This window comes from Theropithecus gelada, chromosome X (assembly GCF_003255815.1).
Source record: "Theropithecus gelada isolate Dixy chromosome X, Tgel_1.0, whole genome shotgun sequence".
NCBI lineage: Eukaryota > Metazoa > Chordata > Mammalia > Primates > Cercopithecidae > Theropithecus > Theropithecus gelada.
In genome coordinates this window covers 70,957,288-71,101,466 of record NC_037689.1, presented here as the reverse complement: position 1 = coordinate 71,101,466, position 144,179 = coordinate 70,957,288, and positions in this window count along the sequence as shown.

Sequence of the window (144,179 nt, the reverse complement as noted above, 5' to 3'; positions counted from 1 at the left end):
AAAAAAAAAAAAAAAAGGACTATGCTAAACACTCTATCAAAGGCTGGTTTTTTACAATTTGTGATGAAAAAGTACCTAATAAGGCAAGTATTTATCATATTTTTAATACATGTAATTTAATGAGATTGTCATTTTGTGGTTGTTGGCCTACTCCAACATGTATAATGAAGCATGGTAGAAAAATGCTTAAGCAGTGTGATTTGAGAGATTTTGGAAAGCTAGCCTTTGGATGAATCTATTCACCCTCATCAGTGTGATAAATGGGTTAAGGAACAAAGACAGAAGTTTTAAAGCTCTGGTATAAAATATATGTTGCCAAGAAGATACTTCCTTTTACTCGGAAAAGAAAAAATGTGACTTGTTCCCAAAAAGGGTGAAATTTATATGAGAGGAATTTTAATGGTTGAGTACTAACATAGTCACTAGAAACTCTGGATGGCTGTCCTAGGTTAAGAAAATTGAATGAGGCTCTGTATAAAGACCCCAGGGGACAGGAGGGAAAGCTAAGGCCAAAACATTAGACTGTGACTGACTCAATGCCAGCCCCTCTTAATCCACTCTGACAAAAGTTACCAGTGAACAAATTGAAGTGTTATCCCACAAATCATCCCCTTTTCTGACCACTTACAAATTTTGATAATTTTCTTCTCTTGAGCCCCATGATATTGCATGCTCCTGGTTATTTTCTGATTGCTACTTCTCTGCCTTTTTCATTTATTATTTGATAAACAGAAGCTTATCAAATATTCAGCAAAAACAAACTTTTTCTAAAGCTAGAAACACAGAGTAATTTATCACACAGAACCTTTTTTAGAGGACATTGACTGATATATTGAGATACTTGTTTGACAACAGATAAACAGCAAATAATCTTCTAGTGGTTTTTTAAATCAACTTATGATAAAGGCCAAAAGCATAACTGTAAATGATAGCGCATTGAGAGCTATTCTTAACAGAAGCTAGGGAAATGAAGTTCATGCAGATAACTTTCTGTTGATCAAGTCTGAGTGTCTGAGAGGATAACACATGCCCTTCTTTGAATGCCTTCCTCGCAGGCATTCAAATATCTCACAGCCCAGAAATTGATTACTATGAATACATGTATTTGATAGGCAGCAGGCAAGATCCTCATTATTTGTGAGAATAGAGGAAGAGAAATGGGGAAAAGTGAATCTTGTGAAAGGGGAAGTGGACCCCAAAGCAAACTTTAGTAACTAAATGTTTCCCATAGATCTAGACTTATAAAAGAAGAAAGGTTTTTATTTTGTTTTATTTTTTAAGGCTTGGTATATTTTCCTCTTGAACTACATTCTCCTTGTTTTACATGTCTTTTCTCCAAAGGCAGGTCAAGGATTTACTTACTGCCAAAGAGTTGCAATAAGGGTATATTTTATACTCTCTCTAAAATGTATAATTTATTGCTGGTATTTTTTAAACGTTACAGAGTATAATCACAATAATTCAGTGCTACTGAAACCTAATGTTTAGCGAGTTAAAAGAGAAAGTTATGTATTACCTAAATAATCTTGAGTAAATTAGAAAAACTAAAACTATACTGTAATAGAACAAGACATGCTTTTAATTTTTGAGTACTCTGATTTTGGACTGATTTACATATCTTTGTACTTGTTAAACTTTCCATGTTTAGGTCCCTTTGGCAATAAGCCCATTTTTTTTTTTTTAATGAAAGTAATTGTCTACCCTCTTTTGAATTATCTGTACAAAAGGGACCTGAGTCAGCTGTGTTTCTCTTATCTTATGTATATGTCATAATGGTTAAGAGAGTTAGGTCTAGAGGCAGCCTGTGTAGTTCAAGACCTGGATCTACCCTCTATTAACTGTAAACGTGGGGACCAGTTATATATGTTCCCTATGCCTTCATTTCCTTACCTATATAATGTGGATATCATCCAACTCATAGGTCATAGCAAAAATTACATGAGATATCACATGTAGAATCTGGTGGTCTAGTAAGGTAACAAAGATAGCTGGCAACATGTTGTTTGCAACATGATGAAAAAAACCTCTTGCTTACTATTTACTGGTTTGAACTCTAATCAGGTGGTTGGTGTGTTTCTCGGTTGTTCTACAATAGGTATTTTATGAAAACTTTCCAAAAATAAACCCCATTAAATTATGCATTTCATATATCCCTAGATAAACTTACTCCAGTGACTCCAAATAAAACATCAGCATATATATATACACACACATATATATACACACACACACACACATATATATACACACACACACACACACACACACATATATATATATATATATATGCTTTACTCTTTTTTATTCATTCATTAAACATTGGCTAGAACTGAACATGTACTTTGATAGGCTTTTGGTACATAATAATTACTAAGCTATAGTTTGTGAAATAAAGTCATTCATAGTTTAGTAAGGAATGAAGAAAAAATCATAACTATAATTTACCAGGTGCTTATGATGTGTTTGGTTCACAGATGAAGTTACTTGACAAGGCAGGTTCTTAAAACTAGTGTAAAAATTGAAGGGAAGTGATAAATTTGTGATTTGAATATCAGCTATCTGATCTTCAAAGATCATACACTTAAGTGTTAATACTATATCACCTCTATAAACATATACAGTTGGGTGTTGGACAACATGGAGGTTAGGAGCACCAACCCTCCGCACAGTTGAAAATCCATGTATAACTTTTGACCCCCAAAAACTAATAGCCAGCCCAGCTTGTGTCCCATCTCCACTGCTCCATGTCCTTTGCTACAGTTTCCTTCAGGCAAAGGGGAACAGCAAAGATCCTTAGTGCTTTAGCCAGATGTCCCTTAAATGCAGCTACCTGAAGCAGAAGATGCCAGTTGTTCTTCCAGTGAGCCACCCCTTCACCACCGCTCATCACCAGGAGGCCCTAGGTGACTCTGCTGCAGCCTCTGTCTGTCACTCAGTGACCTGCAGGTAAACACATTGGGATTCATCAAGGAAACGACCTGACCTATGGAAAATGGAGATGAGTAAGATAGGAAAACTGCCCACTGAGGACTGGCATGAAGACAGGGGAGACCATGGGTCAGGTTGTTCTTTTCTTCTCTACTGCCAGGAAACAGTGAATGATTGACAGTACTCAGGGACACATGCTTCTACCATGGAAATTTGCACCTCGGAGCTCTTCTGTGAGCCCTACGCACCAGAACATCCAGACTGACATGGAAAGCTACATGGGGTCTGGACAGAGCTGATGCTCAGGTACACGTCGAGTCCTGGGAGCCTTGAATCCCTGGGCATCCCGGCACCAGCAGCTACAGCTCCAGCAATAAGGGAGGCCTGGATCACTCATGTGCCTCTAGAAAATGGACAGAATCCACAGGACTTAGCAGCAACGCACTGTAGGGCTCACCTCCATCACACCTCACAGGATAAGTCTCACCTGGTATGCTAGTGCGGTAACCCCAACCCCATCTAACTTCTAGGGCTGGGGGAAGCTCTGCAATTCCCTGGGACATAGTTTCCAGAGGGAGAGACAGACTGCTATTCTTGCTGCTCTGCAACCTTCACTCCTATTGTCTACTGGATCTGGAGGGAGTATAGTGGTTGGGGACAGACTCAGACTTCCACCCTGACCGACCCCACATTCCTCCCTGCCACTAACCTCTCCCTCCCTGTACAGAGCAGCAGCCTTACAGAAAAATGGTCGACTATCTTCCACACAATTACCCAACTCTGCTACTCTTTGCTGGGCAATGCTTCCTGATCTGGGCTCCAAGCACAATCACCCTGTCCCTACCTGAACATTTTACTTGGTGGCAGCTCTGTATTGCTCTGAGGAGGAAATCCCAGAGACAACCTGCAGCCCCTCTACCAATGCAGCTGCAGTGGTACCACCCTTAATGTCCTTGGGTTGGGAAGGAACAAAGGGCCTGGTCACTATGCTGGACTCTCCAGCACACTGCAGTCACTGTGTGAAGAGGAACCCAGTGTTTCTACCCTGTGAGCCTCCACCTTCTACTCTCCACCATCCAAGGCCCTGGCTCAGAACCATAGAACAGCTGCCTCACCCATGACTAAGCATTTCTACTGCTTGTTGCTCTGTGTTTCCCTGTGAGAGGAGCTCCCAGAGGAAAACAACAGCCCCTCTGCCACTGCCAAGGCAGTGGTTCTGCCCTTGCTGAACTCAGACTGGAGAGGAAACAGAGCCTGAGGGCTTTACTCATGATTGCAGCGTGACACTCTCCCTATGCCATAGGGTGTGGAGTTCCATTTCTCCTCCCTGTGAGCCCTCAACCCTCATTCTTCCCCAGGTAAGGCCCCCATCTTGGGACTTCAGAAAAGCTGCCCCACCCCAGACTGAGCATTTCCACTGCTAAGGTGCCGTGTTTTCCTGGGGAGGTGCTTCCAGAGGCAACCAACAACCCCTTTGTCACTGCCACAACAGCAACAGCAGTTCTGCCCCTGCTCACCTTGGACTAGAGAAGGAACAAAGAGCCTGATCAGGGGTTTTACTTGCACTCCCAGCATGATACAGTCACCATAAGGAGAAGAACCCAGTTTGTCCTCTCTGTAAACCCTAGACCCCCTGTTCTTCAATAACCTGGGCCCCTGTCTTGGGCCAGCAGAGCAGCTGCTCCATCCCCTGGCAGAAAATTATCAGTAGTAGTGGCCCAGTGTATCTCTAAGGTGGAGCTTCCAGAGGCAACTGAAAGCCCTTCCATCACTGTCACTGCAATGGTACTGCCATTGCTGCTCTTGAACTGGAGAACAGCAAAGATCTTGAGTGTTTTAACCACATCTCCACCAAGTGCAGCTGTCCTAAGCAGAAGACACCATTGGTCTCCCCAATGAGCCACCCCCCCCACTACTCACCAGGCAGGGCCCCTCAGCTTGGGCCCACAATGTAATGGTCCCATTCCAAGTCAATTTCACTGACTGGTAGTGACTCTACATTTCTATGGGGTGGAGCCCCAAGAAACAAGTGAAAGATCCTCTGCAATTACAACTTTCAAGTTTTCTTCTACTGCCTCCAAGCTGGGGAAAGAACTTAAAGATTGAGATTGCCCCAGGGCTACAGTGTACAGCCTGGAAATGCCAAGCCAAGGGCTGCAGCCAACAGTCACATGAGAGAGAAGCCAAAATTTTTAGAGCATTTAGAGGGATGCTGACTGCAATTGTGAGGAAATACAAAGGATCCATGTCACTAAGCAAGAGCCTATATACCAGCCATTATGCTTGAGCACTATCTACAGGGTCACGGCCCAAACTTCAACATGAAAAATACTTTGCTAATATTACCCTCTGTGAAACCAAGGACAAGGGCTCTGCTACAAATGAAGACCCTGGACAAAGCCTCAGCCCTCTGAAAGCATCCAGAAAATAAGTCAACTGACTGTACTCAAATTATACCACAGTTAATGAAACATCAGCTCACACAGATAAGAATGAAACAGCACAAGAACTCTGACAACTCAAAAAGCCAGAATGTCTTCTTTGCTCCAATTGATTACACTAGTTCTCCAGCAAAACTTATGAACGAGGCTGAAATGGTTGAAATGACAAAAATATAATTCAAAATATGGATAGGAATGAAGATCATTGAGCTTAAGGACAAAGTTGAAACTCACTCTAAGTAAGCTAAGGATTACAGTAACACAATAAAGGAGATGATAGACAAAATAGCCACTATAGGAAAGAACCAAACTCATCTGGTAGAACTGAAAAACACACTGTAAGAATTTAATAATGCAATGGCTAGTATTAACAGCATAGTAGATCAAGCTGAGGAAAGAATCTTAGGGATTGAAGAGGAGTTCTCTGAACTAACTCAGACAAAACTAAAAATAAAAGAATAAAAATGAATGAACAAAACCTTAGAGAAATATGGGATTATATATAAAGAGAAAAAACCCACGACATGTTGGTGTCCCTGAAAGAGAGTGGGAGAAAGCAAACAACTTGAAAAACATTTCAAAATATTATACACGAAAACTTCCTCAACCTTGCTAGAGATGCTAACATTCAAATTTAGGAAATCCACAGAACCCTTGTGAAATACTATGCAAGAAGACCATCCCCAAGACACACTTTCATCAGGTCCCCAAAGTCGAAATGAAAGAAAAAATATTGAATGCAGCTAGAGAGAAGGGGCAGGTCACGTACAAAGGAAACCTCATCAGTGGATATTTCAGCAGAAAACCTTCAAGCCAGAAGAGAGACTGGGGGCCTATGTTCAGTATTCTTAAAAAAAAAAAAAAAGAAACTCTAACCAAGAGTTTCATATCCAGCCAAACTAAGATTCATAAGTGACGGAGAAATAATATTCTTTTCAGACAAACAAACACTAAGGGAATTCATTATCATCAGACCCGCCTTACAGGAGGCCCTTAAGGGAGTGTTAAATATATAGAAAGAGAAGACGATCACTAGCCACTACAAAAACACACAAGTACACACATCATCGACACTATAAAGCAACCACACAGAAAAGTTTGCATAACAAAAAACTAACAACACAGGTCAGGATCAAATCCAGATAGATAAATATTAACCTTGAATGTAAATCGGCTGAATGTCCAAATTAAAGGCACAAATTAGAAAGCTAGAAAAAGAAGGAAGACCCACTGTCTATGTTGTCTTCAAGAGACCCATCTCACATGCAATGATACCCATAGGTTCAAGATTAAGGGATGGAGAAAAATCTACCAAACAAATAGAAAACAGACAAAAGCAGGAGTTGCTATCCTAATTTCAGACAACACAGACTTTAAACCAGCAAAGATCATAAAAGATGAAGACGAGCGTTACATAGTGGTAAAATATTCAATTTAACAAGGAGACCTAACTCTCCTAAATATAGATGCACCCAACACAGGAGCACCCAGATTTATAAAGTAAGTTCTTAGAGACCTATGAAGAGATTTAGATTTTCACCCCAAAATAATAAGAGACTTTAACACCACACTGACAGACAGATGTTTAAGCCAGTAAGATAACAAAGACATTCAGGACCTGAACTCAACATTTGACCAAATCGATCTAATACGCATCTACAGAGCTCTCCATCAAAACCCAACAGAGTATACATTCTTCTCTTCACCACATGGCACATACTCTAAATGTCAACTCTGCAGTCAGACATAAAGCAATCCAGAGCAAATTCAAAGAAACTGAAATCATACCAAACAAACTCTTGGACAACAGAACAATAAAAACAAAAATCAATGTTAAGAAAATTGTTCACAACCATGCAATTACTTGAAAGTTAAAGAACCTGCTCCTGAATGGTGAAAAAAATGAAAATTAATATTTTTGAAACTAATTGAAACAAAGATACAAGCTACCAGAATCTCTGAAACATAGTCAAAGCAGTGTTAAGAGGAAAATTTATAGCACTAAATGCCCACATAAAAAAGTTAGAAAGATCTCAAATTAACAACCTAACATCACTACTAGACTAACTAGAGAAACACGAGCAAATGAATTCCAATGCTAGCAGAAGACAAAAAATAACCAAAATCTGCTGACCTGAATAAAATTTAGATGGGAAATCCTTAAAATTAATTGACAAATCTAAGTTGGTTCTTATAAACGGTAAATGAGATGGATAAACAGATAGCTAGATAATAAAGAGGGAAACAGAGAAGACAAAAATAAACAAAATCAGAAGTGACAAAGGGGACATTACCACTGACTGAACAAAATTTAAAAAAAAAAAAAAAAAACAGAGACTACTACAAAAACCTCTATGCACACCACAAAGAAAACCTAGAAGAAATGGATAAATTCTAGGAAACATACAACCTACCAAGATTGAAAAGAAGAAATTAAATCCCTGAACAAGTCAATAATGAATTCTGAAATTGAATCAGTAATAAAAAGCCTACCAACCATAAAAAGTCCTGGACTAGATGGATTTAAAGCCAAATTCTACCAGATGTATAAATAAGAGCTGGTACCATTTCTACTAAAACTATTCGAAAAATTGAGGAATATGAACTCTCCCTAAACCATTCGTTGAGGCCAGCATCATCCCGATAACAAACCTGGCAGAGATACAACAAAAAACAAAATTTCAGGGCAATATTCTTGATGAACACAGGTGCAGAAATCATCAACAAATGCTAACAAACTAAATTCAGTAGCACATCAAAAAGCAACTCCATCATGATTAAGTTGGCTTTATTGCTGGAATGTGAGGTTAGTTCAACATATGCAAATCAATAAATGTGATTTACCACATAAACAAAACTAAAAACAAAACCCACCAAATTATCTTGATAGATGCAGAAAAGGCTTTTGATAAGATTTATCATCGCTGAATATTAAAAGCCCTCAACAAACTAGACATTGAAAGAACATACAACAAAATAATTAGAGAATGAGAGCCATCTAGGACAAACTCAAAGCCAACATTATACTGAATGAGCAACACCTGAAAACATTCCCCTTGAAAATGGCACAAGACAAGGATGTTCTCACTCACCATTCTTATTCAGCATAGTACTGGAAGTCTTGTGCAAAGCAATCAGTTAAGAGAGGGAAATAAAAGGCATTTTAAAAGGGTAAAGAGAAAGTCAAACTATCTCTGTTTGCAGACAATATGATTCTATACTTAGAAAATCCAACTGTGTCTTCCAAAAAGCTCCTTGAGTTAATAAACAACTTCGGTAAAGTTTCAGGATACAAAATTGATGTACAAAAATCACTAACATTCCTATACACCAACAACATTCAAGCTGAGAGCCAAATCAAGAACGCAATTCTATTTACAATAATAACAAAAATAATAAAATACCTAGGAATAAACCTAACAAGGGAGGTGAAAGATGTCTACAATGAGAATTACAAAACATTGCTTAAAAAAATCACAGGTGTCTGGCCAGGCGCAGTGGTTCACACCTGTAATCCCAGCATTTTGGGAGGTCAAGGTAGGTGGATCACCTGAGGCCAGGAGTTTGAGACCAGCCTGGCCAACATGGTGAAACTCCGTCTCTACAAAATTATACAAAAAATTAGCCAAGCATGGTGGTGGGCACCTGTAATCTCAGCTACTTGGGAGACTGAGGCAGGATAATTGCTTGAGCCAGGGAGGCGGAGGCTGCAGTGAGCCAAAATCACGCTACTGCACTCCAGTCTGGGCAACAAGGGGAACTCTGTTTCAAAAAAAAAAAAAAAAAAAAAAATCACAGATGAAAAAAAAAAAAATGGAAAAACATTCCATGCTCATAGATAGGAAGAATGAATATTGTAAAATAGCCATATTGTCGAAAACAATTTACAGATTCAATGGTATTCCTATCAAGCTACCAATGATACTTTTCGCAGAAACATAAAAGTGTATTTTAAATTTTATAGAAGCCACAAAAGAGCTTGAATAACGAAGGCAACCCTAAGCAAGAGCAACAGTGATGGAGGATTCACATTATCCAGCTTTATACAATAATACTACAAGGCTACAGTAACCAAAGCAGCATGGTACTGGTAACAAAAGCCACACAGACAAATGAAACAGAATAAAGAGCACAGAAACAATGTTTCTTGTCTTTGATAACCATCTTATCTTTGACAAAGTCAATCAATCAAGCAATGGGAAAAGGACTCCCTTTTCAATAAAAGAATTGGCTACCCATATGCAGAAGATTGAAACTGGGTCCCTTCCTTACATCACATACAGAAATCAACTCAAGATGAATTAAAGACTTAAATGTAAAAATCAAAATTATGAAAACCCTGGAAATAACCTAGGACATATCATTTAGGACAAAGAACCTGGCAAAGATTTCATTACAAAGACGTTAAAAACAATTGCAAAAAAGCAAAAATTGACAAGTGAGACTTAATTAAACTAAAGAGCTCAACACATCAGATAAACTATCAACAGTGGAAACAGGCAACCTACAGAATGGGAGAAAACTATACATCCAAAAAAGCTCTAATATCCAGAGTCCATAAGAAAATTAAACAAATCAACAAGAAAAAAAAAAAAAAAACTCCATTAAAAAGTAGGCCAATGACACAAACGGACACTTTACAGAAGAAGATGCACACATGGACAAAAAGCATATGAAAAAATGCACAACATCACTAATTTTTGGAGAAATTCATATCAAAACCACAATGAGATACTGTCTCACACCAGTCAGAAGAGCTATTATTAAAACATTAAAAAAAAAAAAAAACCCAGAATCTGAGGAGGTTGTGGAGTAAGGGGAATAGTTACACACTGCAAGTGGGAATGTAAATTTCTTCAGCCATTGTGGAAAGCATTTTGGTAATTTCTCAATAAAACTCAAAGCAGAGTTACCGTTTAACCCAGCAATTTCATTATTGTGTATATCCAAAGGAGTATATACTTTTTCTATCATAAAGACACATGCACATTCATGTTAATTGCAGAACTCTTCATAATAGCAAAGACATGGAATCAACCTAGATGCCCATCAACAGGAGACTGGATAACAAAACTGTGATACATATAAACCATGGAATATTACACAACCATAAGAAAGAACAAGATTATGTCCTTCGCAACAAAATGGATGGAGCTGGAAGTCATTAACCTAAATGAACTAACACGGGAAAAGAAAACTAAATACTGCATGTTCTTACTTATAAGTGGCAACAAAACATTGAGTACATATGCACTCAAAGAAGGAAACAACAGACACTTGGCTCTACTTGAGAGTGGAGGGAGGGAGGGGGATGAGAATAAAAACACACTACATACTAGGTGCTATGATTATTACATGGAGAGTGAAATAATGTGTACAATTAACTTCTATGACACACTATTTATCTATATAACAAACCTGCCCCATTTACCCTTGAACATAATATAAAAGTCCCATTTACCCTTGAACATAATATAAAAGTCTAAAAAGAAGCTAGTAACTTACTGTTGACTGGGAGCCTTATCAATAACATGAATAGGAAATTAGCAAATATTTTCTTTTTCCCTTTCAGAAAAAAATACTGCCAATGTTACATGTATTGTATACTTTATTCTCACAATAAGGTAGGTTAGAGAAAAGAAAATTTCATTAAGAAATCATAAGAAAGAGAAAATACATTTTCTTTTTTTTATTATACTTTATGTTCTAGGCTACATGTGCACAATGTGCAGGTTTGTTACGTGTGTATACATGCACCATGTTGGTGTGCTGCGCCCATTAACTCGTCATTTACATTAGGTATATCCCTTCCCTTCCCCCTCCCCACAATTCACAACAGGCCCCGGTGTGTGATGTTCCCCTTCCTGTGTCCAAGTGTTCTCATAGTTCAATTCCTATCTATGAGTGAGAACATGTGGTGTTTGGTTTTCTCTTCTTGTGATAGTTTGCTGAGAATGATGGTTTCCAGCTGCATCCATGTCACTACAAAGGACAAGAACTCATCCTTTTTATGGTTGCATAGTATTCCATGGCGTATAAGTGCCACATTTTCTTAATCCAGTATGTCATTGATGGACATTTGGATTGGTTCCAAGTCTTTGCTATTGTGAATAGTGCCACAATAAACATACGTGTGCATGTGTCTTTATAGCAGCATGATTTATAATCCTTTGGGTATATACCCAGTAATGGGATGGCTGGGTCAAATAGTATTTCTAGTTCCAGATCCTTGAGGAATCGCCATACTGTCTTCCACAGCAGTTGAACTCGTTTACACTCCCACCAACAGTGTAAAAGTGTTCCTATTTCTCCACATTCTCTCCAGCACCTGTTGTTTCCTGACTTTTTAATGATCACCATTCTAACTGATGTGAGATGGTATCTCACTGTGGTTTTGATTTGCATTTCTCTGATGGCTAGTGATGATGAGCATTTTTTCATGTGTCTGTTGGCTGCATAAATGTCTTCTTTTGAGAAGTGTTTGTTCATATCCTTTGCCCGCTTTTTGCTGGGGTTGTTTGTTTTTTTCTTGTAAATTTGTTTGAGTTCTTGGTAGGTTCTAGATATTAGGAATTTGTCTGATGAGTAGATTACAAAAATTTTCTCCCATACTGTAGGTTGCCCATTCACTCTGATGGTAGTTTCTTTTGCTGTGCAGAAGCTCTGTAGCTTAATTAGACCCCATTTTTCAATTTTGGCTTTTGCTGCCATTGCTTTTTGTGTTTTAGACATGGAGTCCTTGCCCATGCCTATTTCCTGATTGGTACTGCCTGGGTTTTCTTCTCAGGTTTTTATGGTTATAGGTCTAACATTTAAGTCTCTAATCCATCTTGAATTAATTTTTGTATAAGGTGTGAGGAAGGGATCCACTTTCAGCTTTCTACTTATGGCTAGCCAGTTTTCCCAGCAACATTTATTAAGCAGGGAATCATTTCCTCATTTCTTGTTTTTGTCAGGTTTGTCAAAGATCAGATGGCTGTAGATGTGTGGTATTATTTCTGAGGGCTCTGTTCTGTTCCATTGGTCTATATCTCTGTTTTGGTACCAGTACCATGCTGTTTTGGTTACTGTAGCCTTGTAGTGTAGTTCAAAGTCAGGTAGCGTGATGCCTCCAGCTTTGTTCTTTTGACTTAGGATTGTCTTGGCAATGCGGGCTCTTTTTTGGTTCCATATGAACTTTAAAGGAGTTTTCTCCAATTCTGTGAAGAAAGTCATTGATAGCTTAATGGGGATGGCATTGAATCTATAAATTACCTTGGGCAGTATGGACATTTCCATAATATTGATTTTTCCTATCCATGAGCATGAAATGTTCTTCCATTTGTTTGAGTCCTCTTTCATTTCATTGGGCAGTGGTTTTTAGTTCTCCTTGAAGAGGTCCTTCACATCCCTTGTAAGTTAGATTCCTAGGCATTTTATTCCCTTTGAAGCAATTGTGAATGGGAGTTCACTCATGATTTGCCTCTCTCTCTGTTGGTTTGTGGTGTATAAGAATGCTTGTAATTTTTGCACATTGATTTTGTATCCTGAGACTTTGCTGAAGTTGCTTATCAGATGAAGGAGATTTTGGGGTGAGATGATGAGGTTTTCTAAATATACAATCCTGTCATCTGCAACCAGGGACACTTTGACTTCCTCTTATCCTAACTGAATACCCTTTATTTCTTTCTCTTGCCTGATTGCCCTAGCCAGAACTTCCTACACTATGTTTGATGGGAGTGGTGAGAGAGGGCATTCCTGTCTTGTGCCAGTTTTCAAAGGGAATGCTTCCAGTACTTGCCCATTCAGTATGATATTGACTGTGGGTTTGTCATAAATAGTTCTTATTATTTTGAGATACGTTCCATCAATACCGAATTTATTGAGCGTTTTTAACATGAAAGGCTGTTGAATTTTGTCAAAGGCCTTTTCTGCATCTATTGAGATAATCATGTGGTTTTTGTCTTTGGCTCTGTTTATACGCTGGATTACATTTATTGATTTGCGTATGTTGAACCAGCCTTGCATCCCAGGGATGAAGCCCACTTGATCATGATGGATAAGCTTTTTGATGTGCTGCTGGATTCAGTTTGCCAGTATTTTATTGAGGATTTTTGCATCTATGTTCATCAGGGATATTGGTCTAAAATTATCTTTTTGTTGTTGTGTCTCTGCCAGGCTTTGGTATCAGGATGATGTTGGCCTCATAAAATGAGTTAGGGAGGATTCCCTCTTTTTCTATTGATTGGGATAGTTTCAGAAGGAATGGTACCAGTTCCTCTTTGTACCTCTGGTAGAATTCGACTGTGAATCCGTCTGGTCCTGGTCATTTTTTGGTCGGTAGGCTATTAATTATTGCCTCAATTTCAGAGCCTGCTCTTGGTCTATTCAGGGATTCACCTTCTTCCTGGTTTAGTCTTGGGGGAGTGTATGCGTCCAGGAATTTGTCCGTTTTTTCTAGGTTTTCTAGTTTGTGTAGAGGTTTTCATAGTATTCTCCAATGGTAGTTTGTATTTCTGTGGAGTCAGTGGTGATAGCCCCTTCATCATTTTTTATTGCTTCTATTTGATTCTTCTCTCTTTTCTTCTTTATTTGTCTTGCTAGCAGTCTATCGATTTTGTTGATCTTTTCAAAAAACCAGCTCCTGGATTCATTGATTTTTTGGAGGGTTTTCTGTGTCTCTATCTCCTTCGGTTCTGCTCTGATCTTTGTTATTTCTTGCCTTCTGCTAGCTTTTGAATGTGTTTGATCTTGCTTCTCTACTTCTTTTAATTATGATATTAGGGTGCCAATTTCAGATCTTTCCAGCTTTCTTTTGTGGGCATTTAGTGCTATAAATTTCCCTCTACACACTGCTTTAAGTGTGTCCCAGGGATTCTGGTATGTTGTATCTTTGTTCTCACTGGTTTCAAAGAACCTCTTTATTTCTGCCTTCATTTCATTATGTACCCAGTAGTCATTCAAGAACAGGTTGTTCAGTTTCCATGTAATTGAGCCGTTTTGAGTGAGTTTGTTTAATCTCGAGTTCTAGTTTGACTGCACTGTGGTGTGAGAGACAGTTTGTTGTAATTTCTGTTCTTGTACATTTGCTGAGGAGTGCTTTACTTCCAACTATGTGGTCAATTTTGGAATAAGTGCGATGTGGTGCTGAGAAGCATGTATATTCTGTTGATTTGGGGTGGAGAGTTCTGTAGATGTCTATTAGGTCTGCTTGCTGCAGAGTAGAGTTCAATTCCTGGATATCTGTGTTAACTTTCTGTCTCGTTGATCTGTCTAATGTTGATAGTGGGGTGTTAAAGTCTCCCCTTATTATTGTGTGGGCGTCTAAGTCTCTTTGTAAGTCTCTAAGGACTTGCTTTTTGCATCTGAGTGCTCCTGTATTGGGTGCATATATATTTAGGGTAGTTAACTCTTCCTGTTGAATTGATTCCTTTACCATTATGAAATGGCCTTGTTTGTGTCTTTTGATTTTTGTTGGTTTAAAGTCTGTATTATCAGAGACTAGGATTGCAACCCCTGCCTTTTTTTGTTTTCCCTTCATTTGTTAGATCTTCCTCGATCCCTTTATTTGGAGCCTATGTATGTCTCTGCTTGTGAGATGGGTCTCCTGAATACGGCAAACTGATGGGTCTTGTCTCTTCATCCAATTTACCAGTCTATCTTTTAATTGGACCATTTAGTCCATTTACATTTAAGGTTAACATTGTTATATGTGAATTTGATCCTTTCATTATGATATGAAGTGGTTATTTTCCTCGTTAGTTGACGCAGTTACTTCCTAGCATCGATTGTCTTTACATTTTGGCTTGTTTTTGCAGTGTCTGGTACTGCTTGTTCCTTTCCATGTTTAGTCCTTCCTTCAGGAGCCCTTGTAGGGCAGGTCTGGTGGTGACAAAATCTCTAAGCATTTGCTTATCTGTAAAGGATTTTATTTCTCCTTCACTTATGAAAGTTATTTGGCTGAATATGAATTTCTGGGTTGAAAATTCTTTTCTTTAAGAACGTTGAATATTGACCATCACTCTCTTCTGGCTTGGAGAGTTTCTGTTGACAGATCTACTGTTAGTCTGATGGTCTTCCTTTTGTGGGAAACCCACCCTTTCTGTCTGGCTGTCCTTAACATTTTTTCCTTCATTTTGACTTTGGTGAATCTGACAATTATGCGTCTTGGAGTTGCTTTTCTCGAGGACTATCTTTGTTGCATTCTCTGTATTTACTGAATTTGAATATTGGCCTGCCCTGTTAGTTTGGGGAAGTTCTCCTGGACAATATCCTGCAGAGTGTTTTCCACTTGGTTCCATTCTCTCTGTCACTTTCAGGTACACCAATCAGATGTAGATTTGATCTTTTCACATAGGCTACTCGGGGGTCAGGGACCCACTTGAGCAGGCAGTCTGTGCGTTCTCAGATCTCAAACTCCATGCTGGGAGAACAACTACTCTCTTCAAAGCTGTCAGACAGGGACTTTTACATCTGCAGAGGTTTCTGCTGCTTTTTGTTTAGCTATGCCTTGTCTCCAGAGGTGAAGTCTACAGAGGCAGGCAGGCCTCCTTTAGCTGCAGTGGGCTCCAACCAGTTCAAGCTGCCTGGCTGCTTTGCTTACTTACTCAAGATTCTGCCATGGTGGGCTCCCCTCCCCCAGACTCGCTGCCATCTTGCAGTTAGACCTCAGACTGCTGTGCTAGCAATGAGGGAGACTTCATGGGCGTGGGACCCTCCGAGAGAGGTGTGGGATATAATCTCTTTGTGTGTCATTTGCTAAGACCCTTGGCAAAGTGCAGTATTAGGGTTGGAGTGACCCGATTTTCTGGATGTTGTGTATCATGGTTTCCCTTGGCTAGGAAAGGGAATTCCCTTCTCCCTTGCACTTCCCGGGTGAGGCAATGCCTCACCCTGCTTCGGCTCTCACTTGGTGGGCTGCACCTACTGTCCTGTCCCCACTGTCTGACATGCCCCAGTGAGAAGAACCCCGTACCTCAGTTGGAAATGCAGAATCACGTGTCTTCTGTGTTGCTTATGCTGGGAGCTGGAGGCTGGAGCTGTTCCTATTTGGCCATCTTGGAACTTCCCTAATAAATATATTTTCTATTCATTAAGTGGAAATGAATCATCACAAAGGTCTTTATCTTTATTGTGTTCATGTTGTGTAGGCTGAAGAGGAGGAGGAAGAGAGGTTGGTCATGCTTTCATGGGTATAACAAAGGCAAAAGACATGGAGAATGTGGAAGGGGAGAAAGTAGATATTTATTGAAAAAAAATCATGTGTAAGTGGACCCATGCAGTTCAAACTCATGTTGTTGTAGGGTCAACTGTAATTTCCATATGAGTAAACTCATTTACACATTTTGCTAGGGCTTTAGCCTTAAGATTTCACTCTTGCTGTTTCATCTGCCAGAAATGTCCTTCTGTATTTCCATTCCTGCATTTTCTATGTTTAGCACCTTTTAATTCTTTAAGTTTTAGCTTAAATGTCGTCTCTTTGAAAGTTTTTTTTTTCTGTTTATACTATCTAAAATATTCTCACCTTCTTATTCTTTAACAATATGTGTTTTCTTTATAGTTACTAGGATTTATAATTATTCTATGTTACTTTTTACTTTTTTATTTTCTGAATTCCCAGAAAACTCCATAAAGACAGAGATCTTGTCTATTTTATTAACCATTACGTTCACAATACCCCTATAGGTGCCTGGAATACAGTAGGTGCTTAATAAATATTGATTCAATTAATGAATAAAAAAGGATTATAAAAGCAGTAAACCTAGAAAGGGCTTCATTGTTTTGGACTAAAATTTTACATATTTTGAAACTCAGAGAAAAAAATACAATTTTTATACTTGGTACTATATAATGAGGGAATGTCTAGGTCATGTCATTTGTTCCTTTTTAATAACACTTTGCAATTTTGTCATAGCTAATTCCATTAAAGTAGTTCTCAGTCCAGGAGATGTGTAGTTTCCAAACATGCAAAAAATTAATTGTCTCCTGCTCACAACGGTCAATCTTCAGTTCTTTTACAATAAAGACTTGTTTTTAAAGCACAGAAGATTGATCTTTTAATATGTTAACATGACACAGCCTCAATTATATTAACTTAAAACTTTAATAAAGTTTTGTAACAAAGCAAATAAAGCTTTAGCTCATGATTTCCACTTGTCACATAATAATGAAAATTACTCAATAGATATTCTTTTCAGATTTATCCACTTCCCGCTTTGTTTTGCCAATAGAAGAATTTTACGCTGGTATCTAAGTTTAAAGCCTCTAATTTTTCCTCTCACAAATTCCTCTTTATATTTGACTAAACTTCCCACAACAAAGCCCAGGCATTTTTCCTCTTGAATACTATTTCTTTCTTTCTTTCTTTCTTTCTTTCTTTCTTTCTTTCTTTCTTTCTTTCTTTCTTTCTTTCTTTTTTTCGTCTTTCTTTTATTATTTTTTTTTCCTTTTGAGACAGAGTCTTACTCTGTCACCAGGCTTGAGTGCAGTGGAGTGATCTCAGCTCCCTACAATCTCCATCCACTGGGTTCAAGCGATTTTCCTGCCTCAGTCTCCCAAGTAACTGGGACTACAGGCATGTACCACCATACGCAGCTAATTTCTGTATTTTTAGTAGAGACAGGGTTTCACCATGTTGGCCAGGATTGTCTTGATCTCTCAACCTCATAATCCACCCACCTCAGCCTCCCAAAGTGTTGGGATTACAGGCGTGAGCCACTGCTCCCAGCCTACTTCTTATTTCTGTATTTTCCAAAGTAATATACAACTGAAAATTTCTTTGAGCATGGTTTCGGTGGCAAGAAACGTTACCCTGCAAAATACAATCATTTTGGTATGTTTTAATTTCCACTGAGTGGACTGAGCATATTTTTCACTCTTCATTCCTCTTTAAAATTCTATGAAATGACCGGAAATAAAAAATTACAAAGAAATAATCACATAACATAGAAAGTTAATGAGAGCATATAAACAGGATAGGTAGAGCAGAGCACGTACACAGTATGGAGAAATTATCCCATATTTCCAGAGGAATACCAGAGAAGTTGCAGGCAAGTACAGAACACAAGAATGATATAAGGCTGAAAGCAGGGAAACATCACTAATTAGTACCTTTCCATGCACCCCCTTACACACACACCTTCTAGAATGATAGGAAACTTGGTAGTTACCAGTTGAATAAAGATATCCTCATTCTGTCACTTGAAGGACTCCCACAATCTACTCCACAATGTACTGGTAAGACTCCCCACAAATGCACCCAAAATGAAACCTTGCAAAGTAACACATCTTACCAATGTACAAAGCACCCATAATCAAGCTTCACATTAAGGAAAAAGGCCAATTATGGACACAGATCTATACACACAAAAACAAAGGTAAACCATTAAATACTTATAAAAAAGCAAAATCATTCTTAAATATGAACAGACAACTGAACATCAGGACATAAAATAAATGAGTATAATATCTGACAGTAGAAATTCTCTGGGCATTGTGGCTCACACCTGTAATCCCAGCACTTTGAGAGGTTGAGATGGGCAGATCATTTGAGGCCAGGAGTTTAAGACCAACCTGGTCAACATGGGGAAACACCATTTCTACTAAAAAAAAAAAAAAAAAAAAAAAAAAAATTAGTTGGGCTGGTGGTACATGCCTGTAGTCCCAGCTACTCGGGAGACTGAGGCAGAAGAATCACTTGGACCTGGGAGGCGAAGGTTGCAGTGAGTTGAGATCATACCACTGAACTCCAGCCTGGGGTGACAGAGCAAGAAGTGACTGATCACTTGCAAGGGATTCTCAGTAAGATGCACAGCTGATTTATCATTAGCAACAACGGTATCCAGGATGCAGTGAAATGATACATTTGACTTGCCAAAAAATAAGCCCAAACAATCAATGATTAATTCTATATCTGGCAAAAATACTATTTTAAGCATGAAGGAGAAATTAAGACATTCCCAGATAAACAAAAGCTGAGGGAGGTTGTTTCTATAAGACATGAACTACAAGAATAGTAATTGAAGTCCTTCAGGCTGAAATAAAAGGACACTGAACAATAACTTAAAGCTATGTGAAAAACTATATTAATCATCAGTAAAGTAACTATGTGGGTAAGTAAAACACACAGTATTTTAATTTTAGTTTACAGTTTCTCCTTTTTTTCTCATATAATACAAAAATTAGCTGGGCTGGGGCTACATGTCTCTAATCCCAGCTACTCAGGTTACGGAGGCATGAGAATTGCAGGAACCTGGGAGGCAGAGATTGCAGTGTACTGAGATCATGCCACTGCACTCCAGCCTGGGCAACAGAATGAGACTGTGTCTCAAGAAAAAATAATAGTTCTATAAAGAGAAAAAAAAGACAAAAAATTAACACAGTATGAAGTGACAACATGAATGGGTGGAGTAACCTTCAAACTCTCATTTCTTTACAGAAACATCAAAAAATAACCAGAAACTGTCATATTCGAATATTAGAAGTATGAAAAAGAGTCAAAAGTTTATAGTCACAAAGAAAAGCCAAATTAAAAAAAAAGTAACTTTAAAAATTTTGTGGTGATTAGAAACAAATAAAGCTATGCAAGATCAAAATTAGGTTATCATTTAAGAGATAAAAATGACAGAAATAAATAAAAATTCTGGAGCTGAAAAGTACAATAATCAAAATGAAAAAATCGCTAGAGAATTCTGGAAACAAATTTCAGTAGGCAGAAGAAAAGATCAGCATATATAACGATTAGGCCAAATGATTTTTTAAATCTGAGGGACAGAAAGAACAGAGTCTAAAGGACGTGTAGCACACCGTCAATCAGACCAGCATGTACATTATGGAAGTCTCAGAAGGAGAAGAGAAAAAGAGGAAGACGGGGTATTTGAAGAGGTAATAATTGATAAATTCAGAAAACTTAATAAAAGGCATAAACTACATATAAAATAGCCCAACAAATTCCAAGCAGATTAAACTCAAAAAGATCCATACTGAGACACGGCATTGTCAATTTTTTGAAAGACATAAAGCAAAAGGAGAATCTGAAAGCAGAGCAAAACTCTGTCTCAAAAAAACCCTATGAGGAGAAAAATAAGACTAAAAATTAACACAATATGAAATGACAACAGGAATTAGTGGAGTAGTAACCTTCAAACTTTTGTTTCTTTACAGAAGCATCAAAAAATAACCAGAAACTGGTCATATCCAACTATCATAAATATGAAAAACTGTCAAAGATTTATAGCCACCAAGAAAAGCCAAGTTAAAAAAAGTAACTTTAAAAGTTTTGTGATGTTTTGTTTTCTCTTGCCTCACACAATTTCTGGATCAGTGATAGTCTGAAAGATGAAAGATTATCAGACAAAATAGATTTTTTTTTAAGTCATAAAAGGTCAAAGAAGACAAAGGGCATTATATATTGAAAATTTTTCAATTCGTCAAGAAGATATAACAATTATAAATAGGTATACACTTTACAACAGATTCCTCAAATATGTGCAGCATTAATGAAAAGAATTAAAGAAATAGTTCTAGAGTGTTCGAGATTAGAATAGCTCTATTGAATGAGCAACAAGATGATAGAATGAACAAGAAGACAATTGATCCATAAGAAAGCAGAGGAAGTGGGGTTGGGAGCAAGATGGCCATATAGGAACAGCTGCAGCCTCCAGCTTCCAGCGCGAGTGACACAGAAGATGGGTGATTTCTACATTTTCAACTGAGGTACCAGGTTCATCTCACTGGGAAGTGCCAGACAATTGGTGCTAGTCAGCTGGTGCAGCCCGACCAGCGAGAGCTGAAACAGGGGGAGGCATCGTCTCACCTGGGAAGCACAAGGGGGAAGGGAATCCCTTTTCCTAGCCAAGGGAAACTGAGACACACAACACCTGGAAAATCAGGTAACTCCCACTGTAATACTGCACTTTATCAAGAGTCTTAGCAAATGGTACACCAGGAGATAATATCCCACACCTGTCCCGGAGAGTCACACGCCCACGGAGCCTTCCTCCTGGTTAGCACAGCAGTCTGAGATCTGAGTGCAGGGTGGCAGCAAGCCTGGGAGAGGGGTGTCTACCATTGCTGAGGCTTAAGTGGGTAAACAAAGCCTCCCAGAAGCTCAAACTGGGTGGGGCCCACTGCAACTCAAGGAGGCCTGCCTGACTCTGTAGACTCCACCTCTGAGTGGAGTCTGACAACTGTCTGACAGCTTTGAAGAGAGCAGTGGATCTCCCAGCATGGAGTTTGAGATCTGATAACAGACACACTGTCTGCTCAAGTGGGTCCCCGACCCCTGAGTAGCCTAACTGGGAGACATCCCCATTAGGTGCAGACTGACACCTCACAGCTCACACGGTGGGGTACACCCCTGAGACGAAGCTTACAGAGCAAGAATCAGACAGCAGCAATTGCTGTTAAGCAATATTCTATCTTCTGCAGCCTCTGCTGCTGATATCCAGGCAAACAGGGTCTGGAGTGGACCTCAAGCAATCTCCAACGGACTTACAGCTGAGGATCCTGACTGTTAGAAGGAAAACTAACAAACAGGAAGGACACCCACACCAAAACCCCATCAGTACATCATCAGCATCAAAAACTAAAGGCAGATAAAACCACAAAGATGGGGAAAAAGCAAGGCAGAAAAGCTGGAAATTCAAAAAATCAGAGCGCATCTCCCTCTCCAAAGGAACGCAGCTCATCATCAGCAATGGATAAAAGTTGGATGGAGAATGACTTTGACGAGTTGAGAGGAGAAGGCTTCAGTCGATCAAACTTCTCAGAGCTAAAGGAGGAACTACGTACCCAGCATAAAGAAGCTAAAAATCTTGAAAAGAATGGAAGAATAGATAACAAGAATAATCAATGCAGAGAAGGCCATTAATGAACTGACACAGATAAAAACCATGACGTGAGAGATACGTGACAAATGCACAAGCTTTAGTAACTGACTTGATCAACCGGAAGAAAGACTATCATTGATTGAAGATCAAATGAATGAAATGAAGCCAGAAGAGAAGTGTAGAGGAAAAAAAAAGGAAAAAGAAATGAACAAAGCCTCCAAGAAATATGGGATTATGTGAAAAGACCAAATCTACCTCTGAGTGGTGTGCCTGAAAGTGAGGGAGAAATGGAACCAAGTTGGAAAACACTCTTCAGGATATCATCCAGGAGAACTTCCCCAACCTAGTAAGGCAGGCCAACATTCAAATTCAGCAAATACAGAGAACACCACAAAGATACTTCTCAAGAAGAGCAACTCCAAGACACATAATTGTCAGATTCACCAAAGTTGAAATGAAGAAAAAAATGTTAAAGGCAGCCAGAGAGAAAGGTTAGGTTGCACACAAAGGGAAGCCCATCAGACTAAGAGCAGATGTCTCAGCAGAAACTCTCCAAGCCAGAAGAGAGTGGGGCCAATATTCAACATACTGAAAGGAAAGAATTTTCAACCCAGAATTTCATATCCAGTCAAATTAAGTTTCATAAGTGAAGGAGAAATAAAATCCTTTACAGAGAAGCAAATGCTTAGAGATTTTGTCACCATCAGACCTGCCCTACAAGAGATCCTGAAGAAAGCACTGAACATGGAATGGAACAACAGGTACCAGCCATTGCAAAAACATGCCAAAATGTAAAGTCCATTGATGCTAGGAAGAAACTACATCAACTAAAGAGCATAATAACCAGCTAATATCATAATGAAAGGATCAAGTTCACACATAACAATATTAACTTTAAATGTAAATGGACTAAATGGTCCAATTAAAAGACACAGACTGGCAAACTGGATAAAGAGTCAAGACCCATCAGTTTGCTGTATTCAGGAGACCCATCTCACATGCAGAAACACACATAGGCTCAACAAACAGAGAGCCAAATCGTGAATGAAATCCCATTCACAATAGCTTCAAAGAGAATAAAATACCTAGGAATCCAACTTACAAGGGATATAAAGGGCCTCTTCAAGGAGAACTACAAACCACTGCTCAGTGAAATAAAAGAGGACACAAACCAATGGAAGAACATACCATGCTCATGGATAGGAAGAATCAATATTGTGAAAATGGCCATACTGCCCAAGGTAAGTGATAGATTCAGTGCCATGCCCATTAAGTTACCAATGACTTCCTTCACAGAATTGGAAAAAACTGCTTTAAAGTTAATATATAACCAGAAAAGACCCCGCATTGCCAAGACAATCCTAAGGCAAAAGAACAAAGCTGGACACATCACGCTACCCAACTTCAAACTACACTACAAGGCCACAGTAACCAAAACATCATGGTACTGGTACCAAAACAGAGATAAAGACCAATGGAACAGAACAGAGTCCTCAGAAATAATACCACACATCTACAGCCATCTGATCTTTGACAATCCTGAGAAAAACAAGAAATGGGGAAAGGATTCCCTATTTAATAAATGGTGTTGAGAAAATTGGCTAGCCATAAGTAGAAAGCTGAAACTGGATCCTTTCCTTACTCCTTATACGAAAATTAATTCAAGATGGATTAGAGACTTAAATGTTACACCTAAAACCATAAAAACCCTAGAAGTAAACCTAGGTAATAATATTCAGGAAATAGGCATGGTCAAGGATTTCATGTCTAAAACACCAAAAGCAATGGGAACAAAAGCCAAAATTGACAAATGGGATCTAATTAACCTAAAGGGCTTCTGCACAGCAAAACAAAACAAAACAAAACAAAAAAAACTACCATCAGAGTGAACAGGCAACCTACACAATGGGAGAAACTTTTTGCAATCTACTCATCTGAGAAAGGGCTTATATCCAGAACCTATAAAGAGCTCAATCAAATTTACAAGAAAAAAACAAACAACCCCATCAAAAAGTGAGCAAAGGATATGAACAGACAGTTCTCAAAAGAAGACATTCAAATAACCAACAGACACATAAAAAAATGGTGATCCTCACTCGCCATCAGTGAAATGCAAATCAAAACCACAATGAGATACCATCTCACACCAGTCAGAATGGCAATCATTAAAAAGTCAGGAAACAACAGGTACTGGAGTGGATGTGGAGAAATAGGAACACTTTTACACTGTTGGTGGGATTGTAAACTGGTTCAACCATTGTGGAAAACAGTATGGCGATTCCTCAAGGGTCTAGAACTGGAAATACCATTTGACCCAGCCATCCCATTACTGGGGATATACCCAAAGGATTATAAATCATGCCTCTATAAAGACAGATTCACACGTATGTTTTTTGTGGCACTATTCACAATAGCAAAGACTTGGAATCAACCCAGCTGTCCATCAGTGACAGACTGGGTTAGGAAAATGTGGCACATATACACCATGGAATACTATGCAGCCATAAAAAAGGATGAGTTTGTGTCCTTTATAGGGACATGGATGCAGCTGGAAACCATCATTCTCAGCAAACTATCACAATAACAGAAAACTAATTACTGCACGTTCTCACTCATAGGTGGGAATTGAACAATGAGATCACTTGAACACAGGAAGGGGATCATCACACACCGGGTCCTATTGTGGGGAGGGGGAGGGGAGGGATAACATTAGGAGACATACCTAATGTAAATGACGAGTTAATGGATGCAGCACACCAACATGGCATATGTATACATATGTAACAAACCTGCACATTGTGCATATGTACCCTAGAACTTAAAGTATAATTTTTTTAAAAAAAGCAAATTACCCTTACACTTAAAAAAAAATTTAGTAGTAATGGTCATCTACTATTGTGGATATAATTAATGTCACTGAATTGTATACTAAAATATGGTTAAAGTGACCAACTTTCTAGCCCAATTTGTCACTCTTCATCCTATGATCTGAAACCCACTATGTCAGTAGCAAGTTAGATATTTGTGATATATATTATATCTGTCCTTTAAACCCAAAGATAACATTTATGAGAGTGAAAAAATTGGGGATGCTTTTAAAAGTGGCTACTATAAATTTAATATTGAAGGTTATACACAGCTCCAAATTTCTTACACTTTTAAGTTTTTTGACAGTGAAATGGACGTGAACTATAAGAATCTGGTCCTTGCAGGTCTTTCTGGTTTAATTAAAGTCTTTGAATATTTCTGTCCACCTCTCTTATAGTTCACAGGTGGCCAAACCAAATGATTCACCAGGAAATTTTGGGCCAACTAAGAATATATGTTGTTGTAGAGAGTAGTTGTTAACTAGATGTGGAATAAAGGCAATTTTAAATTGCAGTTACAGATATTTCTGCAAACTTATCTAGCATCTACTCCAGAGCATGAAAAATCAGTTTTAAGCAATGGAGGATAAGAGGCTTTGGCCTCAAATATTTCAAGAGATCCACAGTTTGCTAGCTGTGCAATATGTGCAAGTGATTTCATCACCCTGAGCTTCAGTTTCCTTATCTGAAATATTGTAATAGTAAATATCTCCCCAAAGCATTAAAATGCCTGTTGACTGAGATAATATAAAGCGACTAGACCAATAAATAGTGAATAATAGTACCTAATACAGCAATAGAATCACCTTTCTCTTTCTGAGTGGTTTCATGTCTATTCTTGTGTCTATTCCAAGCCAGTAGATATTCGCTATTACCAATTATAAAAAAGAACGATCAGATATGTATTCAGTTTAACTGCTCAGTTAATCCTAGCATCTAGGGATGAATAATCTCAGATTTTCCGCTATCTAGTCTGAAAGTGACTATAGTTCTGTCGTAAGTGGAAGTGAGAGATGGTTAGAACAAAAGTTAATAAAAAGAATGTGTTGTTTAAAATTTCTGTTAGAAAAGTGAAATAAGTTTTGAGATTTGTTACACAGCAGGATGACTATAGTCAATAATAATATATTGTATATTACAAAATAACTGAGTAAAGTTCAAATATCTCACCAAAAACAACAATAGGCAAGTGAAGTGATGGATATGTTAATTAGTTTGATTTAAACATATATCAAAACATCACATTGTACCATATAAATGTATACATTTATGGTTTAGCATTGAAAGTAATATAGATAAAAATGAATTTTAAAAATAATATATTGAGCCGTATAGTCTAATACCTAAATTCCAAACTATTATTTGTGAAACATCATTTAGAAATTAACTGTACCTTCATTTCTTCATAGTGTTCTATGAAAATATATCTGTTTTTAATAATGTGATGATTTCTTAACTTCTCTATGTACTTTTGCTGATCTTTCTCTCTTATACATAAAAATGTGGGGGGTTTGTGCCTCTGTTAAAGCTCTTATCATAGTCTTGCTCAGAACACACTTTTTTAAGTTTGTGTTTGTCTCCCCACTACAAGGAGGTCCTTAAGAGAGAAGGGCTTCTGTTTGGGACATTTCATGTATTCTGAGTAATACTTAATGCAGTAGCTGGGACATATTAGGCAATTAGCAAATATTTGTTGAACTGCCTCTGTTGTTTGGTTATCAATGCAACTCATTTGTATTACAGATTTTCTGTGTTGTCCATTTGTAAATTCTTCAATCCTTGGGATCCTTGAAAGGCAGTGTTAGAATAGTTCAACTACCAAACTCTTCACCAGCTTAACACCATTTACACAGAATATGTTACACAGAATATTTCAGATAAGGAAACTAAAGCTCAGAGTGATGAAATCACTTGCACATATTGCACAACTAGCAAATGGTGGATCTCTTGAAATATTTGAGGCCAAAATCTCTTATCCTCTCTTAACATGTATCTTATCACAGAAACATGTATTACTAGATTACAAGGCTTATTTTCATAAAATCTCTGTATAATCTACTTCATAAATTTGCACCTCACCTATCCACATAGTCAAGGACCTGGAAAACTCAAATTATTTTCTGCTATGCTTTAAGCCTCCCTGCTTCTGTGTACAAGATAAGAGTGTGAAGTCTTCATTATTGTACCGTTTTCACACCCAGGCATAAGTTATGGATATAGCAACAGAGATTGAAATTTCTTTGTGCTTCTCATTGGCTTCGGTTCGCTGCCTTAAACGGACTGAGTCAAGGCCATGTTTTCATGCCATAGACATGCTATTCAAATACCAGTGTGACCACATTTGAAAAGCCATCCTGTACCACTTCATTGCCGCAGATGTCTTTTACATCTGGCAAGGGCCGTTTCTCTGCATGTCAACAGTAATTCAGTTTAACAGCTGTCTCTTTTGACAAGCTTAGTGTCAGACTCTAAAATGACAGGGTGACAGTTTTTCTTTTCTTTAACAGAACATAGTGCAAATTAACTATTTGAATACAGAAGCATTGAATGTATTTAGAGCAGTTTTTTTTTTTTTTTTTCTGAGTAAGCTGAATAGGCTTTGGGATTTTATTTGTATGATTACATGGTCTATAAAGCTATTGAAGCTGATGATTCAAGGCATTTTGCAGGGAACTTCGATCTGTACCTTAAATATACTCACATACAACATAACAATTAAATGAGGGTAAAGCAATTATTGTAAAGAAACAGTGGAATTTGAGACATTGGTGAAATAAACACTTGTGTTGCATTGTCTAAACTTGCCAGAATTCTCTGGATTCAGGTCACAGAGAGTTAAGTTCTTGCAGATATCACAGCCGATTGTATCATAGGCTAATTTTTTTGTTTGTTTGTTTCAGACAGTGTGTACACCATCTTTTCTAAATAAAACCAGCTACAGGAGAGGAATCTTGGAAAAATCATGAACATTTAACTATACTGGCCTATGTGCTCCCGTATTTCCATTTTTCTGTTAATCTTTCTTCTAATGTCTGCCTGCCTCCAAGTAATACCCAGGAACTCTACTTGTCTCCTATATGGTTCTCTTCAGTTCAACAAATCTTGACTATGCAACTACTTTCTGCCACAAAGCTAGTCACTGGGGATACTTTGAGGAGAAAAGCAGATATAACCCCTGTCTTCATAGAGGTTTCTGTCCATTATATATATTAACTTTCTACTACTATTGTAACAAATTATCACAAACTTAGCAGTTTAAAGCAGCACAAGTTTATTATATCACATTTATGTAGGTCAGAGAAGTCCAGGTACAGCATGGCTCAACTATTTCCTCTGCTTAGAGTCTCACAATACCCAAATCAAGATATTGGTAAGTCCACTGCCTTCTAAAGGCAGTAAGGAAGAATATGTTTACTTGTTCATTCAGGTTATTGGCAGAATTGAATTCACTGTGGTTGTAAGACTCAGTTCCTCATTGTTTCATTAGGCACCTTTTCAGGTAGTTCATTTTAGTGTATAGAATTGCAGTTGATTTTTATGTGTTGATTTTTTATCCTGCAAATGCACTGAATTCATTCATTAGTTTTAACAGATTTTTTTGCTGGAGTCTTTAGGATTTTCTATATATGATAATGTCATCTCCAAACAAAATTTTACTTATTTCTTTTGAATGTGGATGCTTTGTATTTTCTTTTCTTGCCTTGATGCTCTGATTAGGAATTTGTGTACTGTGTTAAATACAAGTGGCCAGAGTAAGCATCTATGTCTTCGCTTTGTTTTAGAGAAAAAGCTTTCAAATTTTTACCTTACAGTATGATGTTAGCCATGGCCTTGTGATACATGGCCCTTATTGTGTTGAGTGAAATTTCTTCTATACCTAATTTGCCGAGAGTTTTTATCATGAAAGGACATTGAGTTTGTCAGCTGCTTCGCTACATCTTTTGAAATTATCATGGTTTTTGTCTTTCATTCTTTAATGTAGTGTACCACATTCATTGATTTGTGTTTGTTAAAAATTCCTAGCATCACAGAATAAATACTACTTGATCATAATGTATGAGTCCATTAACATACTATGAAATTTGGTTTGCTACTATGTAGTATTTTTACATTTATGTTCATCAGGGATATTAGCCTGTAATTTACTTTTCTTATAGTGCCATTAGTTAACTTTGGTATCAGGGTAATGCCGAATTGGTAAAATTAGTTTGAAAATATTCTCTCTGTTTCAAATATTTGTAACAGTTTGAGAATAATCGGTTTTGATTTTTCTTTAAATGCTTAGTAGAATTCACAAATAAAGACATCAGGTCCTGGACTTTTATTTAATGAGTCAGTTTCTTATCAGTGATTCCATCGGTCATTTATTACTGTTCTATTTAGATTTTCAATCTGAAATGTAACTAATTCAGTTTTGAAATGTTGTATGTGTCTAGAAATTTATCAGTTTTTTAGGTTATCCAATATGTTAGAATATAGTTGTTAGAATACCTGCATTCTTAGATATTTTATTTTTTGTTGCAATTATGAATGTGCTTGTGTTCCCGATTTGGCTCTCAGCTTGGGTGCTGTTAGTGTATAGGAATGTTACTGATTTTTGTACATTGATTTTGTATTCCAAAACTTTACTGCAGTTGCTTATCAGCTCAAGGAGCTTTTAGGCAGAGACTATGAGTTTTGGGGGATTTTCTAGATATAGAATCATGTCATCCAAAACCAGGGATAGTTTGACTTCTTCACTTTTCATTTGGATGCATTTTGTTTCTCTCTCTTGTATGATTGCTCAGGCCAGGACTTCCAATATTGTGTTAAGTATGAGTGGTGAGAGAGGGGATCCTTGTCTTCTTCCTGTTTTGAAAGGGAGTACTTCCAGCTTTTGCCTATTCAGTATTATGTTGGCTGTGGATTTGTCATAGATGGTTTTTATTATTTTGAATTATGTTTCTTCAATGTCTAGTTTATTGAGGGTTTTTAACATGATGGGATGTTGAATTTTATCAAAAGCATTTTCTGCATCTATTGAGGTAATCATGTGGCTTTGTATTTAGTTCCATTTATGTGATGAATCACATTTATTGATTTGCATATGTTGAACCACCCTTGCATCCCAAGGATCAAGCTTACTTGATCATGGTGAATTAGCTTTTTGATATGCTGCTGGATACAGTTTGCTGGTATTTTGTTGAAGACTTTTGCATCTAAGTTCATTAAGGATATTGGCCTACTTTTTAATTAGACTTCTCCAGGTTTTGGTATAGGCTGATGCTGACTTCAAATATCCCTACCTTTTCAATGAAGTTACAAAACACCACTCAAAGTGATCAGAGATGACACAAACAAATGAAGAAACATTCCACGCTCTTGGATAAGAAGAATCAATATCCTTAAAATGGCCTTCTGTGAAAATAAATTTACAGATTCAATGCTATTTCTATCAAACTACCAATGACAGAAATAGAAAAACACTATCTTAAAGTTCATATGGAACCAAAACAGAGCCCATATAGCCAAGGTAATCCTAAGCAAGAATAATAAAGCTGTAGGAATCACACTGCCCATTTTCAAACTGCACAAAGGTACAGGCCAGGATCTAGAGCATAGACAGGTGCAGGGTAAGAGTGGCAATTGGGTCTGGGGCATGCTTTTTTGGGGGTGGTGGCAGCTCAGCCTCAGGGTAGCACTACAGTGGTGTTTTCTTGAGGAGGTGCACAGCAACAAATCCCTCTTCAGGGGTTCCATGATGGTGATGGCTGTTGGTTACTTCAGTGATTAAAGTGGTCAGGGTCCTCTGTAGATTAGGCCACTGGGACCAAGGTGGCACCTGCTTTGTCACTAATATTGATAGTCTTTGCCCTTTTCCTTTGTTACCATGATCTTCACACATCTCAGGTATGCTGATCTCCCCAGAAACTTCTTCTATGTGGTTATATTTTTTTCTCCACTATTTTACTGGATGTTTTTAATTGGACTCTTGGACCCTCTCAAGGCTATTTTCATTCACTGATAGTTGTCTAATTATTGGTTTTTGTAGAAGAATAAAGCTGTTATCTCCCACTTTATCATCTTGATGACACCATTTCCCAAATATTTAGATCCTTATATTTTAAATATCAAAAAATATTTTAAGAGTCATCTCTGGAAATGGCCTCATGCTTAAAACCTATGGTTTATGGCCTAAAATTAAGGCTCAATATTATGCAAGCCTTGCCATCTGGGAGAACCTTGGAAGCCTCAAATGGCCTCAATGCAAGTTTAAAGTTTCCCTCTCTGTTTTACTCCCACAGAAGAGTTCCCTATTCAAATACCTTTCACTGTTATGGAGAAGACACTGTTTCTGCTTACCCTGAGGAGCAGGCTATTGGTCCCTTGAAGACCATGAAATTATTCACAGAAATCTGTCATATTCTTCCACGAAAACTCAGTTATGTGGGTTGGTAGACAGTGGATCTGTATTTTTGTAAAGGAAAATTGAGAAGACTAGTCTTCCTAAAAATGACTTATTAATAGTGGAATCACATCAATACAGCAGACAGTGGGATGAATTTGGGAGCCAAAGAGCTCTGATTGATGTTACTCATTATACAATATAAGAAAATGCATGCCAATGCATACAGTAGTCTTTTGTGGACTAGTAAATGGTTTTTCCAAACCCAAAGTGAAAAAAATTATAATCAGGAGACAAGACATGTAAATTTTAAAGACATTTAAGTTTTGTATCTAGTTCTGTAAGTGACTAGTAACATAACTTAGGTAATTTATCTTCCCTGTGTCTCTGCATTTCTACTTGTAGAAAAGTCTGTGAAAGGGTTAGACTCAATTGTTTCCATACCTCTACTTATTTCTGATTTTTTTTTTAGCTAAAAAACATTTATAGAGATAAATTTTACCCTGAACTTATACACAATATAAAATGTTGTGGGACATGTTGGAAAGTAGAGAGCTACTACAAATTGACCTTTTGTGGTGCAAGAGGGGGACCCTTCAGATCCTGAAAATCTTTTCAGATTTTGGGGAGTTAATGCAAACTAAAAAAGTATTTTTTTCTGATTCCCTTTCTTCATTCCAATGTTACAAATCATATCCATTTTTTTTTATCAATACATAATAACTATACATATTTATGGGATACATATAATATTTTGACACATGCATATAATGTGTAATGATGAAATCAGTATAATTGGCATATCCATCACCTGAAACATTTATCATTTTTTAATGTTAAGAGCATTCCAAATTTTCTATTACAGTTATTTTGAAATATATCAAAATTATTGATAACTATAGTCACCTCACTGTGTTACCAAATATTAGAACTTATTCCTATTATTTAACCGTATTTCCATTAATCAAACTTGCTTAACTCCCCTATACCCCCTATTCTTTCTGGATAACTACCATTCTACTCTCCCCCTCCATGACAACAATATTTTTGCCTCCCACATGTGATTTTTTTTCTCTACTTGGCTTACTTCATTTAATATAATGGCTGCTAGTTCCATCCACATTGCTGAAAATGACAGGATTTTATTTTTTTCTAATGACTTTCAATGTGTATATATATGTATACAACATTTATTCATTTATCAATGATTGGGCACAGATTAATCCCATAACTTGATTATTGTTAATAGTGCTACAGTAAACATGGGAGAACATATATGTCTTTGATTTACTAAATTCCTTTATTTAGGGTATATACCCAGCAGTGAGACTGTTGAATCACATGGTAGTTCTACTTTTAGTTTTATAAAATAAAAGGGGGATTGAGGAGGGGTCAAGGTGGCCCAATAGGAGCAGCTCCAGTCTGCAGTTCCCAATGAGACCAACACAGAAGGTGGATGAGTTCTTCATTTCCACCAGAGGTACCCAGTTTATCTCACTGGGACTTGTTAGGCAGTGGTTCAAACCCATGGAGGACTAGCAGAAGCAAGGTGGGGAGTTGCTTCACCCAGGAAGTGCAAGGAGCTGGGGACCTCCCTCCAGGAACCAAAGGAAGCCATGAGAGACTGTACTGCCTGGAGAGGTCAAAAGATAAATAAAATCCTTTCCAGACAATAAAATGCTGAATGATTTTGTCACCACACCACAGGGCTTGCCATACAAAAGCTCCAGAAGGAGGAACTAAATATGGAAAAGAAAAACTGGTACTGGTCACTGCAACAACACACCAAGATACAAAGACCAATGACATTATGAAGAAACTGCATCAACTAATGTGCAAAATAACCAGCTATCATCATGATGCCAGGATCGAATTCACACATAACAGTATCAACTTTAAATGTAAATGAGCTACATGCCCCAATTAAAAGACACAGCCTGGCAAATTGGATAAAAAGTCAAGACCATCAGTGTACTGTATTCAGAAGACCCATCTCATGTGCCAAGACACACATAGACTCAAAATAAAGGGATGGAGGAATATTTATCAAGCAAATGGAAAGCAAAAATAAAAAAGTAAAGGTTACAATCCTAGTCTCTGATAAAACAAAGATAAAAAGTCAAAGAAGGACATCACATAATGATAAAGGGGTCAATGCAGCAAGAAGAGATAACCGTCCTAAATATATATGCAACCAATACAGAAGCATCCAGTTTCACAAAACAAGTTCTTAGAGAGCTACAAAGAGACTTAGACTCCCACACAATAATAGTAGGAGACTTTAACACCCCACTGTGAATATTAGACAGATCAATGAGACAGAAAATTAGCAAGGATATCCAGGACTTGAACTCAGCTCATTATCAAGCAGAGCAAGAGCAAACAAATTCAAAAACTATCTGAAGACAAAAAATAACTAAGATCGGAGCAAAACTAAAGGAGATAGAGACACACACACACAAAAAAATCCTTCAAAAAATCAATGAATCCAGTAGCTGGTATTTTGAAAAGATTAAAAAAAAATAGATGGACCATTAGCTAGACTAATAAAGAAGGAAAGAGAGAAGAATCAAATAGACGCAATAAAAAATGTTAAAGGGAATATCACCACTGATTCCATAGAGACACAATCTACAATCAGAGAATACTATAAACACTTCTATGAAAATAAACTAGAAAATCTAGAGAAAAATGGACTAAACCAAGAAGAAGTCAAATCCCTGAATAGACCAATAACAAGTTCTAAAATTGAGGCAGTAGTTAATAGCCTACTAAAACAAAAAAAGTCCAGGACCAGATGGATTCACAGCCAAATTCTACCAAAGGTACAAAAAGGAGCTGGTACCATTTTTTTCTGAAACTATTCCAAACTGTAGAAAAAGAAGGACTCTTCCCTAACTCATTTTATGAGGCCAGCATCATTCTGATACAAAATCTGGCAGAGACACACACAGAAAATTTCAGGCCAATATCCCTGATGAATATCAATGCAAAAATCCTCAATAAAGTACTGGCAAACCAAATCCAGGAGCACATCATGAAGCTTATCCACCAAGATCATGTCGGCTTTATAGCTGGGATGCAAGGTTGGTTTAACATATGCAAATCAATAAATGTAATCCATCACACAAACCAATCCAATGACAAAAACCACATGATTATCTCGATAGATACAGAAAAAGCCTTTGATAAAATTCAACATCTCCTCATGCTAAAAACCCTTAATAAACTAGGTATTGATGGAACATATCTCAGAATAACAAGAACTATTTATGACAAATTCATAGCCAATATCATACTGAATGGGCAAAAGCTAGAGGGATTCCCTTTGAAAACTAGCACAAGACAAGGATTCCCTCTATTACCATCGAATCCAACACAGTATTGGAAGTTCTGACCAGGGCAATAAGGCAAGAGAAAGACAGGAAGTCAAATTGAGTGTGTTTGCAGATAACAACATTGTATATTTAGAAAACTCCATTGTCTCAGACTCAAAACTCCTTAAGCTGATAAGCAACTTTGGCAAAGTCTCAGGATACAAAATCAATGTGCAAATATCATAAAAATTCCTATACACCAACAACAGACAAGCAGAGGGCCAAATAATGAGTGAATTCCCATTCACAATTGCTACAAACAGAATAAAATACCTAAGAATACAACTTATGAGGGACATGAAGGACCTCTTCAAGGACAATTACAAACCACTTCTCAAGGAAGTAAGAGAGGACAGAAACAAATGGGGGGGAAAAAATCTGTGCTGTTGGATAGGAAGAATCAATACCATGAAAATGGCCATACTGCCCAAAGTACTTTGTAGATTCAATGCTATTCCCATCAAGCTACAAGTGACTTTCTTCACAGAATGATAAAAAACGACATTAAATTTCATATTAAATGAAAAAAGAGCCTGTATAGCCAAGACAATCCTAAGCAAAAGGAACAAAGCTGGAGACATCATGCTACCTGACTTCAAACTATACCAAAAGGCTACAGTAAACAAAACAGCATGGTACTGGTACCAAAACTTATATAGACCAATGGAACAGAACAGAGACCTCAGAAATAACACCACGTATTTAAACAATCTGATCTTTGACAAACCTGACAAAAACAAGCAATGGGGAAATGATTCCCTATTTAATAAATGGTGCTGGCAAAACTGGCTAGCCATATGCAAAAAACTGAAACTGGACCCCTTCCTTACACCTTATGCAAAAATTAGCTGAAAATGGATTAAAGACTTAAATATAAAACTCAAAACTGTAAAAACCCTAGAAGAAAACCTAGGCAATACCATTTAGGACATAGGCATGGGCAAAGACTTCACGGCTAAAACACCAAAAGCAATGGCAACAAAAGCCAGAATTGACAAATGGAATCTAATCAGACTAAATAGCTTCTGCACAGCAAAAGAAACTATCATCAGAGTGAACAGGCAGCCTACAGAATGGGAGAAAATTTTTGCAAGCTACTCATCTGACAAAGGTCTAATATCCAGAATCTACAACTAACTTAAACAAATTTACAGGAAAAAAATAACTCCATCAAAAAGTAGGTGAAGGATATGAACAGACACTTCTCAAAAGAAGACATTTATGTGGCCAACAAACATATGAGAAAAAGCTCATCATCACTCATCATTAGAGAAATGCCAATCAAAACCAGAATGAGATACCATCTTATGCCACTTAGAATGGCAATCATTAAGAAGTCAGGAAACAAGAGATGTTGGTGAGGATTTGGAGAAATAGGAACACTTTTACACTGTTAGTGGGAGTCTAAATAAGCTCAACCATTGTGGAAGACAGTGTAACTATTCCTCAAGGATCCCGAACCAGAAATACCATTTGATCCAGCAATCCCATTACTGGGTTTATACCCAAAGTATTATAAAGTATTATAAATCATTCTACTATAAAGACACATGCACACATATGCTTATTGCAGTGCTATTTACAATAGCAAGACTTGGAACCAATCCAAATGCCTAACAATGATAGAGTGGATAAAGAATATGTGGCAGATATACACCATGGAATACTATGTAGCCATAAAAAAGAAAGAATTTATGTCTTTTGCAGAGACATGGATGAAGCTGGAAGACATCATTCTCAGCAAACCAACAAAGGAACTGAAAACCAAACACCCCATGTTCTCACTCATAAGTAGAAGTTGAACAATGAGAAGACATGTACACAGGGATGGGAACATCACACATTGGGACCTGTCAGGGAGTGGGGGACAAGGGGAGGGAGAGCATTAGAACAAATACTTAATACATGCAGGGCTTAAAACCTAGATGACGGGTTGGTTGGTGCAGCAAACCACCATGGTGCATGTATACCTATGTAACAAACCTGCATGTTCTGCACATGTATCACAGAACTTAAAGTACAATTTTCTAGAAAAGGAAAAAAAAAAAAACCCCTCCATACTATTTTTTTTTTATAACGGTGGTACTAATTTATATCCCACCAATACTTGTGAGAATTCCTCTTTTGCTGCATCCTCATCAGCATCTGTTATATTTTGCCTTTTGATAGTAGCCACTATAACATAGGTGAGATGTCTCACTGAGGTTTTGATTTGCATTACATTTATGTTTAATGATGTTGAGCATTTTTTCATATATCACTTTGCCATTTATATGTCTTGTTTTGAGAAATGTCAATTTTATTTTTCTATTTTTGAATTGGATCATTTGCATTTTTACTATCTAGTTGTTTGAGTTGTCTATATTTTCTGGATATTAACCTCTTATCTGATGGATGGTTTACAAATATGTTTCTCTCATTTTTTAACGTTGTCTCTGTTCTGTTGATTGTTTCTTTGATGTGCAGAGGCTTTTTCGCTTTCTGTAATCCCATTTGCCTATTTTTACTTTGGTTGCCTGTGCATTTGAGTTCTTAAGCAAAAATTCTTTGCCCAGATCAATGTCCTATAGCATTTGCTTAATATTTTTTTCTAATAGTTTCATAATTTTGTGTTTTCCATCTGTCTTTAGTCTACTTACATTTTATTTTTATATATGGTGAAAGACAGGGGTTAATTTTATTTTTCTGTATATAAATATTCATTTTATCAACACCTTTTGTAAATAGACTGCCTTTTCCCCAATGTATATTATTGGACCCTTTGACAAAAATGAGTTGGTGGTAAATAAATTCATTTAGATCGGGGTTCTCTACTCTGCTTCACTGATCTATGTGTCTTTTTTATGCTGATACCTTTTTTATTATTAGAACTTTGTAGGATATTTTAAAGTCAGGTATTTTGATGATTCCAGCCTTGTTCTTTTTGCTCAGAATTACTTTGACTATAAAAGGTTTCCTTCTGTGTTCCCTATAAATATTAAGATTTTTTAACTTTTATTTTAAGTTTAGGAATACTTGTGTAAGATGTGCAGGTTTGTTTCACTTCTTTGCTATTATGAATAGTACTGCCATGAACATAAATGTGCATGTATCCTTATGATAGAGTGGTTTATAATAATAATTCTGCTGATAATGTTAATGTTATTTTGATAACTATATTATTGAATCTGTATACCACTTTGTGTATTATGAATATTTTTATCAATATTCACTATTCCAATTCATGAATACAGATTATCTTTCTATTTTTGTGTTGTCTCCAATTTTGTTCATCAGGGTTTTTTTTTTTTTTTTCGCACAGATATTTTACTTTGCTTAAATTTATGCCTAGGTATATATATTTTTAGCTACTGAAAATGAAAACCCTTTCTTAATTTGTTTTTCAGGTTGTTAACTGTTAGCATATAAAAATGCTACTGAGTTCAATAAGTTGATTTTGTATCCTGCAACTTTACTGATTTCATTATCAGCTCTATCAGTTTTTGCTGGAATCATTAAGTTTGTCTAAATATAAGATTATGTCATCTATGAACATAGACAATTTGACTGCTTTTTTTCCAATTTGAACGGCCTACATTTTTTTCTCTTACAAAATTGCTCTGGCTAAGACTTACAGTATTAATGCTGAATAAAAGGAGTAAAAGTGAACATCGTTGCCGTATTACAGATCTCAGAGAAAAAGCTTTCAGTATTTCCTTGTTCAGTATAAAGTTAGCTGTTAATTTGTCACATATGGTCGTTATTGTTTTGAAGTGTTTTACTTATAAATCTGCTGATTTTTTTTTAACCTTGAAGAAGGTTGAATGTTACCAAATACTTCCTCTGTTTCTATGGAGATAATCATATAGTTTGGTCATTACTTGGTCAATATGATGGATCAGATGCATCAATTTGTGTATATTGGACCATCCTTGCATCCCTGGAATAAATCTTCCTTGATCAAAATGTATTATATTTTTGATATTTTATTGTATTAAGTGTGCTTGTAGTTTGTTAAGGATTCTTGCATCTATGTCAATCAGGAATATTAGCCGATAGTGTTCTCTTTTTTCAATTTTGGTAACATTTTTATATTGTCCAAAATACTTTTTAACTTTAATTTTAAGTTCAAGTGTACATGCGAATGTTTGTTATATAGGTAAATGGCATGTCATGTGGCTTTTGTACAGATTATTTTGTCACCCAGGTAATAACCATAGTATCCAATAGGTAGTTTTTTTTTTTAAATTTATTTATTATTATTATACTTTAAGTTGTAGGGCCATAAAAAAGGATGAGTTTGCGTCCTTTGTAGGGACATGGATGCAGCTGGAAACCAATAGGTAGTTTTTCAATGCTCACCCTCCTCTCGCCCTCCTGTCTCAAGCAGCTACTGATGTCCTTTGTTCCCTTCTTTGTGGCCATGTGTATTCGATGTTTAGCTCCTCCAGCCTTGAAGGGTACTTATCAGGCCCTAGCCAGAGATAACCATGCTGGAATTTTCTCCACTGATAAGCAGCACACTCCTCCAAAAATTCACCCTAAAGTAGCCTTTTGTTCATTATAACAGTAAAAAACAGATGTCTGGGTGGAGGTTTTATATGCTAATAAGACGTGCAATGTGTGTACTAGCACATACACTCACAGAGCATACGTGCCCAAAGAGACTTCTTAAAACATGGTTGCAAGTAACACCCCCTTGGCTATTTATAAAAAAATCATGTAAGAGACTCATAAAGAGAATATTCCAGCACCAGCTGTTGCTGGCTCATTCTTTTGAGCAGCCTGCTCTGTCTCATCTTTCAGAGTATACTCTCTCTTTAAATGAACACTACTACTGCTACTACTACTACTACTACTACTACTACTACTACTACTACTACTATTAACTCTACCACTACTACTATTACTAACATTCCAACTGTACCAGGTTGGGGCTGTTTTGCACTTCTCTCTAGGAAGGTACTTTATCTTCCTTCAATAAACTCTGCTACTTAACCTTTGCTATGCATCTATTGTCTGAATTCTGTCTTTCAAGTTAGGCAAGAACCAAGGATTACTACACTTCCTGGTAGCATACTGTGGTGCTGTGGCTCAGATGGCCTTTCCTGTGAACTGTTCTCTGAAGTAAGTGCTGAAGGTGGTTGAGTCCCCAGGTTGACTGCCTCTGATTTTTCTGCATTGCCTAATGCTGTTCTTGCCACTTTAAGGTGAAATGTTTTCTCTCCCTCCCTTGCTCACATATAAGCCTCACAGATCAGACTGCTTACCCCTGCCCTGCTGTCCCTTTGTTCTTGGCAGGGCTTTCTCAAATTTCTTTCTTCACTCTTACGTTTGACATACCAGGCTGATTTGGAGGTTCTTTCTGCTGTGTATGTCAGAACTTCTCTCCATTTGTCCAGGGCAAATGGAGTTTTTATCTACACAGAGAAAAACTTAATTTCTGGATAAAATGTCTTTTTGGCCAGATTCCCTTTGTGAAACCTACGAAACCTAATGGATGTGACCACTCACACCTCCCCCCAAAAATAAAGACAGAAATCAATTCAGTTAGACACCAACATTCTTGTCATCATAAAATTAGGCTTATTTGTTTTAAGGATTCCAAAAGTTTTCCCTTTTCCAAAGCCCCAAGGGCTGCAGATACTTAAGCAATAAACGCTCCCTCAAGAAGAGAGTTGCTTCATGGACACCCACTTCAGGACGAAGCTGGTCCAGGGGAGCACCAAGGGATACCTGGGTATGGGTCCTTGAGCCAAAGAAGACAGGGATGCCTGATATCCCTTGCTGGACTACAGGACTGGCCTCCTAAACGATTCAGGTTCCCTGGAAAAGGTCAGATAAAAAACAACTTCTCATTCAGGCACCTTTCTGATTCATTTTCCTCTTTCTTTTGAAACATGTGAAGGACAAATATAAATTATAAGTGAGCCACCCAGACCCATCTAGGTCCAGGTCCCCTTTTCTATACAGTACCTTTGCCAAGTTAAAGAAAACCTAGGAGAGCTCTCAGCTGATACTGGAATCAAGGGATTCCAACAATTAACTCTTACATTTTAGTAACTTGTTCATCCTCATGAAACAAGCCTTCTCACAAGGAAAAATAAAAACATATATAAGTCAGCATTCTGCTGCAAGGATAACCTACAATTGGCAGATGCCACCTACCTCATGGTAACTACAGCTGTTCCCGTGCAGGACACCAGTTGGGACTACAATACACAGACGGGAATACAGGCCAGAAACAGTATGCTCCTATGCCTAGCAGAGATAATAACAATGAGTAACACCAAACAAGAAAATTATAAGTTAGCCACCATAGACCAAGGGCCAAATAACAACCCCACAGCCTTTCTCAAAAGGCTGCAAGAAACGCTTATCAAACATACCAACCTAGACCCAGGAATCCCCAAAGGACATCTAGTCCTAAAGCATTACTTTCTTACCCAAGCTGCTTCAGATATTAAGAAAATAATTACAAAAATCAGACTTATGACCCGAAGTCCATATGTCAGAAATCGTCAAATTGACCTCCTCAGGCTTTTATAACTGAAATCAGGATGAGGAGAACAGGGCCAACGAGAAGGAGAAATGGAAAGACAGGAGACAGGCTCAATTATTGGCTGCTTTACAAATCAGCCAGGTCCCTCTAGGTTATGCTAAAAATCCGCCCCCTGGGAACTGACATAAGAGCAGAAAGCCAGGCCACTGAAAGGTAAACTGTCCTAATGTGCCAAATAGTAGAAAGACCCAAATGGCCTTTCCTCTCTGCCACAAGCTTGGCCACTGGAAAAGGGACTGTCTCAAGAGACAAAAGGCCCCAGGCGAAACCCCAATCCAGTAATGGATTTGAGCTGAAGTGGTCCTCTTCTCCAGCTGTCTCTGAGATCCGACATCATCAGGAAAAAAAAAAAAAAAAAAAAAAAAAAAAAGAAAAAAAATGAAACCAAGGCAATTCTAAAGGTGTCAGGTAAGATTATAAATTTTTTTTTGATTCAAGAGCTGATTACCCTATGCTAAGCTCCTTCTCTGGGCAACTTTTCTCCAAAATCCTGTTGGGTAGTGAGGACAAGTGGCAATTCCCCCAGAAAACTCACACTCCACCCCCCCTTATTTTGTGATAGAGTCTCATTCTGTCACTGAGGCTGGAGTGCTGTGCCACAAGCTCACCTCACTGCAACCTCTGCCTCCCAGGTTCAAGTGATTCAGCCTACTGAGTAGCTGGGATTACAGGCACCCGTCCCCATGCCTGGCTAATTTTGTATTTTTAGTAAAGACAGTGTTTCAACATGTTGGCCAGGCTGGTCTTGAACTCCTGACCTCAGGTGATCCACCCGCCTGGGTCTCCCAAAGTGTTGGGATTACAGGTGTGAGCCACTGTGCCCAGCCCATATCCCCTTTTTATTACTTAAGTGACCAATTGCTATTTGCCCACCAGTCCCTGGTAATGCCTAAATGTCCCAATATTCTTTTGTGTAATAATATACTCTCCAAAACGGGTGCCTGGATAATATTTACCCAACATCTGCATTCATTTTTCCCTCCAATAGCCCCACTTCTCCTGGGGAAGCCACATAAACCAACCTTTACCCAATAACTTCAACCTGGAAAGCCCAAATTTAGGGTTTCAAAAATAGTCCATACTTATTCAAGCAGGCCCTAGCAAAAAATCTAACTGAGCTACCTCTTGATGAGGGAGAACTTCTACAATATATAAATTACTTGCTCTTCTGCCGCACCCCCACAGAGCTTACACAAAGGTTTGGCATGCAGTACAAACCTTAAACTTTCTACAAAGAGGATACAAAGTATCCAAAACCAAAAGTGTAAGTTGAGGAAAGTAAATATAAAGAAAATTATGAATATGAAGTTGTATTTTTGGTAAAGTAGGTCATAAAGAAAATACAATTTTGTATAAAAAACATCTTGTATGGTTAAATTCTGATTCTAAAATAAAATGACTGGCTGTTTTAAAAAGAGTGATATTCAGGAGAAGTAAAAATATCCAACCATATCATAGATTGTCTGTGTAAGTTGTGATAAGATTTGTGAAGATAAATTTATGGAAGGAATTTTGTATGTAAGTTGATTATAATTGGAAGAAAATTATTTGTGATAGTATTTCAAACATTGGTTCCCTCTGTTAAAAAGGTTTTATTACAGTATTAAACTGGTTTTAATGAAATTATAAGAAGTTTTACTTTAAATTTTATAACTTGATTCTTTTAAAAATTTCTTAGAATTTTATCTCAAAAGTTCACCCTTTGCTGTGCTTCACTGTTTTCAGCTTTTTCTCTCCTGAAGAAAGTCTGAGATAATAACTCTTTCCAATTTCTTGTCAGCTCCTGTAAATTTTTCCTCCAGTGCTAACTATTATTATGGCCTAATGCTAAAATGTTTTATCTTAAAAGTAAAAAAATAATCATAATTAAAACAACATTTTTCTCTAACATAACTTAATGCTGTGCTCTTGGCTTTTCTTAATATATCTAAGTTCTCAATATAATTAGAACAGTTCTTATGCTGTTCCTAAGAGTCATGTATTTCTCTGATATATTCATAACCTTGAACATACGCTTCCTGTTTCTGATTAAATTCGAGCATTTTTTTTTCATCAAGTTTGACCTCCAACTTATTTATATGGACTTCCCATAAAGAGAAATAGTCACACTGAAGAAGGTTTTTCTTTGCCTTTTTGGTAACTAGCTTAAGAAATAAAATTTTATCAGTCTTATGCTGTCTTTATTAGGTTTTGAGTTTCAGGAGAAAATATTAATACCCTTTAGTTCATGTAACTTTAAAAATACTTAATTAAAATCTTTAAAAAATTATCTATAAAATAAAAATGTCTTCGCCTGTAATTCCAGCACTTTGAGAAGCCGAGGAGGGTGGATTACCTGAGATCAGGAGTTTGAGACCAGCCTTGCCAACATGGTGAAACCCCATCTCTGCTAAAACTACAGAAATTAGCTGGATGTGTTGGTGTATGTCTGTAGTCTCAGCTACTCAGGAGGCTGAGGCAGAAGAATTGCTTGAACCCAGGAGGCAGAGGTTGCAGTGAGCCAAGACTGCTCCATTGCACTCAAGCCTGGGTAACAGAGTGAGACTCTGTCTCAAAAATGAATAAAAATAAATAATAAATAAATAAAAATTTTTTCATCATTTTGAGATTTGGTCTAAATTATGCAGATCAAATATTAGGTTTACTAAATGTTTTATGGTCATGAGCTGTTTCTATAGCTTTTAATAATTGTTCAGTTTTCTTGCTTCAGAGCTGTTAAATTCTAGGTAAGTCTTGGGGACATGTGGAGTTACACATGCCCCGTGGCTATGCTGGGAAAAGTAAAATTTTATCTGTGGTTACATACCTATCCTTTCTTAACAATTGAAGGGGAAGTTGTTCACTAACTTATTTTTCCCCTAACGTGGACCTCCTGGACTAACATTCATCAGTACCTATTCCCCTTACCTTCCAGGTCCAAATCTCAGAGAGAGTAACTATAGCTTTTTTCCCCTTATGGCTCTGTTAATTAGTAAAGATTTTTACCGTGTAAAAAATTTAAAGTTTTCATTTTGACTAAATAAATGACTTACAGTAACATATGTCATCATAGTATCAAGTGTTTAATCCTTTGATATTTGACAAATATTCCAAAGTCAAATTCTTAATTAAGCCTCTTTAATCTCATTAACTCTTAAATATTAAGTCCTCTAAAGTTCAAAAGAGACATATTTCGCTCGTTTGGTATATTAAAATCATACAGAGAGCACTGTCAACTATAAAATGATAAAATGTTTTTGGCTTTGCTTGGGCTGAATTCACAAAAATGTGCTATTGGTATGTGTTTTCCAAAACTGTGTAACATTCTTTTAATTCTGATGTGTCTCAATATGTTATCAGTAATAAATATGAATATATTTCCTTGAGTGTATCTCCTTGCTATACTTATAACCCTGAACACACTGTTTTTCTTGTGATATATTTTCTGACCTTGCTATCAGGGTGATACGTGGCTTCATATAATGAATTTGGAAGTGCTGAAATAATTTAAAAATAATTGGAAAGAGATCTTTGTTAAATCTTTGGTAGACTTCACCAATGAAGTCATCTACTACTGGACTTATCTTTGTAGGTGTTTTTTTTGTTTTGTTTTGTTTTGTTTTTTAAATTACTGTTTCAATCAATATGCTTCTAGTTGGTCTATGCAGGCCTTCTATTTGTTCTTGATTCAGTCTTGGTAGATTATGCTTCTATGGATTTTTATTTTTTCTCTAGGTTACCAAATATGTTCACATTTAATTATTCAAATGATACCTTATGATCTTTTTATTTCTGTGTAATCAGTTGTAATGTCTTCTTTTTATATTTCTTCTTATTTATTTGAATCTCTCTTTAGCTAAGTGTTTGTTAATTTCATTTCTTAAAAGTAACTTCATTGTTTAATTTTTTTTCTGTTTTTTTTAAATTTTATTTCTGCTCTAAGATTTATTTTCTTTTCTCTCTTAATTTTTTGTTGTTTCTTTTTTTTCTAATTTTCTGAGGTACAGTTTCACTGTGTATTTGAGGTCTTTGTTCTTCTTTTGTGTAAGCATTTATTACTATAATCATCTTTCTTCATACTGCTTTCCTGCATCCTTTAAGTCTGGATATGTTGGTTTCAGTTTCATTTGTCTTATTTTTTCAATTCTTTTTAAAAATTTATTTGACCCAATTGTTGTATAAATGTGTGTTGTTTACTTTCCACGTATTTTTGAATTTTACCATTTTATTCCATTATTAATCTAGTTTGATACAATTTTGATTGAAAGAGATACTTGAAATGATTTCAATTTTCTTAAATTTGTTAAGACTTATTTTGTGACCTAACATTTGATATATCCTGGAGAATGTATCATGTGTGCTTGACAAGAATGAGTATTTTACTGCTTTTGGGTAAAATGCTCTCTGCATATCTTTTAGGTTTATTTTATCTATAGTGTTATTCGAATCTGCAGTTTCCTTATTTATTTTTTTCTGAATGATCTATCCATTTGATATGGTGTGGTTATGTCCCCACACAAATCTCATATTGAATTGTAATTTCCACAATCCCTAGGTCTCATAGAAGGAAACTTGTAGGAGGTAATTGAATCATGCGGGTGGTTCCCCATGTTGTTCTCCTTATAGTGAGTGAGTTATAATGAGATCCAATGGTTTTATAGTGGGCTTTTCCCTCTTTGCTTGGCATTTCTCCTTTTTACCTTCATGTGAGGAAGGATGCGTTTGCTTCTCCTTCTACCATGATTGCAGGTTTCCTGAGGCCCCCCAGCCATGTGGAATTGTGAGTAAATTAAGAATTTTTCTTTTATAAATTACCCAGTCTTGAGAAGTTCTTTGTATCAGCATGAGGACAAACTAATACAGTATATTGGTACCACAGAGACTGGGGTGCTGCTATAAAGACATCCGGAAATATGGAAATGACTTTGGACTGGGTAACAGGCAGAGGTTGGAACAGTTTAGAAGGTTCAGAAGAAGACAGGAAATGTGGGAAAGTTTGGGACTTTGTAGAAACTTGGAAGGCTCAGAAGACAGAAAGATGTGGTGTTGCGGGAAGTCAGGGACCCTGAACAGAGGGCCTGGCTGAAACAGTGGCAGAGTATCATAAACTGTGAAGATTTCATGGACATTTATCAGTCCCCATAATTAATACTTTTATAATTCGTTACTCCTGTCTTTACTGCAATCTCAGAACATAAATTGTGAAGATTTCATGGACATTTATCAGTTCCCAAATAATACTCTTATAATTTTTTATGCCTATCTTTAATGTCTTAATCCTGTTATCTTTGTAAGCTGAGAATGTACATCACCTCAGGACAACTATTGTACAACTTGATTGTAAAACGAGTGTGTTTGAACAATATGAAATCAACGCACCTTGAAAAAGAACAGAATAACAGCGATTTTCAGGGAAAAAGGGAATGCAACCATAAGGTCTGACTGCCTGCGGGGTTGGGCAGAATAGAGCTATATTTTTCTTCTTGCAGAGAGTCTATAAATGGACGTGCAAGTAGGAGAGATATTGCTGAATTCTTTTCCCAGCAAGGAATATTAATAATTAATGGTCTGGGTATGAATGCATTCCTGGGGGGAAGCCTAGAAATGGCCACTGTGGGAGTGTCTGTCTTATGCAGTTGAGATAAGGACTGAAATACTCCCTGGTCTTCTGCAGTACCCTCAGGCTCACTCTGGTGGGGAAAACCCCACCCTGGTGAATTTGAGGTGAGACCAGTTCTCTGCTCTAGAACCCTGTTTTCTGTTTTTTAAGATATTTATTAAGACAATACGTGCACAGCTGAGCATAGACCCTCATCAGTAATTCTAATTTTACCTTTTGCTTTGTGATCTTTATTGGTCTCAGAAGCATGTGATCTTTGTGACCTACTCCCTGTTCATACACCCCCTCCCCTTTTGAGGTCCTTAATAAAAATCTGCTGGTTTTGCAGCTCAGGTGAGCATCACAGACCTACCAATATGTGATGTCACCCCCGGCAGCCCAGCTGTAAAATTCCTCTCTTTGTACTCTGTCTCTTTATTTCTCAGACCAGCCGACACTTAGGGAAAATAGAACCTACACTGACATGTTGGGAGTGAGTTCCCCCTATAATGTGGGAAAGTTTGGAACTTCCCAGAGGCTTGTTGAATGGCCTTGACCAAAATGTTGATAGTGATATGGACAATGGAGTCCAGTCTGAGGTGGCCTGAGATGGAGATGAGGAACTTGTTGGAAACTGGAATAAAGGTGATTCTTGCAATGCTTTAGCAAGAGACTGACAGCATTTTGCCCCTGCCCTAGAGATCTGTGGAACTTTGAACTTGAGAGAGATGACTTTACAGTATGTGGCAGAAGAAATTTTGAAGCAGCAAAGTATTCAAGAGGAAGCAGAGTATAAAAGTTTGGAAAATTTGTAGCCCAATGATGCAATAGAAAAGAAAACCTATTTTCTCAGGAGAAAGTCAAGCCTGCTGCAGAAATTTACATAAGTAACAAGGAGTCAAATGTACCTACTAAGACAGTAGGGACAATGTCTCCAGGGTATGTCTTTGAGGGAGCTTCTCCCATCAGAGGCCTGGTGACCTAGGAGGAAAAGATAATTTCCTGGGCTGGACCCAGTGCCCCTGCTGTGTGTGCTGGTGACCTGTGTCCCATTTGCTTTAGTAGTTGCTTAAAAGGGGCAAGATACAGCTCTGGTTGTGGCTTCAGAGGGTGCAAGCCCAAGCCTTGGCAGCTTTCATGTGGTGTTGAGCCTGCAGGTGCCCAGAAGTCAAGAGTTGAGGTTTGGGAACCTCTGCTTACATTTCAGAGGATGTATGGAAATGACTGAATGTCCAGGCAGAAGTGTGCTGCAGCAGGAGGAGCCCTCATGGAGAACCTCTGCTAGGGCAGTACGGAAGGAAAATGTAGAGTTGAAGCCCCCACACAGTCCCCACTGGGGCACAGCCTAGTGGAGCTGTGAGAAGAGGGCCACCATTCTCCAGACCCCAGAATGGTAGATCGACCAACAGCTTGGGCTGTGGACATGGAAAAGCCACAGACACTCAATGCCAGCCATGAAAGCAGCTGGGAGTGGGGCTGTACACCACAAAGCCATAGGGACAGAGCTGCCCAAGGCTGTGGGAGCCCAACTCTTGCATCAGCATAATTGTGTTTTGAGATGTGAGAATATCAGATTTGGAAGGAGTCAGGGGTGGAATGATATGGTTTGGCTGTGTCTTCACTGAAATATCATCTTGAATTGTAGTTCCTATAATCCCCACATGTCACGGGTGGGATGCAGTGGGAGGTAATTGAATCATGAGGGTGATTCCCCCATACTGTTCTTGAGATAGTGAGTTCTCACGAGATCTAATTGTTTCATAAGGGGCTTTTCCCCCTTTGCTTGGCACTTCTTTATGCCACCAGGTAAGAAAGGATGTGTTTACTTGCCCTTTCACTAGGATTGTAAGTTTCCTGAGGCCTCACCAGCCATGATTAACTATGACTCACTTAAACCTGTTTCCTTTATAAATTACCAGTCTCAGTAAGTTCTTTATATCAGCATGAGAATGCACTAATACCACATTATTGAAAACAGGCATTAATGTTTCCTACTATTATTGCATTGTGTCTATTTCTTCCTTAAGTTCTGTCAACTTCTGCTTTATATACTGCTTTGATGTTGGTTTTATATATATTTATAATTGTGTTCTTTTCCTCTTGAAAGGACTCTGTTCTTAACACAAAACAACCTTATCTGACTATTTCAATTTTTAACTTAAAGTCGATGTTTTTCTGGTATAAGTATGGCTACTCCTGCTTGCTTTTGGTTACATTTGCATGAAACATCTTTTTTCTTTTCCTCAGCTGTAGTCTATATGTGTCTTTAATTCTAAAATGAGTCTCTTGTAGATACCACAAAGTTTGGTACTTTTGTTTTTCTTTTTTTTTTTTTTTTTTTTTTGAGATGGAGTCTCACTCTACCACCCAGGTTGGAGTGCAGTGACGTGATCTCGGCTCACTGCAAGCTCCACCTACCAGGTTTGCCATTCTCCTGCCTCAGCCTCCCGAGTAGCTGGAACTACACGAGCCCACCACCACCCCCAGCTAATTTTTTGTATTTTTAGTAGAGACTGGGGTTTCATCATGTTAGCCAGGATGATCTCGATCTCCTGACCTTGTGATCCACCCACCTCAGCCTCCCAAAGTGCTGGGATTACAGGCGTGGGTCACTGTGCCTGGCAAAAGTTGGGTACTTTTTAATTTTTATTCATTCAGCAAATCAGACTCTTGATTAGGAAATTTAGTCCACTTATATCTAAAGTTAAAATTGATGGGTAAGAACTTTCTACTTCTACTTTTTTATTGTTTTCTCTCTGTTTTAGACTAATAACCATATTTTAAGCCATAATGACTTAACTTTAATCTTACACAGCAGGGGTCCCCAAACCCTGGGCCATGGACTGGTACCAGTCTATGGCCTGTTAGGAACTAGGATACACAGCAGGAGGTGAGCAGCAGTGAGTGAGCATTACTACATGAGCTCTGTCTCTCATCAGATTAGCAGCAGCATTATATTCTTACAGAAACACAAATACTATTGTGAACTCTACATGCAAAGGACCTAGGTTGCATACTCCTTATGGGAATTTAACTAATGCCAGATTATCTGAGATGGAACAGTTTCATTCTGAAACCATCTCCCCACCTCAGTTGGTGACAAAATTATCTCACAAAACCAGTCCTTGGTGCCTAAAGGCTGGGGATCACTGACAGGAACTGTGTACTTTATTTTCTTTTTATGGACACATTTTAAATTATTGATGTGAGATTTTATGTCTTTCATATATTACTTTTATTATCAAATTTCTGAGATTATAATTATTCTTAATATTTTTGTTTTTTAACTTTTTATGTTAGTGTTAACATTATTTATGTGCCATCATTGCAGTATTACAACATTCACTATTTGTCTATGTATTTACGTTTATCGGTGAGATTTGTACTTTCATACGCTTTCAGGTTACTGTTTAATATATTGTTGTATTTGAATAATTCACTGTAGCAATCTTATACAGCAAGTCGAGTGGTAAAATATTCCCTCAGTTTTCATTTTTTAAGAAGTTTTTCTTTCTTTTATTCTTAAATATCTGTTTTACCTGGTACAGTATTTGTCTTTGGGAGATTTTTTCTTTCTGTTTATGGACTATATAATTCCTTTCTTTCCTGGGCAGCAATTATTCTACTGAGAAATCAACCGATAGTTCTATCAAGAACTCTTCTGTATATGTCAAGTCACTTCTCTCTTTCTGTGTCTTACATTCTTTGTATTTTATTTTGATTTTGTTCAATTATAATATGTCTCCATGTGGTCTTCATTAATCCAAATGTCCATTTTCCTCTGTATATTTAGAATGCTTTCTGTCAGCATTTTAAATGTGTAATTTATGTAATTTCTCAATAAATGGAAAACAATTGTACATATTTATAAGGCATATATCATATTTTTATACTCACATACAATGTATAATGTTTAAATGAAAGTAGCTAGGGTATTCATTACATCAAATATGTATTATTATGTGTATTAGAATTCTTTCAAATCTTCATTTCATTTCTATAATAAATTATTGTTATCTATTGGCATCCTATTGTGCTATCAAATATTAGCATTTATTTGTTCTACCTATGTTTTTACCTGTTACCCCAATTTTTTCTCCCCCATATGCCCCTACATTTCCCAGCCTCTAGTGACAATTATTTTACTCTCTACTTTGATGATGTCAGCATTTTTAGCTCCCAGATATGAGAGAGACCATGTTATATTTATCTTTCTGTGCCTGGTTTATTTCTCTGAACTTAACTGTTTCATACATGTTGCTGCAAATGACATAATTGCATACTTTTAATGGCTTAGTAATATTTTATTCTGTATATATACTAGTTTCCTTTTACCCATTCTTCTGTTGATGAACATGTAGGTTGATTTTTATCTTGGCTATTATGATTAATGCTGCAATAAACATGAGAGTGCAGAAGTCTCCTTATTATATTGATTTTTTTAAATATATATATTCCCAGTGCTGGAATTGCTAGATTGTATGGTAGTTCTATTTTTAAACAATTGAGAAAACTTCATGCTGTTTTCCATTGTTGTTGTACTAATTTATATTTCTACCAATGGGTACTTAAATGTTCCCTTTTCTATACCTTCTCACCAATATCTGTTTTTTTATATATATATATATTTTTGAAAATGCTAATTTTAACTGGGATGAGTTGTTATCTTATTGTGGTGTTGATTGGAATTTCCTGGATAATTAGTGATGTTGAATATTTTCTTTCACACACCTGATGGCCATTTGTATGTCTTCATTTGACAAATGACTGCTCAAATATTTTTTCCGTTTTAATTTGATATTTTTTGATATTGAGTGCAAAATATATATTCTCATTATTAATTCATTCTCAGACAGATAGTTGCAAATATTTTCTCCCACTCTGAAGGTCTTATCTTCACTTTGCTGTGCAGAAACTTTTCAGCTTGATATAATCCCATTTGTCTATGTATGCTTTGGTGGCCTGTGCTATTGAAGTCTTACTAGAAAAATCGTTGCACAGACCAATGTCCTGAACCATTTTTTCTTAATATTTTTCTGTAGTAGTCTCATTGTTTTGGGGCTTATATTTAAGCCTTTAATATATTTTGATTTAATTTTTCTGTACAGTGAGAGATAAGGGTCAAGTTTTATCCTTCTGTATATAGATATTCAGTTTTTCTAGCATCATTTATTGAAGAAATTGTCATTACCTCAATATATGTTTTTGGCATCACTGTCAAAAACAAGTTGGCTGCCAATGCAAGGATTTCTTTTCTGTGTACTGTGTTCCCTTCTATTTGTCTATGTGATTGTTTTAATGTCAGTAATGTACTGTTTTTGTTACTATAGCAGTGTAGCATAATTTAAAGGCAGTTTATGTGATGCCACAGGCCTTATTTATTTATTTATTTATTTGCTTAGTATTGCTATGGGCCCATTTAAATTTTAGGGTTTTTTTCTCGTTTCTGAGAAAAATGTCATTGTTATTTTTAAAGGGATTTGGCTGAATCTATAGATTTTTGGCGGCGGTATAGATACTTGAGCAATATTAATTCTCCAAATACATAAGCATATAATATATTTAACTGTTTCTTTTTTTTTTTTTTTTTTTTGAGATGGAGTCTCGCTCTGTCGCCCAGGCTGGAGTGCAGTGGCTGGATCTCTGCTCACTGCAAGCTCCGCCTCCCGGGTTCACGCCATTCTCCTGCCTCAGCCTCCCGAGTAGCTGGGACTATAGACGTCCGCCACCGCACCCGGCTAGTTTTTTGTATTTTTTAGTAGAGACGGGGTTTCACCGTGTTAGCCAGGATGGTCTCCATCTCCTGACCTCGTGATCCGCCCACCTTGGCCTCCCAAAGTGCTGGAATTACAGGCTTGAGCCACCGCGCCCAGCCAACTGTTTCTTATTTAATTTCTTTTATCAGTGTTTTACAATTTTAATTGTAGTTAATCTCTTACTACTGTCATTAAGTTTATTTCTAGGTATTTTTGTAGTTATTATAAATTGGATTGTGTGTTTTTTTAGATTGTTCATTGTTGGCATATAGAAATGCTACTGATATTTTATTCTGCAACTTTACTAAATTAGTTTATCAGTTCTAACAATTTTTGTGGTAGACGATTTAGCCTTTTCTAAGTATAAGATTATGTCTTCTGCAAATAAGAACCAGTTTATTCCTATTAAATCTGGGTGACCTGCATTTCTTCATTCAGTCTAATTGCTCTGACTAGGATTTCCAGTACTAGATTAAATAAAAAGTTGAAAGTGGACATTTTTATGTTATTCTAAACCTTAGAAGAAAAATCTTTATTTTTGCCTATTCAGTATGATGCTAGTTGTGGGTTTGTCACACATGGCATTTATGGTTGAAGGTTTGTTTACTCCAAACCCAATTTGTTGACTTTTCTTTATAATTAAAGAATGATAATTTTTACTGAAATTTTTGGTGTCTATTAAGTGATTATATGGCTTTTGTACTTAATTCTATTAATATGTTTATCTCATTTATTGACTTGTATGCATTGAACCACCCTAGTATTCATTGGATAAATTCCACATGATCATGGTGAATGATCTTGTTAACGTTTTGTTGAATTTGATTTGCTAGTATGTTCTAGAGCATTTCTGCATCTATGTTTATCAGAAATATTGGACCATATATATTTTTTCTTCCAACTTTTATTTTATTTTCAGGGACTACGGATGCAGATTTTTTTATTGAGGTAAATTGCATGTTACTGGAGTTTGGTGTACAAACTATTTTGTCACCCAGGTGGTGAGTATAGAACCCGATAGGTAGTATTTTTATCCTCACCCTTCTCCCATCCTACATCCTCAAGTAAGTCCTGGGGTCTATTATACCTCTTTTTGTGCTTATGTGTATTCAGTGTTTAGTTTCCACTTATAAGTGAGAGCAAGTAGTACATGGTTTTCTGATTATGTGTTAATTTGCTTGAGGTAATGGCCTCCAGCTGCATCCTTGATGATGCTGAATACATGAGTTCATTCCATTTTTTAAAACCATGTAGTGTTTTGTGGTGTATATGTGCCAAATGTTTTTATCCAGTCCACCAATGATGGGCGTCTAGGTTGATTCTATATCCTTGCTATGGTGAAAAGTGTTATATGTGTATGAGTCCATATGTGTATGAGTCTTTGTGGTAGAATGACTTATATACTTTTATTTGCCAATTATAGCATTGCTGTATCAAATACTAGTTCTGTGTTAAATTCTTTGAGAGATTTCCAAGCTGATTTTCATAGTGGCTGAACTAATTTATATCCCCACCAGTAGTGTGTAAATGTTCCCTTTTCTCCGGAAAATTACAAACACATTTTTTTTTTAATAATAAACTTTTTGACTGGCATATTATGGTATCCTATTGTGATGCTTATTTACATTTCTCTGATGATTAGTGATAGTGAGTGGTTTTTTTTATTATTATACTTTAAGTTCTAGGGTACATGTGCATAATGTGCAGGTTTGTTACATATGTATACATGTGCCATGTTGGTGTGCTGCACCCATCAACTCGTCAACACCCGTCAACACGTCATTTACATCAGGTATAACTCCCAATGCAATCCCTCCCTCCTCCCCCCTCCCCATAATAGGCCCCAATGTGTGATGTTCCCCTTCCTGAGTCCAAGTGATCTCATTGTTCAGTTCCCACCTATGAGTGAGAACATGCGGTGTTTGGTTTTCTGTTCTTGCCATAGTTTGCTGAGAATGATGGTTTCCAGCTGCATCCATGTCCCTACAAAGGACACGAACTCATCCTTTTTTTATGGCTGCATAGTATTCCATGGTGTATATGTGCCACATTTTCTTAATCCAGTCTGTCACTGATGGACATTTGGGTTGATTCCAAGTCTTTGCTATTGTGAATAGTACCACAATAAAAATACGTGTGCATGTGTCTTTATCGCAGCATGATTTATAATCCTTTGGATATATACCCAGTAATGGGATGGCTGGGTCATACGGTATTTCTAGTTCTAGATCCTTGAGGAATCGCCATACTGTTTTCCATAATGGTTGAACTAGTTTACAATCCCACCAACAGTGTAAAAGTGTTCCTATTTCTCCACATCCTCTCCAGCACCTGTTGTTTCCTGACTTTTTAATGATTGTCATTCTAACTGGTGTGAGATGGTATCTCATTGTGGTTTTGATTTGCATTTCTCTGATGGCCAGTGATGATGAGCATTTTTACCTATGTCTGTTGGCTGTATGCATGTCTCCTTTTGAGAAATGTCTGTTCATATCCTTTGCCCACTTTTTGATGGGGTTGTTTGTTTTTTTCTTGTAAATTTGTTTGAATTCTTTATAGGTTCTGGATATTAGTCGTTTGTCAGATGAGTAGATTGAAAAAATTTTCTCCTATTCTGTAGGTTGCCTATTCACTCTGATGGTAGTTTCTTTTGCTGTGCAGAAGCTCTTTAGTTTAATGGGATCCCATTTGTCAATTTTGGTTTTTGTTGCCATTGCTTTTGGTGCTCTGGACATGAAGCCCTTGCCCATGCCTATTTCCTCAATGGTGTTACCTAGATTTTCTTCTAGGGCTTTTATGGCATTAAGTCTAGCATTTAAGTCTCTAATCCATCTTGAATTAATTTTCGTATAAGGAATAAGAAAGGATCCAGTTTCAGCTTTCTACTTATGACTAGCCAATTTTCCCAGTACCATTTATTAAATAGGGTATCCTTTCCCCATTTCTTGTTTTTCTCAGGTTTGTCAAAGATCAGATGCCTGTAGATGTGTGGTATTATTTCTGAGGACTCTGTTCTATTCCATTGGTCTATATCTCTGTTTTGGTACCAGTACCATGCTGTTTTGGTTGCTGTAGCCTTGTAGTATAGTTTGAAGTCAGGTAGCGTGATGCCTCCAGCTTTGTTCTTTTGACTTAGGATTGGCAATGCGGGCTCTTTTTTGGTTCCATATGAACTTTAAAGCAGTTTTTTCCAATTCTGTGAAGAAATTCATCGGTAGCTTGGTGGGGATGGCATTGAAACTATAAATTACCTTGGGCAGTATGGTCATTTTCATGATATTGATTCTTCCTATCCATGAGCATGGTATGTTCTTCCATTTGTTTGTGTCCTCTTTTATTTCGCTAAACAGTGGTTTGTAGTTCTCCTTGAAGAGGTCCTTTAAATCCCTTGTAAGTTGGATTCCTAGGTATTTTATTCCCTTTGAAGCAATTGTGAATGGAAGTTCATTCATGATTTGGCTCTCTGTTTGCCTGTTACTGGTGTATAAGAATGCTTGTGATTTTTGCCCCTTGATTTTGTATCCTGAGACTTTGCTGAAGTTGCTTATCAGCTGAAGGAGATTTTGGGTTGAGATGATGGGGTTTTCTAAATATACAATCATGTCATCTGCAAATAGGGACAATTTGACTTCTTCTTTTCCTAACTGAATATCCTTTATTTCTTTCTCTTGCCTGATTGCCCTAGCCAGAATTTCCAACACTATGTTCAATAGGAGTGGTGAGAGAGGGCATCCCTGTCTTTTGCCAGTTTTCAAAGGGAATGCTTCCAGTTTTTGCCCATTCAGTATGATATCGTCTGTGGGTTTGTCATAAATAGCTCTTATTATTTTGTGATACATTCCATCAATACCGAAATTGCTGAGAGTTTTTAGCATGAAGGGCTGTTGAATTTTGTCAAAGGCCTTTTCTGCACCTATTGAGATAATCATGTGGTTTTTTGTCTTTGGTTCTGTTTATAAACTGGATTATGTTTATTGATTTGCATATGCTGCACCAGACTTGCATCCCAGGGATGGAACCCACTTGATCATGGTGGATAAGCTTTTTGATGTGCTGCTGGATCCGGTTTGCCAGTATTTTATTGAGGATTTTTGTATCAATGTTCATCAGGGATATTGGTCTAAAATTCTCCTTGTTGTTGTTGTTGTGTCTCTGGCCGGCTTTGGTATCAGGGTTATGTTGGCCTCATAAAATGAGTTAGGGAGGATTCCCTCTTTTTCTATTGATTGGAATAGTTTCAGAAGGAATGGTACCAGCTCCTCCTTGTACCTCTGGTAGAATTCAGCTGTGAATCCATCTGGTCCTGGACTTTGTTTGGTTGGTAGGCTATTAATTATTGCCTCAATTTCAGAGCCTGCTATTGGTCTATTCAGGGATTCAACTTCTTCCTGGTTTAATCTTGGGAGAGTGTAAGTGTCCAGGAAATTATCCATTTCTTTTAGATTTTCTAGTTTATTTGCATAGTGGAGTTTGTAATATTCACTGATGGTAGCTTGTATTCCTGTGGGGTCAGTGGTGATATCCCCTTTATAATTTTTTATTGCATCTATTTAATTCTTCTCTCTTTTCTTCTTTATTAGTCTTGCTAGTGGTCTATCAATTTTGTTGATCTTTCCAAAAAATCAGCTCCTGGATTCATTTATTTTTTGGAGGGTTTTTTGTGTCTCTATCTCCTTCAGTTCTGCTCTGATTTTAGTTACTTCTTGCCTTCTGCTAGCTTTTGAATGTGTTTGCTCTTGCTTCTCTAGTTCTTTTAATTGTGATGTTAGAGTGTCAATTTTAGATCTTTCCAGCTTTCTCTTGTGGACATTTAGTGCTATAAATTTCCCTCTACACACTGCTTTAAATGTGTCCCAGAGATTCTGGTATGTTGTATCTTTGTTCTCATTGGTTTCAAAGAACATCTTTATTTCTGCCTTCATTTCGTTATGTACCCAGTAGTCATTCAGGAGCAGGTTGTTCAGTTTCCATGTAGTTGAGCGGTGTTGATTGATATTCTTAGTCCTGAGTTCTAGTTTGATTGCACTGTGGTCTGAGAGATAGTTTGTTATAATTTCTGTTCTTGTACATTTGCTGAGGAATGCTTTACTTCCAATTATGTGGTCAATTTTGGAATAAGGGTGATGTGGTGCTGAGAATAATGAATATTCTGTTGATTTGGGGTGGAGAGTTCTATAGATGTCTATTAGGTCCACTTGGTGCAGAGTTGAGTTCAATTCCTGGATATTCTTGTTAACTTTCTGTCTCGTTGATCTGTCTAATGTTGACAGTGGGATGTTCAAGTCTCCCATTATGATTGTATAGGTGCCTAAGTCTCTTTGTAAGTCTCTAAGGATTTGCTTTATGAATCTGGGTGCTCCTGTATTGGGTGCATATATATTTAGGATAGTTAGCTCTTCCTATTGAATTGATCCCTTTACCATTATGTAATGGCCTTCTTTGTCTCTTTTGATCTTTGATGGTTTAAAGTCTGTTTTATCAGAGACTAGGATTGCAACCCTTGCTTTTTTTTGTTCTCCATTTGCTTGGTAGATCTTCCTCCATACCTTTAGTTTGAGCCTATGCAGGTCTCTGCATGTGAGATGGATCTCCAGAATACAGCAAAGTGATTGATCTTGACTCTTTATCCAGTTTGCCAGTCTGTGCCTTTTAATTGGACCATTTAGTCCATTTACATTTACGTTTAATATTGTTATGTGTGAACTGGATCCTGTCGTTATGATATTAACTGGTTATTTTGCTCGTTAGTTGATGCAGTTTCTTCCTAGTATCGATGGCCTTTACATTTTGGCATGTTTTTGCAATGGCTGGTACCGGTTGTTCCATTCCATGTTCAGTGCCGAGAGATCTGCTGTTAGTCTGATGGGCTTCCCTTTGTGAGTAACCCGACCTTTCTCTCTGGCTGCCCTTAAGATTTTTTCCTTCATTTCAACTTCGGTGAATCTGACAATTATGCGTCTTGGAGGTGCTCTTCTCGAGGAGTATCTTTGTGGCGTTCTCTGTATTTCCTAAATTTGAATGTTGGCCTGCCTTATTAGGTTAGGGAAGTTCTCCTGGATGTTATCCTGAAGAGTGTTTTCCAACTTGGTTCCATTTTCCCCCTCACTTTCAGGCACCCCAATCAGATGTAGATTTGGTCTTTTCACATAATCCCTTACTTCTTGAAGGCTTTGTTCATTTCTTTTTCCTCTTTTTTCTTTAGATTTCTCTTCTCGCTTCATTTCATTCATTTGATCCTCAATCGCTGATACTCTTTCTTCCAGTTGATCGAGTCAGTTACTGAAGCCTGGGCATTTTTCACGTATTTCTCGTGTCATGGTTTTTATCTCTGTCAGTTCATTTATGTCCTTCTCGGCATTGATTATTCTAGTTATCCATTCTTCCATTCTGTTTTCAAGATTTTTAGTTTCTTTACGCTGGGTATGTAATTCCTCCTTTAGCTCTGAGAAGTTTGATGGACTGAAGCCTTCTTCTCTCAACTCGTCAAAGTCATTCTCCATCCAGCTTTGATTCGTTGCTGGCGATGAGCTGCGTTCCTCAGTTGTAAATGCAGAAACCACCCATCTTCTGTGTCGCTCGCACTGGGAGCTGGAGACTGGAGCTGTTCCTATTTGGCCATCTTGCTCTACCCTCTCGTGAGTGTTTTTATTTTATATGTTTGTTGGACACGCACATGTTTTCTTTTGAAAAGTGTCTGTTAATGTCCCTTACACATGTTTAATGGCGTTGTTTATTTCTTATTTGTTGAACTGTATAAGGTCCTTATAGATTCTGGATCTTTGACCATTGTTACATGAATGGATTGCAAACATTTTCTCCCATTCTGGAGGTGATCTCTTTACTCTGTTGATAGATCCTCTTGCTGTGCAATGCTCTATAGTTTAACTGGGTTAAACTTGTCAATTTTTGTTTCTGTGACAATTGCTTTTAACATTTTTTGTAATAGAATCTTTGAAAAAATCCTATATCCAGAATTATATTTCTTAGCTTATCTTCCAAGGTTTTTATAATTTTAGGTTTTAAATTACAGTTGTTAATACATCTTCAGTTGATTTTTGCACATCATGTAAAGAAAAGGTCCACTTTCAATCTTCTGCATATGTTACTGTTATGATATCTTTGGGGTGTTTTTTTTCTGGCTGGAAACCTGTAACCGATGGTACCTATACCCAAGTTTTGCGCAGGACTGCTGGGCTAATTTCCCCGACTCAGCCTAGCAGGCTGTGCTCAACTCATGCTACTGGCATGGATGCAGCACCTCCAAATGAAGACTGAGAGTCAGGCATGAAGTAGGAAGGGGTGTGTGATTGAGCATGGCGTCCAGCCACAGTGCCATCAGACAGAGATGCTGCTGTGGGGCAGGCCGCTCTAGGTGCCGGCATGTGTGCTGGCTCTCTGTGAGACTGCGGTTGGATCAGGCACACTACAGGCAGCTCTCCCAGCTAAAACAGGGAATGCGGTGGCACTTGGAGACACCAGAAACCGCAGGTTCCCAATGAGGGAGTGAGAGACCTGGCTGGGGGAGTTTCCAAGTCTGGGCTCCACAAAAAGCTACAGCTCTTCTCTCCCTCCCTTCACCCACAATGTGGCAAGCAAGGGCCATGTCTCAGCCCTGTTTGTGTCACAACTCTTTTAGTTTCACCTTTTAGTGGGTCCCTAACTCTTGTCCTACGACCAGAAACAATGAGGTATGCAGACACTTGAAGGGTGAGCAAGAAAAGAGAAGCATTAATTGAGCAATAGAACAGCTCAGGTTCCTGCAGCTAGCAGCTCCTTTCTACAACGAGGGTGTCCTGTCAAGTGTTCATCTCCTAGCAGAGAGGGTAGCTCCTCTCTGCAGCTGGTTTTCCCATCCTCTGTTCTGCTGTGGCTGAGCCCTAGGCTTTGATGGGTACCAGGAGGAAAGAACTGTGTGCCAGTTGGTCTATGGGCTGCCATGGGTAAGATTGGAAAAGGCACCACAAGCTTCCACTCCGATCTGGGAGAGTGGCAGCCCAGTCCCCCAGCCTTCAGGTCCTCCCTGGCCTAAATGTGGGACCTCACTGGCGACCTGCCTCCTTCCACCCAGGAGCCTATTTGTCTCCTGCCACAGTCCATGGTGCCCAGGCTGTTTGTGGCAAGGAGAACCTGCAGGTCATTGCTGAGCTGCCTTCAGCTCCTACTCAGAGTTCTCTCCATGCTCATTGGCACACGAAACGCAGAGGGTACCTAGGGAGCAGGGTGCTGGTGTGTCAGTGGTGCCCCGAGCCTGTGCACACCCGGCCAGGCTTCAACAGTGCCTAGTCTTTGCCTCAACCCTGCTCCAAGATTAGAGCGGGTGCTGGGAGCAAGAAAAGGTCAGGCAGCAGGAGCAGCCGTCTCCAAGCCTGAAAGGGCAGGGGACATTCTGAGGACCCTGAGGATGCAGAGTTCAGAGATGCCTGGGCCCTGCACCTGAGAGGGTGGGGCTCCTGCCCACACCATGGAGCACAGAGTCAGCTCCAGCTGTGCCTCCTCTGTGCAGCCTGAGTCAGAGGCTCCAGGTCCTCTTAGGGCCCCTCTCTGGCTGCCCCTCTGTGCCCGACTTTTGCTCCCCAGCTGGCAGGTGGCTTGGTCTGGTCCCATCACAGCAGTCCCCAAGGCAGTGGGCTCACTGGGGGTTCCAGCTTGTCCCTGGCTCCTGCCAGCTTCATGGAGCACAGCACTGCCACAGGTCCAGCTTTGCCTTCTCCTTGTACCCTCCCTGCAATGTTTACAGTCAAGAGTAGTGGAGGCTCTAGGTATAAAGGAAGGTCCTGCCTGGCCACGTGAGGGTGGGGGCAGTGTAATCAGCCGCTTCAGGAAAGTGGGACTCAGGGGACCTACCATCACCATTGCTGTTCCTGGAGCCACTTCTGCCACCACAGACAGTGCCTCCCTGTGCAACTGGTGTGAAGACAGTGGCTGCTCTGGATAGCCTGCTGCTGCCATTGATTCCCCATCTGAAAAGGTACATCTAACTGCCATTAAGATCGGCATGATCATTTCTCTTAACTGCTTTATGCCGATAGGGGGTGTATTAGTCAGGGTTCTCTAGGGGGAAAGAACTAATTGTGTGTGTGTGTGTGTGTGTGTGTTTATTATAATATATATTACATATATTATAATATATGTGAGTTTATTAAGTATTAACTTACATGATCGCAAGGTGCCACAAGAAACTGTCTGCAAGCTGAGGAGCAAGGAGACCCAGTCTGAATCCCAAACTGAAGAAGCTGGAGTCAGTTGTTCATGGGCAGGAAGCATCCAGCAAGGGAGAAAGATGTAGGATGGGAGGCTAGGCCAGTCTGAGTTTTCTCGTTTTTTCTGCCTGCTTTATATTCACTGCAGCTGATTAGATTGTGCCCAACAGATTAAGGACGGATCTGCCTTCCCCAGCCCACTGACTGAAATGTTAATCTCCTTTGGCAACACCCTCACAGACACACTCAGGGGATCATTATTTTGTAACCTTCAATCCAATCGAGTTGACACTCAGTATTAACCATCACAAGTCCACCCCTTGTCCAGTTGAACCCATACACATCTCCTGAGATTATACACAATCTTAAAAGAAAGACAATAATAAAGTTATAATTATGCCTAACATAATACAACTACTCTTCATATGACCCGAAATGCAACAGACCCCATCCCAAATACTATTACATAAAGTTAACAACGTTTAAATGCTGATATAAAGTCAATAAATCTTATGTCATGTGATAAAGGAAAAATAAATAAAATTAAGGTATTTTCTTAGTACAATTGTATACGTGCACAAACATGTTTTTAACAAAAGAAGGAGGAAATATTCATGACAGTTACAGTCCTCATTGCTGCACATTGTCATGTGGTCGTAACTGGTATTGATGACTACCTTCTTCTACTACTCATTCTGTATTTCCTTTCCCTTCAGTAAGCACCACAGCAGGTAGTGGTTTCTTTCCTGGTGAAGTGACTCAAATCTTCTTCTAAGCCTATTGACTTAAAGATAGGAGTGCAAAGTGTAGAGGTGGCAATCTTAACTTCCAATTTAACGGAATCATTGTTGTGTCTCCTGGTGGCAGCATTCCTCCTTCTGGAACTAAGACCTCTAGGCCAGCAGAGTGTAATGTGGTGGGAAAAGGAAGCAAAAATTTTGCTAGTGGATCACTAGGAGTTTTGGTGAGTGGTGTCATCTCCACTTCTACCCCTTGATTCCTGGACCCATGAATCCTGGCCATGGGAGAAACAGTACCATATATGCTGATGCAAAGCATATATGTCCCTCTGGAGATCTTTATCTCAGACCTGCAAAGTATTGTCACCTAGACGGCATTGTAATTGTGACTTCAAAAGGTCATTCCACCGTTCTATCAATCCAGCTGCTTCAGGATAATGGGGAACATGGTAAGACCAGTGAATTCCATGACCATGAGCCCACTGATGCACTTCTTTAGCAGTAAAATGAGTGCCTTGGCCAGAGGCAATGCTGTGTGGAATACCATGACGATGGATAAGGCATTCCGTGAGTCCACAGATGGTAGTCTTGGCAGAAACATTGTGTGCAGGATAGGCAAACCCATATTCAGAGTAAGTGTCTATATCAATGAGGACATACCTCTGACTTTTCTATGATGAGAGAGGTCCAATATAATCAACCTGCCACCAGGTAGCTGGCTGATCACCATGAGGAATGATGCCATATCGAGGACTTAATGTTGGTCTCTGCTGCTGGCAAATTGGGAACTCAGCAGTGGACATAGCCAAGTCAGCCTTGGTGAGTGGAAGTCCATGTTGCTGAGCCCATGCATAACCTCTATTCCTGCCACCATGGTCACTTTGCTTACGGGTCCACTGGGCGATGACAGGCATGGCTGGGGAAAGAGGCTGAGTGGTGTCCACAAAACGGGTCATCTTATACACTTGATGATTAAAATTATCCTCTGCTGAGGTAACCCATTGGTGAGCACTCACATGGGATACAAATATCTTCGCAGTTTTTGACCACTCAGAGAGGTCCATCCAAATACCTCTTCTCCAAATTTCTTTGTCACCGTTTTTCCAATCATGCTTTTTCCAAGTCCCTGATCATCCAGACAAACCACTGGCTACAGGCCATGAATTAGTATATAATTGCACGTCTGACTTTTCTTCTTCCATGCAAAGTGCACAACCAGGTGCACTGCTCGAAGTTCTGCCCATTGAAAAGATATCCCTTCACCACTGTCCTTCAGGGATATCCTAGAAAGGGGCCGTAGAGCTGAAGCTGTCCACTTTTGGGTGGTGCCTGCTTATCATGCAGAACCATCTGTGAAGCACGCAGTTCATGATAGACAGTTCAGGTCGCTTGGTGACTTGACCCATAGTCAAATGTTCAGTTTCCACCAAAGCTCAGTAACAGGCCAAGAACTGTCTCTCAAAAGGAGAGTAATTTTCTGGAGAAGATGGTATGGCCTTGCTCCAAAATCTTAGAGGCCTATGCTGTGATTCACCCATGGGGTCCTGCCAAAGGATCAAAACAACATCCCTATCTGCCACTGACACCTTAAGCACCATTGAACCTGCTGGGTCATATCCCTCAAATGTCAGAGCAGCTTGCACAGCAGCCAGGACCTGGTGCAGAGCCTTCTCCTGTTCTGGACACCACTCAAAACTGGCAGCCTTTTGGGTCACTCAATAATTGGACCGGAGAAACACATCCAAATGAGCAATGTGTTGCCTCTGAAATCCAAATAGCCCCACTAGGTATTGTGCCTCTTTCTTTGTGGTGGAAGGGGCCAAATGCAGCAACTTATTCTTCACATTAGAAGGAATATCTCAGCAGGCCACACACCACTGGATCCCTAGAAATTTTACTTAAGTAGGAGGTCCCTGGATTTTAGTCAGATTTATTTTCCATCCTCTGGCACACAAATGTTTCACCAATAAGTTCAGAGTGTTTGCTAATTTTGGCTCACTGGATCCAATCAGCATAATGTCAGCAATGTAATGGATCAGTGTGATATCTTGTGGAAGCGAAAAGTGTTCAAAGTCTCTCCAAATAAGATTATGACACAAAGCTGGAGAGTTAATATACGCCTGAGGTAAGACAGTAGAGGTATATTGCTGGCCTTGCCAGCTGAAGGCAAAATGTTTCTGGGGGGACGTATGGACAGAAATGGAGAAAAAGGCATTTGCCAAATCAATGGCTGCATACCAGGTACCAGGAGATGTGTCAATTTGCTGTAGCAATGAAACCACATCTGGTACAGCAGTTGGAATTGGAGTCACCACTTGGTTAAGTTATGATAATACACTGTCATTCACCAAGATCCGTCTGTCTTCTGCACAGACCAAGTGGAAGAGTTGAATTGGGATGTGGTGGGAATCACTACCTCTGTGTCTGTCAAGTCCAGCATTTCCACCAGGGATGTGATATTGTCCTTGACTTATTACTTTCCTAGGTAGAGGCAGCTCTATTGGCTTCCATTTGGCCTTTCCCACCATAATGGCCACCACTCTATCAGTCAGGGAGCCAGTGTGGGGGTTCTGCCACACATTGATGCCACACATAGAAGCCTGCTCCCATAGGAGCTTTTAGCAGGCCCCCATAGGCCCTCATCAGCTGCTAAGTATGTCTATGCCAATTATGCATTCTGGCACTGGGAAATGACTATAGGTTGAGTCCAGGTACCCACGGGATCCACAGTAAGTCAGACTCAGAGCTAAAACTCCATTAATTACCTGACCTTCATAACCTCCTACTTTAACTGGAGGACCACGACATTTTGGTTCCCGTGGAGTCAACGTCAGCTCAAAACCAGTGTCCAGTAGTTTCCAAAATGTCTGATAATTTTCCTTCCTCCAATGCACAGTTACACTGGTAAAAGGCCAGAGGTCTCCTTGGGGGAAGGATAGGAGAAAGATTCACCGCATAAAGTGTTGGTAATGTAGTGAGGTCCTTCCTCAGAGGTGACCTGGCCTCCCCTTCATTCAAGGGGTTCTGGGTCTGTAAACTGGCTCAAGTCTGGAATTCGATTGAGGGACTGTTTTGTTCATTCGACCTGGAAATTTTCTATTTTTATAATTTAAGTAGGAATGCAGTAGGCTTCCTATCAATTTCACTTCCAGGAACAGCGTGATAAATTAGCCAATGCCAGAAATCTACACAAGTCAGACTATTATGATTGCTGCTTTGCCTCTGCTGTCCATTACGGTAGCTACACACACCTCACCTTTGACTGTTGAGTGCTGCCACTTGGCCACTGCCACCTCGGGATCCAATTATTCTCAATGTATTTAAGTTTTGTAGTTGAGTGACTGTGGTTTCCACTGTTAGATCTGACATACAGAGGAGAGCAATTACAGGGTTCTTCAAAGATGCAGGTGTTACCCTCACAAATTTATTTCACAAGGTATTGGTCAAGGGTATATCTTCTGGACCCTCCCAGCTGAAATGAGTAGGTCTAAAGTGACTAGTCCACTCCAACATCCCAAACTCCCTAAGCCTTTAGATACCTTTCTCTACATTAAACCAAAGGAGATCAGGCATTTCCAGCTTGCTCACAGTGGATCATCTTTTAATCCATATTTTGGGTAATCAAGCAAACAAACTATTAGAACCTTTTTTTATCTCCCTGAGCTGCAACATTAAATTCTGTGTCCCTTCTTAGTGGGCCAAAATTAATAATTCAGCCTGATCCAACTCTATGTTCCTTCTACCATTATCCCATACCCTTAATATTCATTCCCATGCCTGTTCTCCAGATTTCTGTTCATATAAATTAGATAACTCAAACGGTTCTTTTTGAGTGTAGCACACCTTCTCATGGGTCATACTCTAAACCTCGCCTCTAGGGGGTCCGCCAAGACTTTAGTTATAAGTCTAGAAACAAACAGGGGTGCTGGGGGTGGCTCCTGAGGAGGATCAACATAATTTTGCCTGGTGGCTGCCTCAGGGGAGGCCATCACTGTTGCTTCAGGCAGCACAGGGTTTACCTCCTCAGACAATGGTGGAAAGGTTGATGGCAGCATAGGTTGGGGAAGGGATGTTGCCACCACTGGGGGTGGGAAGTTGTTCCTTCCTGCAAAAACGGTTCATCAGAGTTTACAAACGGAGTGTTCCCAACTTCATCAGGGTCTTCCCACACCTCTCCATTCCAAGATACAGGGTCCCATTCTTTTCCAATCATTTAACCGAAGACACCTGACAAGGCTGTGCATGCACCTTTCATAGCAGGTCAGCCACTTACACGATAAGAGCTCGTGTCTGTTTTTCCACAATTTCAGCTCTTTCCCACTGGAAATAAGACTACCACTCAGGACAATCTCAGAAGATTTGAAGCTCAGTATCTGCTTCTGAAGCTGGGAGACAGAATTTCTGAGTTCATCATGTTTTTTTTTTTTTTTTTTTTTTCATCCTGAACTTAGGAGCTACCAAACAGCTTCATTATATTCCTTGGTTCTCCACAGATGGTCAAAGGCATTATGTACAGAGTCACTAAACTCCCTGCCTCTCATGAGTGGTGAATCAGGAGTATCAAAAACATTAATTTTGTATAACTCTCTAAACAGTTTATGCCAAGGGCTATCAGTATGCTCCATACTATTAGAAGCAGAGTCCTTAGCATTTTGTGGTCTAATCATATTAAACAGTCAACTCCAGAAACCCCAAAACCAGTGAAAGAACTGTATCGTTAATATTCTGTTTCTCTAGAACCACTCCTGGTACCAAACTCTGTATTAGCCAGGGTTCTCTAGAGGGACAGAACTAATTATATGTGTGTGTGTGTGTGTGTGTGTATAGTAACATATGTGGTATATATGGTAACATATGTGGCATATGTGGTAACAAATTCTTAATGTTTACTTGTCTGAAAAATAATTTATTTCTCCTTCTTTTATGAATCTTAGTTTATCTGAAAATGAAATATGTGTGTGTGTGTGTGTGTGTATGAGTTTATTAAGTATTAACTTACATGATCACAGGGTCCCAAAAGTGGCTGTCTGCAAGCTGAGGCGCACGGAGAGTCAGTCCGAGTCCCAAACTGAAGAACTTGAAGTTGGATATTTAAGGGCAGGAAGAATCCAGCTGGGGTGAAAGATGTAGGCTAGGAGGCTAGGCCAGTCTGGCTTTTTCACGTTTTTTCTACCTGCTTTATATTTGCTGGTAGCTGTTTACATTGTGCCCAGCAGATTAAGGGTGAGTCTGCCTTCCCAGGGCCCACTCACTCAAATGTTAATCTTCTTTGGCAACGCCCTCACAGACACACCCAAGGGATCATTACTTTGTATCCTTTAATCCAAACAAGTTAATACTCAATATTCATTATTCCAGGACTTTTGTTTTGGGAGAAATTGCAGTCAGATTTTCTCTCAGGGGCCTACCTAAGGGTCCCTAGGAAAAGGGAGCCATCATCCAATTGCATGACCATTTTGAGTTTGATGACCCATCTCCCTTATTTTTGCTCAACCCCACAATTGTCAAAAGCTGCAAACACCTCAAAAGAAAAGCTTCCTTGACTCTGAAAAACAAAACAAAGATCAGCAATGTTCCAAGCAAAAAGTGAAGAAATCATTACTTGTGTCTTCCATTAATTCAGTCCACCCATTTAAACTCCTGGTTACAATCTCCAAGGTTATCAGAAACTTGCACTCAAGGACTATAATCCATCTCTAGAAGAGGATCAAAACAAGACAACAATTGTCTGCGTTTGTCAAAGTGTCCTATGGAAATCACACTAAAAAACACAATTGACGAATTTGTCCACCTCTGTGGTCTACAATATACTAACCCAATAACCCTAATTATAATTGATAACACATACTCAGACATTTGGATTTTAGAAGTTCCACACAGTTTTGGAACATACACCAACACTATCCACCAAAACATATCCTGAAGACTAAATGCTATCTTTATCTTGACAATTTCATGTAACTAAACAAGTTAAATAATTCTGTTTACCTCTCTTCTGGATGCTCCAGGAGTGAGAAAAGACAATTTTGAAGCTGAAATTTTATTTTGGGAAAGATAAAATATGTTAAAGATTTAAAACAGTTGATATTAAGAAATGGAATTTCAGGTTACCATACATCATTTATTTAGCCGAAATGGTGAATCAAAAAAGAAGGCAAAAAAATTTATTTATTTGTTTGTTTGTTTGTTTATTTTCAGATGGAGTTTCACTCTGTCACCACGCTGGAGTGCAGTGGCACGACCTCAGCTCACTGCAACCTCTGCCTCCAGGTTCAAGTTATTCTCCTGCCTCAGCCTCCCTAGTAGCTGGGACTACAGGTGTGCACCACCATACCCAGCTAATTTTTGTATTTTTAGTAGAGACAGGGTTTCACCATGTTGGCCAGGATGGTATCGATCTCTTGCCCTCATGATCTGCTCGCCTCAGCCTCCTAAAGTGCTGGGATTACAGGCGTGAGCCCCCATGCCCGGCCAAAAACCTTTACTTATTAAGAGGGAAGACTTAGCTTTCCAAACAATCTGTCTCTTGTCTTTTCCTTCTTTTTAAAAATAGTTTATTTCCAAGGAAAACAAAGATCTTCCATCATCCTTTAACATTACCTGAAAATCTTAATCAGTTTTACCATGAGGTAAGATTCTTATAGACTTTTTAATAACTCTTTACAAATTTTTGTTAAATAGCAGGTCGGTGCCTCAAGATAACCTTGTTGTGCTTTGATTCCAAAGTTCAATTTACAGAAAAAGTCAATTGTACTTTTTTGAATGTAGTCAATAGAAGTTTCTTCAACATGATTATTTTTTATAAGCTTTCCACAATTTGTTCAGATCTTTAGCTTTTAAACAATCTTTTAACCATCTAAACTTAGGCAGAAATTTACTTTCCCATCCCTTCTTACAATCTTTTACCAAAACCACATTTTACTCTTCTTACATACTTTGTATGTAAATTTATTTTCAGTAGTCTCAGTTACATGTTACAGTGTTAACTCTCAGCAATTTTTAATTTTGGTGGAAAACTCGGTAAGTTATTTTAATTATGTATTAGGTTTGGATAAGGTCTGACTCTTTCCAGCATAGTTAGGAGTGTGGTTAACCCCAAATTTTAACAGGCCTTACCAAACTATAGAGCAGGCAAGTTGAACAGTTTTCAAAAGCCAAAAAAGCAGTTTATGATCTTAAAGCATTTAGCAAACCTAATTTGGACCACACATCTAAATTTTGAAGACAATTTTATTTTACCAATAATTTAAAAAACTTTTTATTTCTCAAAGATTAAAGTCATGTGAACTAAAAGGCATCAAATTCTATTTTTCTTTTAGAATATTTGATCTAAGTGCTTCTTTTTCCTTAAGCCAGTCAATTATAACTCTTTTATATAATCATCACACACATAACACATATATAACTACACAGACAGTCAGAAGGGTATCCAGTAGTTGTAAGATTTTCTATCTGCCAATCTCTTAATTGAATTACTGGCCTCAGGGAGAAGCCCTTTAAGAAACAAGTCTAGGAAAGCATGCAGTTTCTAAGATTTAATAAGCAGGCACAACTGATAGACAAATCAGATTTTGAGAGGAATCCATCAATCTGTAATTCCTGGGGTTTTGTGAAGAAAACAGAGATTTTTCTCAAAATGGAGTCAGTGGCACCTTCTCCATTTTCCCAAGGAAACCCAGGTCACAAGAAGTAATCCTGGAGTCCTTCATTTATTCATTAAGAGTGGCAAGACAAAAATGGAGAAAAATAATTAAGTTGACTGAGAATAAAAAATCTTTCTTTCAGCAAAACAGGATCCACTAAGAGAAAAGACAGAAAGCCCTTTTAAATATACCTATAGCTTGGATATCCATCTTTCATTAAGCTGATTTTAACTATAATACTCCTTTTTTAAGAAGTCCTTTTAAATCTTTTATTACCCCACTATAGCCATGCCAAATGGCCAATACTTCTGGCTTTTGAACTCACGGAAGAAAAAATAATACAGTAATTTTTACCATTCCTGCAACCAGTTTGCACAGAGAGAGAGAAGCCAGAAGTCTAACTGGTAAGAACTTTTAAGAACTTTTACCCTTTTGCCAGCATGTCAGGCTTCTGGGTTCTTTTCTCTGAAGCCATGGAGCCCAATTGCCCCTGGAATCCTGTGAAGGGGGAACAGACAAAGATAAATTGTTTCTTATCAAGAAATTACCAAGAGGTTTGAGATTGAGATAAATTAAAATCTACCCGGTTTGAGAGATCCATCCACGGGGTGTGTCCTGTGGTATGGAGATGTGATTAACAACCCATTAAGAGAGGACACGGGAGGAAAATAGGAAAACAAAACAAAACAAAACAAAACAACAACAACAACAAAAAACTTTTTTTTTCTTTTTTAAGGGTCTGAGAACCAAAAGAGTTCCAGTGTTTTCAGATGCATTCAAGAGGAGTGGAGGCTGAGGATGATTGGTTACCCAACTGGAAAGAGGGAAGAAAAGGCATCCCTTTTTTCTCTCTCTTTCCAGCAAATATCAAGGGTACATTATGGGGAGAAAAAAGAGGCATCCTTATTTTGCCTTCTGACCTTATATCCCTGAGTTCCCACAACCTTTGCAGGTGGCATCCCGTGGATGCAAGTGCGATCTTCACCCATGTAGTGTGGAGGCCTAATATGTACGAATATTCACACTTATGTACATGCTACCCTATCCTCTCACTGTCGGTAACCTTTGGGTTTCCTAGACCTTATCTATGTCATGGACGTGAGAATGACCTCCATCCATGAAGTGGGAGGTCCTAATAGACAGGAATTAGTCATGCTCACCTGTACTGTGTCGCTTGACTCCCACTGTCATATGTCTCAGGTCTAGTGTTCCATTTCAGGGCTTCAAACTAAAGCTTTGGACAAAAAGTTGCCTCAGGAGGGTCTACCGCCCATTAAATTACTTCCAGGTGGTCCTTGCCCAATTGCAGTTAGCAACTGGCGGGGGCCACTTCTCCATTGCCTCCCTGTCATAAACAGGTGGAGCTGTGGAACCAGGTCCTCCTCAAACAAGGGAGATAAAGGGAGTCCTTGGAATCGGGACTTGTCCCAATAAGATGTTTTCCAAAATGAAAAAAGCTAACCGTTCACATAGAAAAGCTCTCTGTATTCACAGGACTATGTTGACTTCTGACATACTGAAAGAAGGAGGACTTAAGTGCAGGGGAGGGAAGGTGCCTGGGGGAAAAGTCTTTTGCCTTATGCAAATGGGTTCCTTCAACAGGGGAAAGAGAAAAACAAGGAAGAGGTCTCCCCAACTACAAATAAGAGGTTAGAAAGGCTTTCCTAAGATGTTCCTCAGGGTCATGTCAACAGAGAAGGGATGCCTAGATAGGAGAGTGGAACTGGAAGTCCCCCTCTGGAAGGGGAGTCCAGAGTAGGTCCACTCTCCTTCCCTCAGTCCCCAGAATCACACAGGGCTCCTGAATGGCAATGGCAGTCTGAACCACTGAAGTTGGGGAGAGAAGCCCCAGGGTCTGCTAGTCCTGTGTGGAAGACCAGCCCTGGACCCAACGACCTGTGTTTCCAGGGATGGCCTGCCTTCCATTGGTCCCCATCACAAACTGGACAGCATTGAGTTGTCTTCTCCCTGCTGACTGGACAGTCCCTCCTAAAATACCCTTGCCTGCCATATTTGGGGCAGTCAACAGGTGCATCTCAGGGACTCTGGGGTCTGTCAGCCCACAAGATGGCCATTAGAGTCTCTGCCTTTCTCCTGTATCTCCCTTCTTTCTTCTAAATTTCCTACTGGTTCCCACTACAAAAGACTGAGGTGGCCATTCTCAGGAGATGTTCCAAAGTACCATCTAGTCCCATAGCCTATTTCTGCAGCCACTTCCTGACATCAGGGGCTGCTTGTGTGATAAAGTCACCCACTAGGAATAGCTATACCTTTACTGAATCAGCAGATAGAGAGTTGTGTTTTTACTGAGGTCTCTCATAGCCTTTTCAGGAAAGCAGTGGTATTATCATCTAATCCCTGCTCTACCACAGATAGTTTGGTGTAATTCGGAGGCTTAGTATTAGCCCTTCATAAGCCCTCCAGTATACACATCTGAAAGTGTTTCCTTTCCCATTCTCCTATTTTATTATTGGAGTCTAATTTAGAGTCTTTCAATGGTACTTCCATTCTTCCAATCAGATAAGTTTTATCCCCTTTCCTGGCCCTATAAGAGATACACAGCTCATTCTCAAAAATATCTGCTGCTTACAGGACAGCCTGATTTTCAGTGGTAGTCAGAGTTTGATTCAAAATTAACATGACATTCTTCAAAGGGAGTTTAAATATTTGGGGTAAGTTCTGGAAAGCCTCTGTATACCTGTCAGGGCCATCTGAAAACTTGACAAAATTTTCCTTAAGTCCTGTAGAGAAAAGAGGACCTGGCCCTTAATAAGGCTGTATTCACTAGGCATCTGTTGTAGGGGCAGTTGAAACTGGGAATGGCCTAGAGCAAGGATTTCTAGTCTGAGGCAAGCTTAAGAGAGAACCTGGATAGGGAGGAGCAAAGGGGGTTGATTCCCCTGCTAGAGGTACCTCTGGTGTTTGCTTCCCTAATTCCTAGGGATTGCCCTTGCAGTCTCTCCTGAGATGACTGCTAGGAGGGATGAATCAATCCTACAACATGGGCAAAGGTCTGGATAACCCTGCAAGGCAAAGACCTGCACATATGGAAACTTGGACCATTTGCCCTTGCCTTTACAGAAAATGTCCAGCTGTAGGATGGCATTGAAGTTAATGCTTCCTTCCTGAATCCATGCTTCTTTTCTTTGCCTCAAGATGCTTGGCACTATGTTGGCAACCTAGGAAATGACAAGACCATTTCCACCACAAATTTATGTACAGATACAAAGGCACACTTTGCTTCACCTGTGCTACTCTTAATCTTCCATTTTATACTTTTGATCACTAAGCCAAATGCTTATTATACCCAGTAATATTATCTCTGTTGCTTGCAAAATTCTTAACATTGTATATAAAGAAGAGATAGAAGCCATGACAGCCATGGAAGGAAGGAAGGAAGGAAGGAAGGAAGGAAGGAAGGAAGGAAGGAAGGAAGGAAGGAAGGAACAGACTAGAGGCCTTAGTGCCAACATCTTAATGGGTGGTCAGGGACAGGAGTTAATCTGTGGACTTTCGATAACACTGAGGTGTAGCATTGGCCAAATACCCTCAGTTACCCCAGGACCTTCTTTCTGGTCACATGTGACAGTTAGACCTCCATGAAGGGAAACTGATTGGAACAAAGCCAATGTTCCCAACACCCGAGAGTGACAGGGAATTGACAGTGTCACCCCAGCAAGTCTGTCCTATGTGTCTTGAGTCCAGCAACCACATCAGTTGCTATTAACTGGCTGACAGAGGCCAGGTATTTTTATTTCACTTTAGCTATTGTGGAGTTTAGGGACTGAGTAAAGAAGAGAGCAGCAAGTCCACTTTTACTCACCCTTCCACAGATCCTTGACAAGCACAAAACATTTTACAGAATCTTGGGGGTACTGTTTTTCTGGCCAGAAACTTGTGGCCAGTGATGCTTTTGCCTGAATTTTGCTCAGGTCTACTGAGCTTGTTTCACCCACACAGCCTAGCAGGCTGCACCCAGTTCATGCTACCGGCCTGGATCTATGCCTCTAAATGAAGACTGCAAGTCAGGCATGGAGCGGCAAGGGGTGTGTGATCGAGTGTGGGGTCTGGCTACTGAATAGTCACACATGCTGGCTTCTGCCACAGGATGGGAAGCTCCAGGTGCTGGCATGGGTGCTGGCTCCCTGTGAAACTGTAACTGGACCACGCATACTACAAGCAGCTTTCCCAGCTGGCACCAGGGTATACAGTGGCACCCAGAAGCTTGGAGAAACCGGGAACTGCAGGGCCCCCAAGGAGTTACAGCCCTGGTTTGAGGAGCTCCCAGGTCTGGGCTCACCAAAGGGCCACAGCACTTCTGTCCTTCTCTTTATCCACAACATGGCAAGCAAGGGCAATGTTTTACACCTATTTGTGTTACAACTCTTTTAGCCTTGCCATTTGGAGGGTCCCCAGTACTTGTCCTGTGACCAGGAAAAATAAGGTACGTAGACAAGTGAAGGGTGAGCAAAATGAAGATGAGCTTTAATTGACCAATAGAACAGCTCAGTCTTCCACAGGGGGCAGTTCCTTTTCACAGCCAGGGTGTTCCATTAAGTGTTCAGCTCCTAGCAGAGAGGCAGCCCAGGCCCCAGCCTTCACATCCTCCCTGGCCTGAATGTGGGGCCTTACCAGGGACTCAATCACTTCCACCCAGGAGCCTGTCTTCCTTCTGCCACTGTCCATGGTGCCTAGGCTGCTTGAGTCCAGTGGCACATGCAGACCAATGCTGCCATCATCACCATTCCTCAGCTTCCCCGCCATGCTCATTGGTGCCCAAAGTCTAGAGGTGGCCAAGACAGCAGGGGACGGACATGTCAGTGATGCCCCACATACGCACATACCTGCCTGGGCTGTAACACTGCCACGAGCTTGGCCCCAAACCTGCTCCAAGTTTGGAATAGGCAGTGAGAGCAGGGAGAAGTCAGGCAGTAGTAGTAGAAATCCCCAAGCCTGTTGGGGCAGAGGGACCTTCCCAGGACCCCAAAGGTGTACAGTCCAGAGACACCCAGGTCCTGTACCTTGGAGCGCCGGGCTCTAATCTACTCCATGGGGGATGCTAGCAGCCCTGGCCATGCCTCCTCGCAGTCTGGGATGCGAGCTCTGGATCCTTGCTGGGTACCTTTCTGTCCACCCCTCCATGCCTGATGGCTCTGCTCCCTCTCCAGCGGGATACTCAACCCAACTCCACTGTAGCAACTCTCAGGGAGATGGACTTTCTGGTGCCTCCCACTCTCTGGCTCCTGCTTGCTTTGTAGAGTGCAGCACTGCTCAGGGCAGACCTCAGCCTCCTCCCGCTACCCTCCCCGAAGCAGCGGTGAGCGAGAATGGCAACGCAGAGCTGAGTTTGGAACAGCGGAGACTCCAGACCTGGGAGTTGGTGCCTCCTAGCCACTTACGGCAGTCTGCTGCCTTAGAATCGTGGGGCAGAGGGGACCCACTGCCACCACTGCTGCTCCCGCAGCCTCTCCTGCCATCACTGCCTGCATCTCCTTGCTTCAGCCAGCATGATGACAGTGGCCTCTCCGGATGGCCTGCCACTGCCATCTTGATAGTTAGCCAGTTATCTCCGCACCATTTATTGAATAGAAAGTTTTTTCACTATTGCTTGTTATCATCAGCTTTGTCAAAGATCTGATGATTGTAAGTGTGCAGCTGTATTTTTGGTTTCTCTGACCTGTTCCATTAGGCTGTGTCAGATTTTGTACCAGTACCATACTGTTTTGATTACTGTAGACTTATAGTGTAGCATGAAGTCAGTTAGTGTTCATTCTTTTGGCTTTTTTTTTTTTTTAGGAGTCCTTTGGCTATTAGCACTCTTTTTAGTTTTGCATGAATTTTAAAATAGTTTTATTTTTCTATTTCTGTGAAGAATGTCATTGGTAGTTTGATAAGAATAACATTGAATTTGTAAATTGCTTTAGGTAGTATGGCCATTCTAATGATACACATTTTTCTTATCCACAAGCTTGGGATATTTTTTCCATTTGTTTGTGTTACCTCTGATTCTTTCAGCAGTGTTTCGTAATTTTCATTGTAGTTATCTTTCACCTCCCTGATTAGCTGTTTTCCTAGGTATTTTATTCATTTTTTGTCTGTTGTAAATGGGATTGCATTCTTGATTGGTGTTTCAGTTTGAAAGTTTTTGGCGTATAGAAATGCTACTGATAGATTAATCTAATTTTATAGATTAATTTTGCATCATGAAGCTTTACAGAACTTTGTTTTGTTTTTGTTTTGTGGCTCACTACAATCTCCTCCTCCCAGGTTCAAGCACTTCTTGTGTCTCAGCCTCCCAAGCAGCAGAAACTACAGACACCTGCCACCATGCCTGACTAATTTATGTATTTTTAGTAGAGAGAGGGTTTCAGCATGTTGGCCAGGTTGGTCTCAAACTCCTGACATCAAGTGATCTACCCACCTCTTCTTCCCAAAGTGCTGAGATTGGAGGCATGAACCACTATTCCTGGCCTGAAGTTTGTTTTGTTTTTATTCAATTCTATGAGCCTTTGGGCAGAGATAATCAGTATTTTTATGTATCTAACCATCTCATATATGAAAAGAGATAGTTTTGCCTCCTCTCTTCCCACTCAGGTGCTTTTTATTTATTTCTTCTTACTGATTGCTCTGGTAGGAATTTTAGTGCAATATTTAATAGGAGTGATTAGAGTGGACGTCCTTATCTTTTTTTGGTTCTCAAGAGGGAATACTTCAGGCTTTTGCCAGTTCAGTGTAATGTTGGCTTAGGGTTTGTCATAGATGGCTCTTTTCATTTTGAGGTACATTCCTTCAATGCCTAGATTCTTGATGACTTTTAACATGAAGAGATGTTTAGTCCTATCAAAAGCATTTTTGCATCTATTCAGATTATCACGTGTTATTTTTAGTTATCTTAATGTGATGAATCACATTTATTAATTTACATATGTTGAACCAACCTTGCATCTCAGACATAAAGTCTACTTGATCATGGTGGATTAGCTTTTTGATATGATGCTGGATGCAGTTTGCTAGTATTTTATTGATAATTTTTGTGTCTATACTTATTAGAGATATTGACCTGAAATTTTCTTTTGTGTGTGTGTTTTTGCCAGGTTTTTTATATCAGAATGATGCTAGATTTATGCAATAAGTTAGGAATGAGTCCCTCCTCCTCAGTTTCTGGAATAAAATAAGTATAACTGGTACTTTTTAATATATATCTGGTAGTATGTGACTGTGAATTCATCTGGATCTGGGCTTTTTCTGGTTGTTAGGCTTTTTGTTACTAATTCAACTTAAGAGCTCAATGTTGGTCTCTTCAGAAATTCAATTTCTTCCTGGTTCAATTTTGGGAGGCAGTGATTTTTCTGGAATTTATCCATTTAATGTAGGTTTTCTAGTTTGTGTGCATAGGGGTATTCATAACAGTATCTGAGGATTTCTGTATTTGGGCGATGGTTAGTGGTAATGTCCTCTGTCATTTCTGATTGTGTTCTTTTGGATCTTCTCTCTTTTTTTGTCTAGCTAGTGACTTTTCAATCTCATTTATTCATTCAAAGAACATACTTTTGTTTCATTTGATCTTTTTTTTAAATTTTCACATCTCAATTTTATTCAGGTCAGCTGGTTGAAATTTCAAATCAGAGGTGAAATGAATGAAATTTGAAAGTGAAACAGCAAACCATCCACAAAGCTAGCAAGATAAATGAAATTTCAGAATGAATAAAATTTCAGAGAAATAATATTTCTTGAAGAAGAAATTTCTGAAGAAAATTTCAGAAGCAATTTTATTTCTCCTGCTAGCTCTGTGGATAGTTTCCTTTGATTTTCTTGTTCCTCTAGATCTGATATTAAGCTGTTAATTGGAGATATTTCTGCATCTTTTTGTGGGTGTTTTTTATTATTAACTTTCCTCTTAACACTGCACTAGGTGTATCCCAAAGATGCTAGTATGTGGTATCTTTGTTTTCATTAATGACAAATAATTTCTTGAATTCTGCCTTAATTTCATTTTTTACTCCCAAATCGTTTAGAAGTAGGTTTTCATTTTTTCTGTTATTGTATAATTTTAAGAGCTCTTCTTTGTATTAATTTAGATTTGTATTGTGCTGTGGTCCAAGAGTGTTGCTTGCATGGTTTTAAAAATTTTTTTGAGAATTGCTTTATTGCTGACCATGTGGTCAATCTTAGATTATATGCCAATGTGGAGACGAGAAAAATGCATATTCTGTTGTTGGGTGCAAAGTCCTATAGATGTATGCTAGGCCAATTTGGTCAAATGTTGAGTTCAGGTCTCAGACACCTTCATTAGTTTTCTGCCTTGTTGATCTGTCTAACACTGTTAGTGAGGTGTCGAAGTCTCCCACTATTATTGGGTTGTTATCTATGTCTCCTTATATGTCTCTAGAAACTTGTTTTATTGAATCTGGGTGCTCTAAAGTTGAGTTCACATATATTAATGATAGCTAAGTCGTCTCATTAAACTGAACCTTTTATTACTATGTAATGCCCTTCTTGGTTGTTCTTGATTGCTGTTGGTTTTAAGTGCATTTTCTCTTAAACTAAAACAACTATTCCTGCTCCCTTTTGAATTTTTTGCTTGCTTGATATATCTTTCTCCATCATATTACCTTTAAACTATGGATGCCATTGAAAGATGGATGAATCTCTTCAATATAGCATACAGTTGGGTCTTACTTATTTTTTCGGCTTGTGACTCTTTTTTTTTTTTTTATTGGAGCATTTAGCTTATTTATGTTTAAGGTTAATACTGATACCTGAAAATTTCATCTTGTCATTGTGTTGTTTGCTGGTTGTTATGTAGACTTGATTGCGTAGTTGCGAATGGTGTTAACAGGCTATATCCTTAAGTGTGTTTTTGTTGTTGCCAGTACTTACCATTCATTTTCACATTTAGCTTTCTCTTAAGGATCTTTTGTAAGGTCCATTGGTGAACAAATTTGAATGTTTACTTGCCTGAAAAATAATGTATTTCTCCTTTTTTTATGAATCTTGGTTTACCTGAACATGGCATTCTTCATCGAAAATTTTTTAAGAATGCTAAACATAGGCCCCCTTTGTTTTCTGCTTTGTTGGTTTTCTGTTAAAAGGTCTAATCATACCCTTATGCGGCTTCCTTTGTAGGTTGCACTTCCATTCTCCTTAGCTGCCTTTAACTTTTGTTTCATGTTGACCTTGGAGAATATGATTACGTTACCTGAGGATAGTCTTTCAGGACAGAATCTCACCTAGTTTCTCTGAATTTTCGGTATTTGCATGTTGACCTCCCTAGTGTGGTTGGAAAAATTTTTATGGACAATTTCTCTAGTATGTTTTCCAAATGGCTTGCTCTCTCTCCCTCTTTTTTTGATATGCCAATGTGTTATAGATTTAGTCTCTTTATGTAATCTCATAATTCTGAGAGGTTTAGTTCATTTTTAATTTTTTAAAATTATTTTTGTCTGACTTGATACACGGATCAGTCTTTGAGATTTAAGGTTCTTTTCTCAGCTTGATTTATTCTGCTGTTAATACTTGTGATTGTATTATGAATTTTTTGCAGTAAATTTTTTAGCTCTAGAAGATCAGTTTGGTTTTTTCTTAAAATGTTTTCTTTTATTATTTTTCAAATCTTGTATCATTTTATGACATTCATTATATTTCTTAAATTAGGTTTTAACTTTCTCCTAAATATCTTTGATCTTCATTATTATCCAGATTCTGAATTCTGTGTCTGTCATTCCAGACATTTTAGTCTAGTTAAGAAACATTTCTAGGGAGCTAGTCCAGTCATTTGAATGTAAGACACCCTGGGTTTTAGAGTTGCCAGACTTCTTACACTGGTCTCATCTGCTTGGTTGGTGTTCCTTTCATCTTTGGAGTTGCTGTCCTTCAGTTGGAGATTTTTGATTGTATATTCTTTGAGGCTCTTGAGGTCTTGATTGTAATTTAAGTTGTGTTTAGTTGATTGTCTTTATTTCTGGATGATTTTAGGCAGCCAAGCCTTAGTTGAGGGCTCCTGGAGTTTGTCCTCTAACTCGGGGGTGGGGAGGATCTGACACAAAACCCTTGGCTTTTTACTCTGGCCTTCAAGGTTAAGAATCAAATGGTGCTGGAAGTCCGAGCCAGGGCAATCAGACAAGAGAAAGAAATAAAGGGAATCCAAATTAGTAAAGAGGAAGTCTAACTCTCACGGTTTGCTGATGATGTTGTGATCATATACCTAAAAAACCCTAAAGACTGATCCAAAAAGCTCCTAGAATTGATAAATGAATTCAGCAAAGTTTCAGGATACAAAATTAATGTACATAAACCAGTAACTCCGTTATATACCAAGAGCAATCAAACTGAGATCAAATCCAGAACTCAATCCCCTTTACAATAGTTGCAAAAAATAAAATAAAATCCTTAAGAATACACCTAAGCAAGGAGGTGAATGACCTCTACAAGGAAAACTACAAAACATTGCTGAAATAAATCACAGATGACGCAAGCAAGTGGAAAAACATCCCATTCTCATAGATGGGTAGAATCAATGTTGTGAAAATGACCATGTGGCCAAAAGCAATCTAAAAATTCAATGAAATTTCCATTAAAATACCACCATCATTCTTCACAGAACTAGAAAAAACTAGAAAAGGCACTTCTAAAATTCATATGAAACAAACAAACAAACAAACAAAAGAGTTCTGGGATTACAGGCATGAGCCACTACACCCAGCTTTTAATTTTTTTCTTAGTCTTCCTATGTGGGATATACGTGGTTTACTTACTCCAATTACAATATTACAGTATTCTGAATTTTCTTTGAAATTTATGATTAAGTATAACACCATTAGATTTTTCCCTGTCACATATGATCATCTATTTCTTTCAGACTGGAAAACTCCCTTAGCATTTCTTATAGAAGAGAGAGGTCTGGTGTTGATGAATTCCCACCAGTTTTGCTTCTTTGTAAATGTACTTATCTTTTTTAGTTTTAGAAGGACAACTTTGCTGAGACAAATATTTTTCATTAAGAATTTCTTTTTTTTGTCCTTCAGCAATTTGGATATAACATCCCACTCTTTCCTGGCCTGAAAGATTTCTGCTTAGAAATCTACAGAAAGTGACAAAAGGGAAATTTGTAAAGTTCATAAAAAAATTGACTTCACAGATAAAAATTAAAAATAAAAACCGTATTTCTTAACATAACTTCATCAAGTACAAGACATTTGTGTAAGTAATCACACAAGCCATTTAGTTTATCCCTATATAATTGAGGGTCCTGGGAATTTAACCAATTCAATGAAGTATTTATCACATTATTTACTGAAGAAAAAAGACAGCCCTTTAAAGACTTTTCAAGACTAGGAAAAAAAAGATGCAGAAGGAGCCAAATCATAACTGTAAGGTGTATGCTTAATTATTTCCCTTTGAAACTTACACAAAATTATCCTGGCTTAAAAAGAAAAGTGACCAGGATCATTGTCATAGTAGAGGATGAGTCCCCGAATAAAGCTTTCATAGAAAATTCTTCTGTTAAAGCTTTGGCTAATGTTCTCAAAACATTCCTATAATAAGCAGATGTTGTAATCGTTTGGCCCTTTAGAAAGTCAGCAGGCAAACTGCCTTGAGGATTACCAAAAAAGCGTTGCCATAATGTTTGTTCTTTTTTTTTTTTTTTTGTGAGACGGAGTCTCGCTCTGTTGCCCAGGCTGGAGTGCAGTGGCCGGATCTCAGCTCACTGCAAGCTCCGCCTCCCGGGTTCCCGCCATTCTCCTGCCTCAGCCTCCCGAGTAGCTGGGACTACAGGCGCCCACAACCGCGCCCGGCTAATTTTTTTGTATTTTTAGTAGAGACGAGGTTTCACCGTGGTCTCGATCTCCTGACCTTGTGATCCGCCCGCCTCGGCCTCCCAAAGTGCTGGGATTACAGGCGTGAGCCACCGCGCCCGGCCTCATAATGTTTGTTCTTGATTGGTCTGCTTTTGCTTCAACCAGACCACATCGTCTTCTCAGTAACCTTTATGTTGATTGTATTTTGTCTTCAGGATAGTACTGGTAAAGAAGTGTTTCAGTTTTATCGCTGGCTATAATTCTTTCAAGAAATGCTTTAGGATCTTAACATCACTTGTTTAAAATTTCCATTAAAAGCTCTGCTTTTTTGTCTGCAACTGATTTGGGTGCAACGGTTTTGGCAATTTTCGAGTAAAAAGTTTCCTCAACTTTTAATTTTTAGTCGGAATTGTGTAAGTTTAATCAACTAAGACCTCTATGGTATTTGTTATTGTTTTTGCTGTTAACTGCTCATCCTCTTCAATTATGGTACAAGCAAATTTAAATTATTCCTTACAAATTGATGAAAATGAGCTGCTGCAGCAGACTTTAACTTTGGTCCCTTCTTTAAATAATTTGTTTATTTGTAGACTGCTGACTTATTTGGGGCATTTTATCCATAAATTTTTCATAAAGCATCGATAAGATCACCGTTCTTTCACCCAAGCATCACTATAAATTTGATGTTTGTTCCTGCTTCAATTTTGGAAAAATTCATGTTGCTTTTTTCGAACTGGTACATTTTCCTTTTTACTCTTTCAAATTAGATCCCATTCAGACATGTTATAATAAGTAAGTACATGTTTACTTTGGTGCAAAAATAAAATTTCATAAACACTTTTTTCCACAATATGCATTTTTACCAACTTTTTGATGATCCCTTATATTCCATTGTGTGTGTGTGTGTGTGTGTGTCAAAATGTTATTATCAATTTATTTGTTAATTGGCTCTTATGTTACTTCTATATCTTGATTTATTTTTGAAACATGCTTAAAAACATAATTTATAATAAAGGAAAAAAGAAATAAAATGCTAGAATGAACATGAGAATGAGAATGGAGACACATCCTTAAGATATCAATTTTTTTTCTTTTGACTATATACTCAGAAGTCAACACTTTACTTTCAATAATACACATAATCTCCAGTCAGAAGAGCATATATGGATATGAAAAGTACTGTAAACAAATTAGACGTAACAGACATAGAACATTCCCCAACAACAACAGAATACACAACTTCCTCAACCACACATAGAGCATTCTGCAGGATAGATCATACGCAGGCCACAGAAGAAGTCTTCATATATTTGAAAATATTAAAATAATTTTTATTACAATAGAATGAAACTAGAAATTAATAAAAGGGAAAAACTATAACATTCATACATGTGAGGAAATTAAATAACACACTATTTAAATAGCAATCAGGTCATTGAAGAAATCACAAAGGAGATTTTTAAATACCAAATGAAAACAAAAAGCGATCTACCAAAACTTATGAGATGCAAGTAAAGCAGTGCTAAGAGAGATATTTATAGTTGTAAACAGAGATGGTGAAAAAGAAGAAAGACCTCAAGTCAATAACCTAACTGTACACTGTGAAGGAACTAACAAAAGAAGAGCAGGCTAAATAGAAAGACAGATCAGGGAAAATACAGTAAAGATTAGAATGAAGATAAATAAAATAGACAAAGAATAAATGAAGAGAAAACGCAATAAAAAGTTTGCTCTGGGAAATTATAAATAAAATTGACAAATTTTTAGTGAGACTGACCGAGAAAAAAAAAAGAAGATTCAAATTATTAAAATTTAAAAAAACGAATATTACTAATGGCTTTACAGGAATAAAAAGGATTGTAAGTTCTCACCACAAAATATTGTAACCATGTAAACTATGCCCATGTACATTAGCTTGATTGTGGGATTCATTACACAGGTATATTTATATTTAAAAAAAAACTCCATTATACACCTTAAATATATACAAATTTTAAATTGTCAATTATACTTCAGTAAAAGCAGAAATAAAAAAAAATCAGGGTATTAGAATCTCCAACTATTATTGTAGAACCATTTCTGCAATTTTGTCAGTGGTTGCTCCATAGAGTTTAGATCTCCGTTGTTAAGTTCATATATGTTTTCAATTCTTATATCTTCTTTGTGAATTAATTTTCTTCCCTATATTTAATGCTCTTCTTTTTCTTTTGGAATAATTTCCTTTTAAGGTTTATTTTGTCTGATATTGGTGCTGATACCTTAGCTTTTTTTTCAGTTTCTATTTGAATGAAATATCTTTTCCTGTACTTTCAACGTATTTTGCCTTTGGATCTAAAAGGAATCACACACATTTAATTATATAATAGATCATTAAAAACATTTTTTTTCTACAGATCTCTACATTTCATTGGCCACCTTTATTTACTCACAGTTCATGTAGTTTCAGATAAGAAAAGTATTACTTCTGCCATTTTGCAACTTATTTTCTATATATCTACTAGAATGTTTGTACTTCAGTTTCTTCATTACTGCCTTCTGTGTTTAGTTGATTTTTTAATAGTGACATATTTTATTTCCTTCTCACTTTCCTTTGTGTATTTTCTATGTGTGTATGTGTGTGTGTGTGTGTGTGTGTGTGTGTATATATATATATATATATTTTTTTTGTGGTCACCACTGGGATTATAGCTAATGTCCATATGTGATAACAATCTAACTTGAATTGTTAACAACTTTACTTCAATAACATACAAAAATGCAACTCCTATAAAGCTCTGCTCCCATTTATGATATTGACATCACAAATTGCATCTCCACACACTATGTGCCTGATTATATAGCTTGTTAACCTTCTCATGTATTTGTTGTTAAAATCATGTAAAATATAAAACTGTGTTTACAAACTAAAATTACAATATAGACTTTTAGTTTTGTTCATGTATTTCTTTTTACTGGTGATCTTTATTGAAATGGATTCAAATTACTATATTGCATTTTGTTTTAAACTTGAATGATGTTATTTTCCATTTTATGTAGGGCAAGTCTGCTGGTTATAAATATCAGCAAGTTTTGTTTCTGGAGGAGTGTCAGTTTTTCTTTCATTTTGGAAGATCAATTTGCAAGACGTGGAATGTTTGTTTGTTGGTTGGTTGGTATTGAGATGGAGTCTTGGTCTGTTGCCAGGCTGGGGTGCAGTGGCACAATCTTGGCTCACTGCAACCTCCACCTCCCTGGTTCAAGCAATTCTCCTGCCTCAGCTTCCTGAGTAGCTGGGATTACAGCCACCCACCACCACGTCCAGCTAATTTTTGTATTTTTTGTAGAGACAGGGTTTTGCCATGTTGGTCAGGCTGGTCTTGAACTCCTGACCTCAGGCGATCCACCTGCCTCAGCCTCCCAAAGTGCTGGGATTACAGGCGTGAGCCACCATGCCCGGCTGCAAGGTGTATAATTTTTGGTTAATTATTTGTTGTTGTTTTATCATTTTAGTGGTTTAAATATATCATCCATATGCTTTGAGGCCTTCAACGTTTTGAATGTGGGATTGGCTGATAATCATAGGATCCATATATGTGATGAGTCACTATTTTTTTTTTTTTTTTTGCTGTTCACAGCATTTTTGCCCTTTGTGTTCAACAGTTTGACTATGATATATCTCTGTCTTGGTGTCTTTGTGATCATACTGGTTGAATTTCATTGAGCTTCTTGAATTTATACATTTATGTATTTCATTAAATTTCCAAACTTTGGGTCAATGATTCCTATTTATTTATTTATTTATTGAGACAAGGTCTGGTTCTGTTGCCCAGGCTGCAGTGCAATGGCATGATCACAGCTCACTGCAATCTCTCCCTCATGGGTTGAACCCACCCTCCCATCTCAGTCTCCAGTGTAGCTGAGACTACATGCGTGCAATACCACGTTTGGCTAGATATGTACATTAACATATTTGGAAGAGATGGAGTTTCGGCATGTTTACCAGGTTGCTCTCAAACTCCTGGGCTCAAGCAATCTGCCCAAACTTAGCCTCCTTCCTAAATTGTTGGGTTTATATGCATGAGCCACCGCACCCAGCTGGGGCCATTATATCTTTAAAAAATCTATTTGCATTGTTGTCTCCCTCTTCTTCTTTTGGATAGTCGTATTACAAATATTGGTCCACAGGATGGTGTCCACATGTTCCTTCATTTTTCTTTCTGCTTCTTTGAATATGCTATTTGCACTTTTTTATTTAGGTATAATAATTTCTTCTTTTTTCTGCTCAAAATGGCTGTTGAGCTACTTTTATAAATTTTTTAATTTTAGTTATACTTTTCATCTCCAGAAATTTTGTTTGATTTTTTATGGTTTTTATTTCATCGTTGATATACTCATTTTGTTCTCGTATAATTTTTATGATATTTCTAGTTTTTTATGTTATCATTTAATATTTTAGGAATATTTAAGACAGTTGTTTTCAAGACACTTTCTATTTAGTCTAATGTCTAATCTTCATAAGAGCCAAATTGTTATTCATTGTTACTTCAGTGTTCCGTGTTTTCCTGTTTCTTTGTATAAATTGATATTTTCATGTGAATAATTTGGCATTTGACTATTATAATGTTTTAAGTATAAAAACTGTTTTCCTCTCCTTCTTTAGAGATTGCTGGCTTTTTTTTTTCAACTTGTTGAAGACCATAGTCTATTTGAGACCTTTCCAAACTATTTTTGCAGACTATTCCTTGTCATTTGTTATCACTATAGTCTCTTTTCCTTTAACTGGTGTGACGCTAACATTTTCATAAATATTTTCTTAAGTACCAGAAACTAAAAGAAACAATAAAAAACCATCCATAAAAGAGAGAGTCAGAAAAACACCCAACTCTCCTAGTTCTTGTTGATTGGCTCTGTGCTAGGGCACTTCAGCACTTAGCTAGACTTTTTCTAAGACTAGAGATTAGTTCAAGGTGAAAGTTTATGGTTTTCTTAAAACTTTTCTGGGCCGGGCGCGGTGGCTCAAGCCTGTAATCCCAGCACTTTGGGAGGCCGAGGCGGGCGGATCACGAGGTCAGGAGATCGAGACCATCCTGGCTAACATGGTGAAACGCCGTCTCTACTAAAAATACAAAAAACTAGCCGGGCGTGGTGGCGGGCGCCTGTAGTCCCAGCTACTCGGAGGCTGAGGCAGGAGAATGGCCTGAACCTGGGAGGCGGAGCTTGCAGTGAGCCGAGATCGGGCCACTGCACTCCAGCCTGGGTGACACGGCGCGAGACTCCGTCTCAAAAAAAAAAAAAAAAAAAAAAAAAAAAAAAAAACTTTTCTGAGCATGTATCTTTTTTGGGAATGTTTGTGTTTTTTCTAAATACCCTTGTATACATGTCTGCTTTTGAATATCCTAATTTCCTAAAGAGTGTCACCCCAAATTCTTCCCCATGTCTTAGGTGGTCTATTGTATGTCTCCATAAACTCGTGCCCCAAGCCTCTGTGAGTCTGCAGTCTACTTGAAGCCTTCAAAAGCATTGCCCTTTGCTTTTGCCATTGGAGATCCACAATAGAAAAATAGAGATGTCCACCTTTCTTCTGTAGTTTAAGTAGCCTATGGGCAAGTTAGAAAAAAATACAGCTACCAATTTGCAAATAAGGTCATCATCTCCCTTTGGTTCAAGGGAGGTAACGGAACTGGGCTGATATCACTTCATAACCAAGACTGCCACCAAACTAAGGAGGAAGTGAGACAAGGGAGAGTAAAAGTATCAAAGATTCTTCTTTTTTGATGATAGCTCTCTTTTAACTGGGTATTTGCCTGGTTAATGTAAAACTTTGCTTTTCAGAGCTCTGATAAAGTGGTGAAATCAATTGCTACTTGTTGCTGTTGGTGTTTAAAAATGTTTGCATAAGAGAACAAAAGCTTGGAGCTTTCTAGTATGCCATTTTGCTAACATCACTCCCAGTGGCATGTGAAACAAAATATATGGTTGTTATTATCAGCATTCAAAAATATTGACAAAAAAATAAGATTAATATAATATTGTTAAATAAAATACTTCTGTACTTGAAGACAGAAAATATGCCTATGGATAGAATAAGGAAGTCTTTCCACCAGCTTGTGTAATAATGAGTCAGAACTTTTAGTTAATAATACGATCAGTGTGAGAAAAAACTATGATATGAAAGCCAAAAAAACACTGTATGATATTTTTGTCAGTAACAGAAGTATGATACTTAACATTAAGGAGGCAATATTACTAATGAGATCTCAAATGACACCCAGAGTCTTGGTTTTCTAACAGGGCATCACATTTTATTTTAGTAATTAGACAAATTAAAATGCATTGAGAAAAGTGTGGTGAGAGTAGTAATACAATTAAGCCATATGAGAAATGTTTGAAATAATTTTGCATGTTTACACTGAAAGAGAAAAATTCACTGTGAGACATGAGATCCCTCTCCAAATATGTGAAAGGTGATCTTATGTAAAAGGTATTAGAAATTTTGGATTTGCACCCAAGGTATAATCTCAATTTAAAATGGTCTGAGAGAGTTAACTAGGACCAATGGTGAGTTTTAAAAAGGGACAGATTTTATCATAAGGTAAAACATATTTTTAACACTCATAATTTTCTAACTGAGCATTTCAAACATCATTTGAGAAGTTTTTCATAGGATTGTATAATTGTATATATTAAAAAATTAATCAATCACATTGAGTATAAGATCTACATAAAATATCTTAGATGTTGAAGATAAGAGTGAAAAGCCAAATGCTGTTCCATGTTAAAGTTGGAGTGTAAAACAAGGACAGTAGCTATCAAGTAATTAATAAAATGTCATCTCTCCAGCAGAGATAAACTAGAGTACAACCTACTGGCTTGAGGAGATTTTCTATTATTTATACCTTCAGTCTTTATTAATGAGTCACTTCGGCAACAAACACTGATCATGATAAGTTTCTATTTACTGAGTTGTTTTTATACAGGAACTGTATTAAGTGGTTTTAGATAAATTATCATGTCCTCTAATCCTCATAACAACCCTATGGAATAGATACTAGTATTAAGCCTCATTTGACAAATGAGAAAATTATTGCTTAGCTAAGTTAAGTAACTCGTTCAGGGTCACACAGCTAGTAAATGACAGAGCAAAAATTTGAACTCATGTCTATTTATATAAAGGATAGGTTAATAAACACTGTATTTTTATGTCCATTTTTACCACAAGGTGCACTACTGCTTAGAAAAGATTTTCTTTACATGCTTAATAGGTTTCTGGAATACCGAGATTTTAAACTATGTTTACTTTAAACTAACAGTGAAAACATGTTATTAATTTTTCTGTCTATTTTAGTTCTATTTTATCAGACATATGAAAAGGTAATTCATATCTGTCAGTATTTTTAAAATTATTTTCCCCGTTTATTGAAACTTCCATTAAGTTAGTGTCTGACATCCATAAAAACAACCTGCCAAGTAAAAAAATTCCTTTAATTTTTAAGAGCAACAGGTACTTCTTGAATTTGAATAAAGAAACATATAGATATGTGGGTTTTACATAAGTGCCTGTTTGTAATTTTTTGGTTGTACATGGTGACTAAAGTGGTTTGCAGCCACCACTATTGCATTACTAGGAAGCCAAGTACCATCCACATTTATAGAATAGGACTGCAATAGGCATTTTGTCACTAATGAAATACCACTTGGGGGTACTGTGATACATGGAATCAAATATTTCACCATACTTTCTTGCCTTAGTATTCGATATTTCTACCATTAATGCTGCTTTTCTAAGCTGAAGCATATTAAAAGATCAATTGAAAAGTACACTAGAACAGATACACAGAAATCTGAGTTCCAACCCCATCCCATCCATGAACACATTGTTTACTTTGGAAAAGACACTTCAGTTTCTAAACCTGCTTTTTCTAAATAGATGGAGAATTTGGACTAGGAAATCCACCATGTTACTTTAAATTTCAAAATTCGGATCACGGAAAATGCAAATTTGTTATTTTATAAAGATCACCAATTAAGCTATCATCACTCACAAATATCTTAGTTTATTAGTTTAGCTGACTATATTAATTGGCCAGTCACATAGCAATTATATAACTATATTTAACATACAAGTAATATTTTTATTTAATGGCCTATAAAAAGTTTTTATATAAATAACCTCACTAATTCCTGTCAACAACTATAGAAGAACAGACACTATTTTATTTTTAAAATAACATTATCAGGCTTATTTTCCAGGCAAGAAAATTAACTTGCTAAAGGCCATGTAGAAAATGATTTGCCATGTTTATTTCATGGTAATAATGATAACAACATGGACTAACATCAAATTGGGAACTTTTTAAATGCTTAGCACCATGTTGAGTAGATTGCAAGGAATGACCTCATTTAATCTTTACAACCACATCAAAAGATAAGTATTATCATTGCTCACATTCCACAGATGAAAACTAAGGCCCAAAAATGTTAAGTTCCCTGGCCAATGTCATGACAGCTAGCAAAAGGTAGACCTGTGTTGGTAAACTCATGTCTTCTGCGACTAAACTCCATGTGCTTGCAATTATAATAACAATAATATTTTATATTTATTGACACATTTCTTATGTGTTATACTGTAAACTAAGTGTTTACTGGATTAGCCTATATAATTTTCACAATTATCTAGCAAGTTAAGAAACTATTATTATTCTTATTTTATAAATGATCATACTAATTTTCAAAGAAATGATGTGTTCATCATTAACCACTTAGTAAGTGATGAAGATGAGGTCTGAAAAGGAGATGTCTGATTCTAGAGCCTGAGAATGTATTGCTGTGTAGTATCACATAATATATGAGCAATATTTCAACTCACTCTTGAAAATGTACATTTTTTTAACAAATTCATCTTGTATTGACTGAGGTTTCTTCTCTCTCCACTATATCTAGAAATGATTTATTTGTTATTACTAACCTTTTCTGTAACTCCCTGTAATAAAAATGCCCTTAATGATATTTAAAAATTCAATACTGAAATAAATTATGATATAGCTATGTGCTACATTAACATTTTCATTTATCTAGTGGTATAACCTAGATAGTCTACATTAGATTGTAAGGCCCATGACAACAGGTTTTGTAGAGTCGTAGAATAAATATAGGTCAAAGATATTGTCTTTATTTCTGATTTCCATGCTTTAAAAAGGATATTGTAGAATTAATAGAAACTAAAAAGAGAGTGAAACAGATGATTTGGTACCTTGAGAGGCAAAAAGTAAGACTAAGAAAGGAGGGGATAAAGGTATATATTTATTCAACTAATATTTCAGGTTCCCTACAATGTGCAAAATGTTGTTTTAGAAATCAGAGATATAGCTCTGCACAAAACATATTTTTTGTTCTCACAGAACATTTTTCTTACTATACTGCTTATATTCCAGTAATCAGTTGAGTATACTCATAATGAAATAAAACTCTTTAATTCTAATTTTTCTGATATCTTACAAATCAAAAACTTCAACTCTCAAACCCCAAGAGGAAAATAATTTGGAAGCACAACACATATAAAATGTGTGCCAATCCAATTATTTATTACTATATACCTCCATAATTCTCCATTCATTTTTTATTCATCCATTTTTTTCTACAAATATGTAATTATCATCTACTGTGTGCCCATCATTGGAATAATTACTAATATATGATACTGAACAAAGAAGGTGTTGACCCTTGTTTAATAGCAAAACCAGATAATAAACAAGTAAAGAAACACTTTTTTTTTTTTTTTTTTGAGACAAAGTTTCACTCTTGTTGCCCAAGCTGGAGTGCAATGGCACGATCTTGGCTCCCCACAACCTCTGCCTCCAGGGTTCAAGTGATTCTCCTGCCTCAGTCTCCCAAGTAGCTGGGACTACAAGAATGCATCACCATGCCTGGTTAATTTTGCATTTTTTGTAGAGATGGGATTTATCCATTTTGATCAGACTAGTCTCAAACTCCCAACCTCAGGCGATCTGCCCACCTCGGACTCCCAAAGTGCTGGGATTATAGGCGCGAGCCACAGCCCCCGGCCAATAAACATATTTTTTAAACTTATATGTAAGATTAAGAGAGCAAAGAAGGTTCAGTGATAGAAAGTAAGAGGAATTCTATATTAGATAAGTAGTTAGGGATGATGTATCAATCAGATTCAGTGAAATGACAAATAATCTATACATCAAACCTCCATGGCATAACATTTACTGATATAACAAACTTTCACTTGTATCCCTGAACCTAAAATAAAAGTTAAAAAAAGAAAAATAAACTATTTTAGGTATTTAAAAAGAAATTAATTTAATGCAGAAAAGAAGGCACATTGTTGAAAAGTCCTTGAGAGGAGAAGTCTAGGTGCCGTGATTGTATATTTAGAAAACCCCATCGCCTCAGCACAAAATCTCCTTAAGCAGATAAGCAAATTCAGAAAAATCTCAGTATACAAAATCAATGTGCAACAATCACATTCGTTCCTATACACCAATAACAGACAAACAGAAAGCCAAATCATAAGTGAACTCCCATTCACAATTGCTACAAAGATAATAAAATACCTAGGAATCCAACTTACAAGGGATGTGAAGGACCTCTTCAAGGAGAACTACAAGCCACCGCTCAATGAAATAAAAGAGGACACAAACAAATGAAAGAACATTCCATGCTCATGGATAGGAAGAATCAATATCATAAAAGTAGTCATCCTGTCCAAGGTAATTAATAGATTCAGTGTTATCCCCATCAAGCTACCACTGACTTTCTTCACAGAATTGGAAAAAAAAAAAACTACTTTAAATTTCATATGAAACCAAAAAAGAGCCCACAGAGCCAAGACAATCCTAAGCAAAATGAACAAATCTGGAGGCATCACGCTACCTGACTTCAAACTATATTACAAGGCTACAGTAACCAAAACAACATGGTACTGGTACCAAAACAGATATATAGATCAAAGGAACAGAACAGAGTCCTCAGAAATAACATCACACATCTACAACCATCTGATCTTTGAGAAACCTGACAAAAACAAGCAATGGGGAAAGGATTCCCTATTTATTACATGGTGCTGAGGAAACTGGCTAGTCATATGTAGAAAGCTGAAACTGGATCCCTTCCTTACACAAAAATTAACTGAAGATGGATTAAAGATTTAAATATAAGACTTAAAACCATAAAAACCCTAGAAGAAAACCTAGGCAATACCATTCAGGACATAGGCATAGGCAAACACTTCATGACTAAAACACTAAAACCCATGGCAACAAAAGCTGAAGTACACACATGGGATCTAGTTAAACTAAAGAGCTTCTGCACAGCAAAGGAAACTATCATCAGAGTGAACAGACCACCTACAGAATGAGAGAAAAATTTTTCAATCTATCCATCTGACAACAGGCTAATATCATGAGAACTTACAAATATTTACAAGAAAAAGCAAACAATCCCATCAAAAAGTGGACAAAGGATATGAACAGATACTTCTCAAAAGAAGACATTTGTGGGCAAAGTATATGAACAGACACTTCTCAAAAGAAGACATTTATGCAACCGAAAGACATATGAAAAAATGCTCATCATCACTGGTCATCAGATAAATGCAAATCAAAACCACAATGAGATACCATCTCACACCAGTTAGAATGGCAATCATTAAAATGTCAGGAAACAACAGGTGCTGGAGAGGATGTGGAGAAATAGCAATGCTTTTACGCTGTTGGTGGGAGTGTAAATTAGTTCAACCATTGTGGAAGACAATGTGGCAATTCCTCAAGGATCTAGAACTAGAAATACCATTTGACCCAACAATCCCATTACTGGGTATATAACCAAAGGATTATAAATTTTGTTGCTATTAAGACCCATGCACATGTATGTTAATTGTGGCACTATTCACAATAACAAAGACTTGGAACCAACTCAAATATCCATTAATAATAGACCGGATAAAGAAAATATGGCACATATACACTATGGAATACTATGCAGTCATAAAAAAGAATGAGTTCATGTCCTTTGCAGGGGTAGGTATGGAGCTGGAAACCATCATTCTCGGCAAACTATCACAAGGACAGAAAACGAAACATCGTATGTTCTCACTCATAAGTGGGAATTGAACAATGAGAACACATGGACACAGGGAGGGGAATATCACACACTGGGGCCTGTTGGGGGGTGGGGGCTAGGGGAGGGATAGCATTAGAAGAAATACCTAACTTAAATGATGAGTTGATGGGTGCTGCAAACCAACATGGCAAATGTATACCTATGTAACAAACCTGTACATTGTGCACATGTACCCTAGAACTTAAAGTATAATAACAAAAAAAGACAAAAATATCAATATCACTAATCATTAGAGAAATGCAAATCAAAGCCACAATGAGATCTCATCTCATACCAGTCAGAATAACTATTATTAAATATTAAAATATCAAAAAATAACAAATGTTGGCAAGGTTGTGGAGAAAAAGGAATGGTTACACAGTCTTGGGATTAATGCAAATTATTTAAGCCATCATGGAGAGCAGTGTGGAGATTTCTCAAAAAATTAATAGGTGAACAATCGTTTGATCTAGCAGTCCCATTACCGAGTATACCCAAAACAAAATTAATTGTTCTACCCCAAAAAACCATTAACTCATGTTCATTGCATCACTATTCATAATAGCAAAGAAATGGAATCAACCCAGATGCCAATTAACAGTGAAATCAATAAAGAAAAATGTGATAATATACACCAGGGAATAGTATGCAGCCATAAAACATAATGAAATCACAATCTTTGTAGCAACATGGATGTCACTGAAGGCCATCATGTCAAGTGAATTAAAATAGAAACAGAAAAACAAGTACTACATATTCTTACTTCTGAGTGAGAGCTAAACATTGCATACACAAGGGCAAAAATATTTTTTTAAAAGACACTTAGAAATACTATGGGGAGTGGGTGAAAGGCATGAGCACTAAAAAACTAAATATTGAGTACTATGCTCACTACCTGGATAACAGGATTATTCATACACCGAAACCCATTGGCACACAATTTACACATGCAACAAACCTGCACACCTACCTCCTGAACCTAAAATAAAAGTCAAAAGAAAAAATAATACACATTTTTAAAAAGACTAAGAAAGCTGGAAACCTTGCATGGGGCTGCTGAGCACCAAGTGGCTTGTGGGGTATGGGTCATTTGAACAGGAAAAAAGTGTCCTGCTCTCACCATAGACCTAGAGAATCCTAGCTGCAGGACACTTTATGAGTCCTGTGGACACTTGAGCTGGCAGGGACAAGTGTTTGGAGAGGCGGCAGGGGTAGGACTCCAACCTGTGTGGAGCTAGGAGGGTTTGGCATGGGAGTGGCTGCAATGGAGCATCATCAGGAATAGCCATCCATCAAGGCTTTACATGCTCCCTTAGATGGCTTTGGATTTTGGTGACTGTCAGACTTTGACAGAGCAGGATGGGCTTACCCATGGAACAGAGCCAAACCAATCTAAGTGAACCCTGTCTGCCAGCCTCTCCTGGGACCCCAACCTAGATGTGCCTTCTTGTAGCACAACCTCGGATATCCAAACAAGGTATTTTCTTGGACTGTCATCAAAGCTTATTGACTGAAAGACTATACCTAATCACTGGAGAGCTCCAGAGAACCAGCCCCCTCTCATGCAAACTGAAACACCTGAAGCCTTTCCCTACTACTGCCTCACCCTGCCACTGTGCTAGCATGCACTCATCCATAGCACCACTCCACACAGCTTTGTTGGCATGCACAAACAGGTGGAACTTGCCTTCCCTGCCCTTCCAGCATGCACCCATGCCCACCCCACTGCTCAACCACTACTGGTGAAAGCACATTCACAGGGACACTGCCTCCCTTCCCCCATTAATGCACAGGAACCACTTGCCACTACAATTCATGTAAGCACATGCATGGATGCCACCACCCTGCCCCCATTGGTGCCCCATCACCCCCAACGTGTGTGCACCTGCCACATTGCCACTGATTATGGCATGTGTGCATGATAATGCATCCTAGTGCCAATGCCTCAGTGAAGCACTTTGACTGGCACCTCCCATTGGCATATTGAGCCCATCAGAATTTAAACATCTCAGCTCTTCCAGCACAGTAGTTTTCTAACCTCAAGGGGACAGAAAACAAACCAAGGATCCAGTATGCCTAGGTTTAGAACACACATCAGAGGAGTAATAAGCTAAGCCTTGGCCCACTGAAATCTTTGAGAAATGAAGCCAGTTGACTGAACCAATCTTATACCACAATAAAACCCCCAAGGGCATCAGAAAAGATAAATGCCAAAAAACCCCCAAAGACTTCCAAAGGACAGCAACTTCAAACATTAAATGAACATCAGCTCACAAAGATGGGAAAGAACTAGCACAAAAACTCTGGCAACTCAAAAATCCAGTGTTCGTATTAGTCCATTCTCATGCTGCTGATAAAGTTGTACCCAAGATTAGGTAATTTATAAAGGAAAGAGGTTAAATTGACTCACAGTTTCACATGGCTGGGAAGGCTTCGGGAAACTTGCTATCATGGTGGAAGGGGAAGCAAACATGTCCTTTTTCACATAATGGCAGAAAAAGTAAATGGGTGCCCAGCGATTGAGGAAGCCCCTTATAAAATCAACGGCTCTTGTGAGAACTAAATCACTCATAAGAACAGGATTCCTGTTTGAACATCCCCATGATTTAATTATCTTCATCTGATCTCTCCCAAAACATGTGGGAATTATGGGAACTATAATTCAAGATGAAATTTGAGTGAGGACACAGTCAAATCATATAAGTGTCTTCTAATGCCAAACAATTATACTAGTTACCCAGCAATGGTTCTCAACCAGGCTAAAAGGCTGAAATGACAGACATAGAATTCAGCATATGGATACGAATGAAGATTACCAAAATTCAGGAGAAAGTTGAAACTCAATCCAAGAAATCTAAGCAATACAGTAAAACCATACAAGAGCTGAAAGATAAAATAGGCATTCTAAGAATCATCCAAACTAATCTGATAGATTTGAAAACTCACTACAAAAATTTACAATACAATCACAAGTATTAACAACAAATATTAGACCAAGCTAAGGAGATAATCTCTCAGCTTGAAGACTAGTTCTTTAAATCAACTCCGACAATAATGTAGAAAAAAGATTTAAAAATGACCAATACCTCCAAGAAATATGAGATTATGTAAAGACATCAAATCTAAGACTCATTAGTCTCTCTGAAAGAGAGGGAAAAAAGGCAAATTGTTAAATATATTTGAGGATATTGTTCAAAAAATTTCCCAAACCTTGATAGACAGGCCGACATTCAAAATCAGGAAATGCAGAGAACCCCTGTGAGATACTACTCAAGACAACCATCCATAAGACACATAGTCATCTGATTCTCCAAGATCAACATAAAAGAAAAAAATGATAAATGCAAGTAGAGAAAAAGGAGCAGATCACCAACACAAGGTTGGTGGTGTTAGCCATGAGGCTAACAGCTGACCTTTCAGCAGAAACCATAAAAGCCAGGCTAAACTGGGGTCTTATATTCAGCACTCTAAAGAAAAGAAATTCCAGCCAAGAATTTCACATTCAGTCAAACTAAGCTTCATAAACATAGTTATTAGAGATCTAAAAGGAGACTTAGATAATTACACAATAATGGTGGTAGATATCAACACCTCAATGATAGTATTAGACAGATAATCAAGGCAGAAAACCAACAAAGATATTTGGGACCTGAACTTGACTATTGACCAACAGACATCTTCAAAACTCTCTACCCCAAAACAAGAGAATATACTTTCTTCTCATCACCACATGGTGCATATTCTACAATTAACCACTCAACTGGCCATAAAACAATTCTCAGAAAACTTTTTAAAAAACTATACCAGCCACACTCTTGGATCACAGTGAAACAAAATAAAAACTCATACCAAAAAAGATCACTAAAAACTATACAATTGCATGGATATTTAAAGAAACTGCTCCTGAATGACTCTTGGGCAAACAATAAAATTAAAGCAGAAATTTTTAAAAAAATGAAACTAAGGAAAACAAAGATAAAACACACCAGAATATCTCAGGCAAATCTAAAGCAGTGTTAAGAGGAAAGATTATATCTTTAAATGAGCACATCGGAAAGTAAGAAAAATATCAAATTAACAACTTAATGTCACATCTAGAGAAAATAGAAAAAAAAGCAAACCAACCACAAAACTAGCAGAAGATGAAACACAAACAAATAAAAGCTAAATTGAATGAAATTGAAACGTGAGAAACCACACAAAAAATCAAATTATAAATTGGTTATTTGAAAGAATAAATAAGATTTATAGACAACCAGCTAGACTAATGATGAAAAAGAGAAAATCCAAATAAACACAATCAGTAATGACAAATGGGTCATTACCACCGACCCCACAGAAGCATAAAAACTTACTTATAGATTATCATAAACACCTATTTGCACACAAACTAGGAAACCTACTAGAAATAGATTAACTCCAGTGTAAAACACTACCTCCCAACATTTAACCAGGAAGAAGTTGAATCCCTGAATAGGTCAACATTGTGTTATGAAACTGAATTAGAAAAAAAAAAAAAAAAGAAGTCCATCAGGCAGAAGAATCCCTGGTCCAGAAGGATTAATACCCATATTCCACCAGATGTGTAAAGAACAGCTGATACTATTCCTACTAAAAAAATTTCCAAAAATTTGAGAAGGAGCGACTCATCAGTGAATCTTTCTACTTGACCAGCATTATTTTGATACTAAAACCTAGAACAGGCACAAAAAAAAGAAACATTCAAGCTCATATTTTTGATAGACACAGATGTAAAAATTCTCAACCTAATACTAGCAAACCAAATCCACCAAAATAGCAAAAAGCTAATCCACCATGATAAGTAAACTTTACTCCTGGGATGCAAAGTTGGATCAACATATGCCAAGCAATAACTGTAATTTATCACAGAAAAATAATTAAAAAACAAAACCCACATGATCCTCCTAATACATGCAGAAAATACTTTTGCTATAATTCAACAATGCTACATGTTAAAAATCTTAACAAACTAAGAATTGAAGAATCATTCCTCAACATAATAGCATAGATGTATAACAAAACCAAAAGTCAACATTTTAAGGAATAGGAAATTGCTAGAAGCATCCCCCTTGAAAACCACAATAAGACAAGAATACCCACTCTCACCACTTTTATTCAACATAGTACTAGAAGTAGTAGACGGAGCAGTCAGGCAAGAAAAGGGAATAAAAGTCATCCAACTAGAAAGACAGCAAGTCAAATTATCTCTGTTTGAAGTTGATATGTTTTAATACCTATGAAAGCATTCAGACCTGATAAATAATGTCAGCAAAGTTTCAGGATACTAATTCATTGTACTAAAATAAGTAGCATTTCTATACACCAACAATGTCTGCTCAGAGACAAATCGAGAATGCAATCCTCTTCACAATAGACACACACACACACACACGCACACACACACATTAGGAATATAGCGAAACAGAGAGGTGAAATCCTCTACAATGAGAACTGCAAAAAATTTCTGAATTTGAGACAACACAATAAAATGAAAAAAAAAAAACCATTCTGTGCTCATCAATTAGAAGAATCAATATTGTCAAAATGGCCATAATGCCCGAAGTAATTTACAGACTAATTGAAATGTCTATTAAACTACCAATGATATTATTAAGAGAATTAGTATAAAATAACTACTCTAAAATTTATGTAGAACCAAAAAGTGACTGAATAATCAAAGCAGTCCTAATCTAAAGTAATAAAGCTGGGGAAATGACATTTCTCAACTTCAAACTATACTACAAAGGTATGGTAACGAAAAGAGCACAGTACTAGTATATAAACAGACACATATATCAATGGAACAGAGCAAGGGGCCCAGAAGTAAAGCTGCACATGAACATATGATCTTTGAAGAAGTCTACAATTACAAGCAATGAGGAAGAACACCCAAGTCAATACATGGTGTTGGTATAACTGGCTAGCCACATGTAGAAGATTCAAACTGGACCCTTTTCTTACACCATATACAAAAAATCATCTCAAGATGGAGTAAAGATGCATATAAAACCTAGATCTATAAAAAATTCTTGAAGAAAACCTAGGAAATACCATTCTGGGCATAAAACCTGAATGGAGATGCCAAAAGCAATTTCATAAAAAAGAAAATTTTATCAGTGAGACCTAATTAAACTAAAGAGCTTCCGCACAGAAAAAGAAACTATCTACAGAAAAAGAAACTATCTACAGAGTAAACAGACAACCCACAAAATGGGGAAAATATTTGCAAACTATGCAATCAACAAATGTCTACTATCCAGAAACTATAAATAACTAAAACAAACAAGTAAAACCCAACAAATCCATTAAAAAGTGGGAAAAGGATATGAACAGAGGCTTTACAAATGAAGATATATACATGGACAACAAACACATGAAAACATGCTCAACGTTACTAATCATTAGGGAAAACCCTGTGTCATGTAATTTACCTATACAACAAGCCTGCCCTTGGAAACCTGAAACTAAAATAAAAGTTAAAATATAAGTCTAAAATCTGTAAAAAAAGTATGAGGATGGTGTCTCATTAAACAGATACTATCAATACTAACTTTGAAATATAGCAATGGAAATGAAAATTAGGTAAATAGTCTCAAGGGCATGCTTGAATTCATATCTGAATTCAACCCCATATTTGAACAAGACACCATCAGCAAACTCAAAAGAGGTCAATTTAGATTACTCATGTTGAGAAACAAAGGAAAATGAATAATAAAAAATAAACAGATCCCAGAGACATTTTGAGATGTCATTAAGCCAATCAACTTATGCATAGGATCTAGAACTAGATGTGCCATATGACCCAGCCATCCCATTACTGGGTATATACCCAAAGGATTATAAATCATGCTGCTATAAAGACACATGCACACGTATGTTTATTGCAGCACTATTCACAATAGCAAACACTTGGAATCAACCCAAATGTCCATCAGTGACAGACTGGATTAAGAAAATGTGGCACATAATACCCCATGGAATACTATGCAGCCATAAAAAAGGATGAGTTTGTGTCCTTTGTAGGGACATGGATGCAGCTGGAAACCATCATTCTCAGCAAACTATCACAAGAACAGAAAACCAAACACCGCATGTTCTCACTCATAGGTGGGAACTGAACAATGAGATCACTTGGACTCGGGAAGGGGAACATCACACACCTGGGCCTATCATGGGGAGGGGGGAGGGGAGAGGGATTGCATTGGGAGTTATACCTGATGTAAATGACGAGTTGATGGGTGCTGACGAGTTGATGGGTGTAGCACACCAACATGGCACAAGTATACATATGTAACAAACCTGCACATTATGCACATGTACCCTAGAACTTAAAGTATAATAATAATAAATAAATAAATAAATAAATAAATAAACTTATGCATAATATGAGTCTTAGAATGAAAGAAGAAAAATAAATTGGCAGAATAAATTTTGGAAAAAGTAATGACCAAACTATTCCCAAAATTGATAAAAACTTTAATATGCATATCCATGAAGTTGAAACCTCCAGTTGGATAAATTCAAAGAGGCCTATACTTAGATCCTTCATAATCTATCCAATATCAAGGACGAAAAAAATTTTTGAAAGAATAAAGACAGAACTCTTGAGTTCAAGCATTTCTCAACAAGATCAACACCTTTTTGTTATTAGAAACCATGGAGATAAGAAGGTAATTAGATGGCATTTTGAAAGTTCAGAAAAAAAAAATATGGGTCAACCAATAATTCTGTATATGGCAAAACTATTCTACAAAATTGAAAGCATAGTACACTATACCACTTTTAGAAAGGCCAAAATCCAAAGCAAACGACAGCAAATTCTGGTGAAATTTTGGAACAACAAGAATGTTCCTTTTTTTTTTTTTTTTTTTTTTTTTTTAAATTTCCAGGATACATGTGCAGAACGTGCAGGTTTGTTATATAGGATTCCATGTACCATGGTGGTTTGCTGCATCTATCAACTAGTCACCTAGGTTTTAAGCCCAACATGCATTAGTTATTTGTTCTGATGATCTCCCTCCCTTTGCCACGCTCCCCCATCCCCGACATGCCCTGGTGTGTGTGGAACAACAAGAACTTTCATTCATTGCTTGTGAGGATGAAAAATGGTATAGCCACTTTGAAATACAGTTTGACAGTTTCTTACAAGCTTACTTAAACTCTTACCACATGATCCAGTAATTGCATTTCTTGGTATTTACCCAAAGGAAACCCAAGCTGACCTCCACACAAAAACCTGCACACAGATGTTTATAGCAACTTAATTTATAATTGCCAAAACTTGACAATAACCAAGGTGGTTTAGTTTTAAAATTAAAGAAGCAATTAAGGCATTCCCAGGCAAATCAACACTGAGAGAATCTGTCACTAGTAGATTGGCTCCACAAGTAAATAAATAAATAAATAAATAAACGTAACTACCAAGAGAAATATAAAAGAGTAATTACATTTTTGTTTTTAATGATTTTATTCTACTACACTATTTAAAAGGCATCTATAAAAAGCAATAGTTTGAAATGGTTTTGATGCTCTTCTAAAGTATAAAGATGCAGTTTGTATGACAATAATAACACACACAAAAAAGGTCTTTCTTATAGGGCTATTGAAGAGAAAGATTTATATACCATTAAGGTTTAGTTGATGTTGATTCGAAGCAAAATATTTAAGGTGTTAATTGTTATCCTCAGGCAACCATGAAGTGATGACTTTTAAAAAGAACATTATCATTGCACACTAGAACATGCATATTTAATAAAAGCAAAGCCAGTAATGGAGAAATAGAGAAACCAAAGATATAACTCAGATTAAATACAGCAAAAATGGCAGGTGTAAATGATACCTTATTGATAGTTACATTAAATATACATTGATCAAACATTCCAATTAGATGATAAAGTTAGGTAGAGTGGATCTGTATTTTTTTAAAAAGGAAACACTATCTATCTATAAGCTGTGTACAGGATACAATTTGGATTTAAAGACACAAATTGGTTAAATGGATAAAGATGCAAAAAAAGATACACTGTACAAAGAAGTACCAAAAGAGAGGCTAAGCAGTTACACTGATGTCATACAAAATGAAACTTAAGACGAAACAAATGTTACTACAGAAAATGGATATTTTATCGTAATAAATCTGTCAAAGGACATGACAATTTTAAGTGTATATGTACTTACCAACAAAGTCACAAAGATATGAATCAAAGACTTTCAGAACTGATGGGAGAAAGATACAATTAACTGATAATAGATTAAGACTTCAATATTTCCTATTCAATGATGTAACAAGTAACTGATAACAGATTAAGACTTCAGTATTTCCTCTTCAATAATGTATAGAACAAGTAGGCTCTGCAATAAAAAAGAAGGTTTGAATAACACTATACTAAATTAAATAAATATAAACAGAACATAACATAGATCAAGAGCAAAATACACATTATTTTCAAATGTCCATGAAAGATTGTTCAGAATAGATAGTATTCTAAACCATAAAACAAGCATTGATACCTTTAAAACATTCAGATAATGGTACATATATTCTCTGAAGACAATGAAATTAACTTAGAAATCAATGACATAAGAAAGTTTGGTTTTAGGGTATATATGGCAAACAGAGAGAAATAAAAGACACAGAGGACTCTAAAAGGGGGAATGGTGGGTAAGAAATAAGGGTTTAAAAATTACCTATTGGGTACAGTGTTCACTATTCAGGTGATGGGTACACAAGAAACCCACACAACATATCCATGTAACAAACTTGCATATGTAACTTGTGATTCTATAAAATTTTTTTTTAAAGTTTAGGAAATTGACAAAATATTGTAATGAAACAACCCACCTCTAAATTATCCATGAGTAAGAGAGGAAATTATGAGAGAAATTAAAAATACTTTAAAGTGATTTGAAACAAAAAGAAAACACAGAAAAATTATAAAATACAGCAAAAACACAACTTAGAAAGATACTTATACCTGTAAATATTTATACTAAAACGAGAAAAGTTTAAAATCAGTGACCCAAACTTCAACTTTAAGACACAGGAAATGTAAGATAAAACGAAATCCAAAGCAAGTTGAAGACAGAAAACGAAGATTAAAGGAGAAATAAATAGAACAGAGAATAGTAAAACAGTATAAACATCAATAAACTCAAAAGTTGGTTCTGCATCAAAATGGAGATTCTTTAGTTAAACAAGAAATAAAAGAGAAAAGTTTCAAATTATTAAATCACAGATGAAATAGCAACATCACTACCAACTTTACCAAAATAAAAGAGATTATAAGGTTATACTGTGAAGAATTCTATACCAAAAAATTAGATGTTCTATAGAAAATGGAAACATTTCTAGAAAGACATAACTAATAAAATTAACTCCATAATAGGAAATGCAAATAGAGCCCTATAGGAAATGAGTTGGTAATAAAAAATATTATTACAAAAATTATGTCAATATGGCTCCACTGGCAAATTCCATCAAACATTTAAAAAAGAATCAAGAGAAATACTTCATAAAGAGGAGGAGAAATAATAATTTTCTAAATCATCACAAATGGAAGAGTACAAACCAATAACCTGTGTGAATGTAGATAGATGTAAAACTATTCAATAAAATACAGCAAACCAAATTCAACACTATACAAAAAATACATTAGTACGTGGGATTTATTCTAGAAATGTAAGGTTTGTTCAACATATAAAAATCAATCAATAGAACATGCTATATTAATAAAAGATAAAAATAAAAATCACAATAAATGCATGACATCAGTAGTAAATTCCAACACCATTAATTTTAAAAATACTCATTAATCTACCTATAAAATAGAATTTTCTCCTCTAGATCCAAGTCATCAATGAAATACCTGTAGCTAAAATCATAAGGATAGAGTAGAAAATAATTCATGCATAAAATGAGGAACAATGTCTAATCTCACCACATTTATTCAACATGGTGCTGGAAGTTCTAGCTAAGGAATTAGAAAAAAAAAAAATGAAAGAAAATACACCCAGAGAGAAGGAAAAATAAAAGTATTTTCTTTCCCAGATGACAGGAACTTGTATATATAGAAAAAAATATGGTATATCTTAAAAACTATTGGAACTAATTAATGAGTTCAGTGAGGTTGCAGGATATAAGATCAATGTATAAGAGTAATTTGTAGTCCAATACTTACACTAGAATTCAAAATGAATTTAATAAAATCATTAAGCTTGAAATAGTGACAACTGCATTTCAATTTGAAAATGAAATTACTATAACCATTTCCCTTGAAATAGCATCAAAAGAAATAAAATACATAAGAATATGTTTAGTAAAAGAAATAAAAAACATACACTGAAACTTCAAAATATTGTTGAAAAAATTAAAGAAGTTTTAAATCAATGGAACTATATCTGGTGTTAATGGAAAGAAAGACTTAGTATATTCAAGATGCTGACACTCCCCAACTTAGGTCAAAGCACAACTCCTAATAAAATTAAGATGACTGTAATTTCCAAGCATATTTTCTGAAAATATTTGAATGAAAATAAATATTAATAGAAGATGGAATATTTTTTTTAAAATCACAAATGTGAAAATTAACACATACTTGAACACTAATGGGTAGAAAATATCTTGAGACAAATGAAACATGACATACCAAAACTTACAGTATACAACAGAAGCAGTGGCAAAAGAGAGGTTTCTAGTAATAAATGTCTATGTTAAATAAAAGGAGTGTTTGAAGTTTCTAGTAATACATATCTATGTCAAATAAAAGGAGTGTTTGAAATAAAGAAACTAACTGGAAACTTCAGGGAACTAGGAAAAACAAGAACAAACAAAGGCCAACTTAACATTAATAAAAAAAGAAGTTTGCATGGAAATTAAAGAAATAAATAATAAATAATTTAGAAAACAATGAAATTAAGAATTTAGCAATTTTGACCAACTTTTAGCTAGATTTTTAAGAAAAGAAGAATCAAATAAATAAAAGCAGAAATGAAAAAGGTGGCATTACAGCAGATTCCATAAAAATTAAAAGGGTTATAAGAAACTACTCTGAGTAACTAAATAAACAAGTTAGATAACCTAGAAGAAAGGAATACTTTCCTAGACACATGCAACCTGCCAAGACTGAATCATGAAGAAATAGAAAATCTGAACAGACCTACAACTAGTGCAGAGATTGAACAGCACTCAAAATCCTTTCAGCAAAGAAAAGCTCAGGGCAAGATAGCTTCACTGGTGAATTATATAAAACATTTAAATAATTAATTCCAATCCTTTCCAAACTCTTCAAAGAATCAAAAACTAGTGAAAACTTCCAAACTTGTTCTAGGAGATCATCATGATTCTGATACCAAAACCAGACAAACATAATACAAGAAAATAAAATCAAAGGTCAGTAACGCTGATAAACATACATGCAAATATTTTCAACAACATACAAGCAAAACAAATTCAATAGCACATGAAAAGGACCATAAACTATGATCAAGTGAAATTAATTCAAAGGATTCAAGAATGGCTTAATACATGCAAATAAATCAATGTGACATATCATATTAACAAATTCAAAAATAAAAAGTATATGATCATATTAATAGATGCAGAAAAAGCATTTGACTAAATTCAACAATTTTATGATAAACTCAATAAACTAAGAATAGAAGAAAATTAACTATGCATAATAAAGGCCATATTAAATATTTATACATTCAATAAAGTATACAAAGCTAACAGCTAACATTAAACTCAATGATAAAAACTGAAAGCTCTACCGCTAAGATCAGGAATATCACAAGGTTGCTCATTCTTACCACTTCTACCTGGCATAATGCTGGAAATTCTATCCAGAGCAATTAAACAAGAAAAAGAAACTAAAGTCATACAAATCAGGAAGGAAGAAGTTAAATTATCTCTGTTTGCAGGTGATATAATCTTATATATACAAAATCCTAAAAGTTCCAAAAAATAATTTCAGGAGCTAATAAACAAATTTGGCAAAGTTGTAGAATACAAAATCAACATACAAAAATCAATTGTGTTTCTATATGCTAACAATGAATGATCCAATACTATGCAGCCATAAAAAAGGATGAGTTCATGTCCTTTGTAGGGACATGGATGCAGCTGGAAACCATCATTCTCAGCAAACTATCGCAAGAACAGAAAACCAAATACCGCATGTTCTCACTCATAGGTGGGAATTGAACAATGAGATCACTTGGACACAGGAAGAGGAACATCACACACAGGGTCCTATTGTGGGGTGGGGGGAGGGGGGAGGGATAGCATTAGGAGATATACCTAATGTAAATGATGAGTTAATGGGTGCAGCACACCAACATGGCACATGTATACATAAGTAACAAACCTGCACGTTGTGCACATGTACCCTAGAACTTAAAGTATAATTAAAAAAAAGAAAAAATTAAATCAATTTACAGCAGCATCAAAAAGAATAAAATAATTAGAAATAAACTTAACAAAGAAGTGAAAGATCTATATATCGAAAACTACAAAACATCATTGAAAGTAATTAAAAAAGACATGAATAAATGGAAATTTTGCTGGGTTTATGGTTGAGAAGACTACTGCAAAAATGTTCATACTAACCAAAGCAATCTACAGATTCAATACAATTCCTATCAAAATTCCAATGGTAATTTTTACAAAAATATAGTAAACAAAGCTAAAATTCACATGGAATCAAAAAAAAATCTTAAATAGTTGAAACAATATTGAGAAAGAACAAAGCTTGAGTCTTCACATTTCTTGATTTCAAAAGATATTGCAAAGCCACTGTAATCAAAAGAGTATGGTAATGACAAACAGACATGTAGACCAATGGACTAGAATAGACAGCTTAGATGTATGGGTTTACTTCTAAGCTCTCTATAAACCCACACATATACGGGCAACTGATCTTCAATAAGGTGGCCAAGAATACACATATTCGAGATCTGGGAATTCCAAGATAAAAGTGCTGGAAGATTCAGTGTCTGGTAAGGACTTACTCTCTTTTTCATATATGGTGCCTTGTTGCTGCATCCTCACATGGCCAAAGGGTCAAAGGAGCTTGCTTCAACTTATTTTATGAGGGTACTAACTTCATTAACTAGAAGGGAGCCCTCATGACCTAGTCACATCCCAAAGGCCACACCCCTTAACACAATCCCATTTCATGTTAGATTTCAACATGTGAATTTTTGGGGAACACTAACATCTAGAAAACAGTTGTCATTACTTTAAAAATCCAGAAAATATCAAGTGACTATGTGGAAATATTGGAATTCTTACACACTTTTGGTGGGATTATAAAGTGATGCAGCTGCTATGGAAAATAGTATGAAGATTCCACAAAAAATTAAAAATATCTGCATATGACTCAGGAATCTCACTTCTGGGTATTTGTCCAAACAAATTAAAATTAAGACCTTAAAAAGACACTTGTAATCCCATATTCACTGTGTCATTATTCACAATAACCAAGATTTGAAAAGACGCTAAAAGCCCATTAACAGATGAATAAACAATGAAAATGTAATATAAATGTATATATGTGTGTTTAATATAATGTGTGTACCTCTCTTTCTAATATATATGTACATATATGCATTTGCATGTATATATGTATGTAATATATCCTACATATATAATATAAATATTATATATAATATTGTATATATAATATAAATATTATATATAATATTGTATATATAATATAATATGTTGCCTATATAATGTTATATGTGTCTATGATATATTGCACATATGTGTGTAATACATAGTATATACATATAAATGTATATGAGATACATATACACATATAAACATATGTCTATAAATAAGAGAGCAAGAATAATATCCTGCCATAAATAAGAAGGAAATCCCATCATATGTTGCAATGTGGATTAACCTTAAAGACATTATGCTAAGTGAAATAAGCTAGTTACATTAAAACAGATACTGCATGATTCCACTTATGTAAAGTATCTAAAATAGTCAAACTCATAGAAACAGAAAGTAGAATAGTGATTTCCAGGGGCTGTGGATAAGGGAAAATGGGTGAATTGTTTCACAGGAGTAGAGTTTTAGTCATGCAAGATAAAATTTCAAATTCTGGAGATCTGCTTGCTGGTCAACATTACGTTTATAGCTAAACAATACTGTTATGTGCATTTAAAAATGATCAGTTATGTATATCTCATGTATTTTTATCATAATGAAAAAAGATGGTGATATTTTTGAAAATAATTAACAGATTCAAAGCAATGCCTATTGAATCCCAGCTTACTTTATCACAGAAATTGACAAGTTGATTTTAAATTCATATGCAAATACAAGATAACCTGAATAGCTAAAATAATCTCTAGAAGAACAAAGTCAGTGGACTCATAATTCCTCATTTCAAAACTTATAAGAAAGCTGTGGTAATCAAGACAGTGAGCTACTAACAAAAGCGTAGGCATGTATAGTTCAATGGAACTACACATTGAGAGTCCAGAAATAAACCCATGCACTTACGGTCAATTAATTTTTGGCAAACCATGAAGACATTTCAGTTAAGGAATGAGTAGTATTTTTAAAAATGTTACTGCACAGAAAAACCAATACTTTTTAATCTCACATATATGTAGAATCTAAAAAAGTCAGAGTAAAATAGAGAGTAAAACAGAACTATGGAAACAGAATAGAATGGTGGTTAACAGAGGCTGCAGGTGGACAACACTGAAAGAAGACGTGTTAGTCAAAGGGTAGAAAGTTTCAGTTAGACAAAAAGAAAAAGTTGTAGTGATCTATTGTAAAACAATGAAAAAGCTTTAGTAATCTATTGCAAAACATGGTGATCATACTTAATAATAATGCATGTCTCAAAATTACTAGAAGGGTGTATTTTCAACATTCTCACCACAAAAACAAGATAAGTAGGTGAGGTTATAAATATGTTAATCATTTTGATTTAATTTTTCTACAATGTATACATATATCAAAACAACACCTTATACCCCATATAAACAAAATTATTATTTATCAATGTTTTAATTATTTAATTATTTCTTATTTTTTACTTTTGTGGGTACACAGTAGGTTTAAATATTTATGGGGTACATGAGATATTTTGATACATGTATACAACGTGAAATAAGCACATCATGGAGAATGGAGTATCCATTCTCTCAAGCAAATTCAGTCATTTGCAATGACGTGGATAGAACTGGATATCAATTAATTTTTAATCACAGTTAAAAAGTATGCTGTGAAAACTGTACATTGTTGACACATACAAAAGAATACATTTAAACTCTTCACACTTTACACTAAAATTAATCCAGTGGATCAAAGACCTAGATGTAAGAGCTCAATCTACAAAACTGCTGGAAGAAACTATAGGTGTAAATTTTCATGACCTTGTATAAGGACACTGATTCTTAGATATAAAACCAAATGGAGGGGTGATACAATAAAACTGGATAAATTGGATTCATCAAAATGTAAACTTTCATTCTTTAAAAGAAATCAGTAAAAAAGTGAAAGGACAACCTACAGAATGAGAGGGAATTTGCAAATCACCTATCTGATAAGATATTTGCATACAAAATACATAAGGGAGCCTTATAACTCAAAAATAATATTAACAAATTAAATGATCCATTTAGAAAACGGGAAGATAATGTAAATGAACATTTCTTTAAAGAAGATATGCAAACACCCAACAAACACCTAAAAAGTTGTTGGACATAGTCATTAGACAAATGTAAATTAAAACTTCAATGAGATATCTCAGCACATCCAATAGAATGGCTAACGTAAAATAGAAAGCTTGTAGCAAATGTTGAAGAAGATGTGGACAACTGGAACCATTATACATTGTTGATAAGAGTGTAAAATGTAGTTACTTTGGTAAATAGTCTGGCAGTTCCTCAGAATTTGAACATAGAATTATCACATTGCCCAGTGATTCCCAGATATGCACCTCAATAAATTAAAAACATGAGTCCATGGAAAAAATGTGCTCATGATTGTTGACAGGAGCATTATTCTAATAGCCAAAACTTGGAAATAACCTAGTGTCCATTAACTGATCAGTGGATCAACAAAAGGTGGTATAGCTATACAATGGAAATGTTAATCATAGAAAGAATGAAATACTGATACCTGCCACAACATGGATGAATGTTAAAAACATATGATAAATAAAGAAAACCAGACCAACAGTCATATTGTGATGTCATTTATATAAAACATCCAGAACAGGAAACTCTATAGACAGACATTTGACTAGTGGTTGACAGGAGCTGAGAAGTGGTTGAAAAGAGCTGAGAAGAGAAGAGTGATGCTACTAGATACAGAGTTTTTTGGAGGAGTGTAATGAACATATTTTGGAACAGATAGTGGTGGTGGGGGTATAAGGCTAAAAGTGTTCTAAAGCCAGTTGAATTGAACACTTTAAAAGTGTAAATGTCATGATATAAAAAGACATCTAAATAAATATTTTATTTAAATAATGCCAAAAGAAGGAAAGAGAGACAACATCATTATCCAGTGATTCAGAGATCACAAAATCATTACTTCTACAATAACTGCTAACGCTGCCTCAGTTGCCGCTCAACATTGATGAAATTGATGATTAGCCACTGGAAATCTAAGTTCAGTCACCACAATTGCTTCTCAATCCATGATTTTGTTTGCCAACAGATATAGCAACAACAAGAGCTTTCTGTCTCTTTTCTGCTTTCCTAATCCCACAGAAGTGCATATAATTAGTGGAACCTCATTTTTTCAGGACTAAGTGTAAAGAAATCTGAGCTATATAGTGTTTTGTTGTGTTTTGATGTTGTTTTTCAGACTCCATATTATAAGAAACTAAGGATAGATTGTTGCCTGAAAAATAAAATACTCAAAACCCTCCACAGAAAGGCTCTCCAGGAATATGACATGTAAGCAACAGTCTCAATAATGAGAAAGGACCAGCTATCTGCCAGTGTAAAAATCTTGGGGAAAACCATTTCAGGCTGTGGAAATAGAATGTATGAGAATCCTGATGTGAGAGATGATTTGTCTTGCTTTAATTCAGAAAAAAAAGCTTTTTGTCTATATGTCCCTTAACAGTTATTATATTTATATTTCCTGTCTCATTGTCTCCTTGTGCTGCATTGTGGAAAATTTCTTGTGACCCCCTTCAAGATTACCAAGTATATCTTCACTTATGTTAATTTTTTAAATGAATCTGCTGACTTAAAAAAAAATTGTTATTTCCTATTTTCAGTCCTAGCAGTTATATTTGGTGTGTTTTCAAACCTCTGGGAATTTTTAATATGCTATTCCTGATAAAATTTTAGTTGGTTAAGCGTAAGACAGAGTATTTGTTTATTATTTGTTGATGATTTAAACATTTCCTTCTTTGGGCTTTTAAAAGTTTATTTTAGGTCCAGGGGTACTTGTGGAGGTTCCTTATATAAATAAGTTGTATGTCACAGGTGTATGGTGTACAGATTATTTCATCAGCCAGGTAATAAGCATAGTACCTGACAGGGAATTTTTCCATCTTCACCCTCATTTCACCCTCCACACTCAAGTAGGCCTCAGTGTCTGTTGTTCCATTCTTTTCGTCCATATGTACTCAATGTTTAGATTCCACTTGTAAGTGATAATATGTGGCATTTGGTTTTCTGTTTCTATGTCAGTTTGCTTAGAGAAATGGTCTCCAACTTTATCTGTGTTGCTGAAAAACACATAATCCGATTATTTCTAAGACTGCATAGTATTCCATGGTAGTATATATGCACCATATGATCTTTGTTCAGTCTACAACTGATGGGCATTTAGGTTGATTCCATGTCTTTGCTATTGTGAATAGTACTGCAGTAAACATATGCATGTGTGTGTCTTCGTAGTAAAACAATTTATATTTTTTAGCACATATATTCAATAATGGAATTGCGTCAAATAACAGTTCTGTTTTAAATTCTTTGAGGAATTGCCAATCTGCCTTCCACAATGGCTGAACTGATTACATTAGCATCAACAGTGTATAAGCATTCCATTTTCTCCACAACTACACCAGCACCTGTTATTTTTTGAATTTTTAATAATAAAAATTTTAACTAGAGCCAGATACTATTCATTGTACATTCAGTCTGCATTTCTCTAAGTGATTAGTGATGTTGAGTATTTTTCCATATGCTTGTTGGCCAGGTATATGTCTTCTTTTGAAAAGTGTCTGTTCATGCCCTTTACACACTTTGTAATGGAGTTGTTTTTTACTTATTAATTTGTTTAAGTTCCTTATAGACTCTGGATATTAGACTTATATCAGATGCATAGTTTGCAAATACTTTCTCCTGATCTGTGGGTTGCCTGTTTTCTCTGTTGATAATTTCTTTTGTTGTGCATAAGCTTTTTAGTTTAATTAGGTCATACTTATTAATTTGTGGTTTAGTTGCAATTTCTTTTGGAGTCTTTTTCACAAATCTTTGCCAAGGCCTCTGACCAGAATGGTATTTCCTGGGTTTTCTTCAAGGGTTTTTTATAGTTTTAGGGTTTCAATTTAAGTCTTTAATCCGTCTTCACTGATTTTTATGTATGATATAAGGAAGGTGGCTGGTTTCACCATTCTGCATATGGCTAGCCAGTTATCACAGCACAGTTTATTGGACAGGCTGTCTTTTCCCTATTGCTTGTTTTTGTTGACTTTGTCAAAGGACAAATGGTTGTAGGTATATGGCCATATTTTTCATCTCCCTATTCTGTTCCATTGGTCTATGTGTCTGTTTATGGACCAGGACCATGCTCTTTTGCTTACCATAGCTTTGTCTGAGGTCAGATACTGTGAGGCCTCCAGCTTTGTTCTCTATACTTAGGATTGCTTTTGCTATTCAGGATCTTTTTTAGGCTCCATTTTTTTTTTTTTTTTTTTTTTTTTTTTTTTTTTTGAGACAGAGTCTCACTCTGTCACCCAGGCTGGAGTGAAGTGTCACAATCTCTGCTCACTGCAACCTCTGCCTCCTGGGTTCAAGTGATTCTTCCGCCTCAGCCTCCTGAGTAGCTGGGATTACAGGTGCCCACCACCACGCCCAGCTATTTTTTTTTCTTTCTTTGTATTTTTAGTAGAGACAGAGTTTTACCATATTGACAAGGCTGGTTTCAAACTCCTGACCTGACGTGAATCTGCCCACCCTGGCCTCCTAAAGGCCTAGGATTACAGGCATGAGCCACCACACCCAGCCCATATAAATTTTAAAATAGATTTTTTTGTTTTTTGTTTTTTTTCCTATTTCTGTGCAGACTCTCACTGGTAGTTTGATAGTAATAGCATTGAATCTGTAACTTGCTTTGGGCAGAATGACCATTTTAACAATATTTGCTCTCCCTAAACCATTTTAACAATATTTGTTCTCCATATCAATGAGCATGGAATGGTTTTTTCCATTTGTGTCACTTGTGATTTCTTTCCGTGCTGTTTTGTAATTCTCATTGTAGAGATATTTCATGTTCCTGGTTAGCTGTATTTCTAGGTATTTTATTCTATTTGTGGCTATTGTAAATGGAATTGCATTCTCTATTTGGCCCTTAACTTGAATGTTGTTAGTGCATAGAAATGCTACCAATTTTTGCACATTGATTTTGCATGTAAGAGCTTTGCTGAAGTTGTTTATTAGATGTAGGAGCTTTTGGGTAAAGACTACATTGTTTTCTAGGTAAAGAAGTATATTGTTTGCAGACTGAGATAGTTTCATTTCTTCTCCTCCTATTCAGGTGCCTTTTATTTCTTTCTCCTGTCTGATTTCTCTGGCTAGGACTTCCAGCAGCATATTGAATAGGAGTGGTGAGAATGGGCATCCTTTTCTTGTTCTGGTTCTCAAGGGGAATGCTTCCAGCTTTTGCCCATTCAGTATGATGCTAGCTGTGAGTTGGACATAGATTTGTTTTATTATTTCGAGGTATGTTCCTTAAATGCTTAGTTTGTTGAAAGTTTTTAACCTGAAGGATATTTATTGAATTTTATCAAAAGTCTTTTCTGAATCTATTGAGAAGATTATGTGGTTTTTGTTTTAGTTCTTTTAAATGGTGAATAAAATTTATTGATTTGTGTATTATGAACCAACTTTAAATTGCAGAGATAACGTCTACTTAATCATTGTGGATTAGTTTTTAAATGTGCTCCTAGACTTGATTTGAGAGTATTTTGTTGAAGATGTTCTTCAAACATGCTCATCAGGTACACTGGCTTGAAATTTTACTTAGTGTATGTGTCTTTGGTCAGGTCTTGTCAACAGAATGATGCTGGGCTCATAAAATGGGTTAGGGAGGATTCCCTCCTTCTTCTTCTTATTTATTTGTTTTTTTGAAATAGCTTCGGTGGTACCAGTTTTTCTTTATACATCTGATAGAATTTGGCTATGAATTCGTCGTTCCTGGGCTGCTTCTAGTTGGTAGGATTTTTACTAGTGATTCTATTTCAGGATACCTTATTGGTATTTTCAGGGATTCAATTTCTTTTTGGTTTTGTGTGGAGATGATGTATGTTTCCAGGAATTTATCCATATCTTCTGTTTTCTATGTTGCATGCATAAAGGTGTTTGTAGTAGTCTTTGAGGGTTTTCTGTGTTTTTGCGGGGTCAGTGATAATGTCCCCTTTGTCTTTACTGATTGTGTTTATTTAAACCTTCTTTTTTTCATTAGTGTAGCTAGAAGTTTGTCAATATTATTTATTCTTTCAAATAACCACCACTGGATTTGTTTATCGGTTTTGTTATTTTTTTGTGTTTCAATTTCATTCACTTCTTCTCTAATTTTGGTTATCTACTGTATTTGCTAGCCTTGCATTTGGTTTGCTCTTTATTTTCTACTTCTTGTAGTTTTTATGTTAGGTTGTTAACTTGAGATCTTTGCAACTTTTTCATGTGAACATTTAGCACTATAAATTTTTCCTATAATACTGCTTTGTGGATCCCAGATATTCTGCTATTTTGTATGTTTATTTTCATTAGTCTCAAAGAATTTGATTTCTGCCTTAATTTTATCATTTAGCCAAATTTATTCTGGAGCATGTTGTTTTGTTTCCATGTGATTCTACAGTTTTGAGCCATCTTCTTAGTGTTGATTTCTCTTTTGGTTTCACTGTGGTCTGACAGAGTGGTTGGTATGATTTCAGTTTCTTGAATTTGCTGAGAACTGTTTTACGGCTGAATGTGTGGTTGATTGTCAACACTGTGCCATGTGGTGATGAGAAGAATGAATATTCTGTTGGGTTTGGGTGGAGTGTTCTGTAGATATCTGTTAGACCCATTTGTTGAACATAGAGTTCAGGTTCTGAATATCTTTGGGAGTTTTCTGACTTGATGATCTGCCTAATACTGTCAGTGGGGTATTGAAGTTTCCCACCATTTTTGTGTGATTACCTAAGTCTTCTTTTAGGTCTCTTTTTTTAATATATATATATACTTTAAGTTCTAGGGTACATGTGCACAACGTTCAGGTTTGTTACATATGTATACATGTGCCTTCTTGGTGTGCTGCACCCATTAACTTGTCATCTACATTAGGTATATCTCCTAATGCTATCCTTCCCACCTTCCCCCACCCCAGGACAGGCCCCGGTGTGTGATGATCCCCTTCCTGTGTCCAAGTGTTCTCATTGTTCAATTCCCACCTATGAGTGAGAACATGCGATGTTTGGTTTTCTGTTCTTGCTACAGTTTCCTGAGAATGATGGTTTCCAGTTGCATCCATGTCCCTACAATGGACATGAACTCATCCTTTTTTATGGCTGCATAGTATTCCATGATGTATATGTGCCACATTTTCTTAATCCAGTCTATCATTGATGGACATCTGGGTTGGTTCCAAGTCTTTGCTATTGGCAATAGTGCCACAGTAAACATACATGTGCATGGTTCTGGATATTAGCCCTTTGTCAGATGAGTAGATTGCAAAAATTTTCTCCCATTCTGTAGGTGGCCTGTTCAATCGAATGGTAGTTTCTTTTTTCTGGGCAGAAGCTCTTTAGTTTAATTAGACCCCATTTGTCAATTTTGACTTTTGTTGCCATTGCTTTCGGTGTTTTAGACATGAAGTCCTTGCCCATGCCTACGTCCTGAATGATATTGCCTGGGTTTTCCTCTAGGGTTTTCATGGTTTTAGGTCTAACATTTAAGTCTCTAATCCATCTTGAATTAATTTTTGTATAAGGTGTAAGGAAGGGATCCAATTTCAGCTTTCTACTTATGGCTAGCCAGTTTTCCCAGCACCATTTATTAAATAGGGAATCCTTTCCCCATTTCTTGTTGTTCTCAGGTTTGTCAAAGATCAGATGCCTGTAGATGTGTGGTATTATTTCTGAGGACTCTGTTCTGTTCCATTGGTCTATATCTCTGTTTTGGTACCAGGACCATGCTGTTTTGGTTACTGTAGCTTTGTAGTATAGTTTGAAGTCAGGTAGCGTGCTGCCTCCAGCTTTGTTCTTTTGACTTAGGACTGTCTTGGCAATGTGAGCTCTTTTTTGGTTCCATGCGAACTTTAAAGTAGTTTTTTTCCAATTCTGTGAAGAAAGTCCTTGGTAGCTTAATGGGGATTTCATTGAATCTATAAATTACCTTGGACAGTATGGTCATTTTCATGATATTGAATCTTCCTATCCATGAGCATGGAATGTTCTTTCACTTGTTTGTGCTCTCTTTTATTTCATTGAGCAGTGGTTTGTAGTTCTCCTTGAAGAGGTCCTTCACATCCCTTGAAAGTTGGATTCCTAGGTATTTTATTCTCTTTGAAGCAATTGTGAATAGATGTTCACTGATTATTTGACTCTCTGTTTGTCTGTTAGTGAGCTTCATCCCTGGGATGCGAAGCTGGTTCAACATATGCAAATCAATAAACGTAATCCAGCATATAAACAGAACCAAAGACAAAAACCACATGATTATCTCAATAGATGCAGAAAAGTCCTTTGACAAAATTCAATAGCCCTTCATGATAAAAACTCTCAATAAATTCGGTATTGATGGAACATATCAAAATAATAAGAGCTATTTATTACAAACCCACAGCCAATATCATACTGAATGGGCAAAAATTGGAAGCATTCCCTTTGAAAACTGGCACAAGACAGGGATGCCCTCTCTCACCACTCCTATTCAACAATGTTGGAAGTTCCGGCCAGGGCAATCAGGCAAGAGAAAGAAATGAAGGGTATTCAATTAGGAAAAGAGGAAGTCAAATTATCCCTGTTAGCAGATGACATGATTGTATATTTAGAAAACCCCATCGTCTGAGCCCAAAATCTCGTTAAGCTGATAAGCAACTCCAGCAAAGTCTCAGGATACACAATCAATGTGCAAAAGTCACTAGCATCATTTTAGGTTTCTAATAACCAGTTATATGAGTCTGAGTCCTCCTGTGTTGGATGCATTATACCTCAGATACTTAGGTCTTCTTGTTGAAATGAACCATTTACCATTATGTAATGTCCTTACTTGTCTTTTTGATCAATATCAATATAAAGTCTGTTTTGTCTGAAATTAAATAACAATTTCTACTTTTTTCGGTTTTCCATTTGCATGATACATTTTTCTTTATCTCTTTACTTTTAGTCTATGGGTGTCATTGCATGTCAGATGAGTCTCCTGAAGACAGCACTTAGTGGGGTCTTGCATTTCTATCTAACATGGCACTCTGTGCCTTTTAAGTCGGGGTATTTATTCTATTTACATTAAATGTTAATAATGATGTGTGTGGATTTGGTCCTGTCATCATGTTGTTACCTGTTATTATGCAGACTTGATTGTGTAACTGCTTTATAGTTTCTATGGTCTATGTACTTAAGTGTGTCTTTGTGGTGACTGGTAATGGTCTTTCATTTTCATATTTAGCACTCCCTTAGGGACCTCTTACAAGGCATGTCTGGAGATAACAGACTCCCTCAGCATTTGCTTATCTGAAAAGGATCATGTTTGTCCTTCATTTATGAAGCTTTGTTATTCTAGATAGTAAAGTCATGATTGGAATTGATTTTCTTTAAGAATCCTGAATATAGACCCCCAATCTGTTCAGGCCTGTAGGGTTTCTGCTGAACGGTCCCCTGTTATCCTGATGGGGTTCCTTTTGTAAGTGACCTGCCCCTCCTCTCCAGCTGTCTTTAACTTTTGTCTTTCATTTCAACCTTACAGAATCTGATGACTATGTGTCTTGGGATGGTCACCTTCTACGGGATCTCAAAGGAGTTCTCTGCATTTTCTTAATTTGAATGATGGCCTCTCCATTGAAGTTGTGCAAATTTTCATAGATTATAACTTCAAATATATTTTTCAAGTTGCTTACTTTCTTTCCCTCTCTTTCAGGGATGCCAATGAGTCATAAATTTGGTCTCTTTACATAATCCCACATTTTTAAGAGGTTTTGTTCATTCTTTTTTATTCTCTTTTATTCATTTTTGTCTGACTGCTTTAATTTGGATAACTAGTTTTCAAACTCTGAGATTCTTTTCTGAGCTTATTCTACTCTACTAATACTTGTTATTCTATTATGAAATTTGTGAAGCGAATTTTTAAGCTCTATCAGATGAGTTTGATTCTTGCTTGAAATGGCCATTTTATCTTTCAGCTTCTGTATTATTTTATTATATTCCTTAGTTTCCTTATATCGTGTTTTAACTTTTTTTTGAATTTTGATTGTCTTCATTCCTATTCATAATCTGAATTCTATGCTTGTCACTTCAGCAATTTAAACCTAGTTAAAAACCATTGCTGAGGAACTGGTGTGGTCATTTGGAGGTAAGAAGATATTCTGGCTTTTTGAGTTGCCAGATTACTTGCACTGGTTCTTTTTCATTTTTGTGAGTTGATGATCCTTTAATCTTTGAAGTTGTTATTCTTTAGCTGTTACCATCTTTGATGCCCTTGGGGGTTTGATTCGATTTAAAATTCATTAAGTCAACTGGCTTAATTTCCGGAAGATTTTAACGGGCCAAAGCTGTGTTCAGCACTCTTGTGCTGTGTGTTTTAACTCTGCGGGGCTGCTATCATGTCCCCAGTTTTGTTCTTTTTCCCCTTAAGTTCAGAAACCTACTTCACTGGAGGAGCCAGCGTGTTCCTATTCTATTCCTAGTCTGATTGGTGATGCTGGCCCAAGACCTTCATTAGGGCAATGGAAGGGTCATTCATTGTCACTCATGCATGCCACCAGCTACAGCAGTGCCAGAGGGTGCATGTGCATCAGCTAGGTCAGGGAACTGGTGGGAGTTAGGTGGCAGCAATGCTGTATGCCCTCTCACAAGTGGCAGTGGTAATGCATCATGGGTGTGTCTTGGCAAGATTAGGGTTGTTGACAACTGTGCTTATACATGTAGTGGTGGCAGGAGTGAGAATGGCGCACTGGTAGTGGTGGATTTACTGATGTATGTGCATGTTTGCACAGGCGGCAGCGCAACATGGTCTCGGTAGGTTTATTCATGTCCCTGTGTGCATGTGTACTGTCAATGGTGACATGGGAGGGACCCATGCATTAGAGGACAGGGGTGTCATGGTGTGCGCCTGCCATCAATGATGGTACAGTAGTCTTCATGAGTATAGTTACACTGGTGGAGGAGGTAAGCTGAAGTCTGCTCATGCAAGCATGCCAGCAAAGTGGTGGTAGTGGGGATGGAAGACATGGGTATGTTTGTACCGTCAGAGCTTCATGGGGAGCCTGCAGTTGTGCTAGTGAGCGTCGGTGATGAATGAACTTCTAGAACTGCTACAGTCAGGCAGTTTGTTGATGAAGAAGCTATGATGAAGGCTGCGTAGAAGTACTTTGGTTGGGCATCTGGGGCTTTGCTGCAGGTGGGCACAGCCTGGCTGGGGCCCCAAAGAAGGCAAGCAGACAGTGGGGGTTACAGATCAGACTGGCTCTGTCTCACTGGCAAGACCACCCTGCTTTATCCAAATCAAGCAGTAACTCCAAGGCCAAAGTCTCTTAGGCGAGCATGGAGAACCTTGAAGGATAGGTATCCATGTCCATGCTCCATCGTGATTGTTCACACACTAAGCACTCTGAGCTTCACAGAGGCTGTAGAGCTGCCCTGCCACCTCTTTTAGCATCGGTCTTTGCAATGTCAAGTTTTTGTGGGGATTGCAGAGTCTCTTACTGCTAAGATTCCAGAGGTCCATGGTGAAAGCAGACCACTCCTTGCCTGGTCAAGTCATCCCTTCCCCAGAAATAACTAGGGCACAGGACATATCCTGATGTTTGAGAGCTCCATGCAGGCTTCTCAGACTTCTCCCACATCATTCCAGCATCTATGTCCTCCTCTCATCCACTCGCATTGCCTTCCATCCAAAGATGTGCTCGGATTGTACCAGTCGTCTTGATTTCCTGCTGTCTTGGTGGAAGATGTTTCTCTCGGCTATGTCTAGTCAGCCATCTTGGCTCCTTTCTAATTTAAATATTTGAAGAGTTTGCAAGTTTGTTTTTGTTGCCTGCTGTTTTGTTGGTTCTAACTCGTCTGCTTTGTTTTCTCGTCTGAGTGTTGACTTTTGAATGGGTGATGTTTGTTGTATTGCCACACTGAAATGAAGAACATATGCCTCGTTGTCTTTGCTAAATGCTGACTGTAAACACCCAGGGCATAGAAATATCTAGCTGAACTTTGTAACAATTTGAATGAGGTGAGAAGCCTCCTGACCAGAACTTGAGGGTAGTCCAAATGTGGTGTGCAGGCTACACAGGTGGGGGAAAAACCAAGCCCTTTTCTTTAGCAGCTGGGAGGTCAACACAGAAAGTCAACAAAGAAACAATGGATTTAAACTATACCTTGGAACAAGTAGAATTAACAGAAATATACAGAACATTTGATCCAACAACCGCAGGGTATCTTGGGGCAGGTTTTTAAGCCTGTCTCACTCTCCACTTGGAAATGGATTCAGGGCTGTCGGAGGTGACCCAGTGGGAATGGGACGAGATCCCATTTTTGTTGGAGCTGGGTGAGGCCTTTGACTGCCGGCATTTCCCCACTTCCCTGACAACCTGCATGACTCAGCAGAGGCAACCATAATTCTCCTAGGTACACAATTCCAGTCACCTGGGAATCTTCCCCCCATCCCCACAGCAGCTGCAGCAAGACCCGCCCAAGGAGAGTCTGAGCTCCCCCCACTCCTAGCCCCAACCCCAACAGATGGTCCTTCCCTACTCACCCTGGTAGAGGAAGACGAAGGGCATATAACCTTGGGAGTTCTAGGGCCCTGCCCACCACCAGTTCCTCCCCATGCTACCACAGCTGATGCTCTCTGAAAAGTGCCACCTCCTGGCAGGAGGCCAACCAGCACAAAAGTAGAGCCTTAAACTACCAAAGCTAAGAACCCTCAAAGAGTTCATTGCACACGCCCGACCCCAAAACCGCCACCAGAACATGTGCTGGTATCCAAGGCTGAGAGACCCATAGATGGTTCACATCACAGGACTCTGTGCAGACAACCCCCAATACCAGCCTGGAGCCAGGTAGACTTGCTGTGTGGCTAGACCCAGAAGAGACACAACAATCACTGAAGTTCAGCACATAGGAAGCCACATCCATAGGAAAAGTGGGGGAGAACTACATCAAGTGAACACTCCCATGGGACAAAAGAATCTGATCAATAGACTTCAGCCCTATACCTTTCTTCTGATAAAGCCTACCCAAATAAGAAGGAGCCAGAAAAAGAACCCTGGTAATATTAAAAAACAAGGCTCTTCAACACCCCCCCAAAATCACACTAGTTCACCAGCAATGGATCCAAATCAAGAAGAAATACCTGATTTACCTGAAAATGTATTCAGGAAGTTAGTTATTAAGCAAATCAAGGAGGGACCACAGAAAGGCAAGCCCCAGTGCAAGTAAATCCAAAAACTGATACAAGAAGTGAAGGGAGAAATATTCAAGGAAATAGATACCTTAAAGAATAAACAATCAAAAATTCAGGAAACTTTGGACACACTTTTAAAAACGTGAAATGCTCTGGAAAGTCTTAGAAGTAGAATTGAACAACTAGAAGAAAGAAATTCAGAGCTTGAAGACAAGGTCTTCTAATTAACCCAATCCACCAAAGACAAAGAACAAATAATAAGAAAATATGAACAATGCCTCTAAGATGTCTGGGATTATGTTAAATGACCAAACCTAAGAATAATCTGTGTTTATGAAAAAGAAGAGAGTTCCAAAAGCTTGGAAAACATATTTGGGGGAATAATCAAGAAAAACTTTCCCAGTCTTTCTAGAGACCTAAACATTCAAATACAAGAAACACAAAGAACACATGGAAAATTCATAGCAAAAAGATGTTTGTCTAGGCACACTGTCATCAGGTTATTCAAAGTTAAGACAAAGGAAAGATTCTTAAGAGCTGTGAAACAGAAGCACCAGGCAAACTATTAAAGAAAATCTATCATGTTAACAGCAGATTTCTCGGCAGAAACTCCACAAGCTAGAAGGGATTGGGGCCCTATCTTCAGCCTCCTCAAACAAAACAATTATCAGCCAAGAATTTTGTATCCAGCGAAACTAAGCAACATGTACGAAAGAAATATACAAACTTTTTCAGACAAACAAGTGCTGAGAGAATTCACGATTACTAAGCCACTTCTAAAATGAGCTCTAAATCTTAAAACAAATCCTGGATACATCAAAACAGAACCTATTTAAAGCATAAATCATACAAGACTTATAAAACAAATATACAAGTTAAAAGCAAAGCAAAAACAAACCAAAAAAAATAAAGTACGCACACAACAAAGAGCATGATGAACACACATTTTAATACAAACATTGAATGTAAAAGTCGTAAATGCTCCACTTAAAAGATACAGAACTGCAGAATGGATAAGAACTCAACAACGAACTGCCTGCTGCCTTCAGGAGACTCACCAAACACATAAGGACTCACATAAACTTAAGTAAAGTAGTGGAAAAAGACATTTCCTGCTAAAGGACACCAAAAGTGAGCAGGGGTACCTATTCTTATATTAGACAAAACAAACTTTAAAGCAACAGCTGTTAAAATAGACAAAGAGGGACATTATATAATGGTAAAAGGCTTTGTCCAACAGGAAAATATCACAATTCTAAACATATATGCACCTAACACAGGAGATTCCAAATTTATAAAACAATTACTAATTGACCTGATAAATGAGATAGACAGCAACACAATAATAGTGGGGGACTTCAATACTCCACAGACAGCATTTGACAGGCCATCAACACAGAAAGTCAACAAAGAAACAATGGATTTAAACTATACCTTGGAACAAGTGGAATTAACAGAAATATACAGAACATTTCTTCCAACAACTGCAGAATACACATTCTGTTCAACAGTGCATGAAATTTCCCCAAGATAGACCATATAATAGGCCATAAAACAAGCCTCAATAAATTTAAGAAAATTGAAATTATATCAAGCACTCTCTCAGACCACAGTGGAATAAAACTTGAAATCAACTCTAAAAGGAACCTTCAAAACCATGCAAATACATTGAAATTAAATAACCTGCTCCTGAATGACCATTGGGTCAAAAACAAAATCAAGATGAAAAGTAAAAAAATCTTCGAACTGAACAACAATGATGACACAACCTATCAAAACTTCTGGGATACGGTAAAGGTAGTGCTAAGAGGAAAGTTCTTAGCCCTAAACGCCTATATCAAAAAGACTGGAAAAGCACAAACTGACAGTCTAAGGTCACACCTCAGGGAACTAGAGAAACAAGAACAAACCAAACCCAAACTCAGTCGAAGAAAGGAAGTAACCAAGATCAGAGCAGAGCTAAATGCAATAGAAACAAACAAGCAAAAACAAACAAATAACAACAAAAAAATACAAAAGATAAATGAAACAAAAAGCTAGTTATTTGAAAAGATAAATAAAATTGATATACCATTAGCAAGATTAAGCAAACAGAAAAGAAGAGAGGAAATCCAAATAATCTCACTAAGAAAAGAAACAAGAGATATTACAACAGAAAACACCGAAATACAAGAGATCCTTCAAGGCTACTATGAACACCTTTACACACATAAACTAAAAAACGTAGAAAAGATGACCAAATTCTTAGAAAAATACAACTCTCCTAGCTTAAGTTTGGAAGAATTAGATACCCTGAACAGATCAACAACAAGCAGTGAGATTGAAATGGTAATTTTAAAATTATCAACAAAACAACTTCCAGGACTGGATAGATTCACAGCAGAATTCTACCAGACATTCAAAGAATAATTGGGTTTTCCCTTCCATAGCCTAATACTGAAATGACTCACTGTTAAGTTTTAACTCTCATCTTTTAGAACTCTCTTAAGTCCTCTTCACTTAGCAGGAACAGGAAACTACCCTGATAGAACCTTGTTAATAGATCCTTTCCACTCACAAGAAAAATAATTTCCATTTTTACTTTGTAGTTATGATATTGTTTCTCAAAATTGTAATTATTATAAAAATCTTTGGTTGACATCTGCATCTTCCACAGCATTTCAGCAAGAGTTTCTCACAAATTTATTTATGGAAAGCCTGTTTCTCTTAAGTCAATAAAACATATAAAATAATATTTCTGAAGATCAATTGCAGCTAGTTTTAAGACAATTTCTGAAAAATTAAGATTTTTACATGCCTCAGACATTGGATGATCAAATGACCTAATGTAGTGCTATTCAAACTACTTACGATGAAGGTTCTTTTTAAAATATATATAATCTGTTACAAAAGTGTACTTTTGTAAAATACAATAAAAGTGAGTTAATAGAAAGGTACAATTTAAAAAGCAAACATATACAAAATGCAGCCCCACTGATCACCTTTGGTGATCACATTGGTGATCACATTGCAGCAATGTCTCAAGTTGCTATAAACATTTTTAAATGACTTGCTCTTTATTTCCATTTTTGTCTTGCCTTGTACCAATTGACAGACCATCACCAGTCTCTAGACATTCACTGAGTAGCCCCGATAGAATTCATTTAATCAGTGCTTCTCAAACTTTATTTTTTCATTTAAGTTTTTGAGACCTAGGTCTCCCTTTGTTGCCCAGGCTGGAGTGCAGTGGCATGATCATGGCTCACTTCAGTCTCAACCTCCTGAGCTCAATCAATCTTCCCACCTCAGCCTCCTGAGTAGCTGGAACTAGAGGCACATGCCACCGTGCCCAGCTAACTTTTGTTGTTGTTGTTGTAGAGACCAGGTTTCGCCATGTTGCCCAGGCTGGTCTCAAACTTTCAGACTCAAGTCCTCTGCTTGACTTAGCCTCTCCAAGTGCTGAGATTACAGGCATGAGCCACCATGCCCAGCCCTACTGCATCTCAAACTTTAATGTGCACATTAATCACCTAGGGATCTTGTTAAAAATGTGTTAAAATGGGTCTGTACTTGGATCCAAAATTGAGTATTTTTAGCAAGATACCAGATGAAGCCTACAATGCTGCTTGTCTGTATTTCCCCATGTGGGGAAATATTGTGTATATTCATTTCCATATCTCCAATGCTGAACACAATACTAGGCACATAATAGGTGTATAAGAAATGTTTGAAGGGTATTGAAATTTCCCCGCATGGATACATGAACTTTTTTCATTTAAAAACATATTCCATAACATTTTGATTATGGATACAGGCAGTGAGGAAGAATGTTTTTAAAATATCCACCTTGTCATAAATGTATACTTTTTTACAAATAAAATACTATAAAAGTTACATTAAATAAAAAATATACAAAATGTAAGTCCATGTTTGGATGTTGCAGCAATGTCAAATTTCTTGTGTTGTGATTCTATCAATTACTTGACATTTACAAAACTATGTTTCGAGGACAGGATTGCTTTTATTTGCATAATCCATTGCAACACTGATTTTATAACAGTGAGGAGGGATAGTATTTTTCAATAGGTAAAGGTTTAGTTTCTTTTTAATACCCTGTTAATGAAACTACCACTTACATAGATGTTGTAATTTTGTATTTTTTTTCTCCTTTCACTGAGATGACCACATTAACTGGATTGACTCGTGAACCTAATTATACATGCAGCATAGCATGAGTATAATAGGATCTGGACAGCTAAGAGGTAGAGCTCTATGAAAGCTGTTCCGAGCATTGTGTTAATAATTTCCATAAGACATTGTCTTCTAGGTGTGATATTTCACCAAGCTCATGACTCATGTCACTGTCACCAAGCTTTTCTGTTTTATATCTACTTTCTCTTGGCAAATTGTGACATGGTAGTTTTATCAAAAGGAACTTTCAGAAATCTTATAAAAGAGTTTGTGAGTCTTCCTCAGCTTCAAAAAATTCTGTCAAAATCTGATTTTGAAGTATGCCACAAAAATGAACCTGTTCTTTGAATTATAACAAATGGCTTTCAAAATGAGGTGGGAGAAGGGTTTAACAAAACACATTGTATTCAAGTAGTCAAACACATGAATGGTTTAAGTGACAATGCCTGATACATGCATAGTTGCCAGAAGTGTTCTGTAGAAGCCCCCGTGTCCTTGATGCCATTAGACTCCTCCACTGTTTTTCTTTCCTCTGGAGTCTTTGAATCTTTGCTTACCAAGATAGACTGCAGAAACCAAAAACAGCCCTAAGGGATCATTACCGTCAACAAAAAACAACTTTAGATATCCTTAGAGGACAATAAGGGTTTGCCTATTGGTGTCTGGGTCAATAGATATCCTTAGAGGACAATAAGAGTTTGCCTATTGGTGTCTGGGTCAATCAATAGTGTTTTTGGAACTTGTGACACTTATATTACCATTTTAAATCTTGAGTTTGTAAATTCATTCATGATCCCAGTTATTTTCCTTATTACTTGATTTTTGGTAAATGTGGATTATTATAAAGAATTTTTGTGTGGCAGTAAGGTAGTCATATAAATTATCTTAATGTATATGTCTTTTTCAGATTATTTAAAATCTACCACCCACAGTAGATTTAAGCTCCATGAGAGCAGGCTTCTTGCTTGCTTTCTTTACTACCACAACCCCAGCACCTAGAACTCTGTCTAGATCATGGAAGATGCTTGGCAAATATGTGTGGCATGAATATTCAATTATCATTTCACACATTAGACTCAAAATTATAGAAATGTTTCTTTGATACCTATACCTTGATAGACAGATAGGTAAACATAAACTCAAGAGGCCTTGTTTTTAATATCGCTGAACTTAATCAGAATTTTAAAACAACTAAATTTAAAGAGAAGCTAGTCAGTGCATGCATTTAAATAAATGCCCACTTATATGCAAGATGTCACCTTTGTTACTGATCTCTAATATTTCACTCACAGTTTAATCTAACTCGGGTTTTAGCCTTTTATCATATTATAATATTTCCTTCTATAATTATTTTGTGTGTCTTTCTTTTTAGCTTTATTGAAATATATGCCAAAATTGTACACATTTTATGTATACATCTTGATGAGTATGGACATACACACACACCCAAGGTACCACCACCACAACCAAGGTACTAAAGACATCTGTCACCTCTAAAATTGCCCTTGTCTTTTTTTTTTTTAGAACACTAAACATGAGATCTATCTTCTAAACATATTTTAAAGTGTACAATGCCTTGTTGTTTATGTAACATAGTGAAACAACTGTGGAAAACAGCATGGAGGATTCTCAAAACATTAAAAATAGAAGAACCATATGATCCAGCAATCCCATTTCTGGTATATATCCAAAATAATTAAAACGAGGATATCAAAGAGACATCTAAAACTTTATGTTTATTGCAGCATCATTTCCAATAATCAAGATGTGTAAACAACCCAAATGTCCACCTACAGATGACTACAGAAATAAAATGTGCTATGCACATACACACAATGTAGTATTAGTTAAAGTTAAAAAGAAGGAAATCCTGCCATTTGTAATACCATTAATCAAACTAGAGGACATTATACTAAGTTAAATAAGCCAGCCGCAGAAGGACAAATACTGCATGATTCCACTTATATGAAGTATCTAAAATAATCAAACTCATAGAAGCAGAGAGTAGAATGGTGTTTACCAGAGGCTGGAAAAAGGGCGAAATGAGGAATTGTTCTTTGATAGGTAGAAAGTTTCTGTTATAAAAGATGAATATGATTTTACTAACTGATTCTGAGGCTTCTTTTAGAGTCAAATATTTCTCATCTCTGGTTAAACACAGCTCTGAAATTTAGCTCAGATCTATTTGAGAAGAAGAGCACCCCCAATTCCAACCATGGATTATTTGGACAGAACAAATTATTTTTAGAACTCTTTGTTTTATAGCATCAACTGAAGCAGACCCTTACATTAGAAGGGAGAAACTGAAGACACACAAAAGTAATAGTGTGTGTTTCCTCCATCTCCTCCCCTATCCCGAGTCAGAAAGTCACTTTATATTCTTCTGTTAAATAGAAACACTATCTTCTCTCTCTTCAGGGTACTTTCTATTTGTAGGTACTTAACAGGTGTTAGCAGCATCCTGGCAGCCTACAACTTCCATGGTTTGCCATTGAAGTATGCTGCTTCCTAAAAGAGTATGTATCTATTACTAGAGAACAATCCACTTTGAACAGAAATTTAAAATGGTATTAATGACTCCTGCTGCCTTCCCTTCTTCCTCACTCTGTTCCAGCAGTGATAACCCCCTCCCTGGTTCCTAGAACACCACAACAACATGTATGTTTTTCATGTCTTAGTTTTCTTCATAGCATTTATCATAATCTGTTGTTCTATAGGTTTATTTCTTTGTTTATTGCCTATTTTCAATTTAACAAACATATATATTGCTCATTATGTGCTGTATTTTATTTTACAAATATTAACTGTTTAATTTTCACGATTATTGTGGGAAGTAGGCATTATCAATATAGTTATTTTGCAGATAATGAAAATGATCATAAGTAGATTAGGTAAGTTGAACAAGGCCATGCAAATATTAAGTGATGGAATTGGGATTAAAACATACACAATTTGACTCCAATGTCCATGCTATTAAAAAAAGGCATAAAATATAATACTTGTGAAGTCAGAGATTTTTAACTATTTTGTTCAGTGGTGTGTCCTTGGTGCCAAGAATGTCGAAATTATAGTAGGTTCTCAATATATATTTGTTGAATAGTTTAGTTTATTACTTTGGGGGTGAATAAACAAGCAAAAATGTCCTTATGCCTCCCTGGAGTTTCTCCTGGTAGCTTAGAAACATGGTATCAATCAGCTACTTCATGGAATGTGTTTAGTCCTAAGAGATAGAAGTCCGCTGTCAAGAGATGACGACACTGGAGAAATATTAAGTGAGTTATACAACACCATGATGTTGTGCAGTTGTTGTAAAAGCATGGTATGAGGTCCTTAAGCGGACCCTTAAGGCTGTGAAAGAGGGCAGGTAGAAAATGATGAGAAGTTAGGTCTCTGAGACCACAAATCCTTTTCCAGGCAAACAACTCTGCTTGTGCCTGTTTTTTATCTTGGGCTTGTGTAAATGATTTTATTTGAACACAGGAGTAAACATGGTTAAGGCCACTCTTACAGTAGAGAGAACACTGCTTGAAGTCAGAAGACTTGGGTTCTATTTTTATATTCTATCATTTACTAGCTGTAACTCCGACCCTGTCTTGCAAGGGATATCAAATGAGATGATGACTGAAACAAATGTGGTTTGGTATTCCCCAGACTGGTTATATATGTGGGCTGAATAGGTGGTCCCCTACCTAGTAGAGCTCAGGAACTGTAAATAGTCCAACTTTCTACAGAAAAAAAAAAACTATCATTTTCATTAGCCTGACACCATGGGTGTAATTCTCACCATCAGTTACTCCTTTAGACTAAGGGAGTGCTTCAAGAGACTCCTGATAAAATATCCCAAGATATTTATCACCATCAATTAACATACTAATATAGAATTATTTTTCAGATTGACAAGTTGTCATCCAGCAAAGAGTATCTAAAGGAATGAAAACATTGATTGGTAAATATCAAGAAAAGATAAAAGGAAAGAAAGCATTTGAGAGAGCAAAAATAACCCCTTATATCACTTAACCATTTATAGTTTTCACAGCATTTTCACGTATTTCATCTATTTGAACTTTACAGCAATTATGCAGAATTGATATGTGTATGCCAATTTTGCAGATAATAAAACTGAGGCTAAAAGACAAGCAATTTGACCTCTCCCAAACTGCATATTTACCTTGAAATACCCTCTCCCTACTACAAATATTACCTAATTCATGTTTGCTAAACAAACTCAGTTTACACTATTTTTCTAAAGAATATTCCTTGACCTCTGTAGACTTGATAAGACACTCATTCCAGAATACTATGCTTTTCTTGATTGATCAGAATAAAATATTACTGTGATTTTCTGATGAATTGATTTATTCCACCACTGAATTTTTGGCAGTCTTGATGGAAAAAAGTCTGGCTGTCTTGTTCACTATCATTTCTCTGGTGTCTAAAATAGGGCCTGGCACACATATTATAGCTATCCAACAGGTACTTATTAAATAAATAAATGATTTACAGATGTTCACAGGCAATAGTCTTTGCTACTGAGGGGAAGGTGAGCCCCAGCAGAGTTTGGCCACCATTCAAATGAGAATAACTGAGCCCTGGATAGAGCCATTACAACCTGAGAATTTGGGCAAAGCTAATGCCATTTTTATTTCCTACAGAGCATCTTTCATAATCTTTCTAAAGAAACTCAATCCAATAATAATCACTTACAATTTATACTTGTTAAACTAAAACTAAACATATTCATATTGTATTTTAGCTTAGATGTGGAAATAATTTTGCTGCTCTGTTTTTCTGCTACTTTATGGTTTTTTCGTATAGAGATTAACTTTTGATTGTTACAAATGTATGACATTAGTACAAATCTTTTTGTTCAGATAATAGTCTTGAAAGAAATTAAGAAAACCAAAACATATACAAAATATGTTCTTAATATTTTTTATTAAACTCAACTTTTTAATCTCTTAGTACAAATTTAAACAAACTCTATCACTATTATACTTATCAATGTATATGTTTAAATACTAATTCCTGTGAAAGACATTATTTTTATTATTTTTCCAATTCATAATTAACAAATAATGGTTGTATATATTTATGGGATACAATGTGATTTTTGATATATATTTACAATGTGGAATGATTAAATCAGGTTAAAATCCATCACCTCATATACTTATCATTTTTTGTGGTGAAAACATTTAAAATCTATTATTTTAGCAATGTTGAAATATACGATGCATTATTAATTATGGACACCATTCTGTGCAAGAGGTCACTGAAAATTATTTATACATAAGAATGTATAAATAATACAATTATTATTATGTAACCTTTGACGAACATCTCCCTTTTCCCCATTCACTCCCCTCCCCCAATCTCTGCATTTCACTGTCTACTTCCATGAGTTCAACTATTTTAGATTCCACATATAAGTCAGATGATGCAGTATTTGGGATTCTGTGCCCAGCTTCTTTCTTTTAGTATAATGTTCCTTAGGTTTATCTACATTGTTGCAAATGACAGGATTTCCCTCCTTCTTTAAGGATGAGTAATATTCCACTGAGTATGTATCCCACAACAAGATATAACCTCAAAATTTTTAGAAGGGCTATTATCAGAAAGACAAAAGATAGCAAGTGTTCTCAAGGGTATGGGGAAAAGAGAACCCTTGGCATTGTTGGTGGAAATGTAAATTAACATAGCTATTAAGAAAATGTATAAAACCTCGTCAGAAAACTAAATATAGAATTACCATATGATTCAGCAAACCCACTTTTGGGTATATATCCAAATAATTTGAAGTCGGTAAGTTAAACAGCTATCTGCACACCCTTGTTTACTGCCAGATTGTTTCCAATAGCTACAATATGGGAGCAAACTAGGTGTCCATAATCAAATGAATGGAAAAAGACAGATTCTTGAGTACAGCTTTTATTATTACTTTTATTATCAAATTGCAACCTAACAGAATGCTTTTAAAATATTTGTGTAGACACCACCAAAAAACTAAGCGCAATAGAAATTTAATTTATAAGTTATGTTTGGCCAGCAGTTTTGGCTTTTTCTCTCTAATAAATAGAGATTCTATACTAATTTATACTTTACAGTGATGGGTTAATTGGGGAGTTACGTTAAATACACACATACCATTGCAAGTGAAAAAGTGAATTTGCAGAAATAATCTGGAAAATTCAGTGCACAAATAATGATTTTGGCTTAATAATCATCTCCAACATGGAATTACCTTTATCCAATAGATGCTTTTTAAATATATTTTAAATAAATATACCATATATACAGAATTCTCAAAAAACCACAAGGAGTTTTGCATCTTCAGTATATTAACAAATATTTTAAACAAAAGTGTCAAGAAATAGTGTCACTTCTTTATGGCCAAGATGGTAGATGGGAGGCATTATTAGCATGCATCGCCCAGTTGGAAAGACAAAATAGTTTGTAGAGATTCATATTGTGAACTTTCTTCCAAGAAATAATGCAGGAAGTTAACAGGAAAACTAAAAGAAACCACAGATTCTTTGAAAGAAGTGTTGGGTTGGAGCATACACCATGAGCCAGGTGGAAAACTGTAAGTCTTCAGAATGTGAGAGGAGGACAAACTGCCTCCAGAGTATACACTACCAACAGGGAACCTAGAAATTCAGGTCATGGGGGAAGTCCTTACTCTGATCCAGCATTGGAGCTAACTTAGAGAGCAGTGGGGAGTATATGGAAAAAAAAATGTGGCATTGGGACACGCTTTGTGTGCATTTCTAGTATCCAGAAGGGATTGAGGGAAGCCATTCATGATTCCACCTCACAGGGGACCTTGTGAAAATTTTACAGGTAACTCAGGAAGTGGTCCCAGGCAGACAGAACCTCCCAAATGAAATTTGTGTTATGAGTAAGGACAAAACGCTTTGGGCAGAACTGAGGAACAAGTAGGAAGTGTGCTGTAGCCACAGATGCAGGAGCTAGGTGCCCTTGCTTTGTTGCAGACCACAAGGGGCATGGCCTGTAAGCCAGGGGTGTTGTGTGCTTGGGGAAGGTATATGGCCTGGAGCAATCTTAAGTTTTGAGTGCAGACTGCCTAGAAACTAGTTAGTTGCTGTTAGTGGATCACTGTGGATGCAAGACCTTCCTTGCCAAGTGTATGGGCGCTGGGTAGGGTTTACTATTATCTGCTACCCCCAGCTCCCTTTACAGGCTTTTCTGTGCAGCAGAGGCATCTGCACTCCTTTCTGGAACATTACCCCTGGGGCCAGAGAACCACTTTCTGATCCCAGTGGGGGCTGCTGCTTTTGAGCACAGAAGGAGAGCCAGAGCATTGACTTGCCTGACCCAGCCTCTACGTAACTTTGCCCCTCCAACCACCCTGGGAGTTTAACAGAAAGGACAGACCTTTTGGGAGCTCTACGGCCTCAGCAATTGCCTGAGTCACCAGAGTACCGTGCCTGGGTAACATAAGGCAAGACAAATCTCACTGCTACCACTGCAACTGGTGCCCTTTTGCAGGCACCACCACCTGGGTAGAAGCCAACTGTCACAGTTTATTATGGCATCTGCAGGTACAATAACACCATGCAAGAAGAAAAATAAAAAAGCTTGTGTGTGTCCTCAGCTATCACCATTGCCTGCATCACTCTGACTAATCAGGGCTTCCTGAGTCTCTCCACATGACCAGTTTATTAGTACTATAACTGGCATTTGAGAAAGCCAATACACTAAAGCTATTTATAACAAAGTAATCTCACAGTCTATATCACTCCCCTCCCACTCCCATCACAGCAGGTGTTGGAACTGCTGCTGGGAGTCTTGAGAAAAGGTCACATCACTGGACTCCTTGTGGACATTCTCCACCACCAGCCTAGAATGTGGCTGCCACAGTGGGTGGCTGGACCCAAAGGAGAAGCATCTTTCATTAGTCTGGCCTTCAGGGACTCCTAGGGAAAAGGGGACCACACCACATCAAGGGAGCACCCCGTGGTACAAAAGAATCCAGACAGGAGGCCTTGCGTCCGGAACTTTCCACTTGTGGGAAGTATCTTTCAGTGGAGTGACAGTTGTAGTGCTAAGCTCAAGGGGAAAAGTCTGCAGCTCCACCCCAAGTTCTGGTGCTTGTGAAGGGTCTTGGAGAAGGAGACTTCTCCCTCTCATCCACCACTGCAGACAGAGTGTTAATTCTCCATGTGAGCTCAGTGTGGGTACACATGTAGGTAGTCTTTTTGGAACACTTTAGGGTGATTGCATTCCCATAGGAGGAGTGCTTTCCAGGTTTTCACTTTCGTGAAGGGTAGAGTCATAATCCCTCTATACATGGAGCATCAGCACTACTGCAAATGAAAAGTGGTCCCTGTCTGATATGAATAGCCAGAACACTGGGTCAGGAGTATGACTGGGAGATGGACTGCTTTCCTATTGGCTTGGCAGAGAAGCTGATGTGGCTCCCTTCCTTACCTCTGAAAAGACCAGTGTGTTTCATTGAGAACTTCCCCAGCTGCCTCTGTCAAGGTTGGGACCTCTGCTCATCATTGGATATTGCATTGACTAATTTGCTTTAACCACAGTCGGTTTTTACCCACGGACCCTTCCCTTACTGGCCTGAAGCCTGAACTGTTCAGCCCAATAAATGAGACACTGGGGGAAAAATAAATAAATAAAAACATACACACCACTGGGGAACAGGAGACTTCCGCCATTACAACCCCACAGGAGACAGTGAAACTAAACACACTCTGAGCACATTTCAACTTCAACCAACACCTTTGAAAGTCACCATGCAAATATTCTAGAGTCAAGGAACTCATACAGAGCCTTCATCTTTGAAAGTGCACAGACCTGACTTACATTACAATTAGCCATAATTATTAAAGTCACAGTGTCAAGGAGGAAAATTTTGAAAACTCATAATCATATCAAAAATAAACTCAAAAATAATTAGAAGAAATAGTCTATCCTAATGTGAAGGAACCAGAAAAATAATTTTGGCCATATGACAAAATAGGGTTCTACAACAACCCCAAAAGATCACACTAGCTCTCTAGCAATTGATTCAACCCAAGATGAAGTTTTTGAAATACCAGAGAAAAAGTATCTCTATCAAAAAGAACATAGAAAAGAAGGGTGAAAACCAACATGAAAAAGAAAAGATTTCAGAGTATGAATGAAAATTTTTCTAAAGAGACAGATCTTTTAAAGAAAAAAATATCAGAACTTCTGGAAATAAAAGGCACATTTAGGGAACTAAAAAATGCAATGGAAAGTTATACTAATAGACTAGGAAAAGTGAATGATAAAATTTCAGAGCTCAAAGACAAGACTTTTTAACTAACCCAATCAGACTAAAACAAAAAATAAAGAATTAAAAGAAATGAACAAAGTCTTTACAACATATAGAATTATGTAAAATGGTAAGCATAAAAATCACTGCTGTTCTCAAGGGAGAAAAAAAAAAAAAAGTTCGGAAAATTTATCTGTGAGAAAAACTTCCCTGGCCTTGTTAGAAATTTATACATCAAAATACTGGAAGCTCAAAGAAATCTTGGGAGATTTATTGCAAAAAGGACACCACCAAGTGAAATAGTCATCAGGCTATCTAAAGTCAACTTGAAGGAAATAATTCTAAGAACACTGATACAAAAATACTAGGTAATCAATGAAGAAAAAATCTATCAGACTAATAGTAGACTTATCGGCAGAAAATTTATAAGCCAGAAGGGATTGGGGATCCTATATTTAGCCTTCTTAAACAGAATAACTGTCAACCAATCATTGTATACCTAGCAAAACTAAGTTTCATAAATGAAGGAGAAATGAAGTCTTTTCCAGATAAGCAAATGCTGAGGGAATTTGTCACTAGCCCTACAAGAAATGCTAAGAAGAGTAGAAAGGCTTGAGAAAAGGTCAATATGCACCAGAATAGAACCTCTTTAAACGATAAAACTCACAGGGCTTATAAGACAATAAGACAATGAGGAAAACAAAATATCTAGGTAACAATAAATAACATGACTTGGACAGTACCTTGCATTTCAATATTAAAGTGGAATATAAATGGACTAAACACTCCACTTAAAAGATACAGATTGTCTTAGTAAATAAAAACAGAAAAATCACAAACCAAGTATCTGCTGTCTTCAATAGACTCATCTAACTTGTTGGGATTCATATAGACTCAAGCTAAAGGTGTAGAAAATATATTCCATGCAAATAAAAACCTAAGCAAGCAGGAGTTGCTATTCTTATAACAGATAAAACAGATTTTAAAGCAACAACAGTATAAAAAGGAAAAAAGGTCATTATGTAATGATAAAAGGATCATTTCAACAAGATATTATCATCCTAAATATATATGCACTTAACTCTGGAGCTACCAGATTCATAAAACAATTACTACTAGACCTAAGGAAAGTGATAGACAGCAACATAATAATAGTGGAGAACGTAAATACTCCACTGACAGCACTAGACAGATCATTGAGGCAGAAAGTCAACGAAGTACCATTGAACTTACACTCTAGAACACATAGACCTATCAGATATTTACAGAGGATTCTACCCATGAACTGCAGAGTATGCATTCTCCTCATTAACACACTAAACATTCTCAAATAAATAATGAAAACCCTTTTATAATAGCTGCCAAAAATAATACTGGGAATATAATTAACCAAGGAAGAGAAAGATCTCTACAAGGAGAATGACAAAACACTTCTGAAAATAATCAGAAGACATAAATAAATAAAAATACATTACATGCTCACAGATTGGAAGATTTAATACAGAATATCCTGAAAATGACTGTACTGCCCAAAGAAATCTATAGTTTTAGTGCAATTCTAATCAAAAGACTTATATCATTTCTTACAGAATTAGAAAAAAAAATCCTGAAATTCATATGAAACCAAAAAGGAGCCTGAATAGTTACAGCAATCCTAAGTATAAAGAAAAAATCTGAAGATATTACATTACTTTGGCAAAGCATTCAAAAAAAAAAAAAAAAAACCATAAATTGGGAAACAGACACCCTATTCAATAAATGGTGCTGGGAAAACTGGATAGCCCCGTGTAGAAGAATGAAATTGGATCTCTATCTCTCATCATTTACAAAAATGTAGTCAAGACGGATCAAAGACGTAAATCCAAGGTGGGAAATCATAAAAATTATACAAGAAACCCTAGGGAAAAACACTTCTGCTCATTGTGCTAGGCAAATAAATTATGACCAAGACCCCAAAAGCGAATGCAACATAACCAAAAATAAATAAATGAGACCTAATTAAACTAAAAGGCTTCTACACTGCAAAAGAAATAATCATCAAAGAAAACAGACAACACAAAGAATAGGAGAAAATATCTGCAAACTATGCATCTGACAAAGGACTAATATTCAGAATTTATAAGGAACTCAAAGAAATCAGCAAGAAATAAAACCAAATATTCACATTTAAAAAGTGGGCACATTACATAAATAGATGTTTTTCAAAAGAAAATATACAAATGGCCAAGAAATATATGAAAAAATGCTCAACATCACTAATCATCAGGTAAATGCAAATTAAAATCATAATGAGATGCCACTTTATCCCAGCCAGAATGGCCATTATTAACAAGTCAAAAAAATAGATATTGGTGTGGATGTGGTCAAAAGGAGACCCTTACACACTGCTGGTGCAAATGTAAATTAGGGTGACCTGTGTGGAAAACAGTATAGAGAGTTCCTTAAAAAACTGACAATGCATCTACCATTTGTTTCAGCAATCCCACTACTGGGTATCTACCCAAGAGAAAATAAGTCATTATATTAAAAACACACCAGCACACATAAATTTATTGAAGCACAACTCACAATTGCAAAGATATTGAACCAACTTAAGTGCCCATCAACTGTTGTGTAGGTAAAGAAAATGTGGTGTTAATACACCAGGGAATACTACTCAGCTATAAGAAGAATGAAATAATGTCTTTTGAAGGAACTTGCATGGAACTTGAGGCCATTATACTAAGTAAAGTAACTCAGGAATGGAAAACTAAATACTGTATGTTCTCATTTATAAGCGGGAGCTAAGCTATGGGTACACAAAGGCATATGGAGTGGTATAATAGATGCTGGAGAATCAGCAGGGGATGTGAAGAAAGTGAGGGATAAGAAAACTACATGTTGGGTATAATGTGCACTACTGGGATAACGAATGCACTAAAATCTTAGACGTCACTACAACGCAATTTACCATGCAACCGAAAACCACTTATACCCACAAAACTACTGAAAGTAAAAAACTATGGGATGGCTAGAGAAATATGGCAGAAGAGAAACCTATGCTATTTCCCCCCCACTGAAATAACAAATGTTAACAACTATATGCACATGGAAATGTACCATCAGAAGAACCAAAAATAAGGAGAGCAATCACAGTATCTGATTAATTTCATATTGCTGAAGGAGGAATTAATAAGAGCAGAAGAGACAGGCTGGAATCACTGACATCACTCCTTCCCTATTAACCAGCAGCAGCCATGCAGTGAAGAGAGTGAATGTGTGCACTTTGCATATAGAGAGTGCATTGACTTTGACTGGGAGACTTTACGTTGAACTCAGTGCTGCTCTGTTGCAGTACAGAATAAGATCAGGGCAGTTCCAAGATGACTGAATAAGAACAGATCCAGCCCAGCCTCCAGCTCCCAGCGTGAGCGACACAGAAGGTGGGTGATTTCTGCATTTCCAAATGAGGTACTGGGTTCATCTCACTGGGGCATGTCGGACAGTGGGTGCAGCCCACTGAGTGACAGCTGAAGGAGGGCAAGGCATTGCCTCACCCAGGAAGCACAAGGGGGAAGGGAATTCCCTTTCCACAACAAGGGAAATTGTGACACAAAACACCTGGAAAATTGGGTCACTCCTGCCATAATACTGTGCTTTACCAAGGGTCTTAGCAAATGGAACAACAGGAGATTATATTCCATGCCTGGCTCAGAGGGTCCTACACCCATGGAGCCTATGTCATTGCTAGCACAGCAGTCTGAGATCTAACTGCAAGGTGGCAATGAGGCTGGGATAGGGGCGCACATCATTGCTGAGGCTTGAGTAGGTAAACAAAGTAGCTGGGAAGCTCCAACTGCGTGGAGTCGACTGCAGCTCAAGGAGGCCTGCCTGCCTCTGTAGACTCCACCTCTGGGGAAAGGGCATAGCCAAACAAAAGGCAGCAGAAACCTCTGCAGATGTAAATGTCCCTGACTGACAGCTTTGAAGAGAGTAGTGGTTCTCTCAGCAGGAAGTTTGAGATCTGAGAACAGACAGATTGCCTGCTCAAGTGGGTGAGTGACCCCCGAGTAGCCTAACCAGGAGACATCCCCAACTAGGGGCAGACTGACACCTCACACCTCACACGGTCAGTTACCCCTCTGAGGTGAAGCTTCCAGAGGAACGATCAGACAGAAACATTTGCTGTTAAGCAATATTCACTCTTCTGCAGCCTCCGCTGCTGACACCTAGGCAAACAGAGTCTGGAGTGGACCTTGAGCAAACTCCAACAGACCTGCAGCTGAGGGTCCTGACTGTTAGAAAGAAAACTAACAAATAGAAAGGATATCCACACCAAAACCCCATCTGTATGTCACTATCATCAAAGACCAAGGGTAGATAAAACCACAAAGATGGAGAAAAAGCAGTGCAGAAAAGCTGAACATTCTAAAAATCAGAGAGTCTCTGCCCCTCCAAAGGAATGCAGCTCCTCACTAGCAATGAAACAAAGCTGGATGGGGAATGATTTTGACAAGTTGAGAGAAGAAGGCTTCAGATGATCAAACTTCTTCAAGCTAAAGGAGGAAGTTCGAACCCATTGCAAAGAAGCTAAAAACCAGGAAAAAAATTTGATAAATGCCTCACTAGAATAACCTATGTAGAGAAGTACTTAAATGACCTGATAGAGTTGAAAACCATGACAAGAGAACTACGTGACAAATGCACAAGCTTCAGTAACTGACTCAATAAACTGGAAGAAAGGGTATCAGTGATTGAAGATCAAATGAATGAAATGAAGCAAGAAGAGAAGTTTAGAGAAAAACAAGTAAAAAGAAATGAACAAGGCCAGGCACGGTGGCTCACACCTGTAATCCCAGCACTTTGGGAGGCCAAGGAGGGCAGACCACAAGTTCAGGAGATCGAGACCATTACGGCTAACATGGTGAAACCCAGTCTCTAATAAAACAAATACAAAAAAGTTAGCCAGGCGTGGTGGCAGGTGCCTGTAGTCCCAGCTACTCAGGAGGCTGAAACAGGAGAATGTAGTGAACCTGGGAGGTGGAGCTTGCAGTGAGCCGAGATCACACCACTGCACTTCAGCTTGGGTGACAGAGCGAGATGCCAACTCAAAAAAAAAAAAAAAAAAAAAAAAAAAAAGAAAAGAAAGAAAGTAATGAACAAAGCCTCCAAGAAATATGGGATTATGTGAAAAGACCAAATCTACGTCTGATGGGTGTACCTGACAGTGACAGGGAGAATGGAACCAAGTGGAAGCACTTTGCAGGATATTGCCCAGGAGAACTTCCACAACCTAGCAAGGCAGGCCAACATTTAAATTCAGAAAATACAGAGAATGCCACAAAGATACTCCTTGAGAAGAGCAACTCCAAGACACATAATTGTCAGATTCACCAAAGTTGAAATGAAGGAAAAAATGTTAAGGGCAACCAGAGAGAAAGGTCAGGTTACCCACAAAGGGAAGCCCATTAGACTAACAGCAGATCTCTCGGTGAAACTCTACAAGCCAGAAGAGGGTGGGGGTCAATATTCAACATTCTTAAAGAAAATAATTCTCAACCCAGAATGTCATATCCAGCCAAACTAAGTTTCATAAGTGAAGGAGAAATAAAATCCTTTACAGATAAGCAAATGCTGAGAGATTTTGTCACCACCAGGCCTGCCCTACAAGAACTCCTGGAGGAAGCACTAAACATGGAAAGGAACAACTGGTACCAACCACTACAAAAACATGCCAAAATGTAAAGACCATTGATGCTAGGAAGGAACCACATCAATGCATGAGCAAAATAACCAGCTAACATCATAATGACAGGATCAAGTTCACACATAACAACGTTAACCTTAAATATAAATGGGCTAAATGCTCCATTTAAAAGACACAGACTGACAAATTCGATAAAGAGTCAAGACCCATCAGTTTGCTGTATTCAGGAGACCCATCTCATGTGCAGAGACACACATAGGCTTAAAATAAAGGGATAGAGGAAGATCTACCAAGCAAATGGAAAACAAAAAAGGCAGGGTTTGCAATCCTAGTCTCTGATAAAAAAGACTTTAAACCATCAAAGATCAAAAGAGACAAAGAAGGCCATTACATAATGGTAATGGGATCAATTCAACAAGAAGAGCTAACTATCCTAAATATATACACACCCAATACAGGAGCACCCAGATGCATAAAATAATTCCTTAGAGATGTACAAAGAGACTTAGACTCCCATACAATAATAATGGGAGACTTTAACACTCCACTGTCAAGATTAGACAGATCAATGAGACGGAAAGTTAACAATGATATCCAGGAATTGAATGCAACTCTGCACCAAGTGGACCTAATAGACATCTACAGAACTCTCTACCCCAAATCAACAGAATATACATTCTTTTCAGCACCACATCGCACTTATTCCAAAATTGACCACATAGTTGGAAGTAAGGCAATCCTCAGCAAATGTAAAAAACAGAAATTACAACAAACTCTCTCTCAGACCACAGTGCAATCAAACTAGATCTCAGGAATAAAAAACTCACTCAAAAACACTCAACTACATGGAAACTGAACAACCTGCTCCTGAATGAGTACTGGGTACATAATGAAATCAAGGCAGAAATAAAGATATTCTTTGAAACCAATGAGAACAAAGATACAACATACCAGAATCTCTGGGACATATTTAAAGCAGTGTGTAGAAGGAAATTTATAGCACTAAATGCCTACAAGAGAAAACAGGAAAGATCTAAAATTGACAACCTAACATCACAATTAAAAGAACTAGAGAAGCAAGAGCAAATACATTCAAAAGCTAGCAGAAGGCAAGAAATAACTAAGATCAGAGCAGAACTGAAGGAGATAGAGACACAAAAAACCCTCTAAAAAATCAATGAATCCAGGAGTTGATTTTTTTGAAAAGATCAACAAAATTGATAGACCGCTAGCAAGACTAATAAAGAAGAAAAGAGAGAAGAATCAAATAGATGTAATAAAAAATGATAAAAGGGATATCACCACCGACCTCACAGAAATACAAACTACCATCAGAGGATACTATAAACACCTCTATGCAAATAAACTAGAAAATCTAGAAGAAATGGATAATTTCCTGGACACTTACACTCTCCCAAGACTAAACCAGGAAGAAGTTGAATCCCCGAATAGACCAAGAGCAGGCTCTGAAATTGAGGCAGTAATTAATAGCCTACCAACCAAAAAAAGTCCAGGACCAGACAGATTCACAGCCGAATTCTACCAGAGGTACAAGGGGGAGCTGGTACCATTCCTTCTGAAACTATTCCAATCAATAGAAAAGGAGGGAATCCTCCCTAACTCATTTTATGAGGCCAACATCATCCTGATACCAAAGCCTGGCAGAGATACAACAAAAAAAGAGAATTTTAGACCAATATCCCTGATGAACATCGATGCAACAATCCTCAATAAAATACTGGCAAACCGAATCCAGCAGCACATCAAAAAGCTTATCCACAATGATCAAGTGGGCTTCATCCCTGTGATGCAAGGCTGGTTCAATATACGCAGATCAATAAATGTAATCCAGCATATGAACAGAACCAAAGACAGAAAACGACATGATTATCTCAATAGATGCAGAAAAGGCCTTTGACAAAATTCGACTACCTTCATGCTAAAAACTCTCAATAAATTCGGTGGGGATGGAACGTATCTTATAATAATAAGAGCTATTTAAAAACAAACCCAAAGTCAATATCATACTGAATGGGGAAAACCTGGAAGCATTCC